We start from the raw sequence: 105,914 nt of genomic DNA, 5'->3' as shown, positions 1-105,914 counted from the left end.
CTGTGGTGCGTGAAAACTTCAGAGAATTGCCGTTTCAGAGATGCTTTGTCCAGCACGTCTTCCACCTACTACCATGCCACGTTCGAAATCCCGTTAGATCACTCCTTTTCCCCATTCTTGCTATGGTTTGTACGCTTAACTGATACTAGAAAGGTTGTTCTGCTGCATTTATTATCCACCAACTGTGGTCATGTGACTTGCAAACGTTGTGGAACAAACCATTTGTGTGCACAGCAGGGGTGTACCTAATAAAGTGGCAGCACAGTGTATTTGTTAAAACTGAAATTATTGATAATTATTTTTTGCTGTAAATTTTTCAGTGCTTAATAAAAAAAAAAAAGTGTTAAAATACTTTGTACTGTTTCCTTATCTTAAACCTGACATTGTAATAACTTCAAAAAATTAACCAAACCCTGTCATACATACACTGTGATTCAAAACTTTTAGCGGGAGGGGATATCTCCAGAGAGATGCTCCATTTTAAATAGTACATAATTACTGGAACATGACATAAAACTATGTATTCGGTTCTAAAACGACAGTTGTACTGCCCATGACGGTAACCTCGTCATTCGTTTCACAAGAACGTGTATTCTTAGTTAAACGAATTGACAACTGATAGTGCTAAAAGGACAAGTTATGTTTGAAACAGCTACATCCACAGTCCACAAAAGCAGAGTACTTTCGATAAGATTATCAGAATGCCAAAAAACGCCGAGCGTGTTTGACGTGCAATGTTGCTAAGTCTTACAAAATTCTTAAAAACGTCTTCCTCGACAACTTCAATTAAGAGAATCATCAACGCACAAGGTTATTCGATTAAATTCAAAATTCGACCGCAGAAGTCGCTTAACAAAAGAATAAACGTCTGTGGTCCCGATTTTGAATTTTATTTGTATTGAAGAATAATTCCAGCTGCTCTAACAAGTAGGTACAATTATTTGGATTATACACAAAGCCAATTTTTTGAATGGCTATGTTAACAAGCAGAATATGCATACACTCATGAGCCAAAACATTATGACCACCTCTGTCAAAACGACTGGACGCATCTCACAGCACCTAGGAGTGACCGGCGTAGCACATATAGTGCTACGCCGTCTTAGTGAAATCACGGTAGTGCTTTCATTATATGTCGCTGTGTCAGTACGAAGCCCATGCAATGAGGAAAGGACAGTACATGAAGGAGTTTGAACGGGAAATGATTTGCTGGGCTAGGAAGGCGGGGGCCAGCATCTCAGCAACCGCAGGCATTGTTGGTTGTTTTAGAGTCGCCGTAGTAAGGGCGGCAGGAATGACCCGAAGAGGGACACACAAACATCCAACGCATCGAGACGGGGAGAACACTACTGGTTGACAGTAGAGCTGTACACGGTTGGCATGTGCTGTCCGGAACAACAGACGGCTCACGTTCCCTCAATTAACGGCACACCAGTGCACACATAGAAACGTTTCCGAGCATACGATCCAGTGGACGCTCCAGTGGATATGCGTACGAAATAGGGATCTGTTCATGTGTCCATGGTGACCGACCATCATCGACACCTCTGCCTACAGTAGGCACGGGAGTACCTTTCCTGGATATTGGACGACTAAAAGAGTAACCTGGTCTGATGAATCGAGGTCTTAGCTACATAATGTCGATGAATGGCTGCGTGTTCGACGGCGAGCAAGTGAACAGCAATCAGACTATACTGGATGAAAACAGGCCGGCGGTGCAATCATGGTCTTGGGCATGTTCTCATGGCCATTAATGGGATTTCCGATTTCCTCAATGATCATACATTTAGCAGAGGGTCTTCAAAAACAGCCATCATTGTCTTCAATACTTCTCTCGATGTTACTGCAATATCCTCCCTATGCACCCAAAATGCTACATATGTTCACATTTCATCCACTTCCCATACCTTCTATATAATCTCTCTCTACTGCCCACCATCTGATGACATAGAAAAATTTCCTGAACTATCTAGAACTTTCCTTTGATAAACTCTGTCCGTCTCAAATAGTAAACGCAACAGATCTGAACGCCAAATCTCCACTATGGAACAGCAAAACCTGTGATCCCCGTGGGCGTAAACTGGAAGAAGTCATCTTTACTCACAACCTAGACATCTTGAATAAACTCAACCAACCGAGCACCTCTACCGTCCTAGGAGAGTCAAACGTTGACCTGACAATCTGTACACCAGGATTAACCAACAAGATTTCAGACTGAACTGTTCACGAAGATTACACTTGTAGTGACCACAGGGCCATCTCTTTCAAAGTTTCTGCCAACCAGCCTGCCAGGATTCCACCTCCTCACGAATTAAGAAGATTTTCCATTAAATTCCATAAAACAAGATTTTCATGAAGACATGATTGACTCCTTAAATCAACTAAATACAGAAGAGTACGCATTTTACGTACAGAAGCACTAATAAGGGCCACAGCCAACTCAGCCAAACGCAAAAGACCAAGGAATACATCCATCCCCTGGTGGAATTCTCACCTGACAGAGCTCAGAAAAAAAAAAAAGTACACCAAGCTAGAAAACTCTACCAACGTAGACGTTCCTGGCCTCAAGCTGAAGTTGGTATATATAGGAACGACTCCCATACCTTGAAACGTCAATACAACACGGAAATCGCTCAGCAAAAAGCACCACTTGGCAGACTTTTGTCTCTTCTGTTGGTTGTTGGTAACTCATATTCCTGGGTCCTTCTCTATCAAATTAGTAAAGACAAATTACCCACCAATGAAATCTACAATTCCGTTGAGGACAACAACACTGAAACAACAAACTGGAAGGACACAGTCAATACAATCCTGGAAAAACTGTTTCCTGAAGATGACACTACAGCCGACTCACCTTTGCAGTCTTCCCTAAGAATTCTTAATCTCGAATATACTTCCACCAAGGATTCAAAATTATTCAACCTAACAGAACTACAGACAGCATTAGAAAAACTCAAAACCAACAAATACCCAGGTTGAGACCTGCTGGAAAACATTACCATTAAAAAAAAATTTGGAGAAATATATCCCAACATATTACTAAACCTATTCAATAAATGTCTAATCAATGGCAGTTTTCCCAGCCTATGGAAAAAGTCCTTGTAAAACTAATAAAGAAGCCTAACAAACCACCATCAGATCCAAAAGCTTTTCGACCCATATCCCTTCTTTCCAACTTGGGAAAACCTTTTGAGAGATTGTTAGAAGTCAGAACGGACCTCTTCCAAAATCAGAATCTACTCTCTCATTGCAACAGTTTGGTTTCGTCAAGGGCAAGTCATGTGAGGATGCTCTTACACTCAGAAATTACGCCCAAGACTATAAGGCTAAATATGAACTGACTAATTTTATAGACTTCGAGGGCGCCTTTGACTCCCTCTGGTGGGAGACCGTTCTTGATAGTCTCCGCTATGCCAACCTCATCCCAGCTATTTTTGACTATTTCACACAGATATATACAGGTCCTAACGAAGAACCACAGCATCACCCGATCCATCTCAAGAGGGTGCCCCAAGGCTCTGTACTGGGACCCCCCCCCTTCTGGAAAATCGTATACTGAACTCCTGGATGTCCAAAAAACTTGAGTATACCTATCCTATAACATATGCGGATGATTTGGTCCTCATATTTCCTGGGAACTCAACATCCCAGTTGGAAGTAAGAGCTTCTTCAGCACTTGGAAACCTTATAGAATGGGCAACCAAAAACAAAGATAAAAATATCAACTGCCACAACGCAAATGATGACCTTTAAGAGACAACTCAAACTACAGGAGTCTCCCCCACTCCTGAAAATTTATGGAAAACAAATTCCCTATGTAAGGAACACTAACTATCTGGGCTTGATGTTAGACGACAAGATGAATTTCATGCTCCACATAACAGAGAAAATAAGTTCACCATGGCCATCATTAGAATTACAAAAACCGACTGGGGACTAGGGCACAAAACTCGTATGCTCTACTACAAGTCAGTCTTTATCCCCATAGCAACCTAGTAACCTACGCTGCCTCAGTGTTGTACGACAGAACCAAAAATACTAAAATTCAATCTAAACTCCTCACATTTCAACGAATGATGATCCTAACCATGCTTAGATCCTGCAGAGCTGTCTCAACCGATGCCCTACAGGCCATCGCAGGCGTCATGCCTCTAGACTTCCATCTAGCATTCTGTGCTTTTTGCTATTCTATCAAGCATGCCAAGCCCATGACTTACAGAGGAATAATAATTAACACTCTTGCAGATATAAAATCTGAGAAGACCCGAGTCTGGACAGAATTAATGAAACAATGGCAAACACACTAGAACATATCAACTAAAGGCAGAATGACTTTCAACTTCATCCCAGAAATCTCCTTCACAGCAAACAAAAGAACCTTCTCCTAGTTCACTCCTAACATATACGCATCATTTCTCCTCACTGGCCATGGATCAATGAACTCAAAATTATATCAGTTTAGATTAGCTAGCACTAATTCCTGCATATGCCAACAAACAGAAGATTGGATCCACATCCTCTACCACTGGCCGCTTTACATGGACATTAGAAACATCCTGAGGGCACAAATTTCCAGGCTTTCGCCAGGGAATGAGACACTTAGCAGAATCCATCACCAATTTCAAAGCCTTCCAGCAGTTCTCAACTGAGCTATTTTCTAGAAGAAAACGACATTTGGCAAACCAACCAGTCACAAATTAAAATCAAGATATCTAGAATAACAGAGACCCTTTTTACCACTGTTTACTATGAAGAACCTAAATTATGGAACTTTAAGAATCTTCTGCCTTCAATTGTTAGGGAATCTCATGTCTCTAAAACACGAAAATAGTCACTCTCTCTTCCATCTTCCCACCCCACTTTTCATTTTTTTAAGTTAATTATAGTATTAACTAATCTATATAATATATATTTTATTTATTTATTTTTTTTTTTCTGCTGGTACTCTCAGCTTGGGCAGCTGCGTGTTCGGAAATTTGCTGGCACCCACTGGTTTAGCACTACCTCCAGTGGGTGCGGGATTTTGCCCTTCCTAGGGCAGACAAAGGTTGCAATGATCAACCTCCATGGGACTAGGGACATACTTAGTTGTGGCCCACCTCCTCGTGGTCTAGACGAGCACGAGGTAGGCTCTCCAGGAGATCCCGGTCTTCCCGGTGGCAAAAAATGTCCAGAAACAACTAATAACAATATAACAACACACAGACTACACAAACACACACACAAAAAAAACAACACCTTGCTATCTACGTTTGAGACCGACTAACTTAGCCACGGAGTGAAAAAAAGCCCATTAAAGTTCCTCGCGTCATTAATGGGATTCAAACCTGGGCCTTTTCCACCCGGTGTGGGGAGGACGGTGACGATACCACTGTGCTACACGCGCAGACCCTACACACGTTTCTGGCCATTTTAGAGTCTTGTACCTTCACAGAGCACATTGGCCGAGCTGAACTAATGTTCCGGAGCCGCTGTACAGAAGATATTATCTATATAATATCTGTGTTTAGATACACCATAGACACTCTTAAAAAAAAAAACTACAAAGTAGTTGTTGTGGGCATCATTTGCTCTTTCTCATATTGTGCTCTGCCTTCACGACGAGTTGCCATGATACTACACTACCTCAAATAAGTAACGCTTCACTAATAGAGAAGACTATTGGTTACTTATTCTCAGTGAGTACCACCACCCAGACATGTTTCAAGGCTATTGGCCTATCTTCATCAGTGGGTGGGCAACTCTTAAAGTATTATGCCATGTGCATTTAATTATTTTAAAGAAGATATTATGCATGTCATACATCATTGGGTCCCCTCATTCTCATTGAACACACCATCACCGCCAGACCCTACCTCTCATTGTTTCGGACTAATTTTGTCCAACATCCTACCGTGTATTCAGATGACAATGGACTCTATCAAAAATCCAACGCCGTGTCATAAAGCGAACCTGCATTGTGCAGGAATGGTTCGAGGATCGTGTCCAATCATTTCGTGTGCTGCCCTGGCCGCCAAATTCCCCAGACATCAATCCCATCGAACATTTGTGAGATACAGTGGAACGCAGCATCTGTCAGTCCACGTCAGTTCCTCATTCTGTTACCGAACTCCGCAATGTCCTCCTGTCCAGGTTGGTCGAGGATACCTGAGGTTATCTTCTGCGGTCTCGAGTTGATGTCAGGTCCGCTACTAGCGATTATCAAGGCGAAGGGAGCGACCCAACACGCTATTACATAGGTGATCAATAATATCTTGGCTCATGAATGTATAAGGACCACAGAAGATATTTCTGATCCTTCTAGAGTTTAGTGAATTAGTGGAAACTCAATTGCACCATAAGAAATTCAAGTGCTATTTCTGCTTGTGGTATCGATGGACCAATATATATCGAGCCTTCTGGAAGGATTAGAAATATCAGATTGTGGACCATCTTTCTGCCACATAACCATCTTGGGGCGTTTCCCTTTGTGAATTAATTAATAAACTTCCACTCCACTACCCTGAGGGATTCAATATGCCGTACAGTATGCTTTGAAGATAGGTAAAAAGTTCAGTGGCACACGCACACACACACGTTTCTGGCAGTCGTAGCCCGCAAAATGGCTAAGTGACGCAAGGAAGTGTTTTTTTTTTTTTTTTCCTTTTTTTGTATCCGCTTAAAATAATCATTGGATTACTACCAATTGTAATGTTCCAGTACCAAGGGAGTTCCAAGTACTTCACGAGGTCAAAATTTGGATCCAAACGTAGCCTTCTGTTCGATTCCAATTAGAACAAACAAGCAAAGATATAGGCAAAACAGAGTAACCATTTAAAATGAAACCCATGAAAACGTCAAATAACTTCCAGTAAAAGTGTGCTAGAAACACGAAATTTATAAGTAATATTCTTTATTCTGTGCATAATGTCACCACCTGTCGGCAACCTGGAAACTAGAAATGTGCGTGGTCACTTCAAGAAGTAAACTTAGCATTCATGGTTCATATTTTGCCTTTACAGTAACATGGTCTAACTCCTGGGACACAATACCACTAAGGAGGAGATTGTTAAAGTACAGTTTCAGCAAGATAGCGTAACAAGTTACACGTCATGTGCGTCTGTCATCGAGTTATCTGCCTTGTTTGATAATTCCAGAAAGGAATATGGCCACCACCCTCGCCAGATGTCGCCTTATTTTTGTGGGCTCTGTCAAAGATAATGCCAACAACAACGTACTTTAGAACAATTGAAAAGCAGCTTATCCAACATTATTTCTAACATTGCTCCCAACACGTTGTAGGCAGTGTTTTCGAATATGCTTCTTTCTCAGTTATGTTGTGATCACGATAATGATCGTTTTTTTTTTTTTTTTTTTTTTTTTTAACTAGTAAATTTCGTGTCTCCAGCACCCTTTTACTCGAAGTTATTAGTATTTCTAAGGGTAAATTAAAATTAAACCCACTGTATAGATATATATTAGATTATGAAGAAACTCTTCTTATTAACTTGGAATGAAATAAGTTTATTTCTATTTGCGAGATGTTTTCCCTTGTCATATTCCTAAAAATTCGAAAAGTCAGCGAATTAATATATAAACATGGACGTTCAAAATCAAAGTTTTAACTACTCCTGCAAGCACGCCGATTTAAAATACTTTGAATTAAACGCAAATTAAAATTTAATTTCTTTAAATTATTAAAAAATTATCAATTGGTGTGCATTGATAATTTTTTGCATTGATAATTCTTCAGGATCATTCAGCACACATCGAATCACTTTCGGCAATGTTTTGAAATACTTTATTTTCAACTACCCATCCAGGGCGGCATTTACCATAAGGCGCAAGCTGACGCTATATTGGCATTGAAATGTGGATATAAACAAATTAAGGAGGCATTACTTGAACTATCCATTTCTCCTTATGAAAAACCTATTTCTAAATTAGAGAGCTCATCACTGGTTGAAAATTTTCACAATTTAGAAACAGCTATTTTATCAATTGGGTGGGACAAAATTTTACAACGAATAAATGGGATTAGTAAATCTCTACAAGATCCCGATATGGATTTGTACTGACTTGACCTTACCTTTTGGGGCCTCATAATTGTGTTGCGCCTAGGGCCAAAAGTGGAGGCCCTAGGCGCAACACAAATGCGGCTCTGTACCCATCCTTTAAATTTGATAATTTAAAATAACTTAAAATATATATTAACTGTCTTTTGCAGCAAGACAAATATCCCAGCCTCCTTCAGATGAATCCAAACTTGTGCAGAAATGACATCACCACCATCCTGGAGCAATCTTGGCAGCAGATGACGGACAAAGAAAAATTGCCTTACCTCTATCAGGCAGGAGAACTGCCTGTAGCAGTTCCAGACAGGGTAATGTATACCATATAAAATAGAAAAAATGAAAAAGAAATGTGTATATTTTACTTTACATTTTGCAGGTCTTGTGCAAGAAATTTGGCATCGAGATGTTTTCTGTAATGCAGAGGATTGTGCATTATGGTTGTACACTGTACCAATACCGCATTGTCCAGGTTTTGGCATTTCCGTGTTGGAGTGACAACAGTGATATAACGACTGTTGTTATTGTAGGGTTTTAGGAGCATCAGCAACTAAGGCCATATTGCTCCATGTATACTATCTATAAAAATTGCGTGTGTTCTAAGGTCGATTTTCTGTTTACTGGAAGAAAAATCCAAGTTACCGGGAGGAAAAACATGCTACCATAGCCCGAGGCCGACTAACTCAGCCTCGTTGTGAAAACGGTCCATAATTCTTCCCATCATCGACGGACTCGAACACCTCTTTTCACCCGGTGTGGGGAGGACGACGATCCTACCAAATCTGCTACCCAAGAGGACTAACGACAATTACATAGTAAAACAACTTCCATAAAAAAACATTTCACCCGAAAGCATTCTACAGTCAGAAACGGAATTGCAGTATGCTATGATGGCTTGGACAAATCAATCACTGCACAGAAGATGAACTATAGAACAGCTATGACTGGACGTAACAAAGCAGTTTTAGTCCAAATTCCACTTGTCTGAATTTCACATGAACAACTCATATAATCGTAATTCTCAATTTAATAAAATAGCATTTCTGCCCTAACTTTAGTTAGATTTATTAGCTTGCTTTTCTAGATACCATGAATCACGGTTATTTTCGAGTTTGAACTATTTCAGAAGGAAATGGTGGTGGCCATATCTCAGATGGAATATGGCCACCACCCAAGATTTGTCACCATTAGAATTCTTCCAATGCCAAAAATCAACAAATTTCAGAAGGAAATGGTGGTGGCCATATCTCAGATGGAATATGGCCACCACCCAAGATTTGTCACCATTAGAATTCTTCCAATGCCAAAAATCAACAATCCACGTACTCTGGAAGAATTGAAAAGCAACGTATCCAACGTTATTTCCAACATCGCTACCAATACGCAGCAGGCAATGTTTTCGAACATGCTTTTTCTTTCTCAGTTACGTTGTGTTTACTAAAAATTTCTTTTTCACTTAATTGTGATAATGCCGTGGCATCTTCTTTTGCTTACAAAAAGTCAAACCCATTTTGGAGAAAAGATATGTCTAAAACAGCAGTGTTTTAAGAGAACAGAGCTGTATATTGCCAACAAGAAGGAGGAAAATACAGCGGCTTAATGCAAATCTTATTTATTTTTTTTTTTTACTTTTAAAAATTTAACTTAAGGTTATTTTATTTTAATTAGTATTGTGTGTGGCACAACATACAGACATGGAAAACATTTAAGGGAACAAAAATGGACCCAAATATAAAGTAGGTAACCTGGTTATCGCGATTCCTTTTTGACTGTCAGTTCTGCCTTTTAATAAACATTTTTTTGCGAATATTTTTCTTTATGGGAAATGAATATTACAAACGCTAGTTAATGTTGTCTTGGAGAGCATAAAAAGAAACTTGTTTTCATTTTAATTGTATTCTACTGCTGTTTTTCCTTTTCTGTACTGTCATGAATATATATTTATTTATTTTTTTCAAGCAAAAAAGCTGGTGCTTGAATTCTTTTATTCAAAAGAATTATTCACGGGTCTGTTAATCGTCAGAAACAGTCTAAAATTTACTTTCAGCTTTATATATATATATATATATATATATATATATATATATATATAAAAAACAGCTTCCCTAGTCAATTTTTAATAAAATCGGAGTGCACAGCTCGAGGGAAGTCTCTGCATAAGATATTTTAGCAAGCAGCAGCACGCAAAGATCGAATGAGGTAATTCGACGGGTTTTTTCTTCAATAAAGAATTCTAAAAATGCACCTAATATTTATTTAAAAGGTAAATATTGGAAAAAAGGGTTAAAATACATTCACCGGATTTTTTTGTACTGAGTAAGTGAAAACCTGATATTAATTCCCCCATTTTCTCTTACAGGGTATTTAAATCACCGGCGGAATTAACCTGTTAGCTCAATGTAAATGGCTTTAAACTTTAACTTAAGAGTAACTGAACAGACCCATTATCACATGGGGGTGGGCGGATCTGTTTGCAAATTTGCGTGGACATTGCCTCATCCATGCCTTTATGTGTATTAATGCTTTCTTAGAGATATTTGAGTAGCATTATGCCAAAAGAAGAGTTCAGTGTATTTTTTCGGCGAATTTGAATGGGAATGGATTATTGGGTTTTCTGAGATGGTTGTAAACAAAAATGTTGCTGGTCCTGCGGACCATGTAGAAACCCGTGTTCATCCTCTAGATTTTGGAACTGACAAACAAACATTGAATCGGTCGACTGACTATAAGACTACCGATTTCACACATTGCGCCGTAGGCCTGGATCAACAAGCACCATTATTGGATGCTGAGATGACTTGCAAGCAAACAACTTCACTAATGACACCTACACTACCAACAGTTAGAGTAGCCTTTAAATTACACGATCAGGAAATCAAAGATAAAGAAGAGCAATTGCCACACAAAACTGATTACAGGCTACATTAGCACTCTTGATTTCTGGAATATGCGGAGCCCTTGCAACAGCTGCAATCCGCTCCATGGTTCCGACAGTCCAGAACCCTGAGGCAGATTTCCGCCGATTTGTACGTGATAAAAAAATACAGAAAACAAATCCTAGCAAGCATACTATTGAAGAACCGAGTTTTGGTGTCATCATCATTATCAGCCATTTTCAATCCACTGCAGGATGAAGTTCCTTCTGTTTTGAGCACTGGCCATCCATTTACTACCCACAAAGTCATGAATTTCATCTATCCATCTCCGCCTTTGCCTTCCAGGTTTTCTTCTAGCTCCTCTTGGGTACCATTCTGTTATTTTCTTAGTCCATCTGTCATCATGTGTTCAAGCTATGTATCCTGCCCAAGACCATTTTAGTTCTTTAGTTTTGATAAGAATGTCCTTTACTTGAGTTTGCTGCCTAATCCATGTGTTTCTCTTCTTATCTATCAGTCTGATTCCCAATATAATTCGTTCCATTCTTCGCTGTGTTGTTCTCAACTTCTCTTCCATTCTTTTGGCGAGTGCCCAAGTTTCACTTCCATAAGTCATGGTGGAGGGTATACATTGGTTCATTATCTATGTTATTATGGAGGTCACATCATAGAGGTTCTATGTCATCATAGAGGTTACTAAAGATTAATTTTCCAGTTCTTTTCATTGTCTTCCGTAATTTCTACAGCTTCTTTGTGCCATTTCTATTTTTTTTTACTTGTGGCAATTCAACTTGATTATTAGCATTCAATTCATCGATTAACTTGTGTAACAAAACCATGTAATCAGGCGACAGCTTCTAACCTACCCTATAAATCATTTTTAAAATGTTCAATTTTAATCTTTACTCATAATACTTAACCTATATTTAAACCAGTTGATACACCAGCAGCCTTGCGGCTCGAGATTTCGATGCCAGCCCTTTAAAAATAAATTCTTTTACTGTATTTATATATTTTTAAATCGCTGGCTACTAGTCGTGCTAGGTGTTATTTCTAAAAATCAGTTAAAACTTGTAATTTGCAACCATTCAATGAAGAAGATTTTACTTTTTATTTCACCACCAACAAACCATTTCGAGAAGTCCGGATGAATTCTCACCATCTGTCACGCCACATACCTGTAACGCCATTGCGCTGCAATCAGCGTTTGCAGAGGAGCCAGAAAAAAAAATCTATTGCCACGATGCATTCCATTTCTGTTTGGGAGCTCTCACGTTGACATTCCAAATGACACTGGAATGAATTATACACTATCTGCTGGTTTCGTTCTTATACCATATCCCAGAAAGGCAGTATGTGCTTACATGCCGCACATAATCTGCGATACTGCCTCGCCCACAACATCATCCACTCGGTCCTCAACAGTGCGAGTCTAGGATATAGGATATTCACTTTCTCCTAAAGTTCAGCCAATGCAAACTGTTTCGTAGGCTGGAGGGACGCCCAAGAAAATTCCAGATGGCACTAATTTTTTTGTCCCTTCTTTCCATGATATACCCGTTTATATATTAAGAAGATGGAGTAATAATGAATCCCTTTCCGGAAGGACTGAGCTTTCTTTTCGTAGACAGACATATACACCAAACTTCTAACACATTTTTTGGTACTAATCCGAAGGAATCAATTCGGTTTGCTATTAGAATTAACGATAAAGACAAACGTACGTAGGACCAGACTGGAAAAGAAACAATGGATTCATTAAGTCTCACGCATTAATTATTTATTTTTATCTCAGGTCTACCTCCGAACTGATGACACTGCTCCAGGAATTCGAACCGGAGCAAATACCAAAGATAAAAATAAATATATACAAAAAAAAAAAGGGGGGAATTTAAAATATGTGAGGTAGCGATTGCCAACTCATTTTTGTTAAGCACGTAAAATGAGATTTTCTTTTCTGATGTCAAACTAAAACTGTAGAGGCATCTACTGGTTATTTTTCTAATGACACACTTGATCTGGGCAGAGCCTGTTTTTCTGTGGAAAGTCATCAAAGAACCTAGCATAAATTACTGGCACCTGTTTCCTGGACAGATGCACTTAAGCGAGAGAAAAAGTGCAAGGAATATTTATAACGAGACAAGTCTAGCTTCTGGTTAGTTGCGAGACTTCTGAAACTGCTTGGGGAGAGTCTTATTCATGTGGTAATATATACGCTTCTCTTTCGGGAAATTAATAGATTTAGCATGTGTTAAATTTGTCGCGATCACGAGTAATGCTAGGGAATTCAACTTTTCGTAGATAAACTTAAGATTGGAATGAAGCATTAGGCGTGTCTAAACCTGGAGTTATATTACACCGTTCTAACGTACACCGAGAAATTTAAAGAGATGTGCAGTTTGAGAAGTTATTTTCTGTCTTTAAAGTTAAGAAATGAAATTCCTGAGAAGGAAAAGAACTTTCAAAGTTGTGAAATGAATTAAAATGGAGTTCTGATAACCTTGCCTCTATAATAAACTAAGAGATCTTTCTCCACCATAGAACTTTATCTTCACATCCTGAAAGAAGGGAAACTGGGGCAACCAACTTAAAAAAGCAGAGGAAAAGTTGGCTCTATTATCTAATTGTGATTAACTGTTCTACGGGATACCTCAAGATTCAGCGTGACTGCCAACTGTTCCATCTGTGAAGTTTAAATATTTCCGAATATGAAAACATGATTCCAAAAAACTAAATTATATACGTGTACTATGAATTTCTGTTCACGTGTATGTATATTATTAATATCAAGCACGTTATTATTGAATACCGAAATTTACTGCTGTTTCTCTGCTTTGATGTTGCCTGTCTGTAGTGTATTTAATATTTACTAGTTAAGATATTCCACATGTTTCTAATATTTAACATAATTTCTTCCAAACTTTACCAGCCTGTTAACAGTATCACGTGCCATCCATTAAATGGAATGAATATCTGCAATCCCCACATTGGCCAGACATTAGTATTAGGTACGTATTTTGTTTATTAATGCGTTCTTATTATTTTGATTGTACCTATTAATTAATGATGTGGAGCCAAAAAAACTTTACTTTTTTTGACAATATTAAATTACATTTGGAGGAGTGGATCAAAGAACTACTTTTTTAAGGGAGAGAAATTTAAAAAAAAGTTTGCCCATCATAGATTAAACCAAACTTAAATGAAAAATGACCTGCGCTGATGAATAGACAAGTTGTAACACCAAACCTACTGTTGTAAGAATGTCATGGAAATCACCAAAAACAAAACTATTGTAACCCTACACTTATTGGACGGAAAAGATGGAGCAAACCTCGATGTAAACCTCGATTTAGAAATGTTTTTCTGCAAGAGTATCCAAAACTTATTGAAAGTTACTGCTGAAGAGTGGCCAACTATTCTTGAGTGCTATTAACATCAAACATCCGTTGTTTTGACCAAAATTTGACAGTAAAAAACTTCTTTCCAACCCGACATTACAACCAACATATTAAAAGTAATAAATTTCCTTTTTATATTTTGAGACGGTCACACAAGGACACAGCAGTTTACAAGATGCAGAGTAAACGAACATTGAGAATCTATATCCTTCCCCCACTATAGTCCAAGAAGGGGGGAGGTAGATTCCTCCGTTTTATTTCATCGGCAATAAATAGTTATCACTCCTCCCAATGGACTTTTTGGCCATATTATTCATTGGTACAGAAAGTTTATCGCTACAGATTCACAAATTTAATTATTTTCGATTTAGCTCAAGGTGATAATTTTAAAAATAAATTCTCTCCTTAATTATATCTATCTTAACTTTAAAAAGGTTTCTTCTGGATTTTTAACACTAATTTATCTCTCATTTTTCCGGCACAGACGCATCCTGGTTGCCTGAGCCATCTCCAATGCCTCTATCGCAGTTTTTCTGTATTCCACCTGAAATGACCAACATGTTTATCCCTGAAGCCTGTGGCGATCTGCTAGCTCAAGCTGTTCAAGAAGCAGGAATCACAGAAGAAACATTACAACCAAATAATGATTCGACTCAGCCATCAGCTACAGTAGAGAACAGCCAGTGTAATACTCTCTCAAAGGATAACGTTGCCGTTCAAAGCAATACTCTTCCACGGAATGATGTAAATGCCACTCTACAGGGTGTGCTGCCAGAGAATGAAATTAATGAAACGTTGAATGACATTTTCCTGCAGGATGCTGCACAAACCACCCTGGATACCTTTTTACAAGATAATATTGGGACCACCCTGCAAGATCCTTTTTTACAGGATGAGTTAGCCAGTACTCTGCAGAATAACCTGTTAAGAAATGATATAGCCTCCCTGTCTGACAGCATGGGCCAAAGCATTCCGTGTAGCCCTCATCACGATACTGGAACCAGTGGCGAAATGGAAAGCCTCCCCTTTACAGAAGCGAGCATTGAGAACCATTCGAAGGAATGCGTAGATTCGCCTTCCAAATCTTCGGACAAAACCTACCATGCAAGATCACTGTCACCAAATGACATAGGTGCAGTTAAAACTAACAACAACCCACTAAGTGTGGTCGCTAATAACGAAGGCAAACTTATCAACGAAAAACCTGTTGCAGATCTTGAGAATCCACTTTCAAATGGAATGACGGAGCTTCAAGAAAATTACGTACTCCAACACCTTCTTTTTAATGACCAGAAGAGTGTACTAGACAATGCCTGCGAAATCAGTAAGTTGCTAGGAGATTCCATAAACCAACTTCCCGTTTCTGGTATCAGTGATGGCACAGAAGGCACGTTACCACTGCCCAAATTTTCAACATTAATTCAACCACAAGAGAATATGGTCCTTTCATGAGAATGACCTGTTATCATTGATTGGTGATTTCTGTAAATAGTCCTCACTCATTTTAGAAACAAATTTGTCGCACACTTTTTTTTTTTGTTTTAATTTTCTTGCCATACAAGTTAACTGAATCATGAAACCTTCATGTACAACTAAACATGTCGATCGTTTTCCAAATTGTAAGCTTTGTATCTCTGGTAAAAGTTGTGATTAAACTGTGACGTTATTTTTAAATTGTGCAGATACCTTTTTTGGCGTTTATATGTAGTGGCCTGCAATCTCATGAGAACAGCCAGGATTCAGCTAACATAATGGAATGACCAATCAGCAGAAATGTCGAAGTGCAAACGGAGAAGAAGTAAAGTTCATCACATCGTGTATCAGACCCAATTTCTTTGTCACTTGTACACCTACACAGAAGTCTTCATCCAGTAATGGCTTTAATTTTAGTCTTTGTTTTTAAGAGGAATTCGCCTCTTGGCATACCTTTTAATAATTCAGACTTCATTTGTGTTTACTATCGCCAGTCTCTACAGTAACTGCTGATCACTGAGGACGTTTGGAACTGTGTAGGTTGCCTTATATATAAATAGAGCGCTATCTTCACCGAACTTTCTTTGCTTTCATCCGGAGTCACTTTTCTATATTAATGCTTCAACTCAAGTTCTACAGTACAAGAAAATTTTTGATATTTAGCGTGACGTAGTTCATCGAAACAGTACAAATTATACACTGCCCTGCCATTAATATTCGGACACCTGCACATCTACAAATAACCTTTATTTACAGGAAAAGTAATAAAACGTATACGGAGAAAGCTTCAGCCTTTATGACATCCTCTACTCCCTGTGTAACACTCTCCACCAGTTTTTCGTTATTGCAGATATTTTCCGCCATTGGGTCTTTAAACCAGTTCAGCTCTGTTTTTTTATTTAATTTTATTTTTGGACAGTCTTCTCACACGCATCTGATGATCCAATCAATTCATCCCAGTGGTTCTCTATAGCATTGAGGTCAGGCTTCTGGACTGGCCAGTACAACTTTTCTACGCTCATATCATCAAAGCAGTCCGGCACAAAGCAAGCAATATCACATGGAGCATTATCCTGCTGATGCCTTCCCCGATGTGCTGCCACACAAACAATGGTATCAGGCCAAACCATGAAAAACAGCTGCAGTCCGTCACGCTGCCTCCACCAAACTTCATTGTCGAGACGATACAGTCCGGCAGGTAGTTTTGACACCTAGGCACGTTAAAAAATTTTTAAATTTAAAAAAAAAAATTTTGTTAAAAATTGTTTAACAAAGCCGAAATTCTTATATTTACCAATTTGGAAACTTTCAAGTTCAGGAACACCTTTAAATGTTTCATTCATTGGGTTGGTTACAATGAACTCAAACTCTGAATTAATCGAGGTGCCTTCCCGACTTATTTTTAATAACTTCTGAATTTATGAAATCGCTATAAATGTAAAAACGTTGCTTTAAAAGGAAGAAAGGTATTTCGGGACACCTCTTTGGAGTGAATGGACAGCAAAACGTTCGCACCGCCAAAGAAAAAGGATTGACGGATTTACCTGAAAGTTGCTAAAAACGGCTAGTTTCTAACTTCAAGCTGGTTGCACTTGTTGGTTCTCAGACGAAATATTCTGTAGAAACACTATCAGTGGTTGGACTACGAGGAAGAAAGGATACTGGATGCTGTTCTTGGTATGTGATTATGAGACCGACTAACCCAGCCATGTTCCCCTTGGATATTATCCACAGGCACTGGGCAAAAGTAAATGACTATTTGAGACTTATTCAGTTTATATCAGTTTGATGACTGACTGGCTCTCTACTACGGAGCCGAGACGAAGCAGCACCCGGATTGCGAATTAGAAATGTCCCTCCCCCACCGCTAACCCCCAACTAACTGTCATATAAACTTTAACTCCATAACTGAGTTAGTCGGTCTCAGACGTGGACGGCAAGGTTTTCTTGGTCCCCTGAAACTGTAGTTTTTCGTTTTTTTCAAATCGACTATTTATTCTTTTATTATTGTGCCTCTTCCAACCATGCACCCAAGACAAGTGCCTCGTTTGTTACACCCTTATTCCGACGCTACCACACCAAGAAAACTGACCACTAGACATTCGGATAATATAATGTAATAGAAAAGTTGGAGATTATATAAACACATATAACTTATTATCTTTTCTATACATTAAAATAAATTTTCCTCCTAGTGATATTTATTCAGCCAATGGGAGAAGATGGATGTGGATTACGTTGTAATACGTAACAAATACTAAAATATGTAACAGAAGCTTGCTTTACTGTTGTAAAACTTACGGATTGTACTGTTTTAGCGTGATCATGCTAGATAAACCTCGTGCACGCGCTTTGTTTATCTAGATTCTAGAATGATCACGCGCTACCATTCTTGATTGTCATATGTAACGTATTTATGTATCCATAGCTGAAGAAGAAGAGACACACACAGTGTCGAAAGCTTCTGTATTTTATTTTATTAAAAGAAGCGAGCACAGCCCCCTAATAATAATAATAATTATTATTATTATTATATAAATCGTATTGTCTGGTTGGTCTGTTTTCTTGGTGTTCAATGTACATCTTCAATCTGGATCATGCAGTTTGCGAAATGTTATACCTTGCTAATAATAGATGGCAGCACTGTATATGGAGCCGAGAGTTAGTTTCGTTATAGAGCAACTGGTCAGGGTAATAATCACCATTAACCTCATTATTTAATCCCATATAGTAATGTAATATAAATTACAATGATTTTTAATGAGTTCATTTTTAAATAAACTCATTAAATAACTAATTTTTAAATACCTCATTAAAATAAGATGTGCAGTAACTGATGCGTTTGCGTACATGACTGACATTGTAAATCAGGATATAAGCACAACAATGCTGTCTGCAATTCTGTTTAGACATTACAGGAACAACTGTATTATGAAAGCGTTGTGGATTAATGAGAGGAAGTTTTCTCACAGCTCCGACTGCTCTAGCTAAAAGAGGGATTTATTTTATAAAGATGGAATTCACTTGAATGGGAGAAGTGAACGAGTCTTTGCTGATGCTATAGAAAACAACTTAAGGGTTCAAGAATAGGAAAGTATCTGGTAAAACTCACTTTTGTCACTTGTCATTCGTTTAGAGGTAGGTCTGGGTTCGAATCGCGTCATAGACTGGAAGTGTTTCCAAACACCTCTTCAATCGGAGCCGTGGTTAGCCGATTATACTCGATAAGGGGCGGAGTTTTGATCCGTAAGTTCCGGGATTTTCTGCCCGAAAAACATGCAAATCGATTCCATGAATGCAAACGTGTAAAACACAGTACTGTACAGATAAGGCTATTGCCTCATTTTGTACAATGTTTTTTTTTCTTTTTTTTTTTTTTTTTTACATGAGCTAATCGAAGCTAAATGCTGACATACAGTAATACAAAAAGAATTTTTCGCTATATATTTTTTTTGTTCATTGTATATGGAGAAAAAAGTACTTGGATGCTAACTATTGGATAGACCCACCAACAACGATTTCTCTTTCGCGATGCCATTTTTGAACAGATGCAGAGTGCTGACACAATCGATCTGAATAAAATCACTTTTGGGACTGACAAAAGCGCCCGTGTAATTTGAGTACGTCGTATTACACGACACGTTTGAGATGCTTCGGTTTGCGTTTTGAATGCTCGCGTAATTTCACTAACTTGAATATGAATAACATCGTAGTGCTTGAAAATATTTTAGCGGCGTAGTCAGGCGAAAATTATCACCTAATTTAAATAAAAAAAAAAGTCAAGTAATAAACAGCTTAAAGTGTAAATTACAAAATAAATTTCATACGAAACCTAAAAATTACTAGAATACTGTACCCGGTTTAAACAAAAAACAACTTAATCGATACTCTTAGCAAAGCTAAAAGTATCAATAAAACAGGATATAAGCACAATAGGTGCAGAAGTACACGCGTTTGAGTAACCGTGGTTCAAGCCCACATGACTACTAAACAATATTCTTGTATTCTCTCCTCTCAATTTGTGATAGTCCGAGTATAAACAGAAAATTTGTTAATTTACCAGCAGTTTGGTAGGTATAAAAATTTAAACAGGTCACAACAGGAGGAAAGCTGATCTCGGATCACATTCGAATAAGATTTTTCAAAATGTCTTCCAAAATTTATATTTCGATAATGGTAAAAATTCTGACTGAAATTGTAAAAGTTAGAATTAAATTCTGAAATCCTAAAACCGAAACAAAATTCGTGTATTATATTCATATTAATTTGGCGTCGCTCACCAGCATTAATGATTAACTCAAGTCCAGATTCCAGATGGATATATTGGTGTATGTGGCAAAGAAATACGGCAATGTTTCTGTAAAGCATCACTTCTACAGATTTTCTACATTCCTTCCAGCGCCTTTGTCAAGAACAAGTACTGGAAGACAGCTCCCGTTATGCTGAAGACTGCCCCCAGATAATTTCACCAATTCAGATAGACTTCAGACTGGTGAAACGTAATAAAAAGTCCGAATTATACAAGCAAATTTATTCACAACCCAGCAACTTGCATTAATCTAGATGGTATTAGGGCACAAATATAACCAAAAGGAAAAAAATCCTTATAAAAATGTTTTTCCAATTCTTTATCAGCAGTTTGGATAAGATCGAGGAAACTGCCTTCGGGTAGTTGAATTTTTTCTTCAACTTCCCTTTCACCTACTGGTTTTTTTTTTTTTTTTTTTTTCCCCTTGAAATTCTGTTGCTATTTCATCATCTGTCGACGTCCTTATCATTACCAACCCAAATATCCTTTTCGCCACTGTTGTGCAATACAGTTTGATGTTTCATCTTAAATAAGGGAAGGCTGCATTTGGCCGATCTCAGGAGGAGGGAACAGGATTTTTCCGGTTTTTCCTCTAGCATGCAAATCGGTCCCTGAACACATTTGTTTGAATATAGACAAAAGTAGCAGCAATACTTTCTCGAGTGTTTTATTTACTTGAACTGTCGATTTTATTCATTAAAATTTTCTTTTTATTAAAAATTACTTCCATAGGTTTTCGTTCTAGGATTTTTTTCTTAATTGGACATGCTACACTTCACAACTGCTCATGACTCTATTCTCACCTAACTCATGGCAGAAATTTTTGGCAATAAAAATTAAATCAATAACAAGCAGATCGGTTGTTTGCGGATTACAAACATAAAGAATTCATCAAGGCGCATAAATTGAAATTTTTGAACGTAAACGTGTTTAAATTACTGAATAATAAGTGCAGAGACTACGTTCTGTCTGAAGATGCACTTTACCACCCTGATTTCTCCATCAATGTTTTCTTTGTATGCGCGAACGTAGAGAGTTACAGTATTGTGTCAGTCGCCGACGGCAGCAGGTCATTTGTCGTGTGGAAGGTTATACAGGAGCCTGATTTTTATTAATGACCCGGATTTTGTTGGATTACCGAATGCTCCATAACGTTCCTGTAAGACTAACTCATTCACGGACAGAAATCTGTCATCCTTCATCTCTCGCTATTCGAGAATTAGTTTCTACTCAAAAATTAATTTATTTGGCAGCGTTTAACAAGTATCTACAATACCACTAAGCTCTAGATGAGTTTTATCGATTTTGAGGGCGCTGGAAATGTGTCCAGAACAAATCAAAGTTACATAAGTTCCAAGAAACAACTACTTTCACCACCGAGTTGTACTTTCTGTACGCATCACAGTTGAGTTTTGTATATAAAAATTGGTATTCTTATTACCAATACTAAAATGCAATGATATTTCACGTAAAAGTTGCACCAATTCAAAGTACGGATCCCTTAAACTTGCAAATGTATATTCAAATATTTCTAATCTTAAGTTTGTCAAAAGTTCTGTGTCAACGTTTCCATTATTCCAGAAGCAAAAGCTGAAGAATCTCCAAACACCACCCGCTATGGTATTAGGGGAGCCTTTATATTATCATATGAAAAGGGTTGTTCCGGCAGACAGCAGCGTTTCATTTGGTTGAAACAGTCTCCGCTTTACAAAACTCACGTGCGTTTCCGTCTCACTTTAATTGCATACATCCGGGCAGCAAGTTCTTTAGTTTGTCTGCTTAGTGATGGCTTTCTACTGAGTAAGCATACAGCAAATCCAGATCAAACGGAAATCTCCACTAGAGGACTCTGTAAATTTCAGGTTCAAATCAAAAAATAAATACTGCTTAGATTACTAAAAGTGTGTTGGAGCTATATTACAAAAGTGGTATTGATTTCAACGTCGAAGTACATGGAAGGAATAAAACTATGCTGCAAACGTTCGTCCTCGTAAAGACTTAGAGTCCATTCTAATTTCCACTTTTCTTATTCATAACAATAATTACGGATGGCAAAGCACATAAGAGAATACCAAATAAACTTAGAAAATAAGGTATAAATGAAACAGCAGAATGCGGATGCACACAACAGAAAGTGTCATTTACTCATAATAGGGAAATAACGTGGATAAATATTGAGGTAAAAAGGCCACAATCTTTATCCATGAATAAATGTTTTGGAACAGCCAGAGCATCCTTCCTTCCACTACCTATTTGCATACATTAAAGCGAGAAAGGTGGAATTCAACACGTATTTTTGAACCAAACCAGTTTATCATCTATGAAATTTAAAAAGTTAAAGTAAAACAGAACTGTAAGAACATAACTAGTTTTTCCATACAGATCAGATTTTAATACTGTAGAGTTTCCTGTGCAGACTTTGTAGATCTTCAATGCAGCATGCAATTTCACGGGACATTTTCCATCAATTTGTGACACCAAACGATGGAAATATTTCTCCATCCTCCTTGAACAGTTTTCAATAAGGAAAGTGATGTTAGCTTTTGTGGACAAATCACCACGCGTCTTTCGAAGTCATCACACTGTTCTTTTGGACTTAGTTCGGGAACAAAACCAAACCAGACAGTTCAACAGAACAATTCCGTTGAATGGTGTGACAAGATCGCTGCAGAGATTCTTTTCGATAAGTTTCTTTGAACATGCACAAAACAAATTTCTTCTTATACTTTGTCCGGCAAGCCACTGGCTAGAAATCTTATATTGTTTAAGGCAGCCAATGTAACAACGTCACAGCATTAGCAAAGGGCCATGTATATTTTGTGGTAGTGTGTGAATTTGAACTCAAAGCATGCCTGTCATTGGTATGCATGGAAGACGGGAGCTCTCTCATGTCTTATTACATCAGTGGATGTGCATTAACTTTCATTATGAAAGGTGGGTGTATGCGGCAGTTTATCCGGGAGCCCCTATTGAAGCAATACTGTGTGAATATTGAAATGCACAGAAATCCAGTGTCATTTGGACGTGGACGCTGTCTACACGTCCAAATTACACTGCCTTCTATAATATTTGCATTTTATGCAAATATTGTAGAGGGCAGTACAGTCCTAATACATTTTGTAAAATAATGCGTTCGTTCAGTTATCGGCTTGTGAAAAACAAATCCCGGAAGGATTTGTTGTTGACATGCCTGAAAGATTCACTGTTTGCAAAAGAACTGCCACTTTCCCCTATAGGTCACCACATAAGCGACGCGACTGCTCCAAGTTACACCCAATCAGCAGAAATAGTGTGAATGTAAAGTGCAAACACTAGACCGTCTTGTGGAGAACTTTTAATAAAATTTCATCTCCTTAATCAGTGACTTTGTTATCTTTGTCATTCGCCACCTACCTACGCAAAAGTTGTTCAATTTTCAACTGAGTACTATCTTTCATTTTAGGACTGTTGTGCGAAAAAAAAAAGTTGTTTTTTTCTTGTATGTTTTAATAGCTTAGCTGATTAATCTCATGTCAATTTAGATTTCGTTCTGTTTACCTTCGGAAGTCTGCTGGAATTTTTGTGAGGACAGCAGGAACCTCTGCAATCAATAACAGCCATCCTGTTGCGATGCTTACAAGAGCATAAATGTGGATAGTTCGGGTAGACCATTATCTGTCGCTCATTCAGAATGTTTGTTCAGAAGAGTGTGTAGATTGTCTTGTAGATAAGTGGTACAAGATGTTCGTACAGCGGATTTGTTTGGATTTTTTATCGCTTTCCACGTGTTAGCAGCAGTTACAGAAAGTTGGAGTTTTGTTGATCGAAAATGAAAAGATTTTTCCAACCAAATAAAGTTTATTAGTTATAAAGAACCAAAATCCTTACATCTGGGAATCTGTAATTTAAGTTGTTCTTTAAGTAACGCGGGTAAATCGAAATGGAGAACGGCAGCAAAAATTTTAAGCTCTTCAATAACCCACGTAGAGTAAATGTCTCAGACGTTCCATGGCACTTCAGCTATCGCGTCTGCAGTGACTGAATTTGTTCTTATTGTAAGGACATCTGGAACGTTTGCATTTCTGTAATGGATGTTTATTACCAGGGAACCGACCATGGATGTTCTGATGCAAAATACAAGTATAAAGACAAGGTTCAGCCGAAAACATAAAAAAAAAGTGAAACTTAAAGATGTTGCGGTGAGAACTTTCAAATTGGCAGATACCACCGTGATGAAGTTGTCACTGTGGTTACCCAAAACTTTGAGTGTTACTCTTTTCTTAGAAAGTGTCAGTACTCACTTAAAATGATGCATGGGTACGGATTTCCTAGTATTATTAAGACGAGCAGTTGAGCCTTATCTTTGCAGATTCCATGCCTCTGTGCTTCTCTCGGTGAATATCGGCATTAGCTGTTGATCATTAATTTCGTTTTTAATATTTTTTACTTCAGCTTTTTTTCCCCTCCAGTCTGATTTATTTTAAATGCTTGGTTGCAGGAGCATCCCTCAAGTATAACTTGCATTTTATACATTAGTTATTTTGACTCGGAGTTACGTTTTCCGTTCTTGCTAAAAGCAAATTTATCAAACAGACGCTGTCGAGTGGGTGAACTTTCGAATTATGTAGCTCGAATTCTCCTCAGATCATGAAATTCAGTTAAGACAGATTCCAGAAAACAAAGTTCGAGCCAAAAAGAGACATTATGCTGCAATATTATGTCGCAACACAAACAAGTTTAGGGCTCCTTTATTAAGCCACAAGTATTAGACTGGTCGATTCAATATGTTTACATCTATAGTGTCTGCACGAAAGCCACTATGCTCGAGAAAATCTATTAAAATTGCTTGAGACAGAGTGACCAATGCAATTCAGCTGCAAAAGGAGTACTTTATCATTCACAACCACCACATCTTAAGAAATCTAACTTCTTGCCAGTGTAACGCAGCCAATTCAAATACAAAAACTGCGTCGAAACGACTTGCCAACAGCGATATAATCTACTTTGGCCACTCTTCGGATACAATGCTCAAACGATGTCTAAGAAGGATAATACATCGTCGAAAATGAATGCTTCTGGAAGGAACAACTGCAAGGGCAGCTAAGAAAAATAAAATGTTTTTTTGGGAGGGCACCCAAAAAAAAAAAAAACATTTTATTTTTCTACAATATATGTATCTGTCAGTCTTGGCGATGAATAACTTCACAATAAAATTAACTTTTATATATTTCAAGTCTATTATTGTACAATATTTTGATTAGAAATCTTGTATTCTTTGGCTTAAATTTTAACTTTCTAGAAGAAGTATCGTATTTATCCAAGTACCTGAGGGTGTTCATCCGAAAATCAGAATAAAACGCACAGCCCAATTTTTGATTTTAAAATTAAAGTTTCGATATTTGTGGTTTGGAGTGTCCACCTACATTAGCTAATGCATGCAGATGTTAATGCCTACGAGAGTTTTAACGTAACTTTTCGTAAAAAAACACAAATGGTTTAAAAATAAATTGTGGGGGGAAACAACTTTGTAAAGTGCAGCGTAAAAGTGTACAGTGCACAGCACAATTATGTAGAACAAGAATATCTGTAGATGTAAGAGTTCCAGACTAAACCTTTCACAGCAAGTATTCCATCTTCCGACAAATTACCCGTTAATCCATCCGAGCAGGTCACCAATCCCATAGGTAGGGATCTTAGTTCAGAATAGGAGTACGCGCTGAGTAAAAGGCCTTTGGAGATCATCGTAAATAACTTACACAGTGCCAGGGTCTGTCCAAAACACCCATGGTCTCGCTCCAAAAGACAGCAACATTTGTGATAGATAATGTTTTGTTAGCAAAGTCACATAATAACTTTGCCATGATCAATGCAGTAGTTTTCACTAATTCGAGGAGGCCCTGTAAGTAGGTGTCCTAGAAAGATAAGAGTGAAAGGCCTGAGCTTGCTTGTCCATTCAAAGAAGGGAATTATCGTTTTGAATTACTAACTCCGAACGAGATTCCAGAACCGTCTGGTTGGTTGTTGTATGGTTTCAGGAGCATCAGGAACTTAGGTCGTATTGCACGTGTATAATGTCTATAAACTGCGTATTCTGTGGTCGATTTGCAGTTTTCTGGAAGAAAAACCCGAGTTTCCGGGAGAAAAATCATGCTACCTTCGCATGAGATCGATTAACTCAGCCACATTGTGAAAAAGGCCCATAAAAATTCCTCGCGTCATTCACAAGATTCGAACTCAGGTCTTTTCCATCCGGTATGGGGAGGACGGCGATTCTCCCGACTGTACTATCCCGAGGGCCCTAGGTCAGGCTTCAAATTGAGATACAATTGTTGCACTAGATTGGATGTGGTTGAAATAACTATCGTTGGAAATTTTTATGCTTAACTTTAATTGTCTACAAACCATGGTGAAGGCATTGTAGTCAGTGGGTTCCGTAGGTCCAGTGGGGCTATTTTCTGGAGCCAATCCATAGCGAAAATGTTTATGATACGAAAAGGATCTAATTGGATCTGTTTAGAATTTGTGTATATAAAGCCGAGACTCCTAAAATGCTCTCTATAACAATTATCAATCCACTGGTAGTCAGAGCAAAAATATGCGTTAATATTTAATACTTTGTGACCAATTTTAACACAGCGACGTCACTCGATGCATTTCCAACAAGTTGGAAAACACAAATACTTAATGTTTACATCTGCAAGGTATCAAAAGCACTACAAAAATAACCAGTTGAAATCCTTTTACAGAAGGGGAAATAATTAGGAAACCATGTCACCAAATTGCATTTGCTGCATCATTAGATTCTATGTTCTGTTGAGTAGGGATGAAATGCTCTATTCCCTGCTTTTGAAGTTAGATTACATCCTACATTTTTTTTTCCAGTGGGTTGTTTTGGACTTACAAATGATGTCGCGAATATTTTAAATAATTACCTCCCACCGGATCAAGAGCGAATTATTTTATTCACATAATAGGATTATTCTTTATCAAAAATACATGAAAGAACTTAAAGGGATTTTTGTAGGTGTGTTGTTTAAGAGAACACTTTTACAGCGCTTTAACGTGAATCTTTTGTCATTTAATATTGAAGTACGAGTCAAGTGGTTGGTAAACACTTGCTGTTCTTTCCACGACAGCTGAAGTTGCTAAAAATCTTTTTTTCACATCTAATAATCAAAATAAGGTTTGTCCTCCGAGAATCGATAAAAAGAACTCGCGTTGCAAATTCATTAATATTCTCCCTCCTTTTATGAATTTTCATAAATCGTAGCTTGTCTCGTGTGCTTTGGTTAATTCGCTTTCTGTCACCTAGGTGAGGCTTCGTAAAATATCAGCTCACATTCCACTCAGGTTTATGACTAAATCATGCATGGGTTTTTATAAATGACGCTAGATAACCTAAATTCTCTCGCGGTTATATGGATGGATACTAGTTTTCTGCTCTCTCTCTCTCCCAAGTCCTTCGACTCGTCTAATCAAATTTCGAGATCCATTTATTTGCTGGCGTATATAGTGTGCATTCATTATTCTTTATTAAGTTTTAATTTAAGTGGACAGCGAAAAGACAACACTAATACCTAAAACAATACACTCAAGTCGGAAAAAGACCAACATATGCAATTTCTCTGCCCTGCCATATAATGGTAGATATGGTTAGTTACGTGGTCATAGACCTTATATCTTCGCGGCTAGCACAGAGGTCATAGTCGCCGACCTTCTACACCGCGTGTAAAACGCTTGGATTCGAATCCAGTCTCCACTGGAGAAGGATCCTCAAATAATTAGGAACTACATTAGAACAGTAATTTATACTCCACTTCTCTATGCCGCTGAAGTATGGGCATCAGCAGCTACTACAACGAAGCAATCATTACTGCACAATTCTGGCTCCTTAAATGGGCTAACCGGAAAGCTTGTCTCCCACCACAGGACAGAACTACAATCTTAACTACTTCAATGAGGATACTTCTTTGGTAACTGGTAGCCACAATTAAAATAATAAGGACCACCGTCCATTTGGGATTCGTGTTACTGGCAAATACCCAAGCCAGACCTTCGGTCAACCCCGATGCTCTGCTCGAAACATCGGAGAAGTCATATCCCAAATTAAATGCTACTGGAAGTACAGCATTTCGATGCCGACCTGAATTTTATAGGAAAGAAGTCTTAATAAGCTCGCTCGAATCCAAGAAGTCAATAAGAACAAGCTTGTGCTCCTCTCGATACCGTCTATCAAGCTCTCCTTGCTATGACAAAATTCGTTTGTTACTTGTGGGGAGGATGGGGTAAGCTCACCACATGCATGCTCTTGTAAACAAGAGCGCATCGATGCGTATCCATATATGAATGCCATTCATGTATATTGTATATATTGTAAATATAAACTTACTTGATGTAGCATTGTAAGTACAGTTAATACTTTCATCATGTGAGGTATTGTCATAGCATATTACAAGAGGAGTCTGTCAGTAGCATGGTCTGATGATGGGTATCGGTAAGACGCCCGAAACGTCATCTTAATGTATAGTAGTTTAGGCGAATAGCTTAATAAACTATATTATTAATCTCACGTGGTATATGAGTGGTATTAAATATAGTAATAATCTTAATATAACATTTTTATTTTATTTTTTCCCTTTTATATCGTGTGTACATAATTAATTATTTAATTCTGATATGAACCCCTGGCTTTTGGCCGCACGGGACAATTGCAACTATCTACATTGTATTTATCTAGTTGCAATAAATATTCTCTCTCTCTCTCTCAATTTATGGGCTTTTCACATCATTGCCTTAACAGCTAGCGATGAGCATAAATGAATAGTCATCAAGGTATTGCGATAATCAAAATATTCATTCTTTTAAAATCGTCAAGTGCAGTCGAAATTTTAATGACAGTGAGAGTATCACTCATATTTCGAATGATAATTTTAAAAAGAAACATATATAAAAATCTTCATGAAAAAGAATTAGAAAAGTCGATTAGAAAGAATTAAAAAGAATTAGAAAAGTCGAAGAAAATTGAAGGTACATATAAACTTATGATAATTAATACAGCGTTAAAAGCTGTATTAATTATCGTAAAAATACTCGAAAGAAGTTTTCTTCAACAAAAAAAAAAAAGAATATTTTGTAAATGTTTGGAAGAATAATATTTAATTTTGAAAAACAAAACTAGAAACTTCACAAAAACTGTGAATGCTGGAAAACTTTCTCCCACATATTCGATTATCAAATAACCGGAGTTAACTTCAATATTGTACTCAACAAGTATTTACCATGGCTGCCCATCACGTGAATACCATGTTATATTAACGGGGTGCAAGGGAGGGCATTGGTTAACTTACTGACATGGTACCAAAAAAAAAAAAAAAAAAAAATCTAGAAAAGTATTCTAAGTCCGAAATTGCAGCACTTATTTACATACTAAGTTCTTTCCAAATTTATCCCAATATTTCTCTGGGGTAAAGGGGGAACTAGGAGGACTACTGAATCTTGATTAGTCCTAAAAGCTTCTAAGGGACTAACATAAAACACATGCTGACAGTTTGATGATGATCTGACTTTTCCTTCTCAAATAATGCTCTGCATCCGAAACGAATACATAATTCTACTGTATAGGGGAGAACTGATGGGAGGCATGGAATCGATCTTAAAACCTTTCCAAGAACTAAAACAGCATATTCTGAAAACTTGGTATTAATTTGACTTTTTTTTTTTTTTTTTTTTTTTTTTGTAGGGCACTGCCAGAAAATTTGAAACAGCCTTCGATTTATATACAAAAATAACTCGAAATTTTACGTGGGGAGGGAAATACCCAATTTCTTTTCGTTCAATTTTATTGAACGAAATATTTATTGAATGAAATTTGGGATGGATCGACTAATCTTTCCAAAACACTCAAATATAAAATATCATCGAAATCCGTCTATTGGGAATCGAGTTGTTACATGCGGACGGACATACAGATGAACAGACAGGGTGAAGACGGTAGGAGTTTTTATCACGCGTCTAAAAAACACGATCGGATAAGCTATACGTAAGAAAACTAATGCCGACAAGTGTTTATTATGCGCACTGTAATGATGTGTTTCGTTTATAAAGTTATATTCGATACGCAAACCGTAAATAAAAATTTTACGTGACTTCGAATAATTTTATTCAAACAAGGGTTAACAAATAATAATAATAATAATCGTTCTGATGTCCCTGGAGAGAAATAATCGTTACTAACCGAGATGTTGACGAAGCAAATCTATTCACCATAATCGAATGAATCTATTAAAACCTACCTTTTGATTGATGCCTATTAGCCGTTAGTAATCACTAATAATTCGAATAATGAGTATAATCGAATGAATGGAACCCTGATTTTCCATAATCGAATCGCTCATCACTATTAGCAGTCCAAATTAGGTGAAAGCCGTTTCTAGGAGTTGGTAATGCAGTACATCGTCCCAGTCTGTCCAATGCATTCTGTTCGCTTCAGGTCGAAGTAAAGTGGAGACCAGTTCATTCTTTCGATTTTGTTATCTGCAAGGAATCGTTCAATCCGGGTGATCTTGGCAAGGAGCGTTGTCTCCCCCCCCCCAGGAAACTATTTTCATCAAGCTCTTTCATCCCACTATCTTCTTGTTTTCAGAAGTCATGGAAAGTCGCGGCAGTCCACATCACGAATTCCATATTTCTAAACTGGGCAACTGCTCTTCGGATTCGCGTGTGTTAATTAGTTGGACGGAACCAGGATTCCTCTGAGCACTGGTGCAAGGCCCATACCTTCATGGATCTGTTTTCTGTATTATGTCCACTGTGGTATTATTACGTGGGATGCACACCTTGGGTCTGCCTGCCAACAGGTCACGGATTCATGCAACTGTTTTAAGTACATAGGAATGGAAGAAAGGCGACTTCTTATAGCTGAGTTGAGCTGCCAAGACTAGAGCACGTGGTGTTATCCCGTGATAATGGTTTGGACATTCAGTTCATGACACTCGAGGTTTGCTGCGGTTCACGCTCAGTTGTGGCCCGCCTCCTCGCGATGTAGACGGGTATCAGGATGCACCTCTCGGGTGCTTGTTTCTTCATGATAGCAAAGCGGTCAGAAACAACTAAACAACATAACAAAAAACACATGCACGGTCAAACTTAGCATTACACACATTTCTGGCCTTTCTGCAGAGTTTTTGTAACATCACAGTATAGCACGGCGGAGTTGAACTAGCGTTTGGGAGCCGCCTTAGATAAGATACTATACATGTCTACACCCCATTAACCCCGCGGTTATAGGGGAAACCATGGAGACCGCCATACAAACGCAAATACCTTGAATCCCATTAACCCAAAACCACCGCAGAGCTCGTCGAAACTGGTGCCATGAATATGTGACTTGGAACCCTGACAAATGGAGTACAGTTCCGTTCTCTGATGAGTCCTGTTTTAGCCTACAAGCAGATTCTAGACGTTATTTCATCTAGAGAACGACGATGAATGCGGTACCATCCCTCCAACATCAGAGAAAGGGGCACTTACAGTGGGGAAGGTGTTCTCGTGTGGAGCAGAATAATGATCAACGGCCGCACTCCTCTTCATTTTTTGTTAGGGGTACCGAGAACAAATCCTCGGTACCCCTAACAAAAGATTTTATTCTCATGCACGACAACGCCACTGCATATACAGCTAAAGTGGTGGAGGAATATCTTGAAACTGAAAATGTATAGTATGTTATGTAGGACGTCAGTTCATGAAGATATCCAACGACTGTCGTGGCCAGCACGATCTTCAGACTTGAACCCGATCGAACATGTGTGGAGTTGGGTGTCCGGGCAATGCGACGGCCTTGGACATCGCACTGCTCGCCGACACCCAACTCCTCAGTCATTTGGTGAGTTAAGGTCTGCGCCGGTGGAAGAATGGGATTTGTTGCGACACTCTTATAGACAGCTTTATATCGAGCGTGGTTCACCGCTGTCAGACCTGTTTAGCCGTTGGAGGGGATGATACGCCTCATTGATGTCATGTGACCCTATTTTCGAGCATCTTGTACTGACTTCTGTAATGTGACCTTTTTGGTAATTCCTATACAACTCCTATAAATGTCCCTTATACTTGTCCGAAGTTTCTCGTATCTCCACATTTCATCGCTATTTTATGATGCACTACCATACCAAAATTTGTCCCGCTTCATCGCAAGTTGCATGTTACTCCACCTGTTCTATTAATTTTGTCGAGCATAGTAGTAGGCGTAACGAAAGGCGCTTTCGCTGCTGTTCTTAGAAGTTGACCTTAGACCTCATTATCCAATTACTCCTTATTTGCCCCATCGCAGCAGCTTGCCTTCAAACGCCACGCGGAAACATGCGCACTTGTTTTCTTTCTGAATAGGAGGACCTCGTGGGCATTTTTCACATTTCAGCACAGTTGGTCTGTCTCGAACGAGAATCATCGTTTTTTACTTCGAGGAAATTTAGAATTTTCGTCCCGCAAACCGACAGCCAATACATGCAATTTATACTCACGCCTCATGGCATTAGCTGTCTTGGCGCTTACTGTAAGCATCCAGTTCCGTAATGCGGGACCAAGGACAAATATTAACTTTAATGATGTACATTAAGATGGACATCAAGGATCGAAGAGATTTGAGCTTTCTCACGAATGTCTACACCAAGACAAGGTGTAGACATCCGTGACGAATATCGTTGCTTAGTTGTTGTAATTAAGGGAAAAGTTATGCATTTTTGTGATCCCCGTACAATGCTTCTTAGCTATTGAGAATAAATAGGCTACACTTCATCATGTATTCAAATCCTTGTTTCTCAACATATAATGGCCCCCTTGTTTACAATGATCTAAGAATAACAACGGAGACATTTATGCAAATAAACTCCTTGTATACACATATGGCAGCCAGGTTATTCCAGTAATCAGAGAACTCAATTCTAACTTCGCCTATCGAGGATTTTTGTTCCAGTGTTCACGGGGCCCTTGGTATTTGGATGCGTGCAGTGCCTATGTTGTGGGGGGGAAGAGTTTAGTCCCCCTCTTTTGCACCACTAAACATTTGTGGTGTAATTTTTTAATGTTGCTATCAGATGGCCGTGTAACGGTTATTAAAGTTCATTTCCTTAATTATTTTTTATCCAGAAAAAAAATTCTCATCGGAGTAAGTTTTAATTTGAACCTGATGGACGGAACAGGAAAAAAAAAAGAGCTGGTTTACCTTATAATCGTGTTATTAACTTACTGCAGAACACACCCAGGAAAATATCAGTGCTTCCATTAACGCCCAACGTCTCAGTTGTGAGAAACTTCGTTATTTAAAAGTAAATGAGAAATTCTATCTCGCAGTAATCGCGCCCGCTCTTCAGCATCTTCGGTGTGTCTACTTTTGATCGATGGCCTCGCTACTGCTAACCACTTCCTAGGGATTTACCGTGTTTATGTTGCACTCAGTGGAGGTCCTCGATGCATTTTGTTGTTCTTGTTATTTAGTAAACGAATTCTTACGCCATTTGGCCCGAGAATTTCGTACGCAGATCCGGCCTTGATCCAGCCGCATCATCCTAGCTTGATCGAACGGCAGCTGGGTTTTGTGTTCGGAGAAAAGGCAACGTCACACTGTAGGCTTCTCCTTAAACCAGTTAACTGACACCTACTGTTTTTATGTCAGCGAGAGTGGGGGAAAAAAAGAAGTGTTTGCTGCCATTTAAGAATGTTGTGCAAGGTGTTAGTCAATAAGCAGCGCCTACTTCGTGCGTACATACCATAAGAGCACTAGACAATCTTTTGAATGTCCGCAAAAATCTGAAGGAAGTTTACAAGCGTCTATTACAAACTGCAATGATACCACCGAGGGTTGTCTCGGCATCAAAATCGTATCTAGGAATTTTGGTAGCTATGGTCAAATATCAGAAATACGCCTTTGTTTTCAAAAAACAAAAGTATATTATTAATATTTTGAAACTATTCACGAGACGGTACTTATTTTCCTTGTAATCTTCTCCATTGTGAACTGTCGACCCAGGAACCCTCATGCAACCCTCTTACTCGCATCATCTCCACAACTCTTGCTTGGAAAGGAAGTCGAGGCCGTCTCCTCTTCCGACTTCCCTGCAGCGACCAATTCACTCTCTTAGGCCATTTCTCCTGGGGGCATCCGATGGACGTGAGCATACCACTGCAAAGATCGACATTCCAAGCAATCCACCACATTTTCTCGCGAATTCAATCTCTCTATGATAGTCTCATTCCGAACTCTTTGAAGGCGAGACACGCAGACTCTATCGTAAACTATCCATCTCCACAGCTCTTATACGACTCTTCTGGAGCACTCAACGTCCATCTTTCCCCGCCATACGTCGAAACACTTTCTGCTATCATTTGGAATATCATCTTGGTTTCCTGTCGACTGTTTGGACTCCACAAGACACCATTCAGTTGCCTAATAAATAATAACAATTGTCATATTTTTGAGATAAATTATTCAGTTATTGTCTTTAATTGCATTCGGCACCTGAGATTCATCATGGACGTCTGCATCATATTTTTATTCTTCTAGAATTATTACATATTAATCCGCAATTTTTACTATGAATCCGTAAACCTACCCAATCTGTTTTACTCTTCTTATATTTTACTGTCCCGGGGTGACTATGCATAGATAAACTGAAATAAATAGAGTGGATAAATCAAGTTTGATCCACCAATGTAATCTAATTCGGATGCTTATCTAGATGAGGCGAATTTCGGAACATACAAAAGTTCATAATTTAACCACAATCACAAAATAAACCCAAGCCTGATGATCTAGTTATAGAAAAGTCGAGAGAGTGGCTGCTGATGATATACGAACAACTTTCATTGCACAAATTGGAGCAGCATCAACACTAAGAGAAATCTCAAATTGATAGTAGCTAGTATTAGTTTTTACGACAAGAAAACTACGGTGTAGAGGCTATCGTGTACTATATATCCTTAAATTGCGATTATTTTATAGTCGGTTTTGGTGTTTTGCAAGATGGAGGGGTCTAAATAGAAACCTAGTGGATAAATAGAAAGCAATTCTGAAATATCGAAGGCAGCTCTCTTACAGACATAGGGCAACTTCTCAGCCCGCTAGTCCCCATTTCGAACGTAGCTCTAACCCAGTTAATGAACGCCCGGTCTCAAAAAGGATCTTTTTACAAAAAACCTCATTCCCTCCTCAAGACTTCCAGCTGGGGCCTGAATCATCGTATTAGCAGATTTGGTCTCATCTCATACATCAAATCAATGTATGATTTGATGTATGAGATGAGCTCACGTTCAAGGACTCTCCATGTTGTGACATAACAAAAATCTCCATTTTGTCGTCAAAGTGGTACTCCCTCGCTGGGATAAACAGCAATTCATTTTGTTCAAAAACTTACCATACACACCTAGTGGCCCATTTATTAAGTACACCATCTTTTCATGAAATTGGGTGCTGCTTCAATAACAGCATCACCTTTTTCTATCATGCGATATAAAGTAGGTAGATAGATGCTGTAAAGATACTGTATATGAGCATTTCCCTATGAAAATGAGCAAGACGAAAGATTTAAATGACTTGGAACACGGCTTGGTACAGGACAGACGCGACAGCATAAGTATCACGAAAACTGCAAACTTGGTGGGAATTTTCATGTACAACTGTGTCTCGGATGTATCCAGATTGTTCCAATAACCAAGTAACATCTAGTTAATGGCGATCCTGTGGTCTGAAACCTCGTCGATGCAGAGGCCAAAGGAGGCAGACAAGACTTGGGCAGAGTAAGAGAAAAGCTACAGACAATCAAATAACACCAGAGTACAACAGTGCTGACCAGATGGACATTTCAGAATATACAACTCTTTGTCGTTGTCAGGGATGGGGCATCGAAGTGGACGACCGAAATGGATTCTACTCCAGTCGGAAAAAAAAACAAGAAGGTAGGGTAACAGTGCGCTCAGGAAGACGATCACTAAACAGTGGAGGACTGGAAACACGTTCTCTAATCGAACGAATCGTGGTTCCTGATGTTTCAAGCTGTTGGAGGAAGAGAATATAGCGGAAACAGCAAGAGTTCATGGATCCATCCTTACAGGTGTCAACAATACAGGTTCCATTAACATGAGTGAATTCAGCATAATGCAATGCCTCCTCGTTCACCACATCAATCTAACAGAGCCTGTGAGATGAGTTCTTAGGGGTAGAGAACCATAACCATTCAATTTGCAACACCTGGGGAAAACATTGATTGAGCATCCCCGTGGTATGCTTCAGACACTTAGTTGAAGACATGCCACGACAAATCTAGGCTGTTCTGAGGGACAAAGGAGGATGTATTCGCTATTATGTAGGTATGCCTAATAACGTGGCCACACAGTGTAGCGTATTTCTAATCTAAATATTCCATTCTATAAAAGGTAGGGCGAGGTCGCCCATAATGACACAATTGTAGCTGCTGGCCCATTCAAATTGCCTAAAGGAGATTTTTGTCATATTCCTGGGGAAAACATTGATTGAGCATCCCCGTGGTATGCTTCAGACACTTAGTTGAAGACATGCCACGACAAATCTAGGCTGTTCTGAGGGACAAAGGAGGATGTATTCGCTATTATGTAGGTATGCCTAATAACGTGGCCACACAGTGTAGCGTATTTCTAATCTAAATATTCCATTCTATTAAAAGGTAGGGCGAGGTCGCCCATAATGACACAATTGTAGCTGCTGGCCCATTCAAATTGCCTAAAGGAGATTTTTGTCATATTCCTCGGAGACGTTTGAACTATAACATATCCCTACTATCGTCTTCCCTGCATTACAAGTCATTTCACACCACTATGATTCAGTGTTAACTTGATCTGACTCAAGGAACATTCTTGCCATTCTCAGTTTTTAATCAACGCATCGCCTCCCCCCCAACACACACACAGTCCTTCGTTCCTCCTTATCTCTCCTCAACACACTATATTTACTATTGCTCTGCGTGGACTGATGTGATGAGTGAAACTCCCAGAGTACAATACTGGGTCATTTGTTTCTGATATTCATTAGTGACATTTTAATGTGCAGAACTTTGGACACATGATCTTGAACCTCCACCACTGAGGCGCCTCCGTAGCCAGGTCGGAAGGTGCAGCAGTGCGTCGCACACGCTTCTTGATTAGACCGGGGTTCGAGCCCGTCACCACCAAATACGGAGGATGCGGAAAGGTCAGGGAATGACCACCGCATATCCCGGAGCAATATGGCCTTAGTTGCTAATGCTCCTAAAAACCAAATAACAACAACAACTCCACCACTGTATCAGTTGAGTCAAAATCATTTCAGCAAAGATCAAAAAAGTCTTCACCTGTCTTAGGAACTGTTTAAAATTGGATGCGTATGTAAATACCCTGACACGCGAAAGGAATCTTTCGCAAAATACTAGGGTTGAGAAGACAAGCTGAAAAGTAATTCCTCTTATTTCATAACCTCTATTCCAGGTGGCGCAACAAGTTCCAACTAGGTTTTCCAAGTACTGTATCTAATAGTTTCTAGTTAGTATTTGCGCTGTAGCATTTCTGTGTAGTTGGTTTACAAGTTACAGATGGAAGCATCTTTGAACATGCGGTTCAAACAACGTGCAGTTATTTCGAGTTTCTGAATTTTTAGAAAAAGGAACCAGAATAGATTCAGTTGGGTATACTGAGACATTGGACAACATGCAAAAAAAAAAAAAAAAACAGAATAAAGCCTGGCGATACAGCAGTGTTACCTCAATATGACAATGTACGTCTCCACTGCAGTTGGGCAACACTGGCAAGAATATCATCACTGGGATTTGAAATGCTGCCGCATCTTCCCTGTGATTTAGATTTGGTCCCGAGGCAACAGATATGACTCAAAGCAGTAGTAAAAACACTGGTTAGCCTTTCAAAGGAGTTTTACCTGAACTGCGCGCAAAAACTTGTCAAGCCTAGGGCTAAATGCATCCACTTTTCCACTATATGAACCTCTTTAAAAAATGAACAACGTCTCGAGCTCAACCATCAACCTTTTTTTTTTTTTTTTTCCTTTACAAGTGTCCTTTTCTTTTTCTTCACCCCCCCGTGAGGTTCGCCCTATATTAATTCTTAACGAAGTTCATGCTTGAAGACGCCGATTGGTATTAATATCCAAACATTCTTGTAATACCTACAAAAACTATAATGTTAATTTGTGTGTGTCCTGCGATCTACAAAAATACGCTTCGCAACTGACCAGTTTATCGCGATCGACCATTTGCCGGTCCTTTGAATAAAGCAGTGGTTAAGATTTACCTCGGGAACTGCACATACGTTTCAAAACCAAATATCAGAAAGGAAGTGGACCTGCTGAAAAAAAAGGTACAGAGAACAGTAACAAATTAGTTGGACTCAAAGGGTATTCTTGCTGGGAGAAAGAGGCTCCAGTTGTTTAAATTACAGCGAAAACATGGATTTGTGTGGTGACGTGATTTAGCTATTGAAGACTTTAAAAAGATGGAGTAAATCCTTTGATGGTTGAGAATATTTGTTCCTTCTCTTGAATCAAATACCAGAGGTTACAGATTTAAATTAAGAAAGTACGATTGCAGCTACACGTAGCAAAATTTGTTTTTAACCAGAGCGTAATTAGCTGGTGGAACAGTCTCGTCTAATCTGGCAGAAGAGAGAAGCATCCGAAAATTTGATTAAAATTTTTTAAATTTCGAAAAGAAATTTAAAAAATATATATAAACATTGAAGGATAAAAATTAGGTTAATATTCTAATTATTTAGAATGATTGTGATCAACACAATTGCATGCTCTTTAAATAGAATATCTAAAAATATCACAGAGGACAGACTGATTAGGGTGGCATCGAGTCACGCCAGTCGTTGGTCTGATCTGGCTGTAAAACAAACACCGAGATGGTACTTGAAGCTGTTGGTACACCAAACGGTACATTTCGCTCAGTGCGCATGTTCAGTTAATAATGATTGAAACGATACTAATAATTAATTATCTTCATTATTTCTAAGCAAGGCACAGGTAGTATACAACAGCAGAAACAATATTACTCAATGCCACATGGTCACGAGGAAACAGTTATTTATCGATGTTTATAACGATAATTTAAAGAACTGGATTCAAAAATCGTTCCACATCAGTGAACGTCTAAAGACAAATTTTTGACTTTTAGATTAGGGATTTACAGTTGCCCGAATTAAAACCAAGAAGCTTAATTAGCAGCGTTGTACAATGCTCTAAATATAAAATGACTAACATTAATAAAGATCCATTATAATCCTATTTTCATCCCGATAATCTCTTTACTAGACACTCATATTTTCACTCCGTGCGCGTTACGTGGCGAATACTATTAACAAAATTTTCTACTCGAAGCTAAACACTAATAAATTATTGCGACTTTTAAAACGAACATTCTCGGCAGTCTGGTGAAAGGAAGACAAAAAAATACAGATGGTCTCATTAAGTGGGCTTGTTAGTCTTCAGAGGAGAAATCAAACAAGGAAACTCGGCACTGAAATGCCTAACTATGTATCCGCCTATTTGAGATTCAGAACATTTCTCTTCATCGGGAGAAGGGCTCTTTAAAACACAACCGACTCGAGGTAGTTTACTACCACTAACTCCGTTCTTTTTAATCCGTGTTCATTAGAAAACATTTCGCATCCCCCGAGTACATTCACGTATGACTTCATTCCCTACTCCAATAACCGCTATTGATTTCTTTTACATATTCAAACGGGCACTCTTGCCGGGATTTTTTTTTCCCTTTCTCTTTCTCCTTCCCCTCTTTCTTTTTATTCTTCTGTGAAATTTTAAGCAGACGTACCTTGCAGGTGGAACGTCACCGCTTCGCGATGATATCTCTGAGCAAGCGCCCATTTCTGGGGAGGCTTCACGTCGATCGATTCTCCCAATCAAAACCCACCGCGCCAAGAGAAATAATTTTTCATGGGCAGAAAAGGAGTCTACCACGTGCACAATGACGTCGACACACTACTAGGTACCTATAAAAGCACTAGGTGCAAACATTTAAGGTGCAAAAGTATTACTCTAGAATTTTCCTCGAGTCGAGCTGTCAAGGTGATTTATAAAGAGCCAGGTAAGTACATCTACTCTCACCTGTCAACTTTTGCGATCCAACTTATTCGATGAGCGAATATCTGCTTTAAATTTTACAGTTCTTTATTGTGAATGATACTCCACTCTTTGATATTATTTAAAATATATCTTTAGTATATTTGGCTAGCTGGTCATATTCAATTCAGATAGTTTCCAAATATCCATCGCATCTCGGAGGAAAAGTAAACTTCATTAAAGTTTATGCTCTGGAGACATTGCAATCAAAAAAGGTAGTAGCACAGACTTTCTTTTTAGAAAATTAAAATTATCTTCTTTCATGGTTGGGAAATCAAGAAACTAGCCATTACGTGTTTTGAAATTTATTATTATTTTTTTTTTTTCCTCGTTCGACGAGGTTGCTCATTTCGAATAATGACACTAAGCACTCAACCCAAAAAAAAAAAAATTTGTAAACACCTTTACTTTCTAGCAGAGGAAGTTTTGTACTCGTATACGAATTAATAATAGATACAATTTAAGTGATTCCCGACGTGACACCGAAAGTTTGAACCCCTCGAGAGTTCTGAGAAAGTTAGTAACTCAAACTGTTCCACTTACGTCTATAATTGCATCGTAATAAATGATTGATTTTTATCCGCCTGTGTCTCATGGTACCTCAGAAATCCCTCTGAAATGTCTTTATATTTTTATGGAATGAGAATGGTTAGACTTCATCCGAAAACTGAGGTACTGTTCTGAGATTGATTGTAAAATAGAGTTCAGTCTGCAGGGAAAGCTTCTATCAACAGTTTGGGCTATTACATTTGACAATAATTGTCAAAGCGTCTGAATATTTTTGCTTAATTTTCAATTGTCCTTCGCCTTATCACAATAATCGGAGGTTGAGAGGAAAAAAAAAAAAAACTCGTGGAAACAGTCCAGAGGAAATGGTGTTTGGCGTGAATGGAAAATTTTAAACTAAAAACTGGGATTTCCAAATCAATTGCTCATCGCATCTTAAAAAGAACTCGATTTCAGTCCGCTGCTGACTTGCGAAACAATTTTGGGTAGACCATCAAGTTATAGCATAGGGGAATAGCAATTAGTTATACACTCATCATCATCACCTTGAAGTGTACATCAATTCAAAGTTTAAAAATCTATCGAGGCAATGATTAGATCTGGCAAAGAGATCTACACAATTAAGTGAAAATAAACCAGTGGCCCGGATGAATGCTAGCCGCAGATGTCTGCCTGGTTATGTTCTGAAATCAATCTCAGAGACTAAATGGATAGATAAATCAGATGTTCTTTAGAACGACTGATGTTTCTATCCATTTAGTCTTTATCCGCTACAAGTTGGACAGCCTGCGTTAATTTTGACATTTTCTTCATTAACCCTCCAACCCATTCTATTTTTTTCTCGGCTTCTATGACACACAGCCTGGTCTGTTTGATTTACATAAAAAAGAGGAACTTGTACGAGTTATGATTTCCAATGCTGCTGTGTATTAGATACTCAATTCAGCTGAAGAACGTTTTATAAACAAGAGGGCACTTCAAGCGATTGTTTATCATTCTACAGTGCTGAGGCTGGAATTGTTCGGGTTTCTCAAATGCCTCGAACTCTGTAGATGAAACAAAATATCACTGTTTTTTAAACTGTCTCCGGAGAGTCAGCCTGCCTGGGGTCCGCATGTACGTCTTACGTAAAGGGATGCACCGAAATTGGTAAATAAAGCTCAGTACCTGGCTACCAGAGTGAGAGTAACGTTTTAATTACTCACTTAAAAGATCGACAAAACAAGAATAAACCATAACCAACCATGCGATGCAATTTCCCTTCTTAGAAACTTCCTGGAGATATCGACTTTTTAGGGGGGGGGGAGTCTACAAAGTATGCAACCACGAGATAATCACGTCTAGAGGTCAATTTTCTATTTGAAAACTATACATAATGGTTGATATACCGAATGGTATCCTCACAGTCCAATATTGGAAAATTAAAATTGCAAAGAATGTAACGAACTTTGCCAAATGAATAGATTTGCCTAAATCGTTTGATTATTCACAGAGTCCTTAAGACAAATAAATAACATAGTGCTATTATTGGCTCCCTAACGTAAATTTAAATTGGTGAGAATGACTAGATCGGCATTCTTGATCTAGCCATTTTTACTAATTCAAAAATTGTTGCATGTGAAATAATAAACCGCTTAAAATGGCGTGGAACACGCGCACATTGAACTGAAAGCGGTTTGGTGTAAGCTATTTTAGTGTTCTGAGGCAGCTATGCAGTAGTCAGATTGTATTAGATTAAGCTTGGAGAAAATATATTGTGTTTATGAATTACGTATTCCCTGATAGCTTCGCCCGTTTTGCAGGATGAAAGATCCGAGAAGGAAACCATCTGCCAAGAAACGTGGCCACCATATGGGTAAAAATGCATAAAAGCTCTTGTCCACTTGCATTCGCTTTTTTTTCTCCGCATGGGCAATATCTTTTATTGCTAATAATATGCCAGTACAAAAAACAAGAGGAATATTCCAATAACAACAAATACACTACCCAGGAGCGCGTGCAAATACCAATTCGCCAAGAGTGTTTAAAAAAAAAAAAAAACGAACTCAAAGATCATCTATCAAAGTTCTACTGTTCATCTATCAGATGTGTGTAAGCTAGTTCATGTTTGCTGAAGGCGTAACAGCACGTTTCATATACGTAGGATCGAATTTCATATGGTAGACTGGATTGAAGGATGAATGATGCTGTGGTGGATTTTGATGGAATTCAAATTAATATTTATACATCCGATCTTGGCCAGATCAGGCTTTTTTCCCCTCAGTATGAGATACCTTCTTTTTCCGAAAAATACATTTCTTAAGGGGATATGAAATTGAGGTTTGTCGTAGTACTTACAGTACTTGTACTTTTACCTAATATTCCAGAATAGCCCTCAAATTCCCGAGTCAAAGACCGCTTAAAATAGCGATAAAGCTGTAGTAAAAACATCTATCCCTTAAAAGTAAGAAATAGCTAATAAACTTCCTCTATATCCTTTCAATTTTCTTGATAAGATTACCTCAGAGTTTTTCCGCCAATGCAACCAAGACCATCAGTGTATCACTGATGGTCTTGGCAAACCGACCACAGAATTCAAAAGCTTCTACCTTATGAGTGACATAAGATACTCGTAAAAACTTATCTATTTTAAAAGCTGTGAAATGAATTTGAAGAACAATTTTTCATCCAGATAACTATAAAATTCTATATGATCTTATCTGAACCCCCTAGGAAACACACGATCAATAATTTATCTTCGTCTTACAAAATGCTTCACAAAATTACTCCAATCCCTAATCTATATATTTCAAAGTTCCCTATAAATCTTTGCAAGTACGCTAAACCTGCTTTGTTTGTTTCCGTTCTAAGACAATATACTTATCTAAATTTGTTTAGTTTTCGAAATTTGTTAACATTATTAGCATGGATCCTTTTAAAATATTACAATAATCATCCAAATACGTCGGCAAAGAGCAAATATTTAATTTATTTCCATGAATTTGTTTATTTATTAACTTTCACGCCATGGATACCTATGCTCGTGCAGCAGAACTTCGAATTTCGCTACTACGATTTCACTTCTATGTTTTTTTTTTTTTTTTTATCAAATCGATATCAATATATGCATATGCTACTTCTAAAAGAGTTTATCTCATTAAAGGCGACATTCTTTCAGTCCTATTATCTTCACTTACTTCGCCTTTGATTTTTGTTGGGCAATTCTTTGATGTCGACGGGTGCAGAGAAAAGCAATGAGATTAGTGAGATGCTCTTACCAGGAAAGGCTTCAGTTCTGCAAACTGCAACGCCTGGAGACTAGGTATCTGCGAGGAGATCTGATTTAAGTTTAAGACTTTGAATGGATTGAGTAAATTAAAAATTTAAAACTGAAGAAGAAATGGTTGCAGAATAGATGTGGCGAAATTTTCTTTCAGCCAGCGGGTGGTCAATTATTGGTACAAACTGTCATCTGGTGTTGTGGAGGTGGGCAGTTTGGACAAACTAAAGGAAGAACCAAACTGTTAGAAGGGATGAACAGGTGATATGTGAAGTGTTGGCTTTTTTTTTTTTTTTTTTTTGGCTGCTGTCTCTTGCATCATAACAGCAGGATTTATTAATTAATGCAAGATTTATATTAATCTTGCATCAATACTAATCTCTAGATTAGACCATCTTCGAATATGCTGAGGAGGCTTGTTCCGATAACTTAACAATGAATTGCTATCTTGATGTTACAAGGAAATGCTTCTTTTGCTTTGGACTCGTCATTACCACTACGACTGTTCTGCTAAGTTGGTTATAAAAAAAATAAATCTCGGTTTTTATCCGATAACTGATGTCCTTCCAATTCCAAACGTACAAAGATCAATGCACAAAGGTTTAGGCATTTAGGGGCTGACTGTGGTCTTACGATAAGTAGATAACTGCCTCTTTCCCAGAATGCCGATTCATTCTGTATAGTGGTGTTTCGAAAGTAAACAGTATTGATTTGAAGTTCTAGATGAAATGCAATGAGCTTCAAAAGAGTAAACAACAATCAGCAATAAGAACAGTTGACGTTTAGAAAAAAAAAAAAAAAGGTTGTTCGGTAGTGAATATTTCCCAATTTTTTATCTGCGATTTCTTGATAGTCTACGAGCAAGATATAACCTTCCCATTTATTGGGAATGAATATACAGATATCGTTAGGTTTGTCTCTCAAAATGAGATGAACATTTTCATTTCCATATATGAAACTACATAATAAAATTACCTAGATTAGGACTTACCAACTCTCACATCTCATCAAATCTCAGAGTAGTATGTTTTGTTGTTAAAGTCAGTTCAAGTTGAAAAATTTATTCATTTTGACGTCCTTATCTGTAGATTTATTGGCATTACTGAAAATTTTCTTTAGGGGACTTAATAATAAAGAAATAAGTATATCGGGGCTCGCCGTTATCATAAATATGGTGGAATGTAGAGTTACTGATTAAAAGATTGTTCGATTTAATTGACAGCTCAGAAAATCGTTTTCCAGATGAATATCCGAAAGATCAGCTCCATATCTCAATTACTCTCCCTGTCGAGAATGAAGATTGTCGTGTTAGAGAGCTTCGGCTTCTTCTCATTTCCTTCTCATGAAAAATTTATAACCCAACCAGAGCTTAATCAGATCTGTCAAATCTCAAAAACTCATTATTCAACGAAATTTCAATGATCCAGAAATCGATTGAATTCATAATGTAAATCGCTCTGGGTTTTTTTATTCTCTGAGAAGCTCGGTTCAAGAAAATTTTATTAAATCACATGTTAGACAATAGGACGTCATCCTAAACGAGGATATCCACAGTGTGGATAAAATTTTGCAGGTTGGTCTTCCTCATCCACCATCTGATCATCAGAAATCATGCACATGAGATGACATCTTGGCAGGCAAATCCATTTCAGTAGATTCGCGTTTATATCTCTGCGATAGTACTGATGCCCACGATATATGGAATCATGTAAACATTATCCTGCTACTGGAACTGCGAATGTACTAAGGTCGCAGGATAATAGTGAGTTTTTCTGTAAATGGGATATTTTCGTAAATAAATACATATAGAAACAAAGTCGAAATCAATTTCAGGGGTATCTTTTGTTTACTAGTTGGAAATTAATCGGACCCATTATTTCATCCGGTTTACAAGTGAGAAAATGCGAATGATCAGTCGATCAGTGAAAAATCAGTCGTATGTAGATCCCTCCAAAGGAAAGATCTACATACGACTGATTTTTCTTCTCTGAGAAGCTCGGTTTAAGAAAAATTTATTAAATCACACGTTAGACGACAGGAAGTCATCCTAAACGAGAATATTCACATTGTGGATAAAATTTTGCAGGTTGGTCTTCCTCATCCTCCATATGATCATCAGAAATCATGCATGCAGATCTTTCCTTTGGAAAGAGTCTTCTTCCGTTGAACTTCTTTTCAACTTTGGTCCTTTCCTTGGAAATGGCTGTTGTTCCATCGATGTTCTTAATACAGGAGTTTATATTGTGGAAGATACAGGATGACACACGTTGCGCTCATATTGTGGAAGATTTGATGTATCTTAATCCGATGACAGTCGAATTAACAAACATAAGAATAGGGTACATTATACATGGTGCAGCTTCCACCTCTACTGATGAATATATAAAAGCTGTATTCATGACTAACAATGCGAAAGTTATTTGTTTTCAAAGGAGTTTTCCATTTAATTTTGACATTCTTCGCTTTACGGCCAGAAGAATCCAGACACCCGTGAAATTTAGGAAAAAGTTAACTGTTCCGACATCCACGTATTGGGGTATACGTATAAAAGCAACAGAGTTCACACTAGAAGTAAAAATATTTAAAAAAATACAATAGATGGGTGAAGGCATTGAGTTTAGCGATTTCCAACAGGGAGTTACCATAGGACGTCATATCAGCAGTCAATCCGTTCATGCCATTGCAGCAAAACGGGAACATCCCAGATCAACAGTGGCCGACACAATCACCAAATGGAAACATCGTAGTGCTACTACAGCCAGGTAACGTTAGGGTAAACCACATAAATGTACGGAAAGAGACTGGAGGGCGCTCAGAAGAATGATACGTGCATCCCATCAGATTTCATTGAATATTATCAACTAGGAGTTCAGGCGGCCACAACAAGTTCATTGCATTGATTTTAAGCAGCAGTTGCAACACACAGACCAAGAATCAGCTCACGCAATGAATAGTGTCGACTTGCTGCATGCCCAACCCATCGTATTTGGTACCTGAAACATTGGATAACTGCGTCACGGAGTGACGAATCATGGTCACGATCTCCGATCTGACAGCCGTGTTTGAGTCTAGCGAATTAAACAATGTGTGTGTGTCTTTCCAACTGTGAAGTTTGCAGGAGGTGACGTCACAGTCAGATTTTTCTCGTAGTTCGGGCTTAAATCATTAGTCGTCGTTTATGGCAGAATGAATGTCTGCCATGTCATTCATAGGAAGGGCTGACAATTCCGCCCTTCCTATACATACATTAGTATGGGGAGACGCTCTTTTTTGTTTTAGCGTATCACTGCAACCGGTCATACTCTGTAGCCTTAGTGACTTGATTTGAAGACACAGAAGTACAAAAGGTCCATTCGGTCTGCCCCCAACCTCACTAAGCACCTTTCGAATTAACTGGAACGTCAGCTTCGGGACAGCCATTCCAACAAGCTCGAAATCAGTACATGAAATGACCGCTGTGGTTTGGAGTCTATCAACGAGGATACAATGTGTAACTAAGGCCAAAGGTGGAACGAAAACTTTATTAAATTTTTTATCAATAAAATTTTATTGAAATAATCAGGTGTCCCGTTACTTTTGGTAATCTAGTGTAGTTACAGCTCTGCAAGTGCATAAATGTTCTCGTCACTCGTAAAAAACACTGAGAGCGACAATAACGAAAGCGATCCGCACCTTTCTCACCAATTAGACGAAGAGACACCAAAGATGTATTTGCGCATGCCATAAAAAAAAAAACTGCCTAACTTTTAATTGAGAAAAATGCGAAGTCCCAGATCTCCAGAGATCGAATGAGACAAACTATGGATGATTAAAGCATTATTGTGAAACATTAACTACTTTTTTCAATAAATAAATGACAAAGCAAATACAGACATGTCTTTTTATAGAGTAAGCACCATGCGAATCTTACTTAGAACTAACAATATAAAGACGCGGCAAATTGATTCCAAGTGTCTTCAAGAGAGTTGGCACTACTCCAAACCACTCATCATTTTTTATCACAATTCCAGTTTCTGAGCCATTTTTATCTTATTCGATACATTAGAAGTTTTAATAAACAAGTATTAAAACTTCTAATGAATCGAATTTTAGTACAAAAGCGCCATAATCTATACTTGGTGGCCACTTTATCAGATACATCCAATCAATAATGAGTAGGTCTTCGCCCTTCAGAACGGCCTGGATTAGTTATACCATGGACTCAAAAGGTGTGGAAAGCGTGCCACAAAGATGCTGGTCCATGCTGACTCTACTGCTTTCCGAAGAGCTCATTCCACATCACATAGGCACTCAAATGGAATGAGATCTGGTGACCAGGAAGACCACCGCAGTAGGCTGAATTCACTCTCATCTTCCTGGAACCAATCCAATTCTATATAATTCGTGTCATGTCGCATTATCCTCTTGAATGGAAAGGGCCCATCCGTAGATGGATACACTGCAACCATAAAGAAAACAATTTTTAGATGGTCGGAAACAATTTTTAGATGACTTGTGGCATCCAAAAGTTGCTCCACTGGTCTTAAAGAGCCTCAATATGTACCATGCAAACACTCCACACATCAATAAACCACTACACCTTGCATTGCTGGCCGGATGGATCCATGGCCTCATGCTGAATTTGCCATAATCTGGTCTTCCCATCAGCGTGAAACAGCAGAAACTGGAGGTTCATCAGACCAAGCAAAGTTTTTCCAATCTTCCACTGCCCATCATCACTACAAGGTACCACGAGTTGTGCGTTATGAAATGGCTCTTTTGCCATCACTTTTGTTCTACTGAGTTATTATTTGACTGAACGCAGCTTTTCCGTTACTAGGCACAATTCCTGTTAACTTCTATTGGCCTCTCGCATCAACAAGCTGTTCCTGACCACAAGATCGCCGTTAACTTTATTGGACAAATCTCGATAAAACCCGAGTCAGAAGTCAGAACCGTACGTGAAAATAACCATGTCGCGTTTAAAATCACTTAATGCCCATTCTGGTACTGAATTGCACGCATACTAGTACCAGGCCCACCTGCTTTATATCTCATTTTTCAAGTCATGATGCTGTTTACTGAAGGAGTGCTCCATCTCATGAAAATGAGATTGTGGCCAATAAAGTGGCGACTCAATGTATATAGCTGCATATTAAGTCTAGTATTACATCATCCAGATGTGGCTAAATTTTTTTTTTTTTTTTTTTATAAAAAAAAGACCAAAGACTTTGAATAGTAGAAAAAGTGCACTACAGTGACCTGAGACGATCATTAAAATACATAAACTTCCTAACTTTAAAAATTTAGGAATGCTTACCATTCCGATATACTACTGCGCGTAAAATAACGGCATGGATTGCCTGTTTCCTCCGAAGGCTATAAAGGCTTCAATTTATTGGTTAGAATATTTAGAAAATTTCTGAAAAGCATCAAATGTGGTGAACAGGACACCTTCTTAACCAGGTAGAAACTGATCTTCACCAATGTTGCTGTGTAGCCATGAAATACTTTCTGCAATTTACCGCATTAAAGCGTGGTAGCACAATTGGTATAATCACCGTCATTCCCACACCGAGTGGAAAAGATCCTAGTTCGAATCCCATCAATGATGCGAGAGATTTTTATGGGTCTTTTTCACACCGTGGCTGAGTTAGTCGGTCTCAAGAGAAGGTAGCATGGTTTCACTCCCGGAAACTCGGGTTTTTCATCCAGTAAACTGCATATCGACCACAGAACACGCGATTTACAGACATCGTATACAGCGCAATATGGTCTAAGTCAGTGGTTCCCAAACTCTGAGATCTACGGACCCCTTCAAAAACGAAAAAAAGTTTGCGGACCCCTTATATATATGCGTATGTTTCTGTGTGTGTGTGTGTGTGTATATATACACACATATATATTGTATGAACACTGGAGTTTCTGAAAAGAAATTTCAAAGTTTTTAGTTTAAAACAATTCAACTTTAGTCTTATTTTTACATAAATATAATAACTTTATTTATCATCAATTTGCTATACATAGAATGAATAATTTGACCAGTTCCAGAGGGTCGTTTTGCGGACCCCCTGGAAATGTTCTGCGTACCCTCCGTGGTCCGCGGACCCCAATCTGGGAACCGGTGGCCTAAGTAATACGCCCAAAAACCTACAACAGCTGCATTGAAAAAGTTAATCTTCTGCACACGAAGCACGAGATCGTGTACTTTCATGTATTATACGAATAAATAATATAAAAAATGGTAGAGTGTCCTTCAGTATTTGTTTCACCCTGTAGCGGGAATACATCACAACCTTTATACCTTTAAAAAAAAATGATGAAAGTTCAAACTTGTTATTTTTGATAGATCAGGCTTTCCTTCCTCTCGAACAAGTCTGCAAGGTTCTCTAGTACTCATTATACAGAAGTGCACATTGGGAAATTGAGCGAAATTACCAGTACTGCATGTTCCACAGGGGAACTACATTATTGCCAACTCCTCATCCGAACCATGCCCAATTACGTGACGTTAAAATATTTCTTGTTCAACTGCATATCAAAGTATTTCTAAGTTACTTAAATCGCGGGAAGGGGGAAATCACGAATGGTGTTAAAAGTATAACGGGGGACTGGAGCTCATACGTTTCCATTAACGTGTAAACCAACCGATCTTGATCGAAAGAAATGGTAAATGATTTTCTCATTCACTACAAGCTCTCTTCAGAGACATGCGCATTATGTTCGACTCTAATCTCTAAGGACATTAGCAGATCACAAAGAACAGCAGCTCATTTAAGACTAAGATTACGCAATCTGAAACTACAGAAAGATATACATGGAATTATCTTAAGATTCCTGTCATCTGTCTAAATTGCGAATGCTACCGCTGATCCCTGGTCTTACGTTTACCAAACCATCTCATCTCGCTCCGCAGCGATTGGTGAACGAAATGTATAAAGCCTCAGAGAAAGGCCCCCGGTATACCATCACTCTGCAAGTGCAAATGTAATAGCTACATCATGAGAATTCTGATATTACGTGAAAACTCAGAGGACAACGCCAACGTTCAAAACTAAGTAGTTTCTGCCTCCGATTGTGTTGGTGGAAATAATACTCTCGAATGAGGGCGTGGGTGGGTGGTCGGCGTGTCCTGAAACATCCTTGTAAATTAGTTTGATACTCCTCGCGAACTTGGAAAAATTTTTAATGTCCTTTCTTAATTTGCAGAAGGACGCTATCTTCACGAGTCTAAACATTATTTTATTTACCGCTTCGGAGAAGGAGCTAAAACACCCTTCATCTCGGGTAACTGCAACACTCCAAGTGGTTTATAAGTGTTCGCCGAGTTTGGATGATGACTTCAGAGCTGGTGCACAATGGAAGGCAGAGAAACGTGTGGCTGAGCAAAAGAGAAATGAAAATACCATGACGGGGTTGTTACTTCTGTTTACTGGTGCTCGTGAGGCTATCAAGGGAATTATGTAGTTAAAAGCGACGTAATTCTCGACGCTGTACTCTCGCTGATACCAAGGAAGGGTAGTGCACGAGTCATCCGATACATTACAAGATTTTTCGGGGTTGCGAAGGTAGGAAGGGAGACACAAGGTTGACATCGTGTTGGCTAATTGTCTTTAAAAATTCAATTCGTAATTTTACTTTCTTGGGCAGTTAGAATTTACCGAAATTTTTTCTGTGTTGGAAAAAATTAACGATTTCTAACAGAACGCTAATATTCCTCAACAACATTAAATATTTGTTAAAAGTTTATCCAGCGCTTTCAAACATTATACAGTTTTTGTTCGATCTGACTCTCGAATGGCATGATTAATTACAAATGGACTCGAACCTGGAATCGGAAATAACCATCGTAACGGTTCAGAAAAATGAAGTGTACACCACAAGCTGGAACTCTGAATTTTCTTTTTAGAAAAAGTAAACCTTATTAATGGGTATCTGGTCAAAGTGGAAGGTATTAATGGAAAGCTCGTTCTTACTGAACGAGTCTATGGTCTTATTAAACGAATCTTCAAGGAATTCCAAGATAACAGCAGTATGACTAAGATATATTAGATGGTACTTCTTCCAATTATTGAATACACTGGTCTGCATTTTAAGAAAGTAATCGGCCATCATAGTGGCATTCCATCTTTTATTTCCCAATGGAATCTTTCTCCTGCGCTTCACTTGAACGACTTAATTTTCTGGGAAATGGATGAGAGTGCAAGAAGAGTACCTTATCACCCATATTGCAGTCTAGTTTCTGAACTGAACTTCTCCAGCGTAGCTCTCACGATTGCTTCATAATCAGTGTTTGTTTCCCAGAAAATTGCGTACTATCTATCTATATATTATTTTTTTAAATTTTTTTTCTGTGCAATTATCGCACTCGCACAGAAGTTTTTGACTGAATAGCAGACCAATAACTTTAACAACTCCACACTATAGCCAACCACGATCCTTGGGAAATGGATAAGTGGATGCATACTTTTTTTTTTTCATGAAGGAGAACTACTTTTAGGCTTTGCTTTATAATAAATAAATAGGCTCCACCCTGTTTGGTGTTCAGAAAGTTCTAAAGAAAAGTTCATTACTTCGGAATGTTGATGCAATATATCTTTGAGCGTTATATGGAAAATGGAGAACTAATTCTTTTTCACGATATCCGTGAAGGCTGTTCTTGGGGCCAGCAGATTCTTAGATTTAGCGTTTATCTAAAATCTGTGTAGACCCCTATGGGTAGATTTAAATCTCTCATAAGATCGTCGAGTTCACTTTGTGTAAACTGCTTACAATTGTCCTTAGTTGTGAATTTATTCGTCACAATAGTTTATATCATCAATATCGTGAATGTCAGATTGGGAATCTGATGACATATGTTCAAGGACAACTGGTGGATGTGGTAACGATAGTTACCACATCCACCAGTTGTAGTGTAGTTCAGGTCCATGGGATATTGGCAGTTTCAAGTAATCTTGTTGGGACACACAGTGCTCTTCTTGTTCTTTTTATCATAGCCTATGTTTATGGAACAAACGTAGCAGTCATTAATATGATCCAGAAATTCCCTCCACACCATGGAAATTGCTAATGACATGGCTCTCTTCTAACCACATGTCCATAATCGCAAGCCCTCCACACTTTATGGGGCCCAACTTCTTCAGCTAATTTAATTCTAAAATTTATTCTGCCTTTGTTTTGCCACCACAGAATTACCGGAAATGTAACAAACTTTATTTGGATTGTTCACACAACCACGAGTTTCCATTGTCTAAGACAAAGAATATGAAAATCACGTTAGAAACTGATGCTAGTTGGTATGACTGTACTAGAAAACAATTGAATGCGGAGGAAACACTTCGAAGGTTTTGTATAACTACCTTATTTGCAGGTTGAAGTTTAGAAGTGCGTTGTAGAGTGTATCCACTTGAGTAAAGTAAAAATTTTGGCCACGTGTGGAGTATCTGCTAGGATCTTATACTTACATGATGGGCATATCAGACATTGACATACGCACGATGTGTATGTTTATCATTAGATATTGCTTGTTCTAGGTTGCTAACTTGCGCCTAATGGTAATAATTGTAAATAATGTTGAATTTAATTTTGTTACAGTGTAAATTCTCCACTAGTATTCTTCTAACTTGTTTCTGTTCTCTGTTTAAACCCTTCTCTTCTGTTTCAGAGGATATCTCCTTCTTCATCCCCTTTCCTCCCCTACCAGTTCTCATACTTCTTCTATAAAATTTTCCTTTCCTTATTTACCTTGAGGCTTCCATCTGGACACCTCAGAAAGAGTTTTTGGGTTGTAGAGCCTGGCTGCTTCCACGGCATGGGATGGGAGTCAGGGGGCAGGGAACCGGGTCCCCCTCATTGCGAAATGCCTGGCGCCGGCACACACCACTCAACAGAACACACACACACTTTCCGGCCTTGGCGCTATGCCCTTACAGACGCACTAGCGGCATATAGGAAAACCCCGGTTACCGCCATACTTTGAACTTTTGAATATCAAACACTGATTTACAGTTTCAAAATTATGTATTTTTCTTAATTTTCGTTCATTTAATGCAATAAATGCCATAATGGTTAGACGTAGCCGAGTGGTCAAGGCTACAGTGCTAGTAGCACACGCGCTTTGAGTGGACCGTGGTTCAAGCCTGTGACTGCTGAATAAGATTGCCAATTATATTCGTGATTTGTTGTAAACTCCTTGTTTATACTCCGACATGGCCTGGTTGTCGTCATGGGTTGCGATAATCAAAATTTATATTACTTAAGTGTGTGATAGGGTATAATCAAATCGGGAAACACTTGGAATAAATCTGGCCAAAAAATTATAACAGTTACATATTTCGTATTTAAAATAACTGCAAATGAAGTATTTTTTATGCCATTGAGGCAACAGTCAATATCACAAAGAGTTTTCGGTATTGACTGCATCATTTTTGAGTGCTAAGATGGCTCATTGGCAAAGACAGTTGTGGTTGTGGAAGTAATATGCTAAAATCGGAAAACAGCTTTCAATGTGTGGAGTTTCGGAATTGTGTTCTCAGTGTTTAACTGATTGGTTCGTTCCACCTTGATTATTAGATGCAACGGCCTCCTTTTCTCTAAATGTACTTTATTTATTTTTATGCCAACGTCAGAAGTCATCCTCTTTTGCCAAAGCAACCGTACTGTACCGTGTTTTAATTGCATGTATTTTTAGTCGGTTTTGTTTTGTTTTTTTGGATGAAAAACCTGAGTACCTGAAAAACCATGCAATCAATACCACGGTGTGAAAGAAACCCACAAAAATTTATCCTGTCTTATTCATTCCTTCCTATAGAGCAGCTTTTAGAGACACTGTGCACTTATTGAGACAGTGAGATGACTTCCCCAGCAGGACTTGACTTCCATCGCCCCAGGAAATATTTCGGTTGGTCCCTTTACTTGTAGGATTAAAGAGTAATTAATATTTCAGATTTTCAGAGTAAATTCATTGTTTTAAAGGAGAATTTTTCAATTCATTACTTCACTTGATTAATTTAAAATATTGACATTAATTAATATCTCAAATGTTCCAAGCAAACTAATTTAATTAATGGCGCCCTCTTTTGGTTATGTTAAAAAAAAAAATCAAACTTTTCAATCAACCAAACTGATTTAAATCTTTACTCAACACTGGAAGCTTTTGAGAGATGAAACGATTATTCACATTTAAGTTGGGGTTTTACGGATCACCTTTTTAATAAGCACAATTGACCCGAACATTTAACGTGAATAATCAATCGATTTAAACTTCCTTTTGTTTACTTTAAGGCACGCTCTTTCATTTACAACATTAATTACATCGCAAATTTTCCAAATTCAATTTACAGCTCCCATCTCATTTACACAAATGAAATATGCTTAATTTATTAAGAGTAAATATTTACGTAATTCAATTTCTTCGTTTAAAAGATTAAATAGTATCGCAAATTTTTCAACCAAATTAATTTAAAGCTTTCTTTCGGTAAGCTTTGCACGGTAGCCAGCACGAAATATGAAGAAATATGACGCATGCGTAACGAATATACTAATCAACAGCAGTGGTCAAGATTACTGATAATTTCTGCATTTGTACTGTACTGACTGTTTCGCATGACTAATACAGTGCCCTACCATTAATAATGTAAATGCCCTCCGATATTTTCTGCCATTTGGTCTTCAAAGATTCGACCAATCCAGCTCTTTTTGGGCAGTCTCTCCTCACACGAAAACGACCTTCCAATTCATCCCAGAAGTTTACTATACTGAGGTCAGTGCTGTGGACTGGCTAGTCCAACTTTTCAACGCTCATATCCTCAAGCCAGACCGTCACAACGTGGTACTATGGGCATTATCCGACGTGGTTCCTCAACGTAGGTGGTTCATTACTGTTCGGAGCGTCTAGATAGACATCAGCATTCACGGGTTTGTCCAAAACAACCAGACTCCAGGTAAAAATCATGAAAAACAGCCTCAGACCATCAAGCTGCCTCCGCCAAGATAATACGAGTAATTGCATCCAACGTACTTAGACAAGAGGTTGAGAAGTGAACATCGGTAGCAAGTCCGATTGCAGGGAAAACTTAAAAGCACGAATGTAAAAGAATGCATACGTTAATGTCCTCATGGGTAGCACAGTTGGTAGGATCGCCTCCTCCCCACACCAGGTGGAAAGGACCTGAGTTCGCGTCATGTCGATGACGGGAGGAATTTTACGGACCTTTTTCACAATGTAGCTGAATTAGTCGGTCTCAGGCAAGGGTAGAATGGTTTTTTCTCCCGGAGGGTTTTTCCATCCAACAAACAGAAAATCGACCACAGAACACGCACAATTTACAGACAATATACACGGAGCAATATGGTGTTAGTCGCTGATGCTCCTAAAATCCTAATACAACACTAGTAACAGCAGCATACGTTAATCAGCTATAGGAGCATCTTTGGGATGCTGTGGAAAGGCCCGTTCGAGCTCTGGATCCTCCACCCAGGAATGCGATGGAATTATGGACAGCGGTGCAAGGATGGAAATACCTGTGGAACGCTTTCGTGAACTAGTGGACTCAATGCCTCGTCATGTGACTGCCCTTATCACAGCGAAAGGTAGGCCTACGCGTTACCAGGCAGGTATTCCCATGATTTCTGTCCACTCAGTGTATATGGATGGATGAAACGGACGAACTGACAGGAGTAAAAACACATGCTTTACGCATATATGCTTACATACCTAAAAAACAAGAGATCATTCAAACTTCAAAGCATCAAGTTGAAACTTCGCGTGTGCGAGCTTAAAAAGGTGCCGAAGCCCGACTCACAATCTTTTATCTACAGTTAAGCGTTCAAGAATTATAAGATCATGCACCGAACTTTCTGATCAAACCCTATATGCACAAAAAACAATCTTATTTCCCTTTTCCACGTGTTTTAAGTTTCCTTTCTTGTAGGGAATCGCTATAATTGAATGTTTTAAAAGAAAACAAAAAGTAACACTCAATTTAGTCAGTTTGTAATTGAAATTTTTACGGGTAATAATTAAAGCCTGGTACTGTCTTTATTTGTACACGCATTCACGTATCTCAAGAAGTGGTAGAACCACTTCTGCTGGAGATTATCCATATAAATTCCACTTCACACGACATCTTCGTTAATTCAAAAACCTTCGAGTATTTTCTCATCACATGATATGCTCCGTGACGAGATAATTACATTTTGAACACATAATCCACGTTCTCAATATACTTTAATGCCTACGCAAAGATGAGTTTTTCCCTCCCGTTTTTTGGGGGATGCCATTAACATAGCTATCATGACGAGTTAGTTACTGTGTTTCGATTGTGATACCCAGCGATAATGGCACTCCATTTCTTTAAGTTAAAAGATGAAAATGTCACATCGGGGAGATTTTTTCTCTTCATTTACATTGAATTTATAATGTAATTGAATTAACATTTGCAGGTTTTGTTACGCCTTCTTCCTAATTACTCATTGATGTATAAGAGCAACCGTGTTGTTTCTTTTATTATCAGGAAGAATTCTTGAGTTTATCAGATGGCAACTCTCCTCAGAATTCTTCACAAAAAATGCAAGAATTGTGCAAATAAACAGTCCAAATATCAAAGGCGGCTTAAAGATTAAAAGTATACACTCGCAGACCTAATGAAAAAAAAAAGTTGATTAGTGCATGCAGCGTATCCTTGAGTATGTCGCTAGCTTGGGATTAAAAGGGAGAAAAAAAAATTTGGCAACAACTTGCTCTTTTACATGAATAATTTCTGAGATCACTACTAAGAAATAACTACTTCCTGAGATGAAATTTGTGTAGGAGTGAGACTACTGCAACGATTCCTGTTGGAATAATTTGTTTTTCCACGTAGGAAGGATCGAAGATAGGCTTTACTCTGTTTCACGTATCGAAATATTCGGAAGTGGGATTAGCGTCAAAAGGTCACCAAACTGCCAAAACAACTTGAATACGCAAAACTACATGCACGGATATATTGGCTCAATTTAGAGTAAACATCGATGTGGCTCCAGCCGAAATAACTTCCCGGGGGGGGGGGGGAGCATTCAGCCCAGAACTCGAACTGGTTGGACTAAAAACCACAGCAGATTGCTTTGGTAGGTTTTGAGTTCGGTGCTGACTTGGACAACGTGGGAATTCCTGTTGGTTTAAGTTGGAGTCGCATCCAAATTTTCTTTAGGTCATGACTCCCGGGCAGAAGACTAAATTATTTGCTCTCTGGAGACAAGTTCCATGATTGGTCTTCCTCTTTTATGTAAAGACCAGTGGTCGAAGCTTTCAACAAGTAGTAGACACGCAATTTGCACACACAATTTATAACCCATAGCATGGAAAAATAAGGAAAGATCTTATTTTAAATACTGGAAGAAAGACATTAATTTGCAACACGATTGTGTTCAGTTTGTTGGTACCGAAAGCTGTTGGAAATTAAGTTCCCTGCACCAGGTACAATCAATACCAGCTTGATGCTGTTACGACATTACAGGCAGAGTTCACCGAAATTTTTATACCTTGCGCCCCCTTAAAATATTCCATATATTGAAGTATACATTTTACTTCAGAGATTGAAATAAAATACGCTTCATACCTGGATTAGAGTGTAGAGTGTATTTAGTGTTAAAGGGCACCAGGGTTTCCCCCCATCTCCGCGTGCTATACATTGTTGGTGTGAAACAGAACACCATTAATGCCAGAGGTTTAAAAGTGTATGGATTTTGTACATCTGTAGTGTCGTGTACCATTGTTCCTCTGATCATTTAACCGCTGGGACCCTAATGGGACCCAACGTTGTCCACACTCTGCCTCGTGGAGGCAGACCAGGTACACCACTATTATAGTTATTTACTCTGGCAGGTCCTGCCACCTAATTTCCTGAGATTTCAGTGGCTAAGACCTTAAAAAAAATAGAAACAAATAAAATAATAATAAAAAAAAACCGTTATAGATAGGGGTCAGCCAAAAGGAGTACTGTTTATGCGAATAGATATTAAGTTTTTGGGATTAGGGCTCAAGCAATTTAACAATGGTTCAGACCTAGTAACTATAAGTTAGAGAGAGAGGTGGGGAGACTGAAGGTTGGGGGGAAAAGACAGAAATAAGGGTTCCATAGAGAAGATAACCCCCAAATCAGTGGAGCAGGCCCATGCCCCACCAGAGGGAAGTGAGGTGCGGCGAGGGGGGAAGCCCAGAAGTCACCTCCCGCCCGGGGAGTGGAGACAAAGTGCCACACAAGGAAGCGTGGCTAAGGAGGAAGGGGGGGAACGGCAGGGAAGGGAGGGGAAAGTCTCCTCCCCCTGCCAGGGGTTTGGTAATTAAAAATGAATAGGGTTAGAGCACCCTATTCGGATCGCCCAATAGCATTTGGCAGCAGAGGTGCGATCTGTCCGGTTGTCCCAGACTGGGACAACCTTATAATTGTTCTGATCCCAGCAGGGATCAGACCAATTATAAGGTCATTCGTGGGATAAATTCCATCCGTGCAGTCTGGTGTTTGGAGTCCATCTGTGGTTTGTCAGGTCCGTGTTATTAATCTTGAGCGGGTTCCTTCTCTACCTTGGGTCGGGTCCTGCAAGTCCTTTATTATGCTAGTTCAGTCCCAAAGGAAAGTCTTGTATCTGGGTGAGAGCCAGTTTGGTTGGGTCCAAGTGTGGTTAGCTTTGTTGCAGTGTCTGTTCTTGATCCCGGTAGATAGCAATAAGTGTCCTCCTTCGGGTGAACAGTCCCTGGGCGAATTTTGTCAACTCCTTATACTCCTCTTGCGAGTCCAAGAGGTTTCATTCCCTGTCGCGAGGGAAGTAAGTTAGTTTTGTCGTCAGGAGGCAGCGGAGATCCTCATAGTTTTCACAGTTGTACATTATGTGAGACCATGTCTCCACTTCCCAAAAACAGACACAGCGGGGATCGTTTACTAATTAAAAAAAAAAAAAAAAAAAAAAACTTTAGCTTGGCATTCAGGGCCCCATGACTTGTTAACAGATAGGTAGTATACAGTCCAGGGTGAAACCATGATGGTGCTTTTGGGTATAATCTTCCGACATTAGGCAGAAATTTCCTCGTTATTTCCCCTTTTGCGGATTCTGACCACCTGTCCTGCCAGACCTGCTGTAGGTGGGTGGCGAGTTTTGTTTTCTCTCTTTTCAGGTTTCCTTGTAGGATCAATGGAGTGGCGCAGGAAGGTGCAAGGAAGCCCTTTTGCGAGATGCCAAGGTCAAGGGAGTGCTCCCGCCAGAAGCTGCGGAGCATGTGTACTCACAGTGCAGCAGACCCGTGTAATAGAGAAGAGTATTGTCCGCTGGATGGAATCTAGTGTCCGTCTGTTAACTGCAGTAGTTGCTTTCTGGAACCAGACGGGTGACACGTAAGTTATGGCTGGTATAAATGTCGTTTTGTAATACAGTCCCAAGGTGTGGCTCTTGAGTCCCCAATCCCTTTTAGCTATTCTTGCAATAAGGGCAGAATATCTCCTGATTTTCTCTCGGATATGCTTCAAGTGCGGGTTGAAAGATTGGTTCCTGTCCAGTATGACTCCTAGGTATTTCATCTCACTGAGTAGTTTGATAGTTGTATTTTCTACTTTAATTTGCGGTGGTCTACGGAGATTTAATGTTCCTTTCAGTAGCATTGAGGAGGTTTTACCCGGCGAGATCTTAAGAAAATGGATCTTCATCTTCATCCAGTCTTGTAGAATTTGAATTGCTCGATTTTCCTTGGTTTCCAATTGAAGTCGGTTGTCTGCAGCAAACGTTAGTATCAGGTCATCTGCGAATGCCTGTGAGTGGACTTCCCCGAGGTCGAAGGCCAGAAACTCATCCAATACCATACTCCAGACGAGCGGTCCCTGAGCCCTGGGGGCAGCCCCTGTAAACAGGCCTGGTCAGTTTCTTGTACGGAGTCACTAATTGTATTTTTCTCTGGGATAAATATGACTTCATTATTTTGTAAAGGTTGATGGGTGTTTTTGCCTTCCGCAGTCTAGCCAGGACGCTCGGCCACCAGATGGTGTCGAACGCCCCAGCAAAATCGACCGAAATAACCAAGAAGTACTTCCTATCACAGGCAGCAGCCGAACTCAGGAGGCTGTTGAGAGCATCCACTGTTGAGGTTCCGGGTTTGAACCCAAATTGCGCGGGCATCACGAGATTTGCAGCTTCATAGTGGTGCAGGAGTCGCTTGTGAAGCATCTTTTCAAGGAGTTTACTAGCAACTGGGAGCAGGGCAATTGGCCGGTATGATTCGGGTAGCTTCATAGGATTTTTTAGAATTAATTTGACGTAGGCCATTTTCCAGTCGGTTGGAAAGACTCCAGTCTTCAGACATGTGTTGAAGAGGTTTAGTAAAGTCTGCGGAGAGATGTCTACTACATTTTTAATAATTTCCGGCTCCAGAAGATCTGGGCCTGGGCATTTTTTATGCCTTATTTGTTGCGCTGCCTGTTGTAGTTCTAGGGCAAAAGGTGGTTCCATTTGGTCTATGTGATATGCTTCATTTCCATTGAAGATGTGCAGTTGTTCTGGTAGTTGCGGGTGTGCTGATTTTTGGAAAATCACATTGAGGATGTTGATGATAGACTGCTCCCAGGTGGTGGCCAATGTGCCCTGCGGGGTGCGGTCATGACCTCACCCCTAGGGAGCTTATTCGTACTGACTTTGTACACCCCCCCAGGGGTCGGCATTTCCAGTCGTGCTGACTAATTGCTCCCAGGCCTTCTGCTTACTTTTTCGTATTAACTCAGTGTATCTATTTCTCACTGTCTATCTTTGTCTGAGTGCTGTTACTTCCACTTCCGGCCAGGTACGTCTTGCCCTTTGGAATTCTTTACTTGCCTTTATGACTTCTCTTCTGAGGTTCTGGATTTCCCGTGTCCACCAAGGGACTGCACCAGGTGTGGGCAATTTTCGCTTCATCGCAGCCTCACTGGCCGCTGTTATAGTCTTGGTAATTTTTCTCTGGATGTCGTCTGGGTCTTCTTGTCGATCCGCTTCAATGCGGTGTCGGCATAAAGTTCGAGTCAGCAGTTCCCCAAAGACTCTCCAGTCAGGTTTGTTTACTGCAAAGCGGTTAAGCATCTGTTTGGCTATTGGTGTTCTATAGAGAGATCGGTTGATTTGGAAGGTAATCACTCTGTGGTCAGACGTGGTCCAGGAGTCTTGGACTGTCCAGCCAGTGGTGCATTGTTGCCTCCCACAGAGTGTTACAAAACGTAGGTAGGTGGTGAGGCCTGTTTAAGAGTGTCAAGGGAGAATTAGCCAGGAACTCCTCGAGACGCTTCCCATTTCCCGTGCTGCTCCTTCTGTCCGGTGTTTGGCTGTGCCAAGCCGGGGAGCGGCAGTTTACATCCGCCCCTACCAAGATCCGTTGGCCGGGGAGAGTGTCCAACACAACCTGGAGGTATATAGTGGCAAATGCTATTTCTTCCCCCGGCCGACAATACAAGGCAATCGCGTAGAAGTATCCCAGGGGTGATATTATATAAGCACAAGCGGCCCAGCCTGTGCAGAGTTGTGTGATATGGGTGGCAGTAATGGCTGGATTGCGGATCACTATGGCCGCTTTTGGGGTCTCATTCTCAGCCTGTATGATTTTATATGCTACTGGATAGCCTCTTACTTTTTTGGAGTGGGTGTAGGGTTCCTGCAACAAGAGGATGTCGGCATTTTCCTCGTCCGCTATTTTTCTGAGTTGTTCAGGCACTGCTCTGGCATGGTGTGCGTTTTGTTGTAGTATTAACAGCTTGGTTGTATTGAACTTTTTAAATTGTATTGTCATAATCAGTCCTCATTTGGTATAAACTCTATCTTGTTGTACGTCGGACATTTTGGGTCCCTGATGGAATGGGTGTGTTCGAGCTTTGAGGATTTACAATTCACACAAACCGGTTCTTGCTCCTTGTTTTGACAGCTGTTGTATTCATGCCCTTTGCTAGAGCAGTGGCTGCAAGTTGGTGTGATCTGAGTGCATGTATGGGAGGTGTGGTGATACCTACAGCATTTATAGCATTTAGGCACGGTCGCATGCTTCCTGAAACTGTGGCTACCCCACTCAATAGAGTATTGTCTGATGTTTTAGAATCTGCCAAGTGGCAAGAGCCAGTTCCACTATCCAGTTGTTTTCTCCAGACTTTGACTTTTTTGAATATCTTGGTTGCACAAGATTTGTCATGTCTTGATTTATCCCTTGTAGATTACGAGTTATGACTTCCCCCGCAAGTTGGGCAGGTGTCACATCTTTGTTGACATCGAAAATTAAGATTGATGGCCCTCTTCTCTTGGGTGGCTCTGCAGTGATACCCAGTGTAGCTATCTTGGGGTTTTTCCAAGATATTCTTGATATCCTCCCTTGACTCTGTTTCTATTATTACCCCTACATTTCTCGTCTTTCGAATCGCTTTTATCTTTGTTGTCTTTAAATCATCCTTCAGTTTTTTCATTATGGTGGTTTTAAAATCCTCACTTGTTTGTGTTCCTTCCATCTCTGCTGGTCTGAGGACCACAAGGTTTGGTGTTCGAAGCAGCGGTCGTTTTCTAGGTTGCAGGGCCTTTGGGTTTGACTCTTTGTTGTTTGGATTCCTCAGCGCTTCTGCATACGTGGGAGTACGCTGTGGAGATTGTGGTGTAGGAAGATTGGGTAGTGTCCAGCACCTTCTCAAGGATGGAGGTTCTTGTCTTAAGTTCCTCGTTAGTGGTTTTTCGTTTCTCGATGAGGAGGGCAGTGGTAATAGATTCAAGGGTGGCCCAGAGTTATAACTTGCCGCTTGTCTGATGAATCGACTAGTATCTTAATTGAGAAAGGTCATAAGATTCCTATGTTTTTTTTTTTTTTTTTGGTAGTTGTTGGCGCATCGGCTTCAGTGGCCATAATGCACCTCCCAAGGTTTTTGTAGTACTTTGATCCAAGCCCGAGGCGGGATTCTAACCCGCGACCTTTGGGTTGCCAGGCAGGCACTTTACCCACCCGGCTAGCCCGGTCGGCAAGATTCCTATGTAAAGCAGATATTATTTGATGGGTTGGAGAGTCTTCATCTATAGGTTTGTGAGTTGTAGGGCATGCAGAGGGTATAGTTGCTGTAACGGTTAGTTTTCTGGATTGGGGGAGGCCTTCTGCCTCAATCTGATCTAATGCTGTGGGTGGTCCCTCTGGTTGTTTGGCAGAGGAGGTCTTAGGGGCCCCTGATGGGGTAGGAAGATTAGCTGATGGTTTGGCTGCAGATACAGTGCTAGGACGCTCAGATAGATTGGGGGAGGGCCCTGAAGCTGCCTGGGAGGCAGGAGCACTTATAGCTGTTGGAGAGAGAGTGGTTTGTAATTTCCCAGTGTAGGGAGAGCTTGCCTGTGAAGATTGCAGAGTAGGAGGGCAGGGGCTAGGCGATCTGCTACTGGCGTTGAGGTGTTAAATTCAAACTTAGATGAGACCACAGGGTCAGATTCATCAAGAGGCATTTTGTTGAGAAATTCTAGTATGTTTTGAGGAGACCGGGGTGTCCTGGTTTTTGCTTTTCTTACTTTTCTGTTTCTTTTTCTTGGACTTGTTGACTTTGGGAGGCTGGAGGCCAACTTGGTCTGAATCGTCTGCTACAGCATTCTGGTCGGCCGACGATGAAGATGCTTCTCTTGAGCTCATGTCTAAGGGTTGTATGGTTGTGGTGAAAGACCAATAAAGTTATAATAAAGCAATTGTAAGGGATTGCTCCTGAGTAAATTTGATTTTTCCTGAAAGGTCTACAGGAGGAGGAACAAAGCTCCGAATTTTGTAGTTCTAAGGAAATCAGTTAGGGAGCACTATTTGTCCACACGTACTAGTAACACGTGACAGAGTGACGTCACAGTAGGCAATATGCACAACACTTTAAACATATTAATCAGCTTATTATAGCTAAAAGTTAAGGATGGAGTAGCTATTGCATCATAATTTCCTAATACTATCATTAATTAATAATCCTCATTAATAATTCATTCCTCATTTGCATATTATAGACATAAAGACACTTTATTCACTTGAGCAATGTCACTGAGTTACGTTACTAAGCAGGAGTCTTCTCCAGCCAATCAGGCCGATCATGTGACTGGTCACGTGACCACACTCTGGGAACAAACGCCTTTGTTCTCAACACTCACGGAAGAGGGTTTGGCTGCCACCAGGTAACTGAATTATTGTACACAAAAACATAAAAAAAAAAGGTAAACTCCAGCCATTATCAACCCACTGCAGGATGGAAGCCTCCTCAACAATTCATGCTGAGGGAAATGGACCATAATCTGCCACGCTGGTCCAGTGCGGGTTGGCAGATCGACCGTATTTAGCAGTCAAGGACTTGAACCCCAGTCTACTCAAAGAGCGTGCGCTACTGCACTCCCGCCTGTGACCACTCGGCTACGGAGGCACCGTTACATAGTAAGCCATAACTCCAAAATAACTAAGTTATACATTTCAAAAATTATATATTTTAAAATCGGAGGTCAAGTTGAAAGTTCAGGGAACAATGTTCATTACCTAAATTCAACTACAAGGAATATATCGCCAATAGAAGAAAGAAAAAGAATCCAATAATACACAACGGCCAAACCTACAACGCAGGGGTTCGCGAGTGACCACGACAACAACAAGAATCTGAAAAATAGTCATAATTTCAAAACGCCTAAAAAAGAAGTTTGGCAATATAAAGACATCTGGGGACTCACCATCACCTAGGGAATCCGAAGAGCACAATTTAAGTTCAGTTTGAGCACTTTGAACTATTTTTTTGATTAAACAAATACGGAGCACTTCGAACTACAGCCGTCTGACTAACGGTCACCGCTAGAGGTCCATACCTGGATTAGAGGGATGGCTTTTCCATATTTAGTTCAAAAGTGCGTTTAGAAACCACGCTTTTATTTCCCCTCCCCCCAAAAATACAGTGCGCCCACACTTTGGGAACCTCTGTTCCAGGGGATCTACATTTTGGGGTTCCGTTTTAAAGTCTAAAAGGAACAAAATTAATTAGGGTGATTAAGACCAAAAAAGTAAAAATAAACTAGGGATGTACAATGGAGAGTTAGAAAAGTTGGAATTAATCCCTAAATAGGAGGAATAATTAAATTAATATCTGAGAAATTTTCAAAAGGTAGAAACAGATGCTGCCATAAACAGAGAGAGAGACATGTCCAATTTTAATACTGGCGTAACCTTTCATCCCCGTGTAATAAGTTTTTTCAGAATGACAGCAGGTAAGTACTCATAACTACAGAGTTAACCACGCATCCAAACACCTAAAACTAGTTAAGGATAAACAGAGTCAGTCCCCTGTCCATGCCAAGTAGGAACAGGAGCGTGACTGCACATATGTTATCGGGGAACCCACTGAATATGTGCCGAGGTAACTATGGCAGCAGAGCATACGATGTCAATGGATAAGGTTTTTTTCTTTTCTTTTTTTTTGGAGAGGCGACAGAAGGCAGTTTCATTGTGACAGCAGTGGTATTTGAGGGGAGTTACAGTAATTGCAGAGCGTGTCATGATGGAACATTAACATGCGTCCAGGTATCATTTTGGCAATGAAAGAAGACAGTCAGTAATAAATATGCAAAGAGGACTGTACCGAAAAAGACAACCATTCATCGCATTTTCACCATTCGTGCCGATGACAAATGGCGAAACTACGAAGAATATGTATTCTTCGTAGCGTTGCATCAAGCACACTAAAAGAGTGAATGTGTATCTGCACGAGCACGGTAAATGCTTTCGGCACTTGGTAATACTTTTTATTAAATTATCTGTATTCATTTTTAATAAAATTTTGTTCTACTTCAAACTGGATTGCATTTTAATTGTTTAAAATCCTTGAAATGGTGCAAAGAACAGCAACAAAACACGTGAGCAATGCAACGGGATAATCTTATAAGAAGAGACTACAGTTTTACAATTTTTAGAGTCCCGAAGCCACTACAAGGTGACTTAACTGAGGTTTGCAAGGCTCTTAAGGCCTGGGGGTGGGGGAGGGAAGTGTTGCCGCGCTCGCTCTCTCTATCTCATGGTAACTGCGGGAGAGACGGGATATAGGTTAAATCTTAGTAAGACTAACAGTAAAAAAAAATAATAAATCGGTCAACTACTGAGTGCCGGGCACTCAGGATGAAGGGTCCGTAGTCACGAATGGTCGTTAGTGTAGTATCTCAAATAGAGGGCTTTATGGTAACTGGAAAAAAAAGTTTCCAGTACCCCGGCTTGGCCTAAAACTGAGGCTCTAACAAAAACGTTGTCTATGTGAGTCTTTCCAGTTGTCGCGAGTGACAAGGGTGGGAGAAGCGACTCCGACTTCTTCCTGGAGAAGCGATTAAAGTCTTGGGGAAGAAGCGACTGGCAGGTGAGGGTCGTGCAAGACTCGGCGCAGGCGCCTCCCCATCACCGCCGCCTCAACACTGGCTCTCTGAATACCTCTTTTCGGGGACAACGCCAGCTTTGAAAATTGTTAAAAAATACATCTCGCCACAAAATTTATAAATGAGCTTTATAGAATTATTAACTAATTTACTTAGCAACCTTTTTGTCACCAAAAGGAGAGTTACTTAGTATAAAGAAGGGCGTTATCGCAGTGCAATAAAAAAAAATTTTTTTTTTTTTAATTTTAGCACAAAAAGTAAATGATATATTTCAGTCGGAATAGTTTTCCCTTGATAAGCATCGAATAACTGGTAGCTAATGTGATTAATTTATTAATCACATTAGCTACCAGATTACATGAAGATTACAATGTAAGTGGTCTCACAGTCGTGATGCATCTATTAGTCTTTCACATGTCTTCTGACTTTCTACTCAGTGGGCCACTCTGGTCAAAGAGTTTAGTTTTTTGACAGAGCACAAATCCACGGAGGCCCTGATCCTTGATAGAGAGTCTTGGAGAAACGCAGGCCATTGTACTAAGTATATCAAAGACATTTGGTCAGTATGAATATAAAGGCCTTTTAAGAACTTCCATCTTATTGTTACCATCCAATTTTTGCATTTGGGTAGCCTAGCTTCTCTCTCTCTTCCACAAATTACATGTGACGGTTCTTAACAGCAGCTAACTATCCAACTTCCAAACTCTGGAGAAACCCACACTAATGCTGGATTTCCACAAGCTTCTGTTCTTTTATACGAATTCTGCAGATGCTACTTTATTATTCCAAATATAAAATGCTATCTGCTCCTCGAATCAAAGAGAAAGGGTGTTGTTCTTTGTCAAGGTCAGAGTCCTTTATGGGATTCTTAGATAACTGCGAATTCTGAATAAAGTCTGCATTGAGTTTCAGCTGAAATATTTATCCTGCTACGGAATACTGTTCCCATTCCTCAAAACTTGTGTAAAGTGTGTGACCATCCCGAAGACAGCAATCGAGTTAATCAATGATCCCTTGGTTGCAAATTCAGTCCACTCTCCATCACACAGACGTTTACTGCGTGCTTTTTAAAGACTAATGTTATGAAAATTCTTCTGAATTAGCATTTATAATTCAACTTCTTTCTTCTAAACCAGTCTTATTCAATTTTTGTTTCAATGGTAAAAAGGCCTGGATATCTTTCAATTTGAATTCGAGTTCTTAATAGTGTCAAACAACAAAAAATGCCCTGTTTTTACTGAGTTTTGGTATAACTGTGACTCTGTCCCAATCTCGTAATGTTCTAAGGCTTCGTTTGCAGTCTATCGATCTTGAGCTAAACTTTACAGGTTATACTAAAGCTCGGATTTTTTTTTTTTTTTTTTACCTTTAAAACTGCTCTAACCTTTTGAAATAATGATGACGCTTTCATCTAAAAACCGAATCAATGTTGACTTACCACGATGTAACCACAGTACAATAAGTTGAAGTCAATACCTACTTTAGAACAGTGTGCTTGCTGCAGGCAATACATTAAAGCTCTTAACCCCATTACTCCGATCATAATTCAGCAACGTTATATCTTCCCGAAATTTAAAACTTCTTATCTATTAAAAATAAAAAATCTTTTTATCGAATGCAGTTAAATCTGTGATATAATCTAACTCAATTATAATTTAAAAAATACATCGCGTTTCCTCGTTTTTGTGTTGATTACTTATTAGTCCTGGGGCATACATGGTACACTTTAATTAAGTTTCTTTTTATCTATTTGTATGCTCGTATCTACAGAAATATTAAATATGCATAAGGAAAATGCTTCGAAAAACCTTAAAATCAAAGGCAAGGATACACGAATTCTATGCAAACAAAGTCGTAATCGAGAGAGAGAAGTTGACTTCGATTGCAGTCTCCAAGTAATGTTTTCTCTTTACTTTTCAAAAAAATATATATTTTCGTAAAAAATAAAGCCTTCGGAAACATTTCCTCTGCAAAAAAATCGAAAGTATTTTCATATCTGCGTTTGTATTACTCGAATTCCTGTTATACATTTTGGTTGTTTATCTTAGAATTTTTGGAATTTGTGTGTGTGTGTATATATATATATATATACTATCGGAAAAGTGGAATAATATCTAATGAGGCTATTTGCCCATCAGAGCAGAAAATAAGGTCGAGAAAACAGCGCTAGCAAACATCAAATCCATAGCATACAGCAGTAATTCACTGCGCATGCGCCATGGAATTTCTGTAATACAACTTTGTCCAACTGCTCGGGTAATTTTAAAAATCTCATTTATAAGCGAATTTATAATTTGAGGTTTAAAGTAGCCTTCTTTTCAGGGAAAGGAGTGAAGGTGGAGTTGGGTTTCTGGTCCATAAAGATTTTAAAAACAACATTTTGGAATTCAAAAGTACATCACCAAGGGTGTCAAGACTAATACTCAAGATTTCTAAGAGGCACAAGCTAAAGATTATAATGATTTATGCACCAACATCGAGCCATGATGATGAAGAGGTTGAAGAAATGTACACCGAAATTGAGTCTTCTAGATGAGCAGAAAACCCACTACACTATTATTATGGGGGACTTCAATGCCAAGGTTGGAAAAAGGCAAAACAGCGCAGAAAAAGGAACTATAGGAAATTTTGGAATTGGTGAAAGAAATAAGAGGTGAAAGACTTGTGGAATTTGCAGAATCTCAAGGACTGTCAGTAATGAACACTTTTCAAGAAAAGGGTGAACAGAAAGTGGACATGGAAGAGTCCAAATGGATTAACAACTAATGAAATCGACTTCATCCTCACTAACAGAAGATATATTGTGAATGATGTTACCGTCCTGAATAAGGTAAATGTTGGAAGTGATCACAGAATGGCAAGATGTACACTTGATATAGATGTAGGAAAGGAAAGGAAAAAACTGACTCGAGTAAATAATACAAAGGCCTTTGAGATAACAGAAGAGGAGAAAAAGCAGTATGTACTGGAACTTAAGAACACGTTTGAGCTTCTGCAGACTGCTCAGGACTAAGATATCGACGAGGAATCTTACAACTTTCTGAAAGTGATAAAGCCCAAGAGACCTATAGGGAAACAGAAATCCAAAGAAGAAAAAATTAATCAAGAAACACTTGTCATGATGAACCGAAGACGACAAATGAAGAGCAAGAAAAACACGGACAGGGAGAAAATTGAGTATACTGAGTTATGCAAAGCCATTAGAAAGAGACTCAGAGAGGACATACGATTTAACACAAGAAAAGTAGAACAAGCATTAAGGGAAAACAAAGGATTTAAATCAGCAGCCATGAGCAGTAATACAGAAAGACAAATGATACTGAAACTGAAGAATAGCGATGGTGTACTTAAAAACAGCAGAGAAGCATAATTCAAATAGCAGAAGACTACTACAGAGAATTATACAAGGAGCAGAGGAATGATGCCAGCAGTGGGGAAGATGGATTGCAAAGTACCAACACATACGACATACCCGATATTTTTCCTGATGAGGTAGAACATGCATTGAAGAAAATGAAGAATCGGAAAGCCCCGGGGGAAGATGAAGTTACTGTAGAGTTGTTAAAATTGGGAGGAAGAGACATAACACAAAAACTGGCAAGGCTCTTCACAAAGTGCATTAGAAAAGGTGTGATGCCTAAGCAGTGGAATAATGCAATCATAGTTTTGCTGCATAAGAAAGGAGATAAATCAGAAATTGGAAATTATAGACCAATTAGCTTGTTATCCCACATCTACAAGTTGTTCACAAGGGTCATTACTAACAGATTAGAAAGAATACTTGATGAGAATCAACCGAAAGAGCAAGCTGGCTTTAGGACAGGATTCTCAACTATGGATCACCTTCACGTAATATCACAGCTAATGGATAAAGCAATTGAATATAAAACTGGAAAGACAGACAAGGCATAGATACTCCATATATTATGATTTTGAAGAAAATATATAAGAGAGTGCTACCTCCTTTATTAGACTAGACAAAGACAGTACCAAATTTAAAATCGAGAAAGGAGTTCGACAAGGAGACACAATATCTCCGAAGCTGTTTACTGCTGCCCTTGAGGAAGCTTTCAGAAGATTAAACTGGTCGCAGAAAGGAGTCAATGTGAACGGAGAGTACCTAAACCATTTACGATTTGCAGATGACATTGTGGTCATAAGCCACGATCCCAAAGAATTAGAGGAAAATCTTAATCAGTTATGCACAGTTAGTAAGGATTTTGGACTAAAGATGAATATGGCGAAAACAAAAGTAATGATGAACAAGTATGCCACGGAAAGGGAAATAATGATTGAAGGAGCAGTAATTGAAAAGGTGGAGTCATATACTTATCTGGGACAAGTTATTAGCTGTAATAATGATAAATGCCTGGAAGTCAAGAGAAGAATAAATTTTGGATGGATGGCATTCAGGAAATATAGTCACATACTGAAGAGCAACATCCCAGTTTGTCTGAAACGTAAAATAATGAATCAATGTATACTCCCCACCATGACTTATGGAAGTGAAACTTGGGCACTCACCAAAAGAATGGAAGAGAAGCTGAGAACTACACAGCGAAGAATGGAACGAATTATATTGGGAATCAGACTGTTAGATAAGAAGAGAAACACATGGATTAGGCAGCAAACTCAAGTAAAGGACATTCTTATCAAAACTAAAGAACTAAAATGGTCTTGGGCAGGACACATAGCTCGAAGACATGATGACAGTTGGACTAAGAAAATAACAGAATGGTACCCAAGAGGAGCTAGAAGAAATCCTGGAAGACAAAGGCGGAGATGGATATATGAAATTCATGAGTTTGTGGGTAGTAAATGGATGGCCAGTGCTCAAAACAGAAGGAACTGGAAAGTTGCTGGAGAGGCCTTCATCCTGCAGTGGATTGAAAATGGGTGATGATGATCTTTCATTTATAGATACAAAATTTTTACTTGTATATATAAAAATATTTACAGTATAATATCAAAATATACGAGGATCTGATTTTTTTCCTCTTTCCAGGTGGCACATACGAGAAAATGTTGCATTTTAGATGGTACCAACATTTAAAGCACAAAATATAATCACATAGAAGGAATTAACCAAAAGAAACTTTTCTTTTTTGAAAAAAAAAAAATAATAATAAATAATTACTCTTATTTCGCTTCCATTTATTTATCCAAGACAAAAGTTTCTAAGGAAGTTAAGAAAATAATAATCAATAGTTCACTCTGTACAAGCGAAACTTGTCAGATGACTGGGTACTAACTGTGAATGATAGTTTTAAAATACAGGCTATATGACCCCATTGCGCATCAATAAATTATTTAGGTACGTAGCTGGCCCATTTCGCATTGCCAATATTATCTATCCACTCGTATATCTGAGATGTCTCCGGTGACGTATTGAATTTTTTTAACGCTTTCTTTTTTTTTTTTTTTAACGCACTCCATTTTAATTAATCGATTGTCATAATACAGCCTAAAAGAAGTTTAAATGAGAAAACTTCAGTCTGTTTTTTGTTTAAGAAATAAGATTTCCCGGGGAATTTTATGCCTACTCTATTGAGTACAGACGTTTCCAACAGACAGCAGACATTGTTCAGGGAAAAGCCTATTCCACTAATGCGTTTCCCAAACTTAACTTTTTATTTTCTTCCAGTAGCAAGGTCCCAGCCCAATTGTGAGAATATTGTACATAAATTTTAAAATAAAATAAACTTCTTGTTTATACTCCGGTACGATAAATTTCAGATTCCCCCCCCCCACCCACCAAAGTACGATATGCCAAATATAACTTGGTAGAAACCCGTTAGCACGGTACCAAACTTGTTCTTCCATATTCGAACCTTGCCTTTTCAAGGAAAAGGCAAGGTTCAAATTCCTCTAAAAGTAATAGGAATTTATGGCCTTTTATGCAGACAATGGCCATGTTAATCAGTCTCTGGCGATGGCCACATGGTTGTTCCCTTGGAAACCACAACAGTTTTGGTTTTTTATCTCAAAGGAACAATCCAAACAGCGTATACTCAAATAAAAGGCACAATATACTAACGCTACTCTTATTCTAAACAACCGAGCTTCGACATAAAACAGAACTTCCTATAAAAACCATTCGAATTTTGAGCAGTTGGTGGAAGCAAATTCGACATTAACTTCAAAGACCAAGCCTGAACTTCTTCCATTCCATTCCCACTTCGTAATAGAATGAAATTTGATATTCTGTTTAATGAGTTTAACTCAATTAGTAATTGACTTAATATGATAGCATAGCTTAATTTATTATGGTACTCACCTTTTTTATAAGCTGCAATCGTTGTTTGAATAAGGTGGATGATAATTTAAATTGGGAGTAAGTAAGTTGGGGTTTAAAGCAGAAGTTAGTAATTTAACTAACTAAATTCTGGAGGAGAACTTAGAATAAAATCGAATCTGGAACAAAATCTGCTAAAGCAATACCACCAAGTCCATTAAAACTAAATTTCCTTTTTCTGTTTCATGTGTAAATATTTGGCTATGAACAAGTTTAACATTGTTATTGTGTTGCTTAGAAAGTTTTCACATTTTTACTTGTATTTCACTCAATTTTGTCATAAAACATGTAATTAATAAAAATGCTTCTTTTATTCCTTTGTTTTATTCCGTAAAACAAAGGAATGAAAGAAAGTTTTGTCCCACTATTTTTATTTCCTGTTTGATGGATATCTCATTGTTTGGAAAATTCTGGCTGTCCAGTACGTGGGTGTGTGCACCATCACTGATGGGACTCCAGAATTTCTTGAATGATTGAGCCACGATCAACTGCAGTTTTGTATTCATAACCTACGCTCGTTGGCTTTCCAATCTTCTGTTCCACGCACTGTTGACGATGTGCACAGCTTATTCTACGTGGAGAGGACAGCTGACACTGTTTAACCACTAGTTAACGCGCCGTCAATTGAAAGGGTGGTTCGTGCCGGCAATATAGTTATCGTGGTCGCCTGCCGCTACGCATCGACTCCGAACAAGCGCTTTCCAAATTAAGTTACGGGGACCCCTCCACACGCTCAGCTAAAAGCGTTTTCTTTGTTAATTCCTGCCGACATCGGCTGCCGATGTCTTGACCAAAGTGACAATCGTATTACCATGACAGCGAGGTGCTGACATGCAGTCTTCCGCACATCCAAAACAATTACGGACATACGGAACAAAATCGACTACCTACGCATCCGGTGTTTTCTGACACACTTAAAGCGTTTGAGGAGCGGATATTGGTGAGTTACTGATGTGTGTGCCGGACAGGTCTCACCGATGCTTCTTCAACCACTTGCAATTGCTGGCTGTGCGCACGGTTACGAGTAATGGTCCGGAGTTGAATGACGAAAGCTGATAATAATCACTTATTTACTTTTTCGCTCATTCTGAACATACGTAGGAATGTGTGGGCGAAGAGAGAGGATATATCCTCGATTCATTTCCTTCCAAACATGTCCGGATGAATTGCTTGTCTTTCTCTAAAATACACAAACAATCAACAAACTACATCGATTTACTGTTGTAGCTCAGTTAATTCCGCCTATTTCAGTTTAAAAAACCCCCATTCGCTTGTTTGTCAAACTGAGAAAACTTGCAATATTTACTTGGTGCGATACCCACTGTTCGAGCATTTCACACCATCTTGTAGTAAGAAAAACTCAAGAGTAAGATCGGTACAATAGGACAGAATTTTAATAAGAGTTAGGTCCTAGAGATCTCTTCCCAATTCTGCTTTTCTACTTAAGGCGATTTCTCTCCTTTCCACTGAAAGTCCGACATCTCTGAAATGTTAATTAAAATTTCTCGTTAAATGGATATTGAAATGTTTCTGCGATGACTTACAGCTTTGTAAGTGCCCTTAAGACGATTAACTGCATCGCAGAAGTTCCAAACTTTTACAGCCATGCCTTCTAAATTGTTTACAAAGCGTCCTCCTTCTCCCTTCTGTCGCTTGAACGTTTTAGTTAAAACCACCAAATAACTTTAATCTCCCACATGATTATACCTCCTTTTAAAGTGAATGCTCGCACTTATTTTCTATCTACCACTCTTCATAGGCGACTGACACTTGGAAGCACCCATCTTCCTCTTTCCTGTTCTAACTTGAACATATCCGCCACTCAAAATAGCAATCCGGTGTCTTATTTCTACGCTTTTCTCCCACAAACTAAGCAATCCAAACGAGAAACCAGGTCCGCGTTTGATTTCATCATTATCTCCAAACAGCCTGCCGTGGCCACTTTAGCGCATGTCGAAGACCAATTTTGTGTTCATATTTCCATAATCTACCGCAGTAATATACATCATTATATTCAAGTTATTTGTCAGCATGCCGACTGTTAACCAGTTTCTAGCAAAGTTAGAAAATTTCCTCCGTTTACCAGCTGCAGTGTCTCGTATCTCCTCCTACTCTAATCCAACGCGTGGCCGCACAACCCCTAATAGTACATCTTGCATCTTCTCCCGATAGATACACTAATAAATTGAGACTTTGCCATCATCTCTTTTCGCCCATCATTTTCTCGCCTAGAAGCGTCTGCAGATGCCTGCATTTCGCTAATAAGCTGTACCACATTACTCTGTAATGTTGTTCCAGCACGTCCCCTAGACTGAAAACTGCACCGATTTAAGCGTTGCAGAGTAAATCAAATTCTATAGCCTTAAGTGGCACAGGACCTTCAAAGCTCATCTTCAAGCGAAACAAGAAGCAGGCATTGCGAACGTTAGAAAAAATCGCATAAATTATTCATATGTCAAAGAAAAACCTTAGGAGAGACGAGAAAAGTAAGCATTTCCTTCCTTTATAATATTTACATAAAATTATATTACTGATAGTGCGATCAAAATTTTAAGTTTAGAATAACATGATAAAGACACTTTAAAAATTGACAGGATCTCTCATAGATACTGCTGTATCTATGAGAGATGGGGCCAATTTTTAAAGACACTACTGTATGTTCTCTACTAGCTAAAGTACTCGTCTTCGCACGGGTTGTACTCATCAAAATTATCCAGTTGGGCCGTTGTATTAATTTGATTTACCTGCTCTGTATGGTACAAGTGAAACTTGAGCTACTCGAGTAAAGTTGTGCAAGTTACGCATTTAAATTTATTTTAAGTTTAAAAACTTAAACTGCAAGTTATTACGTCACATTTTTTACAGTATTGTTGGATGATATTTTATTAAGGTCGAGCTTAAGTGTTTTGCTGTTGAAATGAGCCAAGATGAAAAAAGGTTTTGCCATTGCCAACGTACAGCAGCAACCATAATTTTGAATACTTGGTTCCTGTGCTTTGATACTCAAGAAGACCACGAAAAATTGAAACGGAAGGTCAGAGGACACTTTTGCAATGTGTAGCCAATCGCAATGGCAATCAATGACAAGTGGCATGTTAGCCAATCCTTTTCCATTGCAGAGTGCTGGAAGTTCTCAGAAAGCATACCTGGTAGCTCCAGAAAGTTGAGAAATACTGCTGGGGGGAAGACAGCTTCACTGTTGCTTGCTGAAGCGTCAACAGACCCTATAACAACCCACTGTTTGTTGTGGCATTGACTGCATTTTTGGTTCCAGGATGGCTCCTTGGCAGAGTAACTTGTGGTTATGGAAATATGATATGCATCTGGAAACGCTGCTTCTTTCAATTCTTACACGTTTTCCCACTGAAAGAGTTCCATCTTATCAGATGCAAAGACTTCATTTCTCAGATTGAACAGACTTTCAGTAAATTCTCAAGCAAATGAATTAAGTGTCAGATACGCTCGTCTAAACAGGTTATTAATAATTTCGTCAGTTTAGATAAAAGACAAACAGATACTCTTCCCAGGCATCCGTTATTACTTATTCAGTTTATTGCTTTTTACATTCACCCTCCAGTACTGCATGCAAACTAGAGGAATTCAAAGAGGTTATTTACAATATTGATTAAAGATAATGTTTACAATTGTTATTCGATATATACATAAATGTAACGAAGTTAAAATATAAACAAAATTGGATAGTCGAGATTCTAGGAAGAGTTTCCTAAAAATTTGCGTTAGGTTGAAAATACAGTAGCTTACAAAGTGCAGTACTGTACAGTTATATAAAGTTGATAAGATATCATTGTTTTCTCGAGATGGAACTTGACAACTCGTTTTTTACTGCTAGGCATGACTCAAGCAAGACTGTGATACACGTATTCCTGAATTGTTTTTTTTTTTTTTTTGTATGCCTTATTTTCAGTTAGTTTGTAGAAGTTAATTTGAAATTCATTGAAACATTTCATGAGGTTTGTTAGAAACACTGTTCAGGCAAGCAAGGTTGTTAACTTTCATCCTTAAGGGAAGGAGAGGTTTCTGTGTGATCTTGTGACAAGATCGGGGACATGTTGATGTTAGAAATATTAACAGGTCCCAGATCTCATCACAGCAGCTCTTTTGGTCAGTATTTTCGACTGAGCGGCGATACTTTTTCATAGGACGAGGAGCTTCTAAGGAGTCATGTTGATGTCAGCATGCAATATCGTTCGGTATATACTGGACGGCATCCCTCCCAGTTAGTTTAACCATCTTAAAATCCACTATTCGATGCCAAATATATATCTTTTTCTTGGCGATATCCAGTAAAGAGGAAAATTTTTCTGAAGCACATAGGGGTGTGGTATGAGACATCTTGTTTGGCATATTAGGGACGCGTTATGGCAACCTGTTAACTCCTACTAGATTGCATAAATTACAGCATATGTTTCCTTTCTTATTTGTTGAAAATGCTCCTAGAAAGCGAGGCTCGCATTCCAGATTAGGCCAAGATCTGTGTGGAACGTGACCTTTACTATTAGTAGTGGAAAATGTGGAAAATGATGCAAGAAATCAAGCTTATCCAGCATTAGGAGGAAAATTACACTTGCCATTTCATCTATACACACCCTCCAATAGTTTGTCTAGTTTTTACTTTAATTTATTTAAGCTATCAACTTCCACAACAACAGATAGAAATTTGTTCCAGCAGTCAACCACCCGCTCACTAAATGCAAACTTCCGCACATGTATTCTGTGAACCATCCATCCTCTTGAATTTGTAGCCACCACAGGTGTATAGCCTCAGCAAGAGAAAGAATACCATCAGCATTGAGCTTGCTCAATCCCTTCAAAGCCTCAAACACGTCAACCAGATCACCTCGCAAGTGCCTAGTCTCCAGACGCTGCAATTTGCACAACTGAAATCTTTCTTGGTAAGAGCACCCCACTGTTCGCCTCACCTATCTCGGTGCCCTTCTCTGTACTTGTTCCAGCAGCTCCGCATCCTTCCTAAAATGAGGCCTCCAGACCTGTATGCAGTAATCAAGATGTGGCCTGACCATTTCCTTATACAAAGTGATAATCACCTTATCTCTGCAAGAAAAATCCCGGTGGGGTATTTGGACCTCATCCATATTCTGTAGACTTCTGCTTTTGAATAAATGTCGTTCTGTGTGAATTCATTGAACCAATTCTTAGTTTTATCTGACATGACTCTCTTGAAACTCTCCAGATAGTGATAATCTCTGTCTCCTCTGATAGATTATTAAGTTGCACCTTCAAAGGAAATATTACGAAGACGCTCCCAGTTATAAGTAATCAAGTGTTGCATCAAAATCTGTGGTCCTAGGAATTTAATTGAGACGCTAAGTTGATTCTGGGAATACGAACTGGTTCGCAGCTTTGCGAACCAGCGAAATTGGTGGAAAGACCTACTCAAGCGGCCGATGCTAAGAGTTAGGTAAAATTTACAGATCTTGCAGGTCGTATATTAAGTTCAGAGATTGATTTAGTCTTGTTGGTGGAGTTGCTTGTTTGGTGAGGCCAATTAAATTCAGAGTTTACATTAGATCATTCAAAGAAGTTGCATGCTTTGGAATTGGCACATTGAAATTGCCGTAGAGAACTGTTGGAAAGTCTGGAGTGAGGCTTGTAAGTAGCCAGATTTGCAGTTTGAGGCACATGTTTTTGCAATCGGGGAGAAGGTAAACGCGACTTACTTCGATAAGTGTACATCTGACATTTCATTTTGACACAGAATGCCTCCAAGTTTTCCGACTACCTTATTATGAACCCCATCAGCTGCCAGTCGTCAGCATAGAACAAATGGACTCCACCACCTTGTCTTTTGACTCTAGGATTTCCGATGCCTTTGTATTTCACTATTTGAAGTGAGAAGATAAAACCTGTTTTTTTTTTTTTTTTCCTGTTAGCTACGATTCAGTTAAGCCAACGAAATCAAATTCGCATAGAAAGCGCAAGGTTCGCAGTGAACGCAAATTTGCCAGATTACGAACATTTTGGAGGACGAATTGGGTTTGGCTTCCTCTTCTTGTTGCTGTGCGGCATGCTATATGAGGAGGTTGCTATGCAGGTGGTTGGTGAAAGTCGACTTATGTCGATAGCCTTTAAGGCAGCTTTGAGATATTCAACACTCATTCCAGAGAGTGGCTGTCAATCTTGCATGACGTTTGCTTTTCTAATGTCCTGGAACTGTTGCAAGTTGGTGCCGCTTTACTAACCAAATTTAAGAGCAAGTTGAAGACTGAATGGGCTGTTATTTCTCTTGTTAGTGTGTCAGGAATGCCTGATGATGCCAACGCAAGACCAATCATTTTCCAATCAGTCCTTTTAAGACTCAGAATGTAAAGCTGTCTTTGATTTATCTAAGCGAATTGGCTGGCATCAATCGAATTAAAGTTCCCCCAGAAACTGGGACTTTCGTCCAGCAAAACAGGGAAATCGACCAGAGAACACACACACAATTTACAGACATTATACATATATGGGTATATATAAGAAATTATGGGTGTTCTTAAAATCCGTCACTGGGTACAAAACAATTCCTTAAATATTAATATCAGCGTGTTCCCGTTGTAGGCCTGTGACGTGCATCTGCACCTTCTCGGAGTTAGAAAACTCTGCCATGATTGTAGTTTAGCTATTATGCTGCTATATATTTCAGTGCGCGCATTTTCCAGTTGATGAATAAAAACTTGAATATATCCTCTATCATGTGGATAGCGGTTTCAGGTTTGCACATATTCCCACAACGTTTTAGCTATCATCCCTATTCTTCTATCTGTTTTCCCCTCAGTCTTCAGTCTCCCCCCTCTCTCACTAAACTGACCGAGTACACCCCTTAACAATGCCGCCAAATTCTAATCAACGTCTAAATTCTACCGGTTTCCTGTAAATCTCTAAGACAACTAATACTTTTATCTAGCGTATAGCCTCACATGTCTAAATTTAATAACATCAAAATTTTGCCCGACTTATTAACACATCTCTCTAGCGGTGAACCCCAACCAGCGATTTCCCAACAGCAATCCCATTAAGCATTAATGTCAAACGCGTAAATTTTTTTTTTTTTTTTTTTAGGTCCTAGCCACTGAAATCCCAGGAAACTAGGTGGCAGGACCTGCCAGCGCAACTTGTTGTGATACTGGACACACCCGGCTAGCCTCCACGTGGCGAAGTATGGGCAACGTCCGGCCCCACTAGGGGCCTATAAAAGTAGGCAGATAAAAGTAGCAGCAGTTTTAACATTGATAAATGCAAGATACTACATTTGCATCGTAGAATAACATACACTGGTGTTCAAAGAAAGTGCATCACCCCTCAAAATTGTAATTGTCGTCCTAATAACGTAAGTATATGGTAATATTTCTTCAGATTGCATCAGATAAGATTGATACGCGTAGGTGGTGAAGTAATATTGCATCAGCTGTTACTTTCAGCTATATAAGGACGCTCTGCAAGAGTTGTAGTCATTCTTACTTGTGTCAGGATGGCGAGTTACGTGCAGTTGACGCCACGAAGAAAGAGTGCTATTGTTGCTTTACGTGAGGAAGGCTGTTCTTCCGTCATATTTCTTATAGAGTGTCTTGTAATCAGTCTACAGTGAGTAGATTTCTTTCCAAACTCAAGAATACAGGTTCTGCTGATAGGAAAAAAAAAAAAGAACCGGACGCAAACGAGTCTCCACGCCGAAACAGGACAGCGTTTTGAAGTGCTTATGCCTTAAAAACCGTAAATCTTCTTCGTTTGAGCTGAAAAGAGAATGGGAAGAACATACAGGAGCGGTAGCAAGTGCAGTAACAGTCAGAAGACGCCTCTTCAAAAATGGACTTGTCGTCCTAAGAAGAACCCACTCCCCACACAAAAAATGAAAAAGGCCCGATTAATTTGGTGTAAGGAGGATGTCAAATGGACCCCAGGAACAGTTATTTTCTGGGATGAGAAGAAATTCAACCTGCATGGCTCTGATGGGAGACAAACGATTCGCCGTACACGTGTTGAAGAATATCATCCAGACTGTATGGTGTCTACAGTGAAATTATTATAAATTTTTATTTGTCCTACCAAATTTAAAATATAGGTGTACATTGGTAAGTGACAAATTCCCTTCACGGCAGACAATGCCAGGGGATTATCATAAAATGCGAATAAAAGAATGTCTAAAATATACAAGAAAGTTTAATATACACGGAAAGATGACATTTAAACTACATTACTCTTCACTACATTTCTGTCTAGAGTCCTGGCAATTGTAATACAAAAGTTCATCTTAACATCACATCCACTGATCAACTTGCGCGAGATATACAATTGCGTACACACAGTTCTTGACAGAAAAATCACACAACTACTAGGCAACAGTAGCCTCAGCGAGCCACACTGCGATTTGTTTCCTATATTTCGGGTCTTCTATGAGCCTTAGTAGGTCAATTCCGATATGTGTTAGGCACTGAATCGATTCTAACGCACTGCTGGGTATAAACCTGTCGGCCATCTTCAGTCTGTTGGTCTTCATTCTCAAGGATTTGGTGCCTCTTAATGCAGATGGCGGGATGTGCCACTCACAAAGCTGCCAGAAGCATGGTGATGATATCGTGCCAGTCATCATTTTGATTGTAGTTATTAATCGTTTCCAGGAAATGATGTCTGGTAAACGCTGCAGTTTAAGCTGTTCAGAGAGCTGCGTGGTCCTTAACTGTTGAGGGAGATGGTGCTTATGGTTTGCCCACTTCAGCAGCCAGAATTCACTCGCATATATTCTCCTAATGTGGGTAGGGGTGGCTGACGCCCACAATTCAGCGCCATACAAAATGGCTGAATACACTGTGGTTCTTCAATATCGTGCGGTTGTTGCAGTCTGTTTCACGTGCAAGAGGTGCTGTTTTGTTGCCCAACGTAAGTAGTTCATTTTCTTTACAATCAGGTCAATATGAGAGTTGAACGTAAGTTTCGTATCAAATGTTACTCCCAGATCTCTATGCGTCTCAACAACTGGGATAGGTTTGCCATTAAGTTTCGGGTGTACGAGCGTAGGCGATTTTTTGAGCGAGTACACCATGATTACAGTCTTCTGCGGATTTAGGGCCAAGCCAAATTTGTTCAAGTACACGAATAAGTTCAGAAGCTTATAATTAATCTGCTCACACAATGCCCTGTTGTTCATGGACGGTTGGATGGGTGTTAGGATCTTAATGTCATCTGCATAAGTGCATACATCATCCCTACCGTTGCAGAACGGGATCATCGTGGCGGTAAAGAGGAGTCCTGATAAAACTCCACCCTGTGGAACTCCTGCATGGAGTTGGCGTTGGAGGATCTGACTATCTGTGCGGTAATAAATGGACCGACAAGTAAGTAGGGCCTGTAGGAACTTCAGCAAATTTCCTTTTATTTGGAAGGCGTGTTGGAGCAGATGAAGTAAGGCATGTACATCCAGACTATCGAAGGCTGCTTTTATATCGGCATAAATTATTGCAATTTCTTTTCTGGCTTGGAAAGCATTTAGTATCGTGGCCTGAACTGTGAGCAGGTTAGTTATTGTTGATCTTGCAGTCATTGAATAATGAATTTGTTGAGGCTGCCCAGCCAGTATCTGATTCGACAACTTTGGCAATAGAGCTTTCTCCAGTACTTTTAACAGGGTAGATGCAGTAGATATTGGCCTATAGTGCTCCAAAAGGTTAGGCTTTGTAATTTTCGGCATTGGAATTACAGTGTACTTATTCCAGTCCTCAGGGAAAACTCGGCAAGCAAGGATAGAGCTATAAATTGCTTGGAGTGGTTCAATTAGGTAAGGACTAAGACACTTTACCATGAAGTGGGGGACTCCATCAACTCCAGCTGTGTTAGTTGGCCTGAGGGAGTTAATACTCTGTATTAGTGCTTCTTTAGTTATAGGAACAGACTCCATCTCATTGTCAACTAATTGATCCCACTCAAACTCCCTGACTTGAGACTCATGATATATGCTGGAGAATCTGCTGATGTGGTCCATCCACGCTTCTTTGTCAAGCCCCTGATTTGTGTCACTTTTATGTGTGCAACGAGGTAGCTTTCCCCTGTCAAGTGTGTCTTTCATGTAGCGGTTGACTGCTCTAGATTTTTCCCTATTAAATATTGCTCTGGCCCTCGAGTAGTTAATTCTATCTTGTGTGTCATTAGACAGTTTCCATTTTCTGTGCAGAGTTTGCTTTAGTTTAAACAATGTAGATAGGCTAGAGTTCCACCAGGTTTTAGATTTTGATGACATCCTTACTACTTTGGAAGCCGCAAATTCTGTAATAGAGTTGATCCAACTTGTTAAGAGAGTTGTTGCAAATAAGGCATCACATTTGAGTAGACATTCCCACGGGATACAGCTGGCAGCAAATAAGCATATATTTGGGTCCAGAAAGGCTGGCGAAGTGACAAGCTGGCTCTTAATTTTTTCCTTGACATTGAAGTCCACATACGGTAGCATTATGAGCATTGCAATTGGGCTATGATCGGATGGAAAGAACATTTCGGGGGGTACATCAATTATACATTTACCAGAAGCCAGAATTAGGTCAAGTCTATTTTCACCTCTTGTAGGTTGGTCATTGATAAGAGAGATGGAACATGGATGTAGTTTATTTAACATGGCGTCCAGTAGGTTACTGAGCTGTGGTGTAAGGTTGAAATCTCCACATACTATATGGGTTCCCTACCAGCCAAATGATATGGGGGTGCATTTCGTATCACGGAGTAGTTTATAAAAGGTTCCGTAAATGCCAATGGATATCTGGCTATATTGGAAGCCAAATTGCTGCCAACCATTAGAGACCATTTGAACCTGCCAAGTAACGGCATCTTTCAGGACGACTCTGCCCCTTGTCATCGGGCAAAAAGTGCAAGTACGCAATTCTGTAGTTGCTTTAACTTCATTTCTGCATTAGTGGTTTACGTGTTTACATTTGTTACATGTGAAAAAAATGGCTGGAAGAACGGTCCATTCATTACAACTCTTAGCTGGCCAGAAAACAGCCCGAACGGACCTGAATCCCATAGAGAACTGCTGGCATCGTGTGGAATCTGCAGTTGCCAGAAAGAAACCTTCGTGAACTTGAGGAAGCCATAATTCGTGTTTGGAACCACGAACTATCAGCTGATTATCTTCAGAAATTGATCTTGTCAATGCCTCGAAGGTTTTGCTGCTGTCATCAGGGCCAGAGGCGGTTCAACTAAATATTAGTTTGCACCTGGTGAACTTTATTTTGTTTTCCCATTTAAAATGATAAACTGAAGCAAATTCTGATAACATTTCAGCCATAATTGTCGTGTTTACGAAAACTGTTGTATAAAGGTTGCAAATGTCATTTTGGAATATTTTGAGAGCACCTGTCAAATATTACTTAGCTTTGCCTTAACTATTAATAAATATCTTTTGTTTATATTTATATTTGTACTGCTAGTCATTAATATAACATACCATCGCGAAAAAGAGTTAGAAATGTTAAATTCTTAGGTGATGCACTTTCTTTGAACACCAGTGTATATTTGAATGGTGTTAATTTTACTGTGGTTAATTAAGAGATTTCAAAGAATTAAATATCTTTTCCACAGTCATGGAAGATTTAATCCTTTAGAAAATTAATTTATTATCAAATGGATTACCGTAGTTGTCAGTATTTTTAATTTAGCACTCAATGATAACAAGAGAAACTCGAAATGAGTTTTAAACATTGACTTAAATTCATTCATTCAAAATTCTTGAGACATGACATATCTAGAACAAAAGAAAATCTGGGCAGTAAAGATTCATTACTTATATAAGACAAAAAAAAAAATTTGAGTTTTTTATTTATGAAAAATTAAGACTGAATCAAAATAATTGTCAGTTTGTTCAGGTTTGTTGAGTAGCTTAGTGCGCCACCTGCATTCACAGAATAAACACGAAATTTAACAGAAATTAATTAGAGATCGTTTTTTTTTTTTTTTTTCCCCTCCTGATTAAATGTAGTCTGTTTAGAGAGAGTGGGCTTCGGTCATTCCTTCTTAAAACAAATGCGCATACCAGAAAACAGGAAAGATTTAAAATATATACTTCAGAATAACTGAATTTTGAATTCTGAAAAAAATGGATAAGAATTGTAAATATGGGTTCGTATTCTCATCAATCGCAAGAAAAACTTTTCTCATCTTTTAAATTTTAACTACAAAATATTTAGATTTTCTAAGAATCATATTTTGATATCCAAGATCATATAATACAACATCGTCACGTGACCCTGATTAAGTTGCGCTCCGATATTTGCTAGAATTATGTTGCCCATTTTAATCTGGCAAGATCATGCATATCTGTGGCTACACTGGATGGGAACAGGGTTGTGTGCAGTGGAAAGAGTCCCTGCCGCACCATAAAAATAGCGTAGTGCGGTGTTCCCCGGCCTTTCAATTTTCAACGCCGCTAGTTTCATTACGATGGAAGTCCGGGTACGCTGTTTGAGAGATTTTGTAAACAAGGAAACTTGTTCCACACAATTGGATCGTGAGGAACTGCACGGGCAGCTGCAGACAATGTTAGCTTAAGAAGTTTTTTGAAAAACAGACATGGCAAAGTGTGACGTGGGAGGAAGACTCATCTCCACGCGCCATTTATCATCACTGATAATCGAGATATCATTTGTCTCCGAAGTCGGCATTCACCTCAACCCCTTCGCAGCGCGACTCTCGGAACGTCCTACTTTCGATTTTCGCAAGGATAGATAGAGGTGAGTGGCGAACAAAATTCTGAGTGTAAATAAGTTGATTATTGCGAGCTGCTGAAGGCCTATGGAGGTTGCTACCACTAAGTTATAGTCACACAACTTTCTTCTTGCCCGCGACTTTTATTCACAAACAGTTTAAGGACGCCAATTCCGATGAATTAGCTCTTACAGAAGTGTTAAATGAAAAGGGAAATCTCACTTTCTTTGGAACATTTCATAACACGATAGATTTTTTTAAATCCTAAACAGATTCGTAACGAATATGGTTTCAGCTAATCTCCTGTCTTCCTTTGCATTCCCAAGGAAACAGTTTCTTCAAATCAAACTGTGGGTGCAAGGGCAGTACTATGCTTTCTTTCCCGCTGTTCGACAATAAACAATGTGAAAACAAGGTGCGATTCACAGAGGTAATTTGTTTTATTGTCCGGGGAGTGACTTCCATCTTCAGTGTCAACGCAATGTTTGCTTGTTATTTCTTCCACGCTCGCAATGAAGTCTGTAGGGTACCTGGAACGAGAATTACAGTTGCCTAAGACGTACCTCGTAAGCATCCCTTGCATTTGAAAAGTCACAAACGACCTTATATTGAAACGAGAACAGTTTCATTGGAGCTGGATTATCATATGCTGTGTATAGAACAATCCAACTAAGATAATACAGCGGACTGCTGATTTAAGGGGTCTGAAGGAACGGTTTCATGCGGAGGACTGCAAGAAAGTAAGTTCTCCTCCAGGGACTGCAACTGGTGAAGTTAGCACTGCATTTTCTTGATCTTCGTCAACACCTGCATGTCTCGCCAGGGAAGTCTTTCAACTTGTGTTGGATCTTCCGGCGCTCTAAAGCTTTGAAAAAGTAACAGAATTAATTCTGTTACTTTTTCAAAGCTTTGAGCACTAATGTAAATGGAATCTTATTAATTAAGGGAATGAATAAGTAATTTGACTGTTTAGTTTCTTTCTCTATAGGTGTTTTGAAGTTTCCAAAACATCGTGAATATTTCAGTGCGTCCTCAATTTCCTCCCGCACACGAATTAGCAAATGGACTATTTTTTTTTTTAAATTGTACAAAGAAAAGCTTGCTTCAGACAACTTATACAATTACATTTTAACTCGCACTTGGATGGAAATTTGCATCTTCGCTATAGAAATTTTATGCTTGATAAAAACGGACGCAAAATATAACACATTTCGTTATTTTTATGTGAGAATCAAAACTTGAAAACTAATTTGTAATGCGTAGAAAGAAGTCGATTTAAAGCAATATGTGCACATATTGCTTTAAATCGACTTCTTTCTGCGCATTACAAAATGCTGCCTTATGTATAATTATAATTGTCATCTGGTCAACCATAAATAAAATTACAGTTCTTTTTGTAATACTTCAATTAGTTTAAAAGCTTGTTCTTTCTTAGGTTAACTGTACATTAAGCAGGAACAATGAGGACCTCTGTTGGTGTTACGATAACTGTTCTATTTTTTACTGTCATCTTAAACTCCACGGTGGGAACTAGGGTAAGTCCAAATATGATTTTTATATTAAGGAACTTAAAATTTATCTCATTATTATTGGATTCCATAAGAAACTGGACTTTTCTTTGAATAACCTGACATCAAATGCTAATGCAGTTCACAAACTGATCTTTGCGCTCTCTACAGACCACTCGGGGAAATTCGTCAGATGGCTTAGTTGCATAACAATTTCTGCTTATCCAAGATGCAATTTTATTATTAAGTGCAAAAAAGCATGGGCCTTATAATTTCCGATTCGGAGGGGCCTTAAACTCCCAAAAATCATCATTTGCACATATATACTCTATACATCGGGGAAGGGAGGTAAGAATACCGTCTACACCATGAGTTAATATTTATTCTTTAAATTTCGTAATTACAAGTTATAATGCACGTGATGAGAATGCCAAAGTATCCTATTTACCTTAAGAGATTAATAGCACCGTAATATTCACATACCCACAGTTATTGCTGTCTTTAATCATAATAACCAATTTATTCTTCGAGTAAATAACATTAAGGAATGTAAAAGGAGACACTTTTAATTACCCTCTCTCTATTTGATTCTCACTTGAAATGGATACCACGATGTTTCCAAGCCATCCAACACCAGACAGTTCATATTCATTGATGGCTATAAACATTCTTCGCATCAGCCGGGTACAGGAGCAATAATACGAATACAATAAAATTAGAGTAAAATTTTATTGTATTCAGATTTTTGTAAAACTAAGTTCTAATAACAAGGTACTTGGTGTAATTTTTGACGCATTTGAAATACGCGAGTCTTTATAAACGTATCTTATAAAAACTGACGATTCATTGTCCATGAATGCGAATGTCAAACACTTCTATGATTGGATTGGTGATTTATTTTTACGCCGATCCCACTGAACTCGCTAGTCCCGTAGCTGGGTCGATAACAGTGTACAGAGAGCAAGAAAACTTTGAATCAGCGTCCCCAAAGGCCATGCAGAAGGCATGAGCAATACAAATTTATCACTGACTGTCAACAATCAGGAAAGAAGCATAAAGGGGTAGATAAAATGTTGGAAGCAGTTTAGAAACTAAAAAGGTAAAAGTCAAGTCACTGACTAATAGCGAATGGTTTTAGCATTTGTAAAAGGACCCATTCTGTTCATAACATTCAGTAGACTGAGTAATATACTCTTTGTAGAAAAGTGTATATGTGTTCCATGTCTATTTATCTAAAAACAGACAGATACGCGCACATATCAAATTATACATATATTTAATATCTAGCATATATCTTAAATTCTTTTAACATCTACCTCACTTCGAACGTTGGGACAAGTGCAATTTATTAACAGTACATAATAACTGATAACATTCTGGCCTCCTTGAGCAAGTTGTAACAATCTTTAACTGTAGATATTTTAAAAGATGATTGTTATTATTATTAATAACACTAAACTGCAGGGTTCATCCTCGCTCTACTATACATAAATTGGAACAAAAATCGATAAGCTTACACAGAAACAGGATTTTGTTAAGACTCCTTCAACTACGAAAGAAAAAGTAAATCTCACACCGACAAGCCATGTAGAGGGGTGTGCAAGCAACCTCTAACCCCATTCCAGGAAGGAAAGCCTTGTCGTTGTAAATTTCATATATTCTGTGGTCTAAAAATCAAACTTCCAAAATTTAAACTCATACATATTTTGAATTCATGTATTTTTTTTTTTGGCTCAGATGAACCTTATTTCGTACTACCACTTCTAGAAAGTGGTTCAGAGAAGGACAACCAGATTGGCGAGGGGGGCCAATCGATATCCATACGAACAACGACAGAGGTTTATAATACAATGGGGGTGGGGGAGTATGAGTATTTTCATAGGCAATAGATAGAATAACCAGGAAGCACAAATACAAAATTTTGTAGAGCAACAGAAGGGTAGATCTCATAAGTTTATTTTCGGGCAGCGTTTTGCATATCAATGGCATGAATTGACTTCCACCGTGATCGAAGTTGATAGTTTGTAAAGTACAAAGCGGAATTGGATGGTCACTTTTTGGCGAAGGAGACTGTATGAGTGATAGATTTTTTTTTCCTCTCTCTTTTTAGCAGATACAGAAAAGGCCCGATTCCTTGGATTACTTAGCATGGAACCATTATAATACTAATTGCTGAATAATTTCTGTTCAGCCAAAATAGAGATGTTTTAAAAATCTATTGACATACAAAAATCTATTGTATGATGCCCGAGTTCATTCTTATAATCTTTCACACTTGTCTATTCTGTAAATTAAGAGTTCTCTGACATATTTTGATAATTTTTTGGCCTTCTTTTGATGTTATATTTCAGCTAGTTGATCGTTCGAAGTCTGTTTTTTTCCCAAACAATTTTGAACATATCAATAAATAAAATAAATCGTGCGATGCCACAAATCAGAGCCTTGGAGGTAGGTGGGTAGAGCATATCACAATAATGTAACCATTTGCCCCGGATGTGTTCTTGCAGTAATGGGTTATAATCCTCATTGTCTGAGCCAAAACTGTTGTCTGGCTTGTCAATGCAAACCTCGAAAAATATTTATCCAAAACGAATCATCACTGACAGATTCACTGAAAAAAAATTCGAATCGTGTTGGTGTCGTCTGTACAAGTATATATTCTCGAGCCAGTTAGGATGTTGAACAGGCTGAAAAATCAATAATTCAGAGAAAATCCTACTGATGAGATGAAATGAGATGAGCTAACTCAATTGACTAAGGCCTTTAAAAATTCTTCTAGATTCCAGACCTACCAAGCCCGCCATACTACTGTCAGAGAATTTCCTGCAGATGTGATTGCTAACAGTTGAATCTGAATAGAAAACTATTATTATTATGATTGTTCTCCCACTTGTCTGAAAGAACAATCGTATTCTGTATTTCTCTTGACGATTTCTTAAACTATACAATTTGCAGGGACGAAATTTGTATTTTTAGGACTCTGTACATCCTGAGTCTAGACGAGGTATTTTTTCCCCCTCCTCCATATTGAACTTATCCCATTAAATTCTTTAAGAATGAAAGGGTCCGAAGAGAGCCCCTTCATTACTATACACTCTTCTCTTACCTTGGAAGAGATCAATGCATCGCATCTTGGATGTTCGAAGCATTCTAAAGCGAGGCTTATTTGCAACGCTTCCATTATCCTTAAAACGATAAATTTCTAATACCCGCACAGCATGACTTTGACTTCTGGCAAAAACAAGCACATACGACGCTACCAGCTGAGCCTTCTCTTGAACGCATAGTCCCCATCGACTACTGAATAATCAGTAAGGGAAGAGTGACACATAATAACAAATAATCAAATCATGACCAGACAAGTGCTCCCAGAAAACTAATTGCTGGTAACATCTGAGTCCGTTGCTGTCACTCTGTACTCGTTCGTTGGTTCTAAATAAGATTATTATTGAGTTATTTTAATATTATTAAATTGCTCTAGTTCATTGAGGTGTTGTCTATAGAGTGTTTCCATATTATTGGGCGTTCAAACATGATTGACTGAGGACTGATTTGTTGTTGCTGAATATGATTCCCGGTACGTTTTCTTCTCGTAATTTTAAATCGGATGGAAGTGTTAGTCTAATCTATTCATTGTTTGTAGTGTTGACAAGATGGTGTTAGATAAAATGGAGGGTCCGGCTACTTTTATTGAACACTAAATGGTAATCAGTGCAGTTTTTTTTTTTTTTTCCCCAATTATGACTTTGGAAACTCGCCAGGACTCTTTAGGTTGGCAGCTGGTCGTTTGCACCAAAGTACAGAATTTTCTAATTTTTGGTGATTAATTTGTTCATTAGTGTACTTCCTGATAATACGTCTGGCTTTATTTGAGAATTGTTCTGTATTATGATGAAATACCCCTTCCCCATACTCGCTGCGAAGCCAGATTAAACAGGATATTTTCTAATCTTTGTGTGTTAAATGTTGGGATTTCCACCGACTATCTGTGTAGAGTTTTTTTTTTTTAAATGGAATTATCTCCTTGGTCTATCCTCGAAAATATGTCCTGCATTTTTGCTGTCTGAGTGGCTCTTATTTTTCGGTACTCCATGTTCAAGAAAACATGGAATACAGGTGATCACATGACTTGTCAATCTTATTTAAAGTAGCAGCCGGTTCATCATTATAAGATATTTCTGTGGCCCAGTAGACAGTCTTTTTTTCAGCTCATTCTAAGTTGTAGAAACAAAAAAAAGCAACTATTGTGAAATTCGTTTATTTGAGGACTTGTCTTGGTAAGTTTTCAGGTACACCGCCACGTTCTGTAGACATGTTAGATCTTTTCAATTGGATAAACCATATTCTTCTGTTTCAGTATGAAGCTGAACTTGAAGCAATATATTAAAGGATGGATCTGTCTTTTGATTCTCCTTACTGTTTATTGTTGAGGCGTTCTTAATGTTCCATAATAAGGTTAAGTTTCTGGTGTTTTCCAGATGCGTGCAGGAAAAGGTAATCCCTATTCGATCATCTAATTCTAGAAGTATGATCGATTCCTTCTGTAACCTTTTTCTGAAAGGTCTTAAAAAAGGTTCCCTTAAACCTTCATCAAAACAAAATTTCCAGGTTATCCTACCACTGTACATTATGGTATTAGCAGGTGATCAACCATTAGTTGTCTCCAGTAGTTCATCAACAGAATTAATCTTTCTTTGAATACGGGGGTTGACCTCCACACTATTTTCTTTGATGTCGCCTCCGCATTTTTTCGATCCGTATATCTCCCTCCCTTCTTTTTGTGTTGCAGTTTTGTCTTGGAATTGCAAATTCGGTTTTGTCCAATTTTCATCTCTTCTGTTCTTGCCCTTTTGTTGAAAGATTTAATTTTATATGCGGATGACCTTATTTTGGTAGTCAGCTTCCTAGGTCTAACGATTTAAGTTGACTAAGTTAAACGTTCGTACAGAAAAGTGTTCGTGAACTAATAAATAATCTTTCATGGTTTGGTGTTGAGATTAATTTTTTAAAAAAAGTACATGATTTTTGGTAATTACGATGGGAAAAAAATTAATTTAAGGATCATTTCAGCGAGATAATCGTGAAACTTTTAAGGACCAAGTGGAATGTCAAATTACATATGGCCAAAGTGACCGAGCAGAAGCTTATCTTAAGGCATTCCTCTTCATATTCAGCCACTAATGTTATACGGATCAATGGTTTGGCCATCTGCTGTGCCATCAAACTTTAAGTTGATTCTCGGCCTGAACTATTGGATTTTAAAGTGCTTATCGGAAAAGTTAAGGTTGCCACTTTGTGTATAAAAGTCTTCGTATTTCTTTTGTGCAGGCTTCATAAGATTTCCAAGTAGTTATATCCTGTAATCCATTTATCGGTAGTGATTTATGAAGTTTGAATCCGGGATTATATGAACTGGATAATTCCTTGTTGTCTGTGAGATAATTGTTTATTCGATCTTAATTTGGAACAAGAAATGCGTGTGCTGTTTCTTCAACATTGCCCTGACGCTGTTTTCTGGCACGGAAATTTATTTGGATCTTTGACACGCACAGCTTGACTGTGAAGTGTCCAAGACAAGAATGGTAGCCCAAGTTCATGAAAAGTCTTAATAGTCACTGATCTTCCTTATGGGGACTGATCACTACGTAGCCCTGATTCCGATTTCTGCCTTCCCATCTTGGTCAATGGATTGTTGGAACAATTAGTCTTGAAGATCCCTGGAGCTTGCTGATTAGCAACCCGGACTTAACTCAAATATGAATTTGATCTGTGATTTCCTCATGTTTTTTTTGTAAGTTTCTATGTTTTATATATTTTTTAAAATTTGCCTACTAGTTATGAATTCGATGACTTTTTCTGTACCTCTCACTTGTACGTACCGGAGTTAGAATAGAACAGAATATATAAAGTAAATTTATATACTCTGTTCCTGCGGGCGCCTCCGTAGCCAGGTGGGAAGGAGCAGCAGTGCGTAGCACACGCTTCTTGATTAGACCGGGGTTCGAGCCCGTCACCACCAAATACGGAAAGGTCAGGGTATGACCACCGCATATCCCGGAGCAATATGGCTTTAGTTGATAATGCTCCTAAAAACCAAATAAACAACAAACAAACTCTGTTCGTGCGGAAATTGTACACTACAGAAAACAATCACAAAGCGGAATAGTACTCGATGCTAATTCGAATGAAACAATACGTTTTATAAGGTGCTTATCGGAAAAGTTAAAACTTTAACACTGAAGAATTAAAAAAAAAAAAAAAAAAAAAAAAAAAAAATGTCATATTAGGGCTACCCGAGAGTTAACTCATCTGCCTGTATTTAAGTCCATAAATTGCTTGTGTTTTCTGGAGGTAAAACCTGAGTTTCCGGTGGGGGGGGGGAACTTTCCTGTCCCGAACTCAGACTGACCAACTCGGCCACAGAGTGAAGAGGTCCATAAAAGTTCCTTGCGTCATTGACGGGATTCGAACCCGGGCCTTTTCTACTTGGTTTGGGGAGGACTGATAGCTCTGCTATGCAGTATTGGAGCTTATGGTCCTGAAAAAGGGCCATAAGCTTAATAGATAAAGTAATGGTGTCAAAATACATGTTACTTACAAACACAATATGAAGCTAGTTCCCTCTGAAACAATTCTGACACCATTACTTTATCTATTATGCACAGTGGCGTATAATCCCATGCTAAATCTAACCCCATGGCCCTTTGCTCAGCGCAGCCCAAAAGAAAAAGAGAAAGTTACATAAGACAAATGTCGCACAGGGTTCCCGGCCAATACGCAATAGTTATGTACTTCTGAGCCAAAAATTAATACGTCGAATTTTAGATAATTTTAAAAACTTTCTAAATCTAGACATATCATATGTAAAGCTTTTTTACCGAGAAAGAAAAAAATCAATTCAAAGTTTAAAACCTGCCTCTCAACTGAAAACCTAAAATCTTTACACAAAGGAAAACCAGAATAATTTAATGATCAGCGTACAAGGAAATCAAATTGCAAATACATCTTCAGACAAGGACCTTAACATCGCCTGGGACATCATTCAGGTCTGCAAAACATTTCGAAACCAAAGAGCCAACAATTAATACGCCATTCCGAGAGATCATATTGCGAGTGAAAAGGAAGCCAACTTAGCGACTGATTTCGCTGGGTAACATGAAGTCGATCTGCTCTGTGGAAGCGCATGAAATTAAGTGAACATTTACACTATAAAAAATTAAACGAGGAATTAATTAGTAAGTATGTGGGATTTTATATATACGATAATCGAGGAAAACGATTTATTGAGAACCTCTTTCTGGATGCTTATGAAAAGGTAGCTGTCAGTGCTAGGGAAAAAACTTTCCTGTGGATTCGAACCATATGGCGTTCGTATTTTATCGTCTCATATTAACTTACAGTAATAATGAATGACAGTTTAATACAACCATAATTAGCACGCTTGTTATCTGTCATCGCACTTCTGACAGCAGGCCGTGGGTATACTTCGCAATTCATTTTCTGGCAACTGCAATCAAAAATTCGGAAGCTCATTTAGTAATTCAAAATAATTCCGTACTCGCTGATAAACGCGAAAAGCAAAATCCAAGCAGAAGTAAACTGGGTATGCGCCGTAACCTATGGTAAAATGTTTCTTCATTCCGTAGCACTGACAGTAACATACATCGAGCGATCACCGAATTATTTGACCACCTACCTAATAGCGTGTTGGGCCACCGTTCGCACGGATAACAGCCGCTTTTCGCCTAGGCATCGACTCCACTAGATGTGTGAAGATGTCTTAAAGATCTGCATCCATGCTGCCTGCAAAGGCTTTCCACAGTGTCGGAATAGATGACGGTTGCGTGTCCACACACCTTTACTTCCCGTTCAAAAACACCCCACAGGTGTTCAACTAGATTGAGGTGAGGAGAATTTGGAGGCCAATCAAGATGAGTGATATCTTCACTGTGTTCCTAGCACCATTCGTGCATATTGCGGGCTGGAATCCGCACTATACATGAATGGTTCAAGGAGCACAGGTAAAAATTAAACATAGCAGGGTGCATATGGCCTCCTAAGATCTGCCGGTAGACACCTCAGTGAAACGTTGGCCTATGCGCACCAGGGGTCCTAGTTCTTGCCAGAAAAAATGCCTCATATAAAGCAACCACCGACGCCTACCTGGATAGCGGGCAACATGCACAATGGGTTTATGGACTCGTGTTGCACCACATATTTGGTCTCATTCGACAAGAACATTCGGTTCCAGTTCTCCAGTGTTCAACCTGCGTGTTGATTTCACGCTGGTTGTACACTGGAGCATTCGCCGTCGACGATGATCAGCGGTGAAGAGAGAATGTCTCTTGGGTCGTCTGTTCTGGAACTGCATACGTTTGAGTGTGAGGAGCATCGTCATTTGGGATATTATTCCTGCATTTTCCATATTGTATTGGATGTCAACTCCCACATGACCTGCCGTTGAGCTCGTACAACACGCTGCACACTTCGCTTACCACGAACGTCCACGTTGTGTAAACAGTTCTGTCGGCGGGAGGACTCGTATCGAATTCTTACACCTTAACACAAAGTGTTAAGGCGTAAGAATTCATACACCTTAGCCTAAAGCGGCCGTGAGGGATTAACAAGACATGTCGTTTCCGATATGCAAGCTTCCGATGCACGAGCTCCCACAATTGTGCCCTTTTGAAACTCCTTGATATCTTTACTATATCCCATAACTGCTACTTTATCACTTTGACGTGCACGACCAGATACAAATTACTACCACTCTGGCGTATGAAGTTGTTCGACTCTTTTATACTGCGAGTATGTAGCATAGTTCATTATGACTACCTACCTAATACTTCGTAGGTCCTCCTTTTGCCCTCAATACAGCAGCAGCTATCCGACGTCTCGGATAGCTATTTAAGCGATTGAGCTGACACGCAGAACACAGCGCTAGGTTTTCATGACTATTAGTTCGTCGACTGGGACGTCAACCACGCACGACCAGAAACAAGAGCAAGATCGAGTTAGTGTCCACTTCTATAATATTCATAGACTATTAGGAATCTGTTTGTGTTTAAGGCAGGGTTTTACTATGGAAGGAAAGAGACAGGAACAGTTTCCAGGATTGGCAGTAAATGTGCTCTTCAGAACCAAAGCCTATCAACAAATAACCTTGGGAAGGGGTGGAAAACGAAAAAGTGTCTGTAGATCGTTCTACAAATCACTGGTTGCACCCTAAGCGAAAAAAAAAGTCATCTTAAAGCTAAAGGGTGAATTATATCCAGTTGAACCAAAGATTACTGAGATTGAATTGAATGATTTCTTTGCATTGTACCAAGATAAAATTATTATGATACTCAACGAAATACAAAACAAATCAAGTGACACGTGTAAAGAGTTACGAGGTAGTCAAAAATCGATCTCAAACATTATTAGATAACATCTAAGCTATTATCCTGGATTAGATTAGAACTTGATGATAAGACGAATAACAGAAAAGAGAAACAGGAATATTTAGAGTAGCTGGAATTTTCATTAACTTCGAAAGATCCAAGACGTGCGCGTTATGAAAACATACTTAATTAAACAAATTTGTATGCAGATCTGAGTTCCAGAAAAGCAACATGGCATCGGTACACACTTTGGGAACTGCAAAATATATCCCGACTGCATTTTAATTATTATACTAGAAGATCGCTTCTTTTTCTTTTAGGTTGAAATTAAACACCAAATGATATTTGGTACCCTCTTCCTTCTTAAAAGGAAAGCAAAGAAATGAGTTTCTTCACATAGAAAGAAAGTGACAACATAAACAGTACAACTTCCTTCTTCTCCCCTTAACATCAAGGGACCTGGGCAAGTTCCACGATTATTATAAATAATATTTTTGTCTGTGGGGCAGCTTGCACCTCGCTGGACTATTTTTTCCTGCAACATGTTTCTTTGCATAATGTCTGAATTGATGAAAATCGGTCCATCATCTTAACATTCTAGGCCGGCCTTCTCCCCAATAATCATAAATGTTTTCATTTAATCCCGTAGGATTTACGACATCTGGACATTTCCTTACCTCCAGCGAAACGACCATTTTGTAACGCATTCACAGGATGTGGCAGAAAGCGGTCGGTAGGTTCGTTATTTTCCGCTCAAGGTGACAATGAAGTTCCTTACTTACTGATGATGATCCAGAAACTGGCCGCATACCCCAGGTTGTTAGAATTATTGAGGGAACAGACAGAACCCGACTTCAGGACTAGTCAGGTAAGTTTCAGAAGCAGCAATATTAAACTACTTTTGGGGTATGTCTAAATAACGAAAATATTTCAAAAACATACTGAATGGAACATTTATCTGGGACGTACTGTACATAGCTAAAGAGAAGTGATTTATCAGCATACGTCAATACTACTAATGTAACCTTCAGGTCATAAGGCATTTTCACTTTGTGTCTGGCTTCTTAATTACTAACCGTGGTGTTTTTTTCCTCCACGTATCCAGAGCCAAGATATGCTGAAGTTCACAAAGAGAAGGAAACGATTCGTCAGTGTCAGGCAATTTCCTTTTGGAGATTATGAGGTAAGTTGAATTGAATCTTAAATTAGTTATTAAGAAAAAGAGAAACTCAAATAATCCAGAGCATCAAAACTTGAGGCCTATTTAATTTCAAAACTAATTAACAGCACTTTTGTAACCGTATTTCTTTGATCCGATGCGACTACTTCGCCTCATGTACCAATTAGCATCCGTTAAGTGCTAGAAGCCATCAATCAAAGCTTATTAAGATGTTTTCTTTCCCAATCGTGACGGAAGCCAGGTTGCACTTTGAATTGCGCTGCTGCTTAATTTGTGCATACATTGGGCCTACTTCAATTGATCGATGCAAGAAAGAAATCAGACGTGCAATGTTTTAAGGGTGAGCCACATTCCTTACTGTAAACTCCCACCAACCAACATAAGACTGCAGCTATTTCAGCAATATGTGAATTAACTATTTAGTTTATATCTTATTCGTGTATTCCAATAGACCTGCGCTAAATAAAGTAATCAGAAGAAATAAGTGACTGGATTTTGACAAACTATAAAAATTTTAAGAAACTAATTAGCCATATACACTAGTCAAAACAATTAGCGGTTGAATCATGATACAATGTACTGTGTAATCCACTAACTACTGTGACCGCAATGACAGCACATATTCACGGACCAAAGCGCAGATGCAAAGTTCTCCAACAAATGCAGGCCGAGAACATAAATTCAGGAGTGCGACAGTTTCGTTAAATACTCAAAAATATCTCAGACGCATCTCATTCGTGAATTAAAGCAGCAAACACAACACACGGACGGGCGAGTGCGTGTCCATTAGCAAAGTGAAGATGTCATCTCAGACAGATTTTCTGAATCTACTGCTTGGAAAGTCATCGGAGAGTCACTCAGTGCAAAATTCCGGCATGGTTCGGTCACCCGTAGGTGGTGGAATCGTCTCCAATAACCCCAAAACATTTGTAGACGTCCTGGTCAGGGTTTGTAGATACCCAGGTGTCCTTTGGACACTAGTGTTACCCAAACCATCCAAAATCGACTGCACTGACAGAAATTACGCGATAAAACCTAAAATGTGGCCGATATCGTAGGGCTAGAAGAATGTACGCATCCCAACATAATAACTGGACTGAGAAGGAAAATGGTGGGGTGTGTGCTCTCACAGATGAATTTACGTAGAGCTTGTAATCAGATTCTCTTCCGATCAGAATACAGGAAATCAGTTGGGTGGATTTCTGGTATTCGGTAGCATTAGTCATACAGACGTGCACATCATCACGAACAAGATCTTGCCTACATATCGGTATAGAGATAGGATCCTGCGACCCATGGGCCTTCAGTAGGAAGAGTTAGTTCTAATGGGTAACGCTCAATCCCATAAGGCAAAGCTGGCAAACAAGATGTTAGAACATGATATCGTCCGTATGAATTGGCCCGTCCGCTCTCCCAACTGGAAGCCATATGCGGACTATCCAGTGACACTAAATCAACTGGAAACAGCATTTACATAAAGACTAGCAACCGATTGCTCACTCATCGAAGCCTTGATTTTATGAATGAATTGCAGCTGCGAACCATATCTGGTGGTTGCTGCGAGTCATACTAAAGTCGTTGTCAGTGCACATGACAGTTTTGGTTCAAAATGGTGACAAAAACTGTTCTTACAAGCTTACCACACTTGATTTTGATATGTTATGTTCCAATGAAGTTGCTGTTACTGTTCACTCTGACGTTTCTTTGAACACTTTTAACATACAGTAATCGGAACTTCGGTTGGTTCAATTACACCACTAGGTGCGTATGTCATCATATTTACACGAACATCGTTTGAACATGCTACGATCCCTTCACTGTTTTGACCAGCATGGGAATTTACGCTTTCTAATTTATTATAGACGCCACACATGCTCCCTAAATTTGTAAGAAGACATTATGACAAGATACGACTTCATTTATCAAGACCCCGAGCCTTTGGCAAAATAGCCTTTGCTTGGCCATTTACCCACTTCTATACGAATCAATAAAGTGAACGTATGAGGAGTAACCGCAAACTGATCACGACGCTATCGTTTTATTTATATTTATTTATTTACATACAAACATCTCACCCACAGGGCACACAGACCCTAGATAATGGTGAGAACGCTGAGAATTACAGAATCAATACAAAACAGTATGAATCGATACAAACTAGAATTAAAATATATACAAAATTTAAACAAAATTTTTAACTACTAGCAATTCTTCCTTGACATAACTCTTCGAGTACCATTCGAACGACTAACTTCACCTACATCACCGATTCCTTTGCATCCACTAAAAAAAGCTGCTCATGCCGCATTTTCTTTTCCTTAATTGTTCGTTCAGATCGGAACTCATTACTTCTACTCGCCATTTTACAAAATTCTATGACAACCGAACATCGTTAATGGCAGATATAGCTGTTTTAATGTCGCAAATAAGAAATATGCACCCGAAGGGCTTATTTAAATATCATTTCGCTGCTGAAGGGCGCATCTCTTTGCAAGTAATCGAAAAGACGCAATCATTGCTCCCTTCGACTTGTTTGTGTGATTTTTTTAGCTGGCACTCAAATTTGAATGCCAACGAAAAAGCGTCCTTCGGTTTCCTAACTTTATGATGTAGATGTTCGTATTATGATGGCTAAATGATGCGAAAAAGAGGATTTTCTCTACATCTGCCATAAAACAGGGAAAAGTTCTATCATTCATACCTTTCCCGTCGCCAAAAAGTGCCTATCCATTTCCGCTTTGGACTTTACCAAACTATCCACCTCGACCACGGTAGCAGACAATTCATTCCAGTGATTTGCAATACGCTGCTCGAAAGAAAACCTGATTCCGCCTTCTGTTACTCCCCAGAATTTTCTACCCGTGCTCCTGTTTATCTCTCTTGCCAGTGAAAATAATTACCTCCCTGCTTATTCTAACGATTCCTTTCAGGGCTTTATATACCTCTTTCAGATACCCCCCTAAGATGTCTAGCTACCAAGTTTTGCAAATCCGCTAAGCCGTTCTTCACGTGGGCATCGATCAACACCTCACCAACCTGGTTACCCTTCTCTAGACCCTATCCAGAAGTCGCCTTTTTCAAGTGCAGCCTCCACACCAACACATATTCTAAAATGTGGTCCCACCATCGTGTTATACAAAAGGGGAAATTAAGAAATTTTCCCTTTTATATAGGATGATGAAAATGGATTTCATTGTAAAATAACATCTCATTTTCTCTACTTGCGAAGTCCTATATGCATATACTTATAACTTTTTCATCCTGGACCGCTTCTAACTCCAATACCCCCCGCTTATAAGTAATTACTGGAAATGTTTATTTTTCGAAGAATCATTTTCTCCAAAGAGTTAAAAATGCATCATAATTCCCCATTCCCCAGGTGCAAAATCTCACACTTATAAACACTAAACTTTAGTTTCCATTTTTCAATTTGTGCAGCAACCGATCTAAAGCATTCGGAATCAACAGTCCTCGTGGGCAGCACATTTGGTAGGATCGCCGTCCTCCCCACACCGAGTGGAAAAGACCCGAGTTCGAATCCCGTCCATGACGGGAGGAATTTTTATGGGCCTCTTTCACAACGTGGCTGGGTTAGTCGGTCTCATGCGAAGGTAGCATGGTTTTTCCTTCTGGAAACTCTGGTTTTTAGTCCAGCAAAAATAAAATCGACCTCAGAACACACGCAATTTACAGACAATATACACGGAGCAACGTGCCCTTAGTTGCCGATGCTCCTAAAACCTAACAACAACAACCAACCGGAATAAAAATCACCTTATTCCGATTGTTAACCAATTTTCTTATCTTTAAGTGTCACCAGTAAACTTTGACAACTTCCCCTGCAGTCCCTCACCAATGTTATTAATAAGAAATAGAAGTAACCTCCGAAAGACTCCACTTGCTACACTGATCCACCCTAATATATGCCCATTTTTGACTACTCTGGCTCCCATCTTCTATGTTATTTTATGTGAATAACTGTTGTGATTAATTAGTTACTTGGGTAGCTAATCGTGGATTCATAGTGGTCATAGAACAAGTCTGGTACTATAGTATTTTCAAAGCAAACCAGCTTCGAGCTGCTTGAATTCACAGTTCTGGCTTTACAGTTTGTATGAAAAATTGATATGCTGCACGGGGTAATGCTTAATTCGATCGAAAAATCACAAAAAATATTTCCTAATTTATTATTTAAGTCCCCTCAAATGATTTGGCCAAATCCGTTGCTTAAAGGGCTGTTAGCAGACTGAAGTGAAAGGTGTTGCACAAAACTGGAAAAAGACCGGAAGGTAGAAAGAATAAACAGTGAAGCCATGTGCTATCAACGTCTAAATATGCACCTAAAAATGACATAACTTCGCAGGGAGTTCAGAGAAGGCTGAGCAGATTGGTAACGAGTGCAAAGCGATGCAAATATGAAGAACGACTTAGGAGTGCACTAAAAAGTTTTATAACTAGACATCTAAGGGGAGGTCTGATTGAGGTGTATAAGGCACTGAAGGGATTGAGTAAACTGAATGAGGAAGGTCTGTTCTCTTAGCCAGGGGACACATAAAATAAGAGGAAATAACAGAAAATTGGATCTCATGAAGTTTGCTTATGGGCAGCGAGTCAAATTTAACGCAGAATTGGATAATTACATTTTAAAAATGGGAATGGGATGAACATTCTGTTTCATTTTAATTTTTGAATTTGCATAAAAAAAAAAAAAAATAATTCGCTTCCTTGCATCATTAGCCTAATACTAATGGATAACTCACTCATAAATGCATGTCAGAACCAGTGGCTGAATGGCACGCAAACACAATTTTATTATTTATTGTGTCTCTCCATGATCATCAAAAACAGTATCTAGAAATTAATCTGTATCATAATTCTCCAGTGTAGTTGGGGATTGTCATAGGACCGGCTTAAGGCAAGATCGAGCGATTCCCCCGAACAGGGCACCAAAATGTAGGGGGCGCAAAATTCTCCGAAAATTCACTGATTTGCAAGTAAATTTCAAGTCTGAGAGGGCGCATCAAAAAATCTCGCACAGGATGCTGATAGACCCGGGGCCGCTTCTGGGTATTGATGTTATCAGCTGAAATATCGGACTTTTTACTGAGGACTAATCAGTATGGGGCAGTTTCTAGAGCTCAAGAAAACAACCGGACCTCCTGGCGGAATAAAAAAACCGTGGTATTTCTGTCCAAAAGCCAAGAGACAAATTACAGGAAGGGCCAAGAGACAGCCCATGACCACACCACAAGGACGTTGGGCATAAAGCACTAATTCAAGATCTGTCAAACACCAATCCAAGTGCAGCTATCCATGACGTGGTGGTACCTGTTTAGAGTAACTTAAGCAAACAGCTACACGATCTCAGCAGGTTTCATAGTAAGCTCTCTGTTGTAGTAGATTACTATGAAAACAATATTTTATTTAGATTGCTCAAGGCAACAGCAGGCGCACCTAGTGACTTATCAGATACAGTACAAGCTTAGCGAAAGGTAAGAACCTCCCCATAGTTCTACCAAAAGCCTATAAGCTCGCATGTATTCTGCTGACCAACAACACCACAGTATAGAATCTGCAATTACTCAGCTCCAGAACTCCTAGTTGAGCTAATGGACAACTCCAGGACTTTGCTTGCCATCCGATAACTACTTATTTGAAGTGAATATGAAACTACATTTGCCACCACTCCCCCTTACGACATTAGTTGAAGGGGAGCGGGAAATCAAGCTTTCACAAGCGTACGGACCTCTACAATTTCAAGAACGCATCACTGACAGACCACAGATATAGAGATCAAAAAGTGGAGACTAACAGTACTTCCATACACCGCATATGATAATTCCATCCTTAATCGGACACAGTATGAATTCGTGGACAGGTCATCATGCCCAGCTAACTGTGTGGGTATCGATGGGCAGACGTATTGTTACTCGGGTGGATAAATGTTGAATGAACATACGTGAATGGACTGAGTAAGCTCAATGCTAATGGCATTCTTCCTCTTGCTCAGAGTATGCGTATGAGGTGGCATTAATTCAAATTGAGGAAGAATGTGTTGTTGTTTTGGGAGCATTGGCGACTAGGGCCGTGTTATTCCGAAGTCGATTTTTTGTTTTCTGGACGGAAAACCCGAGTTTTCGGGAGAAAAAACATGCTGTTCTCGCCTGAGACCGACTAACTCAGCCACGTTGTGAAAAAGACCAATAAAAAGTCCTCCCGTCATCGACGGGATTCGAACTCGGGTCTTTTCCACCCGGTGTAGGGAGGACGGCGATCCTACCAACTGTGCTACCCATGAAGGTAAGGATGGTTGCAGGTCGGACGAGCGGAAATTTGCCTTCAGCCAGAGGGGTGATTGAGTGTTGAAACAAACTCCCATCTGGTGTTGTAGAGTTGAGTAGTTTGAATAAATTCAAGGAAGAACTAGATAAATTGTTAGAGAGGATGAACAGGTGAAATGGAAAGGTTTCTTTTTTTTTTTTTATGTATTACGATGATACCATGATAATTGTTGCCACTATTTTCATGGTATCATCGGTTACAAAATGCATGTTTACCTCCAATTTCTTTAATCAGGACTTTAATAAATGAACTCTCATTTATTTATTATTAAAATGACCTAGTTTTCATAAACTGTTTTTCTTTCAGCAACTAAAAATTAATCCAGTATATTTAACAAACAATATAAATTTTAAGTTGTGAAAATATATTAAAATATGATTAAACTTTTTGTGCATGTCATAACTAAAAATAATTAAGATTTTCTACTCAATATTCTAAACGATAATACAATTACAGCAATGAACCACATTACTTAGACTGTGCCGCCATCTTGTGCAAGTTTGTGTAATTTATTTCTCTTAGCAATTTCTGCCCTAATATAACTTTGTATTTTCTTTATTTCAGGCATCAAAATAAAAATTCTAGATATTTGATGAAACTTCTGCTCATTCTTACATTCATTCACATCAGCTATCACCTGTCCCATCTTTTTTTTCTCTCTCTCTCTCGGAAATAGTTATATCTTGGAATAATGAGGAATTAGATGAAATGGGATACCGAACGTTTTTATTTCTTAATACTTCATTCTCTTTGTGTAACTTGTAAGCATCTGAGAAATAAAGTTATTATTACGATATCCCCAACGCTATTAGTGATATCAGTGTGTGTGTCTGTTCTTGTTTAAATCAGATATTGTGCAAATACACTATATTAATCTAGTTATTTGTTGTGTTTTTTAAACAAGTGGTCAATGATATGGAGAATTTTACATTCACGGAAAAAAAAATTAAAATAAACGAGATCGTGCATTTTCTGTTAATTTTTTTAATCAAATATAGGAAACAAAATAGAATAAACCTAACACTGTAAATACATTCAATATTTACAATATTAGGTGCCACTATCGCCTCTAGCGGAGATTACTCGTACTAAACAATAGGAATTCTTTTTATGTACAGGCAAACTTCAGTTGATAACTGAGAATTTAAATTTGATTC

General features: G+C 38.9%; 1 protein-coding gene across 1 annotated transcript; it reads left to right on the top strand.

Annotated features, from left to right (window-relative positions):
- The first annotated feature begins 40,091 nt into the window (after positions 1-40,091).
- LOC150087369 (uncharacterized) lies at positions 40,092-105,473 on the top strand. Its single transcript, XM_090372029.1, has 5 exons — positions 40,092-40,200; positions 87,780-87,879; positions 97,885-98,103; positions 98,341-98,418; positions 105,322-105,473. Exons 2-5 carry the CDS (start codon positions 87,805-87,807, stop codon positions 105,331-105,333), a joined length of 384 nt encoding a protein of 127 aa, XP_090228155.1. The 5' UTR covers positions 40,092-40,200; positions 87,780-87,804; the 3' UTR covers positions 105,334-105,473.
- Positions 105,474-105,914: the final 441 nt, after the last annotated feature.

This window comes from Mastigoproctus giganteus, chromosome 4, assembly GCF_048544385.1.
Source record: "Mastigoproctus giganteus isolate SK-2022 chromosome 4, ASM4854438v1, whole genome shotgun sequence".
Lineage (NCBI taxonomy): Eukaryota > Metazoa > Arthropoda > Arachnida > Uropygi > Thelyphonidae > Mastigoproctus > Mastigoproctus giganteus.
The sequence above is the reverse complement of the archived record's forward strand: the minus strand, read 5'-3'. Positions and strand labels throughout refer to the sequence as shown.

What these genes read in the sequence shown, in the direction of transcription:
- LOC150087369 (XM_090372029.1), top strand. Translation starts at nt 87,805, where the DNA reads ATGAGGACCTCTGTTGGTGTTACGATAACTGTTCTATTTTTTACTGTC. An exon ending in ACTCCACGGTGGGAACTAGG is followed by an intron (nt 87,880 to 97,884) that starts GTAAGTCCAAAT and finishes TTAATCCCGTAG; the next exon opens with GATTTACGACATCTGGACAT. An exon ending in CCGACTTCAGGACTAGTCAG is followed by an intron (nt 98,104 to 98,340) that starts GTAAGTTTCAGA and finishes CCACGTATCCAG; the next exon opens with AGCCAAGATATGCTGAAGTT.